Here is a 144,179-nt window from a genome sequence, read left to right as displayed (position 1 = left end):
TGAAAGACGTCCGATAATTGCGTTTTTTCTATTTGGACTGTCTATCACTACACAACACATATATGACTGTGGTGCGTATTGTTTTATACCATTAAAAGTTGTTTTATTGCACTCCCCCAACGTTATCATTTTTAAAAAGATTTGTCCTAGACCACCACAACTTGCCTTTCCCCGTAAGCCACCCAGTACTATAGATATAGGGGGGTATTTATCAAAGGATTTATGTGTTTTTTTTCCCGTAACTTTGGCGCAACACTTTGACGCAGTGTCTTTTTGTGCCAAAGTTTGGCGCATTCTCTCCACTTTCATTTTTTAAACTTTCTCAAAATCACACGGTCCTATGTGTGATTTTTACTTTGGTCAGTAATTCATCATTTGCGCCAATTGATCTTTGGCGCAATTTTGCACCTTTAGGGGTGCTTTTTGGCGCAATTCACCCCCAAGAAATTTTGCACATGGAAAACACACATAGCAATGTAAGAAAATGTAAAGGCGTCAAAATACATGAAAACATTTTTTTGTGAAAGGAGCGACGCGTCCGGTGCTGCGCAATACTATCCTGTGACATAGTTGTCTCTGAGGAACCTTCACCCTCCGTTGAGCCAGCATTGGACATGGCCACACAGGTTGAGGAAAGGTAAGCACTAAAGTAACCAAAAAAAAAAAACACTCAAGTTAAAAATAAAATCCATTTTACATGGTGGCTATAAACCCCACAAAAGAAAATAACTCATGTCGCTTGCTGATATACTGCAGGAGGGACTCCGAAATGGCTGCTCTACAGGGTAAAATACACCGTCCTCTGTGGGGGTAAGTTCTGTATAAAAGACGCTGTGAACAGCTGATTTCAACATTTGCGCCAAAATTACTAACAACTTGCACCAAATGATAAATTTGGTGCATGTCCACGAAAACCAAAGTGAAAAAAAAAGGGTAAAAAGAAACTGTCAACAGGCAAAATTGATAAATACCCCCCATAGACTTTAGTGTTATTTGACTGCAACATTTTCAGACAGTAAAAATGTCATAAAGAACATCACATAATGTGACATTTTTCTGTAAAACACTGAAGCAATCCTAGATGTGCTACATACAGAGCAAGCAGGATATAGGGATGACCTGACTGACTAATATGTTTTCTATGGGATGCTACTGGATCTCCAGATGACTCTGATTTCATGAAATACAAATAATAACATGATCTTTTAGACTCTGTATTATGGGGTTGCCCTCCCGTAAAAATGATGACTTCTTCGTACAGTCTTGGCGAACACAGTGCCTCACAGAGTATCAGTGGATTCAGACCAGTTTCAGACGAATGGTCGCACCCGGACCTGAATTGAAGGCATCATAAATCCCTATGAAGCTTTCAGTTTGGGTCATTAGACACTTGGACTTCCAGGACTTGTTTCTGTAATAAAGATAAAATAATGCATCTGTAATGCATAATGCACTCTGTAATATGCCTGGCTTTATAGTATGGTACCGCAGGGTCTTGTGTGTCTCTACACAGTGTCAGAATATCACGTGTGTATGAGACCCTAAATTATATATATATATATATATATATATATATATATATATATATATATATAAAAAGATTAAGACATTTAACATTTTGGTGTAGGATGAATCATGTAACTTTCCTGAGAATGTTTCCTCTTGTATAATTATCCGTAATGGGAGAGAAGCAGCAGGTTGAAAGGATTGGAATGTTACCTGTTGTAGGTCTGACAAGGAAGCAAGGTGCTCCCCGCTTCATGTCAGTAAAGTAGGGGGTCTGTGTCTGGACTTGATTTCATACCTGTTTTCATTTCTCCGCATACTTTTGGTCACCCATTACGGCATTCTAGGAGTTACACTCTGCATGCAGAGCCCCGATTGGACAAGAAAGGGGAAACAAAGCATTCTCAGAAAGCTATCAGCCCGGGGCCAATAATTACAAGTCCTTGCACTGCTTGAAGTTACTCAGCTGACATGTCTGAACTGTGCAAAGACCTTCAAGTGAACTATTATACAAAGCTGAATGCATCACATGGCTTAAAGCAGCTGCTAAATATCATACTAAATGGGTCTTCTGGATGATAAGTCACCCACCTAGCTTACTAGAGAAAAGTGTTACAAGAAAAATAAAAAAAAGAGATGAAGGTGAGGAGGACGTGTGATCGCCAACCGTAAATATTGTCACTATATTAGTGTAGACATAGCACAGAGATGATAGAAGAGCTGTTCATACCAGCACCATCAGCAGCAGATATGCTGGTAATATGGCTAAGTAATGACGGACGGATTAAGGCTAGTTTCACATGAGTGTAATACGGGAACTTTTATAGGTCTTATTACGGTTGAATGTCTCGGCCTGACTGTGACTCTAATAACCGATTACCAGGTGAACAGGTCTATACCATCCTGTGTAATAAGGGTAGCTGTCGGCCGACGGACGGGCAAACATCACGTAGTAAGAGATATGTGGTCAATTCCTGCAAAGATAAATGTGTTGCATATTAATTACATTACTGTAAAGCAAAAGAAAGGCTGTACAAAAAGACAAATGATGAATTTTATGAAAAAGCAGCAACAAAAACACATTGGGGGGAAATTTGTCAAGCTTCTACTCCTATGGTTTGGTGTAGAATAGTTTCAAATTTTGTGCAAGACGCCCAATTGGCACAGATATTTATGATTTATGATTCATACACATTAGATGGATCTACCAAAATCGCTTTTTTCGGGAAACACTCATTCAATGCGTGCAGCCAACTTAAAGGGGTACTCTGGTGGAAGACTTTTTTTTTTTTAAATCAACTGGTGCCAGCAAGTTAAAAAGATTTGTAAATGACTTCTATTTAAAAATCTTAATCCTTCAAGTACTTATCAGCTGATGTATACTACATAGGATGTTGTATAGTTCTTTTCAGTCTGACCACAGTGCTCTCTGCTGCCACCTCTGTCCATATCAGGAATTGAGTACAAACAAATCCTATAGCAAACCTATCCTGCTTTGAACAGTTCCTGATATGGACAGAGGTGTCAGCAGAGAGCATTATGGTCAAACAGAAAAAAAATCCAGAAAAATACAACTTCCTGTGGAGCATACAGCAGCTGATAAGTACTGGAAGGATTAAGATTTTTAAATAGAAGTAATTTACAAATCTGTTTAAATTTGTGGCATCAGTTGATTTGATTTTTTTCCCAAAGGAGTATCCCTTTAACCTCTTAAGGACACAGGGCGTACCTGGACAAAGGGTCACGCTGCGCCCTCGCATCATACCGGGTTGGTCCCGGCGGCTAATGACAGCTGGGACCCTGGACTAATAGCGTGCGGCACTGATCGTTGTGCCGTGCGCTATCAACCCTTTAGATGCGGCGTTCAAAGTTGATCGCCGCGTCTAAAATGAAAGTAAAAGCTTCCCGACAGCTTAGTCAGGCTGATCGGGACCATCGCGATGTCTCGATCAGCTAGTCCGATCGGCGATTGATTGTTCCAAGCCTAAAATCCAGGCTTGAGCAATCGAACACCAATTACACTGATCTTTGCCGTGTCAATGCACGGCAATGATCTGTATATGAGATCGGTATGTGCAGTGAAATAGCCACTAGGGGGGCTATAACACTACAAAAAAAAAGTGTAAAAAAAAAAAGTTAATAAACATCATAAACATCATAAAGGTAAGAATCACCCCCCTTTTCCCATACAAAAAAAACTGTAAAAACTAAAAATGAACATATGTCGTATCACCGTGTGCGGAAATGTCCAAACTATAAAAATATATTGTTAATTAAACGACAGGTCAATGGCGTACACGTAAAAAAGTTCCAAAGTCCAAAATAGTGTATTTTTGGTAACTTTTTATATCATGAAAAAATGAATAAAAAGCGATCAAAAAGTCTGATCAATATAAAAATGGATACAATAAAAGAAAATGGGTTGCAGCCCTCAAGGTATATACTTACTATATGTGGAATGGATCACTGTTTTTTTTAATAAAAGTATATAGTGGTTAAATTGGGATATATGTGTAATGGAATAGAATGGGCAGACTAGTTGTATAGATGACCAAAATGTTTTTATTGATTAATTAGTTACATAAATGGTCTCAGCAGTGCCCTTGCTAGAGACCAGTATTAAAAAACTAAATAGTATTAAAACAATGATGTAAGATATAATAAAATAATATAATAATATAAAATAATAGTTTATAGCAGCCACCTCTGTATAACTTGGATTATATTTGGTCAAGTGCAGCCGTTTCTGTTATCTGATTTGTATTATCGGCAGTCTTAGATTAACAGTAGCAATTATCGTCAGTCTTAGAATAACAGTAGCAATTAGAATAACAGTAGCAATAGGTGTTGTAGAAATATTGTAACATGTATGGATCCAGAGATACTGTAGCAAGTAATGATTGTTGGTGCTATTGCACCACTCACCGCTCCGTTTGGGTCAGGATGGTAGCCCCTGGTGTGCTGGGCTCCTCGTCGCAGGCTGGCTCAGCTGGGCAGCCGGCACAATAGATGTGTCTGCGCGGTGTGTCCCGATCCTCCTCCGGTGGGGCACAGATGATTGCTCGGTCTTACGGATGGAATCACGGCAAACAGGCAGGTTGGTGAGTGGAGGAGGTTTTGGACACACCGGGCAAACACTCACCAACCTACCTGTTTGCCGTGATTCCATCCGTAAGTCCGAGCACGGTGTAATAAATGAGCCCTCATACCGGCCCGTATGTGGAAAAATAAAAAAGTGATTGTGGTCAGAAGATGACAATTTTAAACGTATACATTTTCCTGCATGTAGTTATGATTGTTTTTTTTTTTTACAAGTATGACAAAATCAAAGCTATACAAGTAGGGTATCATTGTAACCATATGGACCTACAGAATAAAGATAAGGTGTCATTTTTACAAAAAAAAATGCACTGCGTAGAAACACAAGCCCAAAATTGCGTTTTTTTCCTTCAATTTTGTCGCACAATTAATTTTTTTCTGCTCCGCCGTGGATATTTTGGTAAAATGACTAATGTCACTGCAAAGTAGAATTGGTGGCACAAAAATTAAGCCATAATATGGAATTTTAGGTGCAAAATTGAAAGTGTTTTGATTTTTAGAAGGTGATGAGGAAAAAAATGAAAATGTAAAAACAGAAAAACCCTGCCTCCTTAAGGGTTAAGGCCTGACTTACATCCAAATGTTATGACAAAAACACATACATGAGTTTGCAGATGCATAAAAATTGCCATGGTTTGTAGGTATGAGTTACATTTTTGAAAAACATACCACTAACAGCACGTTCACACGGTAAACTTCTGCCTGGACAAATTCCAGGAATAGATTCTGAATGCAGCAGATGCTACCGGCAAGATGACCACATGAACATGAGCTCTACCCACTGACGGCAAAGCAGGCCACATAGAATTCTGCCAAAAAAATTAACTTGTTAAAGGAGTACTCTGGGATATGAAAACTTATCGCAGGGGTCCGACTGCTGGGGCCCATCGCGATCTCCCGTACGGAGCCCCGTCAGTCAGCGACAAGGAGGCATGTCCGACCACCATATGACGTGGCAGCTTTGAGATAGGGGATAAGTTTTCATATCCCGGAGTACTCCTTTAATTATTTTGGTGGAAATTCTGCAGATATCTTGTAATATCTATGAGGTGTTACGAGATAGTAAAATAGATTGATAACAATATGAGTGACACCATATCTGTACAAAAAAACTGCTGGTGCTGTATAACTAAAAAGTTATAATTATAATGTAATAGCTAACCAGGCTGTATTAATGGAGAACATTACGTTATTAATATTATTTGGAAGAATATTTATGAGTTTCTTAGGAGCTGTTTGATAATGATGTAATGCAATGTTATATCAGGATAATGATGATGCAATAGATAACCTCATCTTACACTAGACTGTACATGCTTCCTATATACACTTGCTCATCATCTATGAAATCATTATTAATATGTAGACTTGCTGAGATCATACAGAAAGTGGATACCTACTTTTTGGGTAACCTTAAATAACATTTCTAAGATCAGTCACTATAGCTAATACCATGTTTCTCCGAAAATAAGATCGGGTCTTATATTCATTTTAGTCACAAAAAACACACTAGGGCTTATTTTCAGGGTGGGGCTTATTTATTTATGGGGGGGGCTGCAGGAGTGTGGAGGATGGGGGGCTGTGGGAGTGTGGAGGATGGGGGGCTGTAGCAGTGTGGAGGATGGGGGTCTGTAGCAGTGTGGAGGATGCCGCACCCCCCCCCCATCTGCCACACTGCTACAGCTCCCCATCCTCCCACAGCCCCCCATCCTCCACAATCCTGCAGCCCCCCCATCCTCCACACTCCTGCAGCCCCCATCCTCCACACTCCTGCAGCCCCCTATCCTCCACACTTCTGCAGCCCCCCATCCTCCACATTGCTACATCCCCCCATCCTCCCCACTCCTGCAGCCCCCCATCCTCCACACTGCTACAGCCCCCCCCCATCCTCCCCTTCCCCCGTCGTCCTCCACACTCCTACAGTGCCCCCCACCCCTCTGCCATAATAATAATTTCATCCCCAGCGGAAACCAGCACTACCCCACCTTCATAGCGTCCGCAACTGAAGCTTCAGCTCTTGGCGGCGGGATCTCCTTCTGCTGCTTAGCAGCCGGGGCAGGGACACATCCGTGACGTCGGGCGTGCATAAAGCGTTTTAAAGCGACAGCGTCCCTGCCCCGGCTAATTTAACTTGCCAAGCGACCAGCAAAAGGGGGGGGGAGGGGAGGGGGGGGAGCGTTCTGGTCCACATTACTGGCGGCCATAGTCTGGATCTGGACCGCGGGCCGCAAGTTAAGTACCCCTGGCCTAGGTCTTATTTTCGGGGTAGGGTGTATTTTCGGGGAAACAGGGTAAAGAGAGGACCCTGCAATCTTATTACTAGGGAGGTTAGGCAGAGTTTATTATACTGGAGAGTGTTTTCCAGGAACATTTAGATAACTATTTGGTTGTTTGTTTAATGGGTAAGATTTAGCTCTAGATTTATCTGTCTGATTTACTGTTAGGACAGGCCGGATATTACTGTTAGGAATCACGGCAGGAGGACAGCAGGTGGTGGATCTTCTGGGCCTGTGTGAATAGAGACTTGAGCTGTGCCATGGAGAGGGGTCTAAGGTGCCTCTGGTTTTCATCAGAGCCCGCCGCAAAGCGTGATGGTCTTGCTGCAGCGTGTGGCACCCAGGTCGCTACCTCTAACTCGACTCGTGGCACAGACAAAGACAGGCTGGACGTGGTGGGCAGGACGTGGTTGGCAGGGCAGACAGGCAAGGCAGGAACACAGGTACAGGATAGGCCGGAACTATCTGAGTTCTGCTACACGGCAGGATGACGGAGTTTCGAATTAGGGAGTTTCAGATGATGGAGGAGGGAGTTGCGGCTGACGGAGATTGGTCCGAGGGAGGAGGCAGGATGCTGTTTTGCCTGACGCGGGATGGAGTTAGGGCTGACAATGTCCTAAAATGGACACCATACAAATGAAGTTGATGTGCTGCTGTTCTGTACAGTTATAAGAAAATGAAAGAGAATTCTTTAGAATTACCTGGATTTCTCCATTGATTGATTACCTATAATATTATAAATACAATCTTAATAAGCTAAGAAAAGTTTTACTCTCTGTGTCTTATATTGAGCTCATTTTGAGCAAACATTCACAGCACACGGAGAAAAAGTAAATACATTTCTGTGTTAATGACTTTTCAAAATCTATTTGGCAATCAGTTTTGTATTTAATGGGAGACAACTGTAATTGTGGGTTTTACAGGTGCTGTGCCCATAAAGGTACACAAAGCCTGGTTGCTGAAAAATCTGATGAACATTAGAATAAACGTTCAGAAGACCTTAGAAGTTGTGTTATAGAGACGAATAAACTGGAAAAGCCTGGAAAAGTATTGGTAGAGAGGTAGGTGTACATAAATACAGTTAGACAAAGTCATATGCAGATCTCATGTACATCTTTGAGATCTACAATAAGTGAGTGCTCTTCCAATCTCCAAGATCGCAACTTATAGGGGTACCAACTGGCTCCAGAAAGTTAAACAGATTTGTAAATGACTTCTATTAAAAAAAATCTTAATCTTTACAGTACTTATGAGCTGCTGAAGGTGAGTTGTTCTTTTCTGTCTAAGTGCTCTCTGATGACACCTGTCTTGGGAACTGTCCAGAGTAGAAGCAAATCCACATAGCAAACCTTTTCTACTCTGTGCAGTTCCCGAGATAAGAAGAGATGTCAGCGCAGAGCACTGTTGCCAGACAGAAAAGAGCAACTCAACTTCAGCAGCTGATAGTTATTGGTAGGATAGAGATTTTTTAATAGAAGTAATTTACAAATCTGTTTAACTTTCTGGAGCCACTTGAATACCCCTTTAACACTGACCCTTGTGTATTGATCCCTGCCCGAATTGTATGTACTGGGTAAATCATACACAATAAGGGGGTCATGTCAGGTATCCCTAGATAGAGGATTTGATGGAGAACCCAAATATAAGAAAATGATGTGGGTGCCTGGCCCATGATAGAAAATAGAGTAAATTTCCTATTCTTTGGGCATAAAGGTATCATAAGGAAGTGGGCAACAGCTGTCTCTCCTCCTTGTCATGCCCAGAGGCTGAACATAGAAGGATCACCTGTCCATAGCAGGGTATATAACTACAGACCTGGGGGGGCTAGAGTGCGCTTGATTGGGGGACAAGATCTAATTTTGGATGCCAGAACCATTTCCTACCAGACCCTATGGAATAGAACTCTGTAACTTTTTGTAAGTAAGGATTCTAGTTTTTCCCATTTATTTTTATTTTCTTTGTGGTGAAATTTTGTCTTGTTAACATCTGTTTTTATATGTTCTGTGAATATTTTTCTTTCATAATAAATCATTCATTTATAAAGTCCCGCCTTATGTCTGGTAGAACCGATGCACATTGTCATTGAAGAGAGCTAAGTTAAAGTCTTAAATTTACTCACCTGTTTGGCTACATTATAGATTTGGAATAATATTTTTCTTGTTTTGATATACTACTGGGGATAGTAGATTAAATTTTGGAATTGTAGCATATCTAGATTGGATTGATAGCTTCTTGTCGGCTTGAAATTGACAGGTGGTGGCAGCGATACCTTTAAATTGGGTGGTGTAAGGGGGATTTTTTTCTCATTATTTTCGGTCTAGTGTAGACAAATAGTGATTTTATAGATAACCCTACCACCCGCTCGTGTCGGTTCATGACATCCAGTATCAGAAAATTGCATTTGAAAAAAAGTGAAAAAAAAAAAAGTTAACAGAGGTCATTTAACCCCTTCCCTAATAAAAGTTTAAATAACATATGTGGTATCGCCGCATGCGGAAATGTCTGAACTATAAAAATATATTGTTAATTAAACCGCACACTCAATTGAGTACGTGCAAACAAGTTCCAAAATCCAACATAGCGTATTTTTGGTCACTTTTTATATCATGAAAAAATGAATAAAAAGCGACCAAAAAATACGATCAATACAAAAATGGTACCGATACAAACGTCAGTACACGGTGAAAAAAAATGGGGTTATAGGGGTTAGAAGATGAGAATTTTTAACGTATAAATTTTCCTGCATGTAGTTATGATTTTTTTCCGAAGTACGGCAAAATCCAACCTATATAAGTAGGGTATCATTTTAACCGCATGGACCTACATAATAAAGATATGGTGTAATTTTTACCGAAAAATGCACTGCCTAGAAACGGAAGCCCCCAAAATTTACAAAATGAAATTTTTTCTTCAAATTTGTCTTGAATTTTTTTTTCATTTCGCTGTGGATTTTTTGGTAAAATGACTGTCACTGGAAAGTACAATTGGGGGCGCAAAAAATAAGCCATCATATGGAATTTTATGTGCAAAATTGAAAGCGTTATGATTTTTAGAAGGTGATGAGGAAAAAATGAAAATGCAAAAACGGAAAAACCCTGCGTCCTTAAGGGGTTAACCTATCACTCCAAAATATATAACTTACTATTGTAGTGCTATCACACATTGTACTGGCTCAGCATGTTTTTGCTTGAAATACCGCTGATAAGAAGTTGTGTAGTCCTTTTGTTGTCAGTGTGATGTTCTCTCAGCAGCTCCCTGGCTCCTCCCCCTCTTCTGATATGATACACCCTCCTCTGCTGTCCCAGGAGACTTGGCTAAATCTTGTTTCTTAACTCAAGTCAAGCCCACCACCTCTGACCAGTGCCTATAGCCTACATCACCAAATTGCTATCATATATACATATATATTTTGGTTGAGATATTTAGAAAGATGTGTGTTTACAGTATTTTGTTTTATTCCAAACAATGTCAAGGGCAGAGGAGCAGACATCTGATGAATGCAGCAGGGGCTGCAGATTTATTGAATGCAGAGGGATAGTCTGCTGTGCGCTGAAATGTTCTGCAACAGCTTTGGGCAGAAAAACTGACAGAAGTGTTGTGGAAAGGGAGTAGGTAGGTAAGGAGGGCTGGGGTAAAGTGCTCAGAGAAAACAATATGTTCTGAGAATTGCAGTACGGAGCAACTACTCAACCAGAAAGTGATGAAAGGACATGATAGGGAAGAGGACTACATACCCACAAAATAAATGTATTTTTAGTGATTTCCAATTTAAAGTCAACAACTAAGCAATACTTGCCTCTGGAGCATTTTTTTTTTACCTGACTTTAGAGTTCCCTTTAAATTTATTTACATACTATCCACCTAAAATCTGTCTGTGTAGCTTATTTGCTTCAAAAGTAAACCCATCCTAGAGTTAACACTCACCTAGTGCTCACTTACATAATCCATATTTATGTGGACATTTATCCTCAAAGTAAGTTACATGTATTTTTAATAGAACAGTAAAAGGAAGAAAGATCTGCAGTTAAAAATAGTACAGTGATAACATATTTGTCTTAAGACATTTCTCATCTTTAATCAAATTAGTAGTTCCAGCTTGTGAATTCTGATGTGTTGTGCTTTGATGTGTTCTCGGGAGAGTACACCACTATGTTCTCCTAGCTGAAAGCAATATTTCATTTCCACTTTATTTTCCAATTCTTTCATATTTATTTATTTATTTATTTTAGATATATTGTACAACAAAAAAGATTTTTATAGTTTTATTTGTGTAAATTGGAGTCAGTATAGAGGTCAGTATACAGTCAGGAGAACAGGTATTTGATACACTTCCAATTTTGCAGATTTTCTTGCTTACAAAGCATGTAGAGGTTTGTAATTTTTATCATACATACTCTCCGACTGTGAGAGAGAGACGGAATCTAAAACAAAAATCCAGAAAATCACATTTTTTTATTTAAAAAAAAATGAATTTGCTTCTTATAATTTGCATGACATAAGTGTTTGATCACCTACCAACCAGTGTGAATTCTGGCTCTCTCAGAACTGTTATTTTTTCTTTAAGAAGCCCTCCACTCATTACCTGTATTAACTGCATCTGTTTGAACTCGTTACCTGTATAAAAGACACCTGTCCACACACTCAATCAAACAGACTCCAACCTCTCCACAATGGCCAAGACCAGAGAGCTGTGTAAGGACATCAGGGATAAAATTGTAGACCTACACAAGGTTGGGATGGACTACAAGACAATAGGCAAGCAGCTTGGTGAAAAAGCAACAACTGTTTTTTATTATTAAATAAAATTATTAAAAAATGAAAGAAGTTTAAGATGACGGTCAGTCTTCCTCGATCTGGGGTTTCATGCAAGATCTCACCTTGTGGGGCATCAATAATAATAAGGAAAGTGAATGATCAGACTAGAACTACACGGCAGGACTGGTCAATAACCTGAAAAGAGCTGGCACCACAGTCTCCAAGAAAACCATTAGTAACATGCTACGCCATCATGGATTAAACTCCTGAAGCACATGCAAGGTCCCCCTGCTCAAGAAAGCACATGTCCAGGCCTTTCAGAAGTTTGCCAATGACCATGTGGATGATCCAGAGGAATGGGAGAAGGTCATGTGGTCTGATGAAAAAAAATACCACTCTCCGTGTTTGGAGGAAGAAGACGGATGAGTACAACCCCAAGAACACCACACCAACTGTGAAGTATGGAGGTGTAAACTTCATTCTTTGGGGCTGCTTTTCTGCAAAGGGGACAGGACGACTGCACCGTATTGAGGAGAGGATGGATAAGGCCATGTATCGCGAGATCTTGGCCAACAACCTCCTTCCCTCAGTAAGAGCATTGAAGATGGGTCGTTGCTGGCTCTTCCAGCATGACAACCACCCAAAACACACAGGCAGGGCAACTAAGGAGTGGCTCCATAAGTGGCTCCATCTCAAGTTCCTGGAGTGGCATAGCCAGTGTCCAGACCTGAACCCAATGAAAAATCTTTGGCGGAAGTTGAAAGTCCGTATTGCCCAGCGACAGCCCCGAAACATGAAGGATCTGGAGAAGGTCTGTATGGAGGAGTGAGCCAAAATCCCTGCTGTAGTGTGTGCAAAAACTGGCCAAGAACTACAGGAAATGTTTGATCTCTGTAATTGCAAACAAAGGTTTCTGTACAAAATATTAAAGGGGCTATACACCATAAGGTGATTTTAGTACGTACCTGGCAGGCCGTAATGGACATACTTAGGAAGGATCTGCGCTTGTCTTCTGGCTTAATGGCTGTCATGAGATTACCATAACACTTTGGATAGCTTTTTGTGAACTTGTATTTCCTGTTTGACTTTTCTTTTTTTGACTACAAATCCCACAATTCAATTTTCCTCCTTCCCACACATCAGCCACCCTACCCATTTAAACATAAATGAGCTGCAGACCTGTGGTTTTCAATCAGGGTGCCTACAACTGTTGCATTAGTTGCAGATTGATCTCTCTCCCACCAAGCGATCCCTCCACTCATTGAAGCAGACAGGCTTCCTGTCATCAGCTGACTAGTTAGTCAGGTCTCGGCCACTTTGCAAGGTGGGAAATATCCGAGACAACAGTCACTTTGTATGCTGTTAAAAATAAATTTTGGAGTGAAAAATCACATAAGAATTGTGAGAAAACCGTCATACACAGGTACAGACACTATATTATGAACTACACTAACTTTACAGCCCCTGTAGCATATTCAGTGTTGTTTTTTTGTGTGTAACAATTCACGTACAGCAATAAGTTCCACTTGTAGCATGTGGTATAACAGAAACTTAAACATCCTTCACATCAGGTTCTTTACATAAACAAAAACTTCTGAGCGTCTCACAAAAACTTGTCTGGTTCCGTACCAAAAGTCAGGCTTGTTGGTGCAGTGTAGGAAACTGTTTCCAAACACTTTTCCCTTGTTCACACAGGCAATATTAATACCTTTACAATAACTGGAATAGGAAGGGTTACAATGCCCCAGCGAGGAGGAGACAGACATTCCAAATTGTTAAACCAAGAAGCTTATATGATATTGATGCTTAATATCTCATACCCGAAGGTATGAATCATAGGCTCGATTTGGTTATTAGTTATTGAAAATGTTCTCTCTTTTTTTCTTCTTCTATCATATTCTTTTATATATAATAATAATTTTAAAGTTTATGGTATATAAGTTTTTTCTGATTTTTTTCTGATTTTTTGCACTGTGTATTTTTGTTTAATTGTATACTCACTCCCTATGTCGGGGCAGAGAACAAAAATGGATGCTTTATCTGGAGAACAACACAGAGAAAATCTACCCAAGTTGGAAAGAAAAGCCATGTCAGAACTAAAATCTAATGACGATCTGCTGGTACGCTCAGCCGACAAGGGCGGAGCTGTGGTTCTTCTGAATGAAGGACTTTACATTAAACAAAATGAAAATATGCTTGGTGATACAAGAACCTATCAAATTTTACAAGAAGATCCTACCACAGAATACCAACTCATCCTAAAAAACCTTTTGGATGAAGGGAGAGCATTGTCTGTTTTAACGCAAAAGGAATATGATTTTTTGTACAATACCAATCCTATTACGCCAGTTTACCACTCTTTACCTAAGATTCATAAGAGCCAATTCCCGCCACCTTTACGTCCTATTGTAGCGAGGATTGGCTCTATAAATGAATCTTTGTGTGAATTGGATCAATTCTTACAACCGTTAGTGAAAAGATTGTACGGTTACATTAGGGATACTAAACATTTGCTGGCTACATTTGCCAATGTTAAGTGGCAATCACATTACAATTGGCTAACATGTGATATAGAAACATTATACACATGCATCCCACATAGCTTAGCACTGATAGCCATTGAACTCCACATGGATAAATATTCTAACTATAATTCTGATTTGAAAATGTTTATTCTCTCTGCTATACATTATCTTTTGACACATAATTTTTTTGTGTTCAATTCTAAGTATTATTTGCAGTGTGTTGGAGCTTCAATGGGTGCAAAATATTCTTCATCTTTAGCTATCCTTTTTGTTGCTTGGTGGAAGGAGTTATATTTGTTTGATGCCATTAACCCTTTTGCTTTGGACATAGTCGGATATGGTCGCTACATAGATGATATTATCATCATATGGGCTTCCGATGTGGCGACCGTACCAGACTTTGTCCATTATCTTAACAGTAACCCTTGTGCACTTAAATTTACTTATGATTTTCATCCGACTACCATTTCTTATTTGGATGTTAAACTGGATATTATGGGCCAAAAGATTGTTACGTCTACTTTCAGGAAACCGACTGCTGGCAACTCAGTGTTGCACGCTAAATCTTGTCATCCTAGACATATAATAAAAAATTTGCCATATGGTGAATTTATTCGAAGCAAAAGAAATAGTTCCTTATCGGAACTTTTCAAAGTTGAAAGTATAAAAATTTCGGAAAGATTAAAACAAAGAAATTATTCTGCAGGTTTAATTAATTCAGCGATTCATAAAGCACAAAACCTAGATCGAAAACATTTACTATGTGAAAACAAAACTAGGAAACACAATAGTAATAATAATAAAACCAAAAATACAAATGACCCAATGGTTACTTTTGCAACTACATACAGTAAACAATATAATTGTATTAGAAATATAGTTGCAAAATATCTCCCGATACTAGAACAAGATAATATTCTTAAAAATATTGTTCATAAAGGTTGCAGATTTTCTGCAAAACGTCCTCCTAATCTATAAACCATTTTAGCACCTTCATATATACAGGATAATAAGAATTATAACTTTCAGTATACCTGGCTCCATTTAAAAGGTTGCTTTAAATGTGGTGGCAACCATTGCGTTTGCAGTGCGTTTATGAAATAGACCAAGGAAATAAATGAATATATTGTAGGCTCTGTATATACTATCTCCTCCTTCATTAATTGTAATACCACATGGGCGATTTATTATATACATTGCACCGCTTGTAATTTGGGTTACGTTGGATGTACTACCAGACGTATTAAAGATAGATTACGAGAACATATCTATGGAGCAACTCACACTACGAGAAATCCTTCCGTTTCCAAACACTTTTCCCTTGTTCACACAGGCAATATTTATACCCTTACAATAACTGGAATAGAAAGGGTTACAATGCCACAGCGAGGAGGAGACAGACGTTCCAAATTGTTAAACTGAGAAGGTTATTGGATATTGATGCTTAATACCTCATACCCGAAGGGCGTGAATCATAGTCTCGATTTAGTTATGAGTTCTTGAAAATTTTCTCCTTTTTTCTTCTTCTATCATATTCTTTTATATATAATAATTTTAAAGTTTATTGTATATGTTTTTTTTAGCTTTTTTTTTAGATATTTTGCACTGTGTATTTTTGTTTAATTGTATATTCACTCCCTATGTCGGAGCGGAGCTGCGGCTCCTTTAAATACCAGGCAGTGCTACCCCTTGTATCTATGATTAAGGCCCGGTAGGACAGAAACGCGTCAAAGGGGGAGGTTTCGACCTCTAACATGCTGGTTGCACCTTTTTTGTATCTCCTGAATTTTTTATGGAATTCTAATAAATGGATATTTTACTGGTGCTGTGACTACACTTGAATTTTTAAACTGTTTAAAATGTATTATGTAACAATATTCAATGGAGACCCACAATTTTTAAACAGTTTCCTATTTTTTAGTAATTGATATATATATATATATATATATATATATATATATATATATATATATATATATATATATATATATAATACGAAAAGGAAGGCAGCACATCCAAAGTGAAGGTAGGTGCAAGCTGGTCCAAGTAAGGTTATCCACAAAGAGTTGACCGCAGCACACAAGAGTATTAAAGCAAAAAAATTTGATTTATTCCATGAACAAAGAGTGCGACCTCTTTGTTCATGGAATAAATCAAATTTTTTAGCTTTAATACTCTTGTGTACTGCGGTCAACTCTTTGTATAAATATATATATATATATATATATATATATATATATATATATATATATACACACCACAACAAAGAGTGATGCACCCGTAAGTGTGAAGTGTCCATTAGTTATACCTAATATATCAAGTGACACTACCCTGTATCATTAGCTATTCTTTTTATTTACATATTTTTTTATCATTTTTATTTTTCTTTCTATACAGTTATATTTTATGCAGGTGTATATATTATTATACAGATACATATACTTTTATTTTTGTACCAATAGAGAGTTTCTGCAAGGGCCCCAGAAATCAGTTTGTATTACTTTTTATATAACATATTCAGATTGATTGGATACATGTTACAAATACACACATCATCCTCAATCAGTCATCACTAGGATCTCACTAGAGGAAAGTAATCTATCTTATATAAAAATAATAAAAAAATAATAATACTAATACTAACCTCTCCCTCTTCTTGCAAGTAGCAAACTGAAAGTGTAATAAGTAAGGTCACTTGAAATGAATGATCTATCTGCATGAAATTGTCAACCAGAAAAATAATAAAACTAAGGTAGGGACCCCAGGTTGAGACCACTGTCTAAGTAAAGATGGCCATAAACTTTTAATTGCTGTCGGCTAAATGTTCATTTGGCCGTCAGCAATTTTCCTGATCTCTCCACACAAACGTTCAGCACATTTCCCCTGTAGAGACATGCAGAGAAGTAGTTACCTGGTATAAAAGACTAACTAATATGTTCTTAACCACAGAGGGGGGACTTCTGGTCATATATATATATATATATATATATATATATATATATATATATATATAAACAATCTTAGGGGCATAATAGAAATTAATAGAGTTTTAAAGTTGTAGGTGTGCAAATTTGTTCCGTTCAAAAAGAGAGAAAACTACATACTAGCCAAACCAGAAAAATATTTTGAGGTGCAGAGTTGTCTAAGGTATCTCTATATCCAACCAGTAACCTGTTGATGCTGATATGGAGCATGAACCTTAAACGGGCATTTTCATATTCATAAACTTTTTATACGTTGTCCATCTTGGCAAAACATTAACCTTTATAAAATACTTCATCAGAAAATGTTATTTCCTTTTCATAGAAATCATGGCTTATAAAATCATGGCCTTGTCCAAGCTGAAGCACAGGCATGGACAAAGTCCAGTAAGTGAAGGGGAGCAAGCACTCCTCTGTGCTCTTTCCTGTCTGACAGGACAGGATAGAGCAAAGAGGAGTCCTATCAGACAGGAGAGAGTACAGAGGAGTACTATCAGACAAGGAAGAGTACAGAGGAATGCTATGAGACAGGAGAAAGCACAGAGGAGTACTATGAGACAGGAGAGAGCACAGAGGAGTCCTACCAGACAGGAGAGAGCACAGAGGAGTATTATTAGACAAGGAAGAGTACAGAGGAATGCTATCAGACAGGAGAGAGCACAGAGGAGTACTATCAGACCGGAGAAAGCACAGAGAAGTCATATGAGACAGGAGAGAGCACAGAGGAGTACTATCAGACAGGAGAGAGCGCAGAGGAGTTCTATCAGACAGGAGAGAACACAGAGGATCCTATCAGACAGAAAAGAGCACAGATGAGTACTATTAGACAGGAGAGTGTACAGAGGAGTACTATCAGACAGGAGAGAGCACAGAGGTGTACTATCAGACAGGAAAGAGCACAGAGGTGTACAATCAGACAGGAGAGAGCACAGAGGAGTTCTATCAGACAGGAGAGAGCACAGAGGAGTCATATCAGACAGGAGAGAGCACAGAGGAGTACTATCAGACAGGAGAGAGCACAGAGGAGTACTATCAGACAGGAGAGAGCACAGAGGAGTCCTATCAGACAGGAGAGAGCACAGAGGAGTACTATCAGACAGGAGAGAGCACAGAGGAGTACTATCAGAGATTAGAAAGCGCAGAGGAGTACTATCAGAAAGGAGAGAATGTAGAGGAGTACTATCAGACAGGAGAGAGCACAGAGGAGTGCTATCAGACAGGAGAGAGCACAGATGATTCCTATCAGACAGGAGAAAGCACAGAGGAGTACTATCAGACAGGAGAGAGCACAGAGGAGTCTTATCAGACAGAAGAGAGCACAGAGCAGTCCTATGAGGCAGGAGAGAGCAAAGAGGAGTACTATCAGACAGGAGAGAGCACAGAGGAGTACTATCAGACAGGAGAGAGCACAGAGGAGTACTATCAGACAGGAGAGAGCACAGAGCATTACTATAAGACAGGAGAGACCACAGAGGAGTCCTATCAGACAGGAGAGAGCACAGAGGAGTACTATCAGACAGGAGAAAGCACAGAGGAGTCCTATCACACAGGAGAGAGCACAGAGGAGTACTATCAGACAGGAGAGAGTACAGAGGAATGCTATCAGACAAGAGAGAGCACAGAGGAGTACTATCAGACAGGAGAAAGCACAGAGGAGTCCTATCACACAGGAGAGAGCACAGAGGAGTACTATCAGACAGGAGAGAGTACAGAGGAGTACTATCAGACAGGAGAGACCACAGAGGAGTCCTATCAGACAGGAGAGAGCACAGAGGAGTACTATCAGACAGGAGAAAGCACAGAGGAGTCCTATCACACAGGAGAGAGCACAGAGGAGTACTATCAGACAGGAGAGAGTACAGAGGAATGCTATCAGACAGGAGAGAGCACAGAGGAGTCCTATCACACAGGAGAGAGCACAGAGGAGTACTATCAGACAGGAGAGAGTACAGAGGAATGCTATCAGACAGGAGAGAGCACAGAGGAGTACTATCAGACAGGAGAGAGCACAGAGGAGTACCATCAGACAGGAGAGAGCACAGAGGAGTACTATCAGACAGGAGAGAGCACAGAGGAGTACTATCAGACAGGAGAAAGCGCAGAGGAGTACTATCAGAAAGGAGAGAAGGTAGAGGAGTACTATCAGACAGGAGAGAGCACAGAGGAGTCCTATCAGACAGGAGAGAGCACAGAGGAGTCCTATCAGACAGGAGAGAGCACAGAGGAGTACTATCAGACAGGAGAGAGCACAGAGCATTAATATAAGACAGGAGAGAGCACAGAGGAGTACTATCAGACAGGAGAGAGCACAGAGCATTAATATAAGACAGGAGAGACCACAGAGGAGTCCTATCAGACAGGAGAGAGCACAGAGGAGTACTATCAGACAGGAGAAAGCACAGAGGAGTCCTATCACACAGGAGAGAGCACAGAGGAGTACTATCAGACAGGAGAGAGTACAGAGGAATGCTATCAGACAGGAGAGAGCACAGAAGAGTACTATCAGACAGGAGAGAGCACAGAGGAGTACCATCAGACAGGAGAGAGCACAGAGGAGTACTATCAGACAGGAGAGAGCACAGAGGAGTACTATCAGACAGGAGAAAGCGCAGAGGAGTACTATCAGAAAGGAGAGAAGGTAGAGGAGTACTATCAGACAGGAGAGAGCACAGAGGAGTCCTATCAGACAGGAGAGAGCACAGAGGAGTCCTATCAGACAGGAGAGAGCACAGAGGAGTACTATCAGACAGGAGAGAGCACAGAGCATTAATATAAGACAGGAGAGAGCACAGAGGAGTACTATCAGACAGGAGAGAGCACAGAGCATTAATATAAGACAGGAGAGACCACAGAGGAGTCCTATCAGACAGGAGAGAGCACAGAGGAGTACTATCAGACAGGAGAAAGCACAGAGGAGTCCTATCACACAGGAGAGAGCACAGAGGAGTACTATCAGACAGGAGAGAGTACAGAGGAATGCTATCAGACAAGAGAGAGCACAGAGGAGTACTATCAGACAGGAGAAAGCACAGAGGAGTCCTATCACACAGGAGAGAGCACAGAGGAGTACTATCAGACAGGAGAGAGTACAGAGGAGTACTATCAGACAGGAGAGACCACAGAGGAGTCCTATCAGACAGGAGAGAGCACAGAGGAGTACTATCAGACAGGAGAAAGCACAGAGGAGTCCTATCACACAGGAGAGAGCACAGAGGAGTACTATCAGACAGGAGAGAGTACAGAGGAATGCTATCAGACAGGAGAGAGCACAGAGGAGTCCTATCACACAGGAGAGAGCACAGAGGAGTACTATCAGACAGGAGAGAGTACAGAGGAATGCTATCAGACAGGAGAGAGCACAGAGGAGTACTATCAGACAGGAGAGAGCACAGAGGAGTACCATCAGACAGGAGAGAGCACAGAGGAGTACTATCAGACAGGAGAGAGCACAGAGGAGTACTATCAGACAGGAGAAAGCGCAGAGGAGTACTATCAGAAAGGAGAGAAGGTAGAGGAGTACTATCAGACAGGAGAGAGCACAGAGGAGTCCTATCAGACAGGAGAGAGCACAGAGGAGTCCTATCAGACAGAAGAAAGCACAGAGGAGTACTATCAGACAGGAGAGAGCACAGAGGAGTCCTATCAGACAGGAGAGAGCACAGAGGAGTACTATCAGACAGGAGAGAGCACAGAGCATTAATATAAGACAGGAGAGAGCACAGAGGAGTACTATCAGACAGGAGAGAGCACAGAGCATTAATATAAGACAGGAGAGAGCACAGAGGAGTACTATCAGACAGGAAAGGGCACTGCTGCAGCGATCAGATTAGCCAAGATGGCGGATGGAGGTCCCCTCACCTGCCTTCTTCCATCTCCCGGGGTCTTCTGCACTGATCTGCCTTTCAGCAGATCAGAGCAGAAGATCGCCGATAATACTGATCAGTGATATGCCCTATACATAGCACTGAACAGTATTAGTAATCTAATGATTGCTATAAAAGTGGGACTAAAAAAGTGTAAAATAAATGTTTTTAAAAAAGTGAAAAAATGTGAAAAATCCCCTCCCCCAATAAAGTTTTAAATGACCCCTTTTCCCCATATTAATGCAAAAAAGCATAAAAAATGATAAATAATAAACATATTTGGTATCACCACATGTGTAAATGTCCGAACTATAAATTTATAATGTTAATGATCCCGTACGGCGTTAACGTAAAAAAAAAAAGTCAAACATTTCAGCTTTTTTGTCGCATCCAACTGCTCTTTTTTTTAAAAAGTAATATATACGCAAATATGGTACCAAAACAAACTACAGATCATGGCACAAAAAATGAGCCCCCCCAAATTTGCAAAATTCGATTTTTGTTTAAATTTCCTTACACAAAGGGGTTTACCATACATTTTAGGGTAAAATGAGTAATGTCATTACAAAGTACTCTGGTCACGCAGAATCTGGTCACGCAAAAAACAAGCCCTCATATGGGTCTGGGAATAGAAATATAAAAGTTATGAATTTTAGAAGGCGAGGAGGAAAAAACGAATATGCAAAAATAAAATTGGCTGTGTCCTTAAGGTCAAAATGGGCTTGGTCCTTAAGGGGTTAAAGGGGTACTCCGGCCCTAAGACATCTCATCCCCTATGCTTTGGATAGGGGATAAGATGTCTGATCGTGGGGGTCCCACTATCTCGTATGCAGCACCCACCTCGGGGTGTGACGTCACACGGGGGCGGAGTCGTGACATCTCAATACTCTGGCACCCGCAGTTGTGACATGGCAGACTCCGAGGCTGCAGCGCTGCATGCAGCTCCCAGAGGCGGGTGCTGCATGCGAGATAGCGGGGGTCCCCAGCAGCAGGACCCCTGCGATCAGACACCTTATCCCATATTCTTTGGATAGGGGATAAGATGTCTTAGGGCTGAAGTACCCCTTTAATGAGTTTTTCCCCTGCTTGAGAAAAAGAGGTGAAATACAAATGGCTTACGAAGCAAATACCCAATAGTTGCTACTTTGAAAAAACTAATCTCATGATGCTTTTCCAGTAAACTCTTATCTTTCAGCAAAGCAGCAAACTATTCTAGGAAATAAACCAGAAGTCACTTTGTTTCCTGTGGACAAGTGCTCTAGGAGAGGTCTGGTGGGACATTTGTGTGATCACAAAGCAAAGAAATTCCAATGGGAAGATAAGGTAAAGAAATGGGATTTTTGGTTGTGATATTAGTGGTTAGATGAAGCAGGCTTCAGCACCAAGAGGCATGAAAGGTATCTGCGCTAAAAAAGATGCAACCCTTGCAAATTTACATTAAAAACTACATCTTTACCAATATAAACAAAAGATACCACATACAGTTGTTTATGAACTTTAATACAACACACCGTATATATAATCTTGTGTGTAGGTTGCAACTTCCAATATGTGGGTTGCACCACTTATGTAAGCATCAATAAACACCTCTAAATGACATTGTAAATCCAGGAATGAGAAATAGGGAACGTGTTTTTAAACATATTGTCTATTGTCCTAACAGCCATACATGTACTATAAGGGTAGGGTCACACGGAACGGACCCTATTGTGTTCCTTCAGCTGTGCCTGCTCATAGCAGCAATCCACCGCTATGAGCAGACACACAGTGATCTGCAAGTCGCCGCGAGCATGCGCAGTGTACTCGCACACATAGTGGCCATGATGCAAGCGAGTTCACTGCGTGTGCATGCGGCATATCGCAAATGGCTGTGTGCCTGCACGTGGCGGTGGATTGCGGCTACGAGCAGGCATGCCTGGAGGCACACTGTAGGGTCCATCATCAGCAGATCTGCAGCGTAAAATATGCTGCGGATCTGTTCCGTGTGACCCTCCCCTAAATATAACAATTCAATGAATCAACAAATCTGCACATGGGGAAGACTTGGCTAAATCAGTCTCTGACAGAGAAGCCTACTGGATACTAACTGTGAAAACAAAATATCCATATGGCCTAAATGACAAGTCTGATCTGTAATACATACTGAACAGATATATTTCCATCACACTTTTGAGATGTCTTTTTGAATACTTACATCTTATAATGGGCATATATCACATATAAAGTAAATGTAGACTGAGTGCTATGTAGTCATATGTGTAATATGATATTGTATAATACTTACTATTTTCATCTGGTTATCAAGCTGTTATTATATACATATATATATATATATATATATATATATATATATATATATATAAATATATATATATATATATATATATATATATATATATATATATATATAAATATATATATATATATAGAATAGAGGTGAAGACCGGCACATGCACAACTCAGAGAGTGCGTACAACCTAGGAAGGGATCCACTAAGCGTGCGATCCATATCTATTATGCTTCAGATGGTGCTAAGTCTATACAAAGAGTTATAATGCAAGCAAAAGAAAAGAAAGAAGACTGCACTCACCGTGCGTAGCGTGGCTTTATTCGGCAAATAAAGCAAAGACATCTTAAGCAGGCAGGAGCAAGAGTTACAGGGGCGTGCATGCCCCTGAAACTCTTGCTTCTGCCTGCTGAAGATGCCTTTGCTTTATTTGATGCAATAAAGCCATGCTACGCACGGTGAGTGCAGTCTTCTTTCTTTTCTTTTGTTTGCGAGTTGTTATTATGTATACTAGCATTGGTGTCCTAGCTACAGGCCCCCTTTTAACCTCTGGGTTGCAATCTTGCCGTGAGGTAAAAGAACCCACTACTGTGGTGTGTTACACATTGCAGTTAAAGGGGTACTCCAGTGGAAACCTTTTTTTTTTTTTTTATTTAACTGGTGCCAGAAAGTTAAACAGGTTTGTAAATTACTTCTATTAAAAAAAATCTTAATCCTTTTAGTACTTTTTAGCAGCTGTATGCTACAGAGTAAATTCTTTACTTTTTGAATTTCTGTGTTGTCCACAGTGCTCTCTGCTGACACCTCTGTCCGTGTCAGGAACTGTCCAGAGCAGCATAGGTTTGCTATGGGGATTTTCTCCTGCTCTAGACAGTTCCTGATACGGGTATCAGGTGTCAGAAAAGAAATTAAAAAAATAAAGATTTTCCTCTGTAGCAAACAGCTGCTAAAAAGTACTGAAAGGATTAAGATGTTTTAATAGAAGTAATTTGCAAATCTGTTTAACTTTCTGGCCCCAGTTCATTTAAAAAAAAAAAAAAAGTTTTCCACCGGTGAAACCTCCTTGAGAAGACCCCAAACTGCATCAAAAATTGTATTCTATGGGGGTGGTCTTCTCATTAACAATGGTGTCACATGATAACTGTTCTGGATAAGGTGGTGTTCTCAAAAAAGGTTTCACTGTATTTTATTTTTATTCTGAACTTTTAAACATATATGAATAAACTACAGAGGGGCAGATTTACTATTGCAAATGGTTTACATGTTTTTTTAGTCTCTTTTGTGTGGCTTAGCTGAAAGTCGGCATGGCGTCACATGAAAGGACCCCTGGCTTGCATGTAACCCTGTGCACCATGAATTGCCCTAAAAATGTGGTGTAAAGTAAAAAGAAGTGCCTGATTTATCAAACAACCTGTGCCACATTGATAAGTCTGGTGCATTGTTATACTGTCCAGTCTTAGAATTAAACAGTATTAATAAACCTGGGCCAGTGCTGGATATCTGCTATTCACATGTACAGTATCCTGCGCATATTTGATGCTGCAGATTTGAAGCTGAGTTTAATCATTTTGTTCATGTTTAAATCTGCAGCATAAAATATGCAGCATCTAATATGCCACAGATCCTGTACTCCTAATGTGGATTATCCTCTCCCACTGCCCTTGTGGATATTATTGTATTTTCGCCGCACTTTTTCTTCCCCAAAGTGACACTAACCCGGCTGCACCGGGAGGGACCTTAACTGCCTCCTGGGTGTCTGCTCCATGCCGGGATCCCCTGCATAGCCGGCGCTCTCCTTTGTCGTCATCACGTCGTCGCACACGCCGTCCCATCATCCAATAGGAGCGGCGTGCGTAGCGACGTGATGTCGGCGACAGAGAGCGAGGATACCGGGCAGCAGAGACGTTCTGGAGCGACGGGGACACCCCGGGGACGCGGCGACAGCGATGGAGGGCGACATCCAGGGCAGCGGTGACGGATTCGGAGCGGCAGGGACACGTGAGTATTACTTCCAATACCAGTGGTCTTCAACCTGCGGACCTCCAGATGTTGCAAAACTACAACTCCTGGCATGCCCGGACAGCCAACGGCTGTCCGGGCATGCTGGGAGTTGTAGTTTTGCAACATCTGGAGGTCCGCAGGTTGAAGATCACTGTCCTATAATTGACATTTTATTCTAGATTTTCCTCCTTTAAAATTGGGTGCGTCTTATATGCCGGAGCGTCCTATAAAATACGGTACTTTTCCATGCATGGTACAGATCTCCTGGAACATTCACACATTATGAGCAGCAGTTGTTTCCTATTTCTCTTTATGAAAGCTACAAAACACATAATATACCTACAATACATCTTCATGCTCAGTTCACACACAGTAGTTTGACTAGGAGTGGAACCGATACAGATTTGCACCTTTATCTGTGTTCTGTGTGCCCTGTGGAGAGATAATAAATGCATTTAAAGGGGTACTCCGGTGAAAACCTTCTTTTCTTTTAAATCAACTGGTGCCAGAAAGTTAAACAGATTTGTAAATTATTTCTATAAAAAAAATCTTAATCCTTCCTGTACTTATTAGCTGCTGAATACTACAGAGGAAATTATTTTCTTTTTGGAATTCTCTCTGATGACATCACGACCACAGTGCTCTTTGCTGACGTCATAATAATAGTTATTTATTTCTGGTTGTCCTTAGTGGGATTTGAACCCAAGTCCCCAGCACTGCAAGTGCTAACCACTGAGCCACCATGCTGCCCTTAGCATACATCTGCTATGCACGGTTGCTAAACTGGACAGAGATGTCAGCAGAGAGCACTGTGCTCGTGATGTCATCAGTGTTCCAAAAAGAAAGGAATTTCCTCTGTAGCATTCAGCAGCTAATAAGTACTGGAAGGATTAAGATTTTTTAATAGAAGTAATTTACAAATCTGTTTAACTTTCTGGCACCAGTTGATTTAAAAGAAAAAAGGTTTTCCCTGGAGTACCTCTTTAATGGTAAAAACAACATAAAGTTACATCAGCCAAGTAAATGGCAATATAAAGGATGATTGAGTCTGATCTGCCATCATTTCAGCAATTTCAGCTAATGAATAGGGATGGGAAGGATCGTAGTCTGGAACCATATTCTTTGCTATTGATTGTGGTAAAAAATGATAGGATCCACAGAGTAAAGAGAAGTATAATGGACATATACTTTGTGGGTATTGCCAAAATTACATTACATTAATTACATTTTATCAAAATCAATGATAAGATTTGCGATTCTCATGTACATTACTATATATCCTGCTTGTGGTTGGCCGAAGCTTCTGCAGGCTCAGAAGTTAAGAGGAGACTGGAGCATTTTCTATGACCCTATTCGCCCATAATGTACTCGGCACTGCGTGAAACATTCTCTTGATGACAATAAATCAAACAAGACTGCCAATCCTTTCTGCTGATAATATCGCTTATAAACTATTAGCTATAATTGTGCAACGCATGAGCAGAGATTAAAGGGGTACTCCGGCGCTTAGACATCTTATCCCCTATCCAAATTTTAGGGGATAAGATGCCTGATCGCGGGGGTCCCGCGGGACCCCCGCGATCAGGCATCTTATCCCCTAACCTTTGGATAGGGGATAAGATGTCTAAGCGCCGGAGTACCCCTTTAAGTGCAAATCTAGATTTAGTTCCGACTAAACTTACTGGATCAACACAAGGGGGGGAGATTTATGAAAACCTGTGCAGAGATAAAAATGCTCTGTTGCCCATAGCAACCAGTCAGGTAGTTTCATTATTTTTGCTGAGGCCTTGTTAAAAATGAAAGAAGCGATCTGATTGGTTGCCATGGACAACTGTGCATCTTTTCCTTTGCACAGGTTTTGATGAATCTCCCACAAGGTGCCCATATACAGAAGACTTAAGGGTACGTTCACACTGCGGAATTTTGCGCAGTGAACAGTACCATCAGTGTGAGATCCGTTCACATTGCAGAATTTCAGCGGCGGACAATGAAATTGTTCCGCGCAAAGAAAAAACGTGTTCATTCTTTGGCCGGAATTCCGTGAGTACTGCATAACCGTCAATGGTGACAGCGCAAAGTATTTCCGGTTGCAGCCGCGTGACAGAATCTCCACACGCAAGTGGAGATTCCGCAGTGTGAACGTACCCTTAGTCAGCCAAACCCACTGACTTCGCCAGGTTCGGCTGATTCTCTGGGGGAGATTTAACAAAACCTGTCCAGAGGAAAAATTGCTGAGTTGCCCATAGCAACCAATCAGATCGCTTCTTTCATTTTTGAAAAGGCCTCTAAAAAATGAAAGAAGTGATCTGATTGGTTGCTATGGGCAACTCAGCAGCTTTTCCTTTGGACAGGTTTTGATTAATCTCCCCCTCTCCCATTGTATGGTGGCCTCCTGACTCTCCACAGACAGATGATGTAAGTAGAAGGAAGAGTCGCATTGGATTTTTGCCACCCAACAGTTTGGTTCTGGGAGAGTGGGAGAGATAAAATTGGCTTTGGCTCACCCCTCCCCGCCTTATTGAGAACGGATATTCAGATGTGCTGATAGTTGTTGAAACTGTATGGCGAGCTTAATACAGTCATAGTTCCAGAGGAAAAAAACTGTTTGCAAATTAACTGGTGCCAGAAATGTATACCAATTTTTAAATAACTTTCAGTAAACAGATTTAATCCTTCCAGTACTTATCAGCTGCTGTATGCTTCAGAGGAACTTGTGTAGTTCTTTCTAGTCTAACCACATTGCTCTCTGCTGCCACCTCTTTCCATGTCAGGAACTGAGCAGGTCTCTGCCTGGATGTTGCCAACACTTATTACCTCACCTGGTGGATCTCTACGAGCCCTCATTCTATTCATAGGTGGTCCTACAGATAGGAGGGCCCTTGGCACCAGGTAAGGTAGAGGCAACATCCAGGCAGAGACTGACATATGGTAGTGTATAAGTGCCGCTCTCTCCATTCACATCACTAGGGGAAAAAAACATGAAACTCTGTTCCTACATTTCTTTTATATTATGTGGCTTTTCAAAGCATTAGCTCTAAAAATGTGTATCTAGAGCTGTTTTTTATGAGAAAACACAAACTCAATGGGCCTCATTTACAAAGAGGGGAGTGTAGCATTCTTTGTGGGGTTTTCCCCATATTATTTCATATTATTTGCTAATTTTATGATTTTCCCTAAATTTTGCTAGGTTTTTACACCTTCTCTGTGCTGATCGTTTTTCCAGAACTCAAATCCACCGCATATTATATGGTAACATTAGTAAATGTATTTGTTTTTTGCTTTGTTTTCAGTGGATAGTTAGTATGGTTTTTTTGCATTTTTTTTTGTGGTAATTCTGGCGCACGAAACATGCAATACAGAAATCCTACCAAACCTATTCAGACAATGCCCCCTTGTCATGGTTACCACCCTGGGTATAAAAAGGGATCCTTTTATAGCTAGGCCGGTAACCATGACAAGGGGGCATTGTCTACATCTAGAGGAAAGAGGGTTTCACAATCATCATAGACAGAGGTTCTTTACTGTAAGAGCAGTGAGACTATGGAACACTCTGCCACATGATGTTTTTATGTCTGACTCAATAAACAAGTTCAAGAAAAATATAATAATATCACAGGTTATGGATACTAGATTTATCAAGGGATTTACTTGATCAAGGGATTTATTCTGATCGTGATATTGGAGTCGGGAAGAAATTTTTCCTCCTCATAGGGGTTTTTCCTCAACTGGTGCCAGAAAGTTGAACAGATTTGTAAATTACTTCTATTAAAACAAATCTCAATATTTCCACCACTTATAAGCTGCTGTATAATTTACAGGAATTTCTTTTCTTTTTAATTTTCCTTTCTGCCTGACCACATGTGCTCTCGGCTGACACCTCTGTCCATATCAGGAACTGTCCAGAGCAGGATAGATTTGCTATGGGGATTTGCTTCTACTCTGGACAGTTCCCAAAATGGACAGATGTGTCAGCAGAAAGCACTGTGGTCAGGCAGAAAGGAAATTAAAAAAGAAAAGAACAACTTCTGTAGTATACAGCAGCTGATAAGTACTGGAAGGATTGGATTTTTTTTATAGTAATTTACAAATCTGTTTAACTTTCTGGAGCCAGTTGATTTAAAAGAAAATGTTTTCCAGTGGAGTGCCCTTTTAATGGACTCTTTTCTTTTTTTTTTAACCTTACAAACTATGAAAAGACTTAGTAAATGGGGCCAATGTAGACCAAGCCTTACTTACAAAACCTTACTTTTTTGGCTGACCTTAAGGAAGCACCATTTACATACACTGTACTGTCCTTTGGAGTTATATTTCGATCCAGGCCCGGAAAATCTGCTGCAAATCTGCTACTTCTGAATGTAGCCTAGATATGTAAGCCTTTTAATACATCTAGTACTGAAACAGCATGAGTGTTTACATTCTACATCGTAATACAGATGCAATATGTATATGAGACTTTGACTTTGCATGCATTTATGTCATTGTGGAGAAAATAGATACATGTACCAAGTAATTCTCTATTTTCAGCACCTGCTTGTACCGGTTTGTCTGGTGTTGTATACACATAGGCCAATTTTGGAGATAGCACCTAGACATGTCATTCGATGACAAAATGCAGCCCCCAGACTTGGGGTTAATCTTTTGTTCTTTTATGTCCCCCTGCTGTTTCTGGAACTTAAGAGGCTCATTGATTCTTGTCTCTGTCTTTTCAAAGCCTTTTAGAGACAAATGGCTCGGTCACATCTCAATGCAGCAGGTGCTGTTATAGAACTTTGCACCTTTCACTCCAAACACATCTTCTCCACCGTTCATGCTGATCAATCTGGCAGGCTTTATCTGCTCGCTTCCAGCTTTGAAGTACGCCTGATGTTTGTCATTTCGTGGACAGGGCACTGTTAGGAGTATGTTCTGACATTTCTGAGTATGTGTCAATTAGCGAGAAGAAGGAATGGTACTGATAAGAACGAAGGGATCTAAATGAGTGCTGTGACTTCAAATACATCACACAGAGCTATCTCTGTGTAGTCACCAAGTCACCCAAGCTGTGTCATGGTATGTAGTACGCACAATTGCTGGCTAACGTATGCGACTAGATGACTAGGACATCATTCCCAAACAGTATGCCCCCAGCTGTTGCAAAACGACAACTTCCAGCATGCCCGGACACACACACACGCTGTACCTTATGGCACCGTTTCAGCGTGCTTTACTCGTTCTCCCCCTCATTGACCCACCCTCCCTCCATTTTTTGCTAGTTTACATGTTGTTTCTAGTGATGAGCGGCATTGCCCATATTCAAATTCGCAAAATTTTGGGAATATATAGACAAATATTCCTCTTATGTTCGAGTATTTGAGGAAGAAAAAAGTGAGGGGGTGGGCGACTTTACTATTGGTTGCTAGGGATTTTGTTGATAACCTCTGACAAGTGTATTTGCATCATTCTAATTGGCCCACAAGTGAAAAGAAGGGATATGTGAATATGTGCATATGCAGAAAAAAGTGAATGTTTGTCATTTCGAATATAAAGCGAATATATTTTCGCAATATTCGCGAATTTGCAATATTCATGATAAAAATTCAAAATGCGAATATTCACGCCCAACACTAGTTGTTTCTATAGTTCTGGTGTTTCCTTCTTGAAGTCACAACGGGCGGTCGGAGAAGGCAAAGTGGGGTTAGTTCGGTGGCATCCCTGGCTTGACTGCGCAAACTCTGCCTAGAACAAATGTGCATTATGGTCGATATATGTTATTTTACAATAAAACCTTAAAGAGGTACTTCGGTGGAAAACATTTATTTATTTTTCGAATCAACTGGTGCCAAAAGATTTCCAGAACCAGTTTGACCACCCCTTTGACCACTTAAAAACCAGATTCATGGCCTGCCTTATTATGGGGGAAAGAAGGGCCTGATGGGTAGTTAAAGGGGTTGTGCGCTGCCCTGAAGTTCGGAGCTCCGCTCACAGCATCCGGAAGTTCATTACTCCGATCGCTGTGTGCGGGCTTCCATGTTCGCAGCCGCCAGGCGTGACGTCACACCCGGCCCCTTCGTGATGTCTCGCCCGCCCCCTCGTGACGTCACGCCCGCCCCCTTTACCAAAGTCTATGGGAAGGGGGCGTGACAGCGGTCGCGCCCCCGTCCCATAGACTTTCGTTGAGGGGGCGGGCGAGACGTCACAAAGGTGCCGGGCGGCTGCGAACACGGAAGCCCACACACAGCGTTCGGAGTAATGAACTTCCGGACGCTGTGAGTGGAGCTCCGAACTGCAGGGCAGCGCACAACCCCTTTAACCCTTTAACGACGCAGGACATATATTTACGTCCTGCGCCGGCTCCCGCGATATGAAGCGGGGTCGCGCTGCGACCCCGCATCACATCGCGTCGGTCCGGGCGCTCATCAACGGCCGGGACCCGTGGCTAATACCACACATTGCCGATCGCGGCGATGTGCGGTATTAACCCTTTAGAAGCGGCGGTCAAAGCTGACCGCCGCTTCTAAAGCGAAAGTGAAAGTATCCCGGCTAGTCAGTTGGGCTGTTCGGGACTGCCGCGGTGAAATCACGGCGACCCGAACAGCTTGCAGGACACCGGGAGGGCCCTTACCTGCCTCCTCGGTGTCCGATCGACGAATGACTGAGATCCAGGCAGGAGCAGTCAAGCGCTGATAACGCTGATCACAGGCGTGTTAATACACGCCAGTGATCTGTGCAAGAGATCAGTGTGTGCAGTGTTATAGGTCCCTATGGGACCTATAACACTGCAAAAAAAAAGTAAAAAAAAGTGTTAATAAAGGTCATTTAACCCCTTCCCTAATAAAAGTTTGAAAAATAAAACAGTGTAAATAAAAATAAAAATAAACATATGTCGTATCGCCGCGTGTGTAAATGTCCTAACTATAAAAATATATTGTTAATTAAACCACACAGTCAATGGCGTATGCGCAAAAAAATTCCATAGTCCAAAAAAGCGTATTTTGGTCACTTTTTATACCATTATAAAATGAATAAAAAGTGATCAAAAAGTCCGATCAAAACAAAAATCATACCGATAAAAACTTCAGATCACAGTGCAAAATATGAGTCCTCATACCGCCCTGTACGTGGAAAAATAAAAAAGTTATAGGGGTCAGAAGATGACATTTTTAAACGTATAAATTTTCCTGCATGTAGTTATGATTTTTTCCAGAAGTGCGACAAAATCAAACCTATATAGGTAGGGTATCATTTTAACCGTATGGACCTACAGAATAATGATAAGGTGTCATTTTTACCGAAATATGCACTGCGTAGAAACGGAAGCCCCCAAAAGTTACAAAATGGCGTTTTTTCTTCGATTTTGTCGCACAATGATTTTTTTTTCCATTTCGTCGTGAATTTTTGGGTAAAATGACTGACGACTGCAAAGTAGAATTGGTGACGCAAAAAATAAGCCATAATATGGATTTTTTTAGGTGGAAAATTGAAAGGGTTATGATTTTTAAAAGGTAAGGAGGAAAAAACGAAAGTGCAAAAACGGAAAAACCCTGAGTCCTTAAGGGGTTAAGGAGTTGGCGGGTCTCAGCACTCAGCAGTTTAAAGAATACACAGTAGAAGGGAATAACATAAGTCACAATTCTGTAATATAATATAATCACTCCTTCTAGCTAGAAATGTCAGATTCTGTGGATTCTTCCAATAGACTTCAGACTGCGATTTTGTAAATCCCCCAGTGTCTGCTTATAGTCCCTGCAGCCTTGTGTGTTATTAATATAAAGCTACCACCCATATCTAAAAATAACATATCTTTAGAAAATTCTGTCTATGCAATTCACTAATGTTTTAGAATGCTGAAATGCCTTTAGTCCAGCACACAATAATAGCTTTATATATGTTTTGTTACCTGATTTTTCAGTAATCCAGATTATTTGATAGTCCTCTCTTAGGCTAGGTTCACCCTGCGGAATCTCCAGACGGAAAATTTCCATCTAGAGATTCCGATTGCGGCCAGTGCCAACTGAATGGGTGCTGGGACCATGCGGACATTGCAGTTCCCAATGGATTGCAATGTGTTCCGCGAGTATATCAGCCTGAAGAGTGAGCACCACCATTCTTATGACGGATATTTTAAAGCTGATTTTCCATTCTCAAATTCTGCTTCAAAAATTCCAAAGTGCAAATTGGTGAACGGAAAACCCATTCACTAGCTTGTACATTTTAGCAAGCAGAATGTCTGCCTGCAATTTCAAAGTGGAATTGCAGGCAGAAATTCCATAGTCTCAACCTAGCCTCATTGATGGTGTTTGGGGTATTTTGCTGCATACACTTTTCAATTGGCTTGAAGGTGACATACTCATGCCACAAGTTGGCAGCTCAATATAAAAATGAGAAAAAGTCAGATTAGGCTGGGTTCACATCACGTTTTGTCACATACGGGACCGCATACGGCGGGGGGAGCTGAAAATTGCGCTTCCGTCTGCGGTCTCGTATGTAATTCATTTCAATGAGCTGACCGGAGTGAAACGCTGACTCTGGTCGGCTCATTTTTGCCCCGTATGCGGTTTTCCACCGGACCTAAAGTCGTAGTCGACCACGATTTTAGGTGCGGTGGGAAAACCGCATACGGGGCAAAAATGAGCCGACCAGAGTCAGCGTTTCACTCCGGTCAGCTCATTGAAAGGAATTACATATGGGACCGCATACGAAGGCATACGGGAGCGCAAGTTTTCAGCTGCCCCTGCAGTATGCGGTCCCGTATGGGACAATACGTGATGTGAACCCAGCCTTACTGTAGTTTCTCCATGCTGTGTTTGGATTAAAATGACACTGGGCCTAAAAACACTCGTAAAACACCACAAACCAATACGTTGTGTATGTGGACATATTTTTAATATTTTGGTACAGACTCTCGACAAACATCTGACCATGGAAAAATGCAGCAAAAATTTGTGTGAAAGCGGACAGATGGTTGCCAAGTTGTGATAATCATGTGACAGTCCGACATGTCAACCCGGCATTCCAGAGAGTAACGTCTCTTCTGTTTATTTTACAGCCATTGCTATTACAAGCTGCAATGATATGTTCTGTGATATGTTAATAAGATTGATGCAAGTTACATGCAATATGTGGGCAGCATGGTGGCTCACTTCAGCACTGTTGACTTGTAATACAGGGTTTAAATCCCACATATTTGTATGTTCTCCGAGTGTTTATGTGAGTTTCCTCTGTGTACTCTGTTTCCAATGTAAGGTCATCCAATTTGAGTGATGACAAGCTCTGTACGACGCTGTAGAATATGTTAGCAATATAAAAATTAAGGACTTTTTATAATTATATTATTATTATCATTTTTATTACTTAATAGACTATAATAGATAGAAAAAATGCTACAAGGGTTTACTTCACTCCTATAAATCCTGCCATGATGTCATAACCAATATGTGCTGTATTCATCATATTGATTTGACCTTTAATCTATTCAAAGGGAAACTGACAGTGAGTTCTCCCGCAATAAACCCAATACAGCCGAATTACATGGAGATATCACTTATCTGGATCCACTGTCCAGCTCTGGAGATCCTGTTGTATCAGGAAATGGTTAACTTTGTGCCATGGAGGATGGACTTGACATACACAGCATGCCAGGTCCCACCTCTATTGCGCAAAGCCGGCTACAGTGACCCCCCGACCTACAATGGCCCCGACATATGATCATTTCAACATACGATGGCCTCTCAGAGGCCATCGCATGTTGAAGGCAGCATCAACATACGATGCTTTTGTATGTCGGGGCCATCGCATAAACGGCTATCCGGCAGTGCAGACTGCTTCAGCTGCCGCCGCATAGCCGTTTACGGTGCCCCATTTGGTCAGCTGACGATCAGTTACCTGTCCTCGGGGCTCCAGCGCGTCCTCTTCAGGATCCCCTGCTTCGTCGGCGCTCTCCATCGTCGTTATCACGTCGCTGCGCACGCCGTCCTGTCATCCAATAGGAACGGCGTGCGTAATGGCGGCGATGGAGAGCGTGGATGCCGGGGAAGCAGAGGCCTTGCCGGAGCGTCGGGGACGCGGCGACAGCGATGGAGGGCGACATCCAGGGCAGCGGTGACGGCCCGGAGCGGCGGGGACACGTGAGTATAACCTCCAATACCAGTGGTCAACACCATGCTGGGTGTTGTAGTTTTGCAACATCTGGAGGTCCGCAGGTTGTAGACCACTGTCCTATACTTTACATTGCACGGATCCCTCAACATACGATGGTTTCAACAAACGATGGTCCATTTGGGACGGATTACCATCGTATGTTGAAGGACCACTGCATTTACATATAAGCAATGGAGCAACAGGTATCTTTAGACGCGAACAGTCAATCCAGGTAAGATAACTCTTTGTAATCCTCATTGTAACCCTGTGTATTGGGTTTAGAGCTGGTAAAACCACTGTCAGTTTCCTTACCTATTCTGCTCTCTGGCGCTCCACTTCCACTTTCCGGTAGTCTTAGAAGTATATTGTTAGAAGATGTAAGGGTGGGAGGTTTCGCCTGCATGCAATGATTGGGACAAGCACCCGCCCCTTCCCATCTCAGAACAGTGTACTTCCAAGAGGGCCAGGGATCAGAATTGGAGAGCTGGGGAGCAGAACAGGTAGGACGGCTGATCCTCAGACAACCCCTAAAATAAAATACACAGGGCTATTGGTATTAATGTAAAATATTTCTATCCAATTACTAGGCATGATCTGGGAGGATTTTTTTCCACTTCATTTAAAAATTTGAAAACTGGCATTTAAAGAAAGAAAGCCCTGTAGTGTAGAAAATCGGTGCGGAGGGGCTCATGACAGGGGGAGACTGGGGCTGGACGTGGGGTCAAGGAAGGGACAAGGGGAAGAATCAGGAGGTGATATAAGGAGGAGGGGGTTAGCGGGAAAGGGTCAGTGGCACGTAGCCAGGCAAGTTCACACCCTCCCGCCCTAAATGTTTTGTTGGTGTCATAGCAGCGGTAGCGGGAGAAGGATTTGGAGGCAGGAGTGGCAATTTATGCTGGTTAAAATGTGTTTTAGTGAGTGGCTGGGGACGGTACTCAGCCTGGTGGATAATTATCTGTGGGCATGTGCCCAAGGGCCTCTGAAACAATGTCCCGGGGTTTGGGTGATTACGGCCAGGTGCAAATGTAGGAGGCCTAATACACAGGTTTAGTTGAGGTCTAAAAGGGGATGATGCCTCCAGATTCTTCTTCCGCATTACTGGGTTAAGAACTGTCATAATTTGGGGTTAGGGATTATTGGTTGTATGATGTTCATACTGTTCGTTGTTAAACAATGTTTAAATTGTAAAAGGTTTAATAAATATGGGCCGCTGTGGCCTTTTGTACCACTAATTGGTGTCAGTCGTTATTTGAGGGGTGTTGGTGGTCTAAAGGTAAGCAGCTAGTATATCCCCTAGTCATGTTTTTGCCTTCTTCTGGATCACCTAGGATTTGGAAGAATAAAAAAGCTGAACTTGATGGACTTAGATCTTTTCAACACACTAATATGCACAGTACCTATATTTACTATACACTTCATAGTTTAGACCTGCAAGACAGCCCATTTATAAAAGACAGTGTCCTGAGGGTAGATGATTGCCAATAACCATTCAGCAATTTTCTGGAAACCCATGTGATCAGTTGTTTCAGGGGAAATAGAAGCCATCCACACATTTTACCTACGGTGACCACTAATAGAAAATGTAGTCATTCGTGGCACCCATGAAATAGAGTATAGACCATACGTCAGCCATCCACAGTCTATTAGAGCATCAGCTGCTCTTATTTAGCCATTCTTCTCTCCATGACCTCCATGTACCCTAATAGGACATATGGAAAGTCATCTTGCCTATGCATGGTTTATCATTTCGCCTTCTTCCCTTTTCACCAATAGAAATGTGATTGTGGGGGATCTGACCCAAGCAAGGTTTTGGCACCTTTACAAGACAGAGCGAACAGAGATGGCACTAGGACCTGAGCAAAGTCCACATCAAAAGCGGCTATATAGACACAGCAGAGGTGAAGCAGGAAAATCCAGGGTGCACAACTATTTGAAGTACAGACATGAGTCCAAGGGAAAACATTTACTCACATTCACCTGTTGATACATAAAATCTGTATAACTGTATTGCACATCTATTTTTAAAAACAAGTGCAGGCACTGGGGGAAAGACAGGGGAGCTCGGGAGAGCCCGTTGGGTAACAGCTGTTTCATAGCTTTGCTGTGATCAAGCAGAGGGGCTACTACTGTATATACTCGAGTATAAGCCGACCCGAATATAAGCTGAGGCCCCTAATTTCACCCCAAAAACCCAGGAAAATGTATTGACTCGACTATAAACTTAGGGTGGGAAATACATCATCCCCCCCCTGTCATCATCCATACCCCCGTCATTAACACCCCCATCATCATCACCCTGTCATTTTCACCCTGTCATCATCACCCTGTCATCATCCCCCTAGTCATCATCCCCCTCTTCATCATCACTGCCTGTCAATCCCTCAGTGGTCTTCAACCTGCGGACCTCCAGATGTTTCAAAACTACAACTCCCAGCATGCCCGGACAGCCATGCTGGGAGTTGTAGTTTTGCAACATCTGGAGGTCCGCAGGTTGAAGACCACTGAAAGGGATTGACAGGCAGAGAGTTCACTCGAGTATAAGCCGAGGGGGGCGTTTTCAGCACGAAAAATCGTGCTGAAAAACTCGGCTTATACTCGAGCATCTTGGGCTTCGATTTGTCCTTTTTTTAGTACTGATTTTTTACTAGAAATTTGTGTTGGCAAATCCCTCTTTGTGCTGCTAAGAGATTTAGGTTATAAAGAAGTATCAATATCTCTCCTGTGGCTGGATGTTATGTACAATCATCATGACAGGCCTAAAATGGATTGTATATTTCTGCCTATTATCTTCTTTTCCCTTTTCTAAAATGTATGGTCTAGTTTCTCACTTCCTGGCCATTTATTTACCTGCCAGAAATGATGCGTCTTAGTACTTCTTGATCTGTGGATGAGCTCTGTACTTTAAAAATCTACTTACTGACTGAGGTTAAATTAGCCCCCAAAAAAGGCTTCTTAGCCACAATAGAAGAGATATACCATTAATGTTAGTAAAACAACTATTTTTAAATTATTAACTAGTAGAAATCCTAATCTTAGATTAGAGTTCTGAGACATTGCTTGTTCGTTATAGCTTTAGGATGTGGAATGTATCTTACCTTTCTGCAAGCCCCCCTCCCCATATGTGACATTGGTAGAACCAGGCCATAATGACTGCTCCCCGGCGTATGGTCCGGGCATCCTCATCCAGTCACTCTCCTGCTTACTACTTCACGGCTGCTGCTCCTATTCTGTCCCATAGGGGCCCGAGTGTGCTCTGGCTGCAACTTAAAGGGCTAGTGTGCACATCTTTAAAGTGTTTCTACCTATTCCTGCCTGATATTGCCTATTAAGGCTGCTTGGCCACTAAACCATGCCTAAGTATTAGTTTGGTTTTGCCATAACCAAGGTGTTTTGTTCCTGACCTGCTATCCTGTATCTGTCCTGTGCCTGTTTACCTGATGTTGCTTTTGCCTGACCCTTGCGCACTACACTAACCTGGATAGACGCAACTGAACCTATGCTGCCTGCCACAACCTTCTTGCCAGTACCTGGACTGAGCTTGTGCAACCTGCCATGCCTTTTCTGCCTGGACTGAACTCTCCTACCCAGCTGCCTTCCCACCGAAAACACCGGCATCGGCCTTACCTCTGTCTTTGTCTCCAGTGCATGGCGTTGGTATTGACCATACTGGAACTACGGTAGTGACCAGATACACTCTAGCAGGAGATAAAGAGTGAAAATCTTGACGGTATTTAAGGACTGCTCCTGAGTTATGCCCTAAGTCAAACTGGTTAGGTAGCACAGTGTGACCGCATCCATTTAGACATTCTAGCTACTGTGCAATAGAAATACTAAAGTGACCTTCAACTCTTTGTTCCCTAGATTACGTCTAGAAGTGGTCCCAAGGGGCATACCCTTTCCATTGATAATGTTATAGCATACCCCAGTAATGTTCCATAACATTAAATGACGAGAGTACCCCTTTAAGAAGCAACTGGAAAAAAAAGGACAACACAAGGACTCATGTTCACTATTTAGTTTAACTATATGGAATATGTTGTATAAACACATTGTAAACACAGTTTATCAAAGGCTGGCAAGCTTGTGGTTGACCGAGTGTGATTTCAGCAATCTGTAAGTATGTCCTCAGCTAAATGTATAGCTCTCATAAACAACCCAGCATTCTTACATGCCATGGCATACGTCCAGAAACAGGATTGCCAGTCACAGTGCAGGTTTCATATATAATAACCACAATATCAACCTGACTTTGAATCAAGGGTGGAATTTGGCTGGAGTCACACTTCTCCACAGCAGCTATATTCCAAAACTCTACACACACTTAGTCAGTTTCTTGTCCCTTTGTGCACATTTCTCCAAAGAGAGCAGCAAAACAGCACTGGAAGCAAAGGCGAGAGTGTGAGGTGGTCAATCTCGTCCTTCAGTGTCGAGGGCCTGTGGGTTTGGGCCAGGGACAGGAACTCCCTGTACAGACACTGTGTCTGCTAAAGGAGAACCGTTTTCACAGAAGAGCATTTTGTTCTCTGCCACCAAGGAAAACTTACACAACAGACACATACAAGTATGAAAAATGAATATTTTTTAGAAATTTGTCTTTTTTTTTTTTCTTAGAATGTACAGTTCTCATTTTTCCTTTAGGGTGCAGTAAAATTTGCCTAAAGATGGATGCCAAAATCTTGAAAGAATAAGTATGTTTGACTTAGAATCCTATTGAGACAGGTCATTATCCAAGTGGAACCTGACGGAAAATTGTAATGTGGATGGCGTCACGTATTTCCACTGAAAATAGAATACAATTTATTGTCATATGTAATACAGAGTTTCTTTACAATAGACCTTTAAGTGTGATATTGTTATGTCAAAATGGGGGATATATATAATGTATTCATACAATGTGTAACTTTAAAGGGGTACTCCGGTGAAAACATTTTTTCTTTTACATCAACTGGTGCCAGAAAGTTAAACATATTTGTAAATTACTTCTATTAAAAAATCTTAATCCTTCCAGCACTTATTAGCTGCTGAATGCTACAGAGGAAATTCCTTTCTTTTTGGAACACTGATGACATCACGAGCACAGTGCTCTCTGCTGACATCTCTGTCCATTTTAGCAGCCATGCATAGCAGATTTATGCTAAGGGAAGCATGGTGGCTCAGTGGGTAGCACTGCTGCCTTGCCTTGCTGGGGACTTGGGTTCAAATCCCGCTAAGGAACACAATAAGTAAAGCATTATTATTATTATTATAATAATGTCAGCAGAGAGAACTGTGGTTGTGATGTCATCAGAGAGCATTCCAAAAAGAAAAGAATTTCCTCAGTAGTATTCAGCAGCTAATAAGTATAGGAAGGATTAAACATTTTTTAATAGAAGTAATTTACAAATATGTTTAACTTTCTGCCACCAGTTGATTTAAAAGAAAAAAGGTTTTCACCGGAGTACCCCTTTAAGGGGGTTTATTTGCTCGTGGTCCTATCCTGGGTGAATGGGTAGTGCAATTGAACTCAGGTAGAATGATTGCTTAGTGGAAACCAATGTTGCCTTGCAGTACTTGTATTCTGGTTTAAAGATAAGCACCAGGAATAAGGCTGGGTTCTCACTAATGTAATGTAGGCAAATCCCTATTACGAACGCAAGACACAGCTCAACCATGGGTCTGATGACTCGAAGTCAGTTTGGTTGATCAGAACCATGTCCATTTTAGCCCATTGGGGGGTATTTATCAATTTTGCCTGTTGACAGTTTCTTTTTAGCCTTTTTTTTTTCACTTTGGTTTTCGTGGACATGCACCAAATTTATCATTTGGTGCAAGTTGTTAGTAATTTTGGCTCAAATGTTGAAATCAGCCGTTCACAGCGCCTTTTACACAGAACTTACCCCCACAGAGGACGGTGTATTTTACCCTGTAGAGCAGCCATTTCGGAGTCCCTCCTGCAGTATATCAGCAAGCGCCATGAGTTATTTTCTTTTGTGGGGTTTATAGCCACCATGTGAAATGGATTTTATTTTCAACTTGGGTATTTTTTTTTTTTACTTTAGTGCAGTGGTCTTCAACCTGTGGACCTCCAGATGTTGCAAAACTACAATTCCCAGCATGCCCGGACAGCCGTTGGCTGTCCGGGCATGCTGGGAGTTGTAGTTTTGCAACATCTGGAGGTCCGCAGGTTGGAGACCACTGCTTATCTTTCCTGAACCTGTGTGGCCATGTCCATTGCTGGCTCAACGGAGGGTGAAGGTCCCTCATAGACAACTATGTCGCAGGATAGTATTGAGCAGCCCTCGAGGCGTTGCTGCTTTCACAAAAAAATGTTTTAATGTATTTTGACCCCTTTACATTTTCTGACATTGCTAAGTGTGTTTTATATGTGCAAAATTTCTTGACGGGGATTTGCGCCCAAAAAAACGGGATTTGCGCCAAAATTGCGCCAAAGATCGATTGGCGCAAATGATGAATTACAGACTAAAGTTAAAATCACACACAGGACCGTGTGATTTTGAGAAAGTTGTAAAAATGACAGTGGAGAAGATGCGCCAAACTTTGGCACAAAAAGACACTGCGTCAAAGTATTGCGTTAAAGTTACATGAAAAAAACACATAAATCCTTTGATAAATACCCCCCATTGTGTTGTCCACCATCGGCTTATTTTTTATATCTACCAGGGCTGACCATGCTCTAAGTGGTAACAACTCCCTGTTCAGTCGTATAGATGACATGCACAGATGGTAATGGTGCCGAGGCAGTGTTCTGAAAATGAAGACATTGGCGGGAAATTATTACTGGGAAACCAACATTTTTTTCGTTGGTTTACGCACCTCAATGTTGGTACACAATCCTTGCCCCACATTTTTCCATGTCATGATCCACAATTCTTTTGCAATTCAGTAAACCATTCAATTTGTATTCTGGAACCTACAAGGTGGCCGTGTCAAAGGTTTTGTGCCAAAATCCATGAAATTTAATAACTAAAACCCAACTTTAATTGGAAAATGTAGGAATCAATCTGACCAGAATATAAGTGGTTAAACTGTCCAGTTTTGTAAATATCGGGCCTTCTTTGTTCAATAGATAACAATTGTTTGTCTTTTGATATATGTTTGTATTTTAGTGATTGTTATGTTATTTTAGGTTTAAAGTTTTTGTTTTTAAAAACAGATAGTATAGTATAAAAATACTGTTATTTTACAATAAATAAAACAGTTAATATAGAAAGAAAACACATGCATTTATTGGTATTTAAAAAAAAGTTATCTGCTGGGACAGTGTGGCTAATAATGCAAAATAGTATACAGATGCTAATAATTACTGGAAGGATTAAGATTTTGTAATAAAAGTAATTTACAAATCTGTTTAACTTTCTGGCATCAGTTGATTAAAAAAAAAAAAAAAGTTTTCCAATGGATTACTCCTTTAACCCCTTAAGGGCGCAGGACGTAAATGTACGTCCTGGTGCGGTGGTACTTAACGCACCAGGACGTACATTTACGTCATGTGCATAACCGCGGGCATCGGAGCGATGCCCGTGTCATGCGCGGCTGATCCCGGCTGCTGATAGCAACCAGGGACCCGCCGGCAATGGCCGACGGCCGCGATATCGCGGGCGTCCGCCATTAACCCCTCAGATGTCGGGATCAATACAGATCCCGGCATCTGCGGCAGTACGCGATTTCAATGAATGATCGGATCGCCCGCAGCGCTGCTGCGGGGATTCGATCATTCAGAACACCGCACGGAGGTCCCCTCAACTGCCTCTGTCCGGCTCCTGGCGTCTTCTGCTCTGGTCTGAGATCGAGCAGACCAGAGCAGAAGATGACCGATAACACTGATCTGTTCTATGTCCTATATATAGAACAGATCAGTATTAGCAATCATGGTATTGCTATGAATAGTCCCCTATGGGGACTATTCAAGTGTAAAAAAAAATTTAAAAAAATGTAAAAGTTAAAGTAAAAAAAAAGTGAAAAATCCCCTCCCCCAATAAAAAAGTAAAACGTCTGTTTTTTCCTATTTTACCCCCAAAAAGCGTAAAAAATAAATTTAATAGACATATTTGGTGTCGCCGCGTGTGTAAATGTCCGAACTATTAAAATAAAATGTTAATGATCCCGTACGGTGAACGGCGTGAACGTAAAAAAAAAAAAAGTCCAAAATTTAATATTATAAAAAATGTATTAAAAGTTTTTTATATGCAAATGTGGTATAAAAAAAATACAGATCATGGCGCAAAAAATGAGCCCTCATATCGCCACTTATACGGAAAAATAAAAAAGTTATAGGTAATCAAAATAAAGGGATTATAAACATACTAATTTGGTTAAAAAGTTTGTGATTTTTTTTAAGCACAACAATAATATAAAAGTATGTAATAATAGGTATCATTTTAATCGTATTGACCCTCAGAATAAAGAACACATGTCATTTTTACCGTAAATTGTACGGCGTGAAAATGAAACCTTCCAAAATTAGCAAAATTGCGTTTTTCTTTTTAATTTCCCCACAAAAATAGTGTTTTTTGGTTGCGCCATACATTTTATGATATATTTAGTGATGTCATTACAAAGGACAACTGGTCGCGCAAAAAACAAGCCCTCATACTAGTCTGTGGATGAAAATATTAAAGAGTTATGATTTTTAGAAGGCGAGGAGGAAAAACGAAAACGTAAAAATTAAATTGTCTGAGTCCTTAAGGCAAAAATGGGTTAAGGGGTACTCCGGTGGACAAAGTTATACAGATTTGTAAATTGCTTTTATTTACAAATAATCCTTCCAGTACTTATAAGCTGCTGTATGCTCCACAGGAAGTTGTGTAGTTCTTTTCAGTCTGACCACAGTTCTCTCTGCTGCCAAATCTGTCAGTGTCAGGGAACTGCCCCGAGCAGGAGCAAATCCCAATAGAAAACCTTTCCTGTTCCTGACATGAACAGAGGTGACAGCAGAGAGCACTGTGGTTAGACTGGATAGAACTACACAACTTCCACTGGAGCATACAGCAGCTGATAAGTACTGGAAGAATTAAGATTTTTGAATAGTAGTAATTTACAAATCTGTATAACTCTGGCACCAGTTATTTTGAAAACATTTTTTGTCCACCGGAGTACCCCTTTAAGGGATTGCCCTGTAAGTCCTGTAAGGTTCACTGTGGAATTTCTGCAGCAGAAAATCTGCAGCAGAAACACCTGTAAATCTACGGCTGCAAATCTAAACTAAATGATGTGGACTTCTGTGCAGTTTTTGTGGATTTACTATGGGTAAATAAATGGATAATGATTTGTAAATGAATAAATGAATGTGGATTTGAAACATAGCATTTCCTGTCTGACCAGATTCAGCTGTTTGCTGGGAATGCTCTTGTGGCTGCATTTAGTTTCTCTCGGGACTGGATTTTGACAGTCTTTGATGGGACAACCCCTAATACAATACCAGACTAGTGACAAGGTGCTACATTACAGTGATCAAGCCAGTAATCCAGGAGAACTCCAGTACACAGCCATGGATTATATACGGTAAGAATCTCTTATACTGCTATGTGACAACATTCTTTCACAGGAATCTATAAGACTTGATGTTTAGCTGATGGAAATGGAAAACATTGTCTTAGGCACTGCTCCAGAATCTTTTTCATCCATGGTTGCCTTAGATAATGATGTCTTTTCCTCAGACTTCCATATGAATGTCATTTTAAACACTGAAACAATCATGAAACAATTATTTCCCGACTTTACTAACATTGAAGCTGGTAAAGAAGTCCCATCAAACTGGACCAAAAGGCCGGCGTGTTCTCATCATTACTGTAATGCATTGGTGTGACACAGACATGTCCTGCTGCAATTTACTTAGATGACAGGAAGATATTGGAAATGTATAATGTTCATTCATGGTTTTTTTGTGGATTACAGTCACTTATTATATTTTTGCATTCGTTTGCTGATAAAACCCCCTTTGGTTCTTCCTCTGAATTTGTTATTTTGTAAAATTCTAGCAGTTACTCCCACCATCGCTAACATAGCCCGCAGTATAACTGAGTTTGCCTCACCTTCTCTCTGCGTCTGTCTGTGGTGGGCCTGGGCTGATATTTTCTTCTGCAGCCTCTAGTGACCATTTAGTACTGCACAGTTTTCCTCTGCAACATGCCGTCGCTTTCTTAAAGGGGTTATCCAGGGAAATACTTTTTTTTTAATATATCAACTGGCTCCAGAAAGTTAAACAGATTTTTAAATTACTTCTATTAAAAAATCTTAATCCTTTCAGTACTTATGAACTTCTGAAGTTAAGGTTGTTCTTTTCTGTCTAAGTGCTCTCTGATGACACGTGTCTCGGGAACCGCCCAGTTTAGAAGAGGTTTGCTATGGGGATTTGCTTCTAAACTGGGCGGTTCCTGAGACACATGTCATCAGAGAGCACTTAGACAGAAAAGAACAACCGTAAAGGGGTAGTCCAGTGGTGAAAAATGTATCCCCTATCCTAAGGATAGGGGATAAGTTTGAGATCGCGGGGGGTTCGACCACTGGGGCCCCCTGCGATCTCTCTGTACGGGGGGCCAGGCTCTCCGGCCAGATAGCGGGTGTCGACCTCCGCACGAAGCGTCGGCCGACACGCCCCCTCAATACATCTCTATGGCAGAGCCGGAGATTGCCGAAGGCAGCGCTTCGGCTCTGCCATAGAGTTGTATTGAGGGGGCGTGTCGGCCGATGCTTCGTGCGTAGGTCGACATGCCCCCTTCCCGTGGGCTGTCAGGGCTCCGTACAGGAGATCGCAGGGGGCCCCAGTGGTCGGACCCCCGCAATCTCAAACTTATCCCCTATCCTTAGGATAGGGGATAAGTTGTTCACCACTGGGTCACCACTGGACTACTCCTTTAACTTCAGAAGCTCATAAGTACTGAAAGGATTAAGATTTTTTAATAGGAGTAATTTACAAATCTGTTTAACTTTCTGGAGCCAGTTGATATATATAAAAAAGTTTTTTTCTGGATAACCCCTTTAATGTTCACTAGAGGCTACAGAGGAACATGTTGGCCCAGGCCTGCCACAGACCGTAGCAGGAAGAAGGTAAGCATTCAAATTGCACCCCATAGAAGAGCAGTGTCACTTTGACAGAAGCTGCCACTCCTCTATGAGATAAGCAGAAATGTGCTCTGCTTTATTGTGCACTGTTTTTACCAAAAAGGGACGATGGTATGTTTCTCTCATCCTGGATAAGTCCTTTAACTCTGTACCCTCGCTGGGCCAAGAGTTCTGCACCTACCCCAGCGATTGTCATCGGTTAACTCCTCCCACTCTATGGGCCAGCATTCTGCACCGGGCCCAGAGAGTGTAGAGCTGGATCTAAACTGGCATTATATCTGAAACAAGTTCAACAACCCAATTCAAGTGAAAACTCCAAAGATTTGCTCATCTTTAGATTAGATCTAGCCTGCTTCTAAAAAGATAGTAATTCACCTCCTCCTGACACATTCCTAGACATTAAAAAAGTATATATAAATATAAAATGACAATTGTACTTCAAATCATCTTCCGTGAGGATGCGATGGGGCCAAGCCTTGCAAAAGTTGCAGTTTATAATAACAATTACATGCCAATATATTTTTATGGGGGGCTATGGGAAGAATAGTGGCAGCACTTGGCAAACCTAAAAATGTGGTCCCTGCTTCATTGGTTGGGAAATTATATTGGGGAATGGTTAGTTATGCAGTTCTATAAGATAATCCTTTAAGTGACTTTGAATCAGAGCTTTACGACATAATGCTCAATTTAGTTAGGTTTACAGATTAAAGGGGTATCCTTTGGATAGGGGATACGATGTCTGATCGCGGGGGCCCGCTGCTGAGACCCCCCCCGCGATCTCCCTGCAGCACCCACTTTCTATGCGGGTGCTGAATCTCCAGTTTCGGAAACCTCCGGTTTCCGAAACTGGAGATTCAGCACCCGCATAGAAAGCGGGTGCTGCAGGGAGATGGTGTCGAGTCTCGGCAGCGGGCCCCCCGCGATCAGACATCTTATCCCCTATCCTTTGGATAGGGGATAAAATGTTTTTGCCCGGAATACCCCTTTAAATAATGCGTCTCCTCGAGTGGTATATTATAAGTAAATATAAAGCCAGGGATCCGGAGGGAAGAGCCTAACCGGCTGCTTATGCTCATTTCGCTTGTATGTTACTAAGAAATCGAATACAGAAAACAAATAAACCAGCAGAATGTAATATATAAAATTCCTCGATGCGGTATACATTCCTGAACTGTTTATAACCCATGTCACATTGACTTTTGAGACGTTGCTTTTGTGTTGTGTTTTTTTCATTTGCATGACACAGGGAGGGCAGAGATTCTTTACCTTAACTCCACTTCTCTGGAGCAATGTGCTGCTGGTGAAAGGGTCAGTTATGACATTATCTGAGCTGATTCCCATTAGAGAAAATGTCAGACATTCCTTTCCAACAAGCAAGATTTGGTTTTGTGTAATATGATTTGTGTACTGTTGCCAAAACTATACAGATCACTGGAGCAAAGGGGAATGAAGCCATGTGGCAGAATATTTATCTGTCACGAAGTGAAGATCCAGTTATGCCCCTTTTGCATAATAGTTTTGTTTTTTTCCAGAGATCATCCAGCTGGCTCTGCATTCCTTATTTACTGTAGTTTATCTTATAAGTGCCTACGTTTTCAATACGTATGAGTTTTTCCAGCACTGTCACACAGAGACAGAGAATTATAGCTGTCAGGACGTGCTGAGAGTTGTAGTTCAACAGTAAATAAGAATGCTGAGATAGGCAATTTTTAATAGATACATTTTGACAAACTTCCTAATAGTTAGTTTCTAATAGTTAGTAGGCCTGTCCACTAGATTTTCTAAAAAAAATGTACAGATTTATTGTTGAAACCTACACAAAAATTCTGTTTTCCCCCCACTATTCTTTAAGTAATCAGAAAAATCGAACAGAATTGTGTAAGTAGGTAAAATTACTGTGGGGTTTTTAGTATTTGGATTTTTCTGTTTATGGTTTGTTTAAACCTAATTTGAGGGCTAACACAATGGCCCTGGTTTACTATTGTAAACCAAACTGTTCTGTCAGGTTGTGCGCAAGATTCTCAAAATTGGCAAAAAAAAAATAAAAAAAACCCGGCCAACGCTCCATTTAACTGTGAGGAGGAAACTTGTTTAATTTAGTCTTCTGCTAGTGAATTGTAACATTGTTGCTACTTTGTTGCTTCAGAGATTTAACATGAAGCCATTGGACCCAATTGGTTATCAAAAGGCCCTGGTGACATATAATCCCCCTCAATATCGACTGAATTCAGGAAAATTATGTTTCCAAATGTTATAATCTTGCATCACTAGCTGCCTCTAAGGGTCTTTGGAGAGTAAAGACAGTCTTCAAGCTACTGGACCACTTAGCAACTTCAGTTTATTAGTCTTTGGTAGCATGAGGCATTACTTAAAGGGGTATCTGCCCCCCACAATCTCCCTGCTGCATTTAGAGTGTCGGTTGCAACGTCGGAGGCTCGTGACATCATGGCCATGCCACTTCAATGCAAGTCAATGGGAGGGGGCGTGACGGCCGTCACACCCCTCAAAATAGACTTGCATTTAGGGAGTGTGACTGTGACATCATGAGCAGGGTGTGGCCGTGACATCACAAGCCTCCACCCCGCATCGGCTGTTATCCAGCACAGAGTGAAGTTAGCTCCATGGACCGGATGTCTGGGGTGCCGCAGCCAAGATCGCAGGAGTCCCCAGTGTTGGGACCCCCACGATCAGACATCTTATCCCCTATCCTTTGGATAGAGGATAAGATGTCTAGGGGCAGAGTACCCCTTTAACTGTTGTTCTATAGCCACATTGCATGACAGGCTATTCAAAAATCTAAATACAAAATCAATAGCCAGTATTCAGATACAATGGTCCAGATTTACTATTCCCATCCCAACAACTTAGTTTCAGCTTTTGCTCAATTTTGGCCCAGAGAATTGGCAACACTTTACAAGAAGAAACCGGAATGACCCTAGAAAAAACATTTTTAAAAGGGTTGTCCAAGAATAGAAAAACAGAGCTAATTTCTTCCAACACAACTTGAGGACAGGAATGGTGATGTTTTTGGAGCACTGATTTTCTATTCCTAACAATCCTTGAACTAGATAAAGTAGGCCTGTCCACTAGATTTTCTAAAAAAAAACGTGCAGATTTATTGTTGAAACCTACACAAAAATTCTGTTTTCCCCCCACTATTCTTTAAGTAATCAGAAAAATCGAACAGAATTGTGTAAGTAGGTAAAATTACTGTGGGGTTTTTAGTATTTAGATTTTTCTGTTTATGGTTTGTTTAAACCTAGTTTGAGGGCTAACACGATGGCCCTGATTTACTATTGTAAACCAAACTGTTCTTTCGGGTTGTGCCCAAGATTCTCAAAATTGAGAAAAAAAAAAAAAAAAACGGCCAACACTCCATTTAACTGTGAAAAACCAAAAGGGGGTGTGTTCGTCAGGGAAAAGGGGTGTGGTTGCCTAAAAGGGGCATGTCCCTGACATTTGTGAAAAATCCCAACATATTTATTAAGGTTTCCAAAGAAAATGTGGTGGATCTGGAAAACCCCACAGCTCAGAGAAAGGTAAACATTAGTAAATACTGTGGAAAAAAATTTGTAGTGAATAAAAACCCACAAAGAAAACTACACTCCACTCTTAGTAAATCAGTGCCAATATTCCAGAGATGTGCGCCAAAACAGTAAATTGGGTGAAAAAAAGTCACCATGTTATAGTCTGCAAATGAATCTCTGTTTCTGTCTACTAAATATTAGGGATATATTACGGATTTAAGAACATTCTCTGTTGGGTTAATATTCCCCCCATCATTTTTAGTTGCTGCAATAGAGGTTGGTGTGAAGCCAGTAATCCTGCCCTTTACATTGCTTCCAATTTCAGTAACTAAAAAAGAGAAGACAAAGGAACAGACATGTTGCAAATAGTTAACTGGCAAAGAACTCTATTCTATTTATTACTTTTATTTTACTCAATTGGACAGCTATTGTGCAATGTATAGTTCTATACCAACTAATGTCCAGTAGCGATCATTTCATGTACTGTGTATGGCATAACTTCAACTAGTAGCCGAGGAGTCACATCTGCTTCAACAGTTGACATGATAGGTTAAATGGGCATGGTCATTTGCAAAAACTTTTTATACAATGTAACTAATAACATTATATGTATATTTGTAATATACATTGGTTAACAAAAAGTGTATATTTTTGGGTAAAAAAATGCTGTCTTGTCCCTGCGGCTATTGTCTGTGTGTCTCAGAGACAAAATACAGGAAGTGTGGGTGGACAGGCAGGGCTCTGGGCACTGAGGACAAGCAGGGCTCTGTGCACTGAGGACAAGCAGGGCTCTGTACACTGAGGACAAACAGGGCTCTGTACACTGAGGACAAGCAGGGCTCTGTACACTGAGGACAAGCAGGGCTCTGTACACTGAGGACAAGCAGGGCTCTGTACACTGAGGACAAACAGGGCTCTGTACACTGAGGACAAGCAGGGCTCTGTACTCTGAGGACAAGCAGGGTTCTGTGCACTGAGGACAAGCAGGGCTCTGTGCACTGAAGACAAGCAGGGTTCTGTGCATTGAGGACAAGCAGCGCTCTGTACACTGAGGACAAGCAGGGGTCTGTGCACTGAGGACAAGCAGGGGTCTGTGCACTGAGGACAAGCAGGGGTCTGTGCACTGAGGACAAGCAGGGTTCTTTACACTGAGGACAAGCAGTGCTCTGTGCAGTGAGGCTCTGTGACACACCCTGGCTCACACAGCAGGCTGATAGACAAGCTCTGCTGATTGACAGCCCTGACAAGTCCCACCCACCCACACTTCCTGTATTTATTCAGCATTTTTCACCCAAAATATACATATTTTTTGACTAGTATATATGCTGATATCCAACTCCCAATCTTTTACTAGAGGGGTAGACTCATACAAGTGAGCAAGGAGGTGGTGAATAACCGGAGATGGGCTGGCTTACTCTGGGCTCTTGCCAGGGAAACATCCACTGGGCACTTGACCCTTATTTACATATTAACAAAAAGGAACATAGCTCAGCACTGGAAAGGACTATGGAGATTAAAAAGCCTATGTCAAGAATCAAGATGACTGGCCCTATATAGCCATGTGCTCATGTACATGTGTGTTTTCATGCTGAGAATTCCATTTTAAAAATAAACCCATTCATTATAAAGTAGAACAGAGCACTCACCCGGTGAACCGGATTTCCAAACCCATGCAGACGTCCACGTCAGACTAAAGCGGGGAGGCGGCAGATGAAACCGGGGGAGTTCAGACGCTGGCCACGGACCGTATCACGCCACTTGGTGCTTCGTCAGGCTTCCCCGCTTTAGTCTGATGTGAACGCCTCCCCGCTTTAGTCCGATGTGTGCGTCTGCATGGGTTTGGAAGTCTGGTTCACCGTGTGAGTGCTCCGTTCTACTTTCTGTATTTTTGGTATCTTCATTGACTTAGCATTTCCACGTGAGCACCACCTGTTTATATCCATACCCAAAGCGATACTTTTCCTACGTCCTTAGGGGATCAGATCCATAGCATATGCTAGCTTACAGTGCCGGTGTCCTTTCCTTTTTTCTTGCCGTTGTTGAAGAATAATTATAAAGGCTTTGTTCTCCTATGTTTGCTGTAACACATTGTTGCAGTTTATGGTTTACGTCTGCACGATACATATTTTCCCATTTTTGCAAAGATGTCAGCCATATGTAAATTACAAATCCCTATATATGTCACTTGGCAGGGGCACAGGTGAGAGCGCTAAGGCCCTCCCAGGGTATAAAAGGGTTTAATTAAAAAAGTACTATTGGAATAGTATCATCATGTGACCTGACCAGTCAAAAACCAGTCATCACTGGTACCCTATAGAGCAGGGGTCCTCAAACTACGCATTTACCCGGCCCGCCGGGTGTTTTTGCCTTAGGACATCCCTGTGTTCCGAAAGATGCTTTCGGAACACAAGGATGCCTCTGAAGTCCCTGCGGCACGCGTTTACTTTAAAAACGCGGGACCGCCAGGAGCAGGTGCACGCAGCAACGTCACTGACGTCCCATGCGTGCGCCCATGGCAACCGAGTGCGGAGCAGAAGAGAAGAAGTAGGCTGGTAGTAGGTAAGTGTTTACCAGCGGCGCGTCCCTTCAGTGTTCTGACCACCGATCCTCCGGTCCTGCTATGGCCGGAGCGGTGGTCGGAACACTGAAATGGGGCAGTACACAGGCATACAGCCTCCAGCCATACTTTATGGTTGGAGGCTGTATGCCTGTGGGGGAACATACTGCCAATGTAATTTGGGGGACTATACTGCCAGCCTAATGTGGGGGAACATACTGCACATAATGTGGGGGAACTATACTGCACCTAATGTGGGGGACTATATTGCACCTAATGTGGGGGGACTATACTGCACCTAATGTGGGGGAACTATACTGCACCTAATGTGGTGGAACTATACTGCACCTAATGTGGTGGAACTATACTGCACCTAATGTGGTGGAGCTATACTGCACCTAATGTGGTGGAGCTATACTGCACCTTATGTGGGGGAACTATACTGAGCCTAATGAGGGTGACTATATTGCACCTAATGTGGGGGAACATACTGCCAGCCTAATGTGGGGGACTATATTGCTCCTAATGTGGGGGAAAATACCGCCAGCCTAATGTGGGGGACTATATTGCACCTAATGTGGGGGAACATACTGCAAGCCTAATGTGGGGGACTATATTGCACCTAATGTGGGGGAACTATACTGCCAGCCTAATGTTTGGGACTATATTGCACCTAATGTGGGGGAACTATACTGCACCTAATGTGGGGGAACTACAACCTAATGTGGGGGAACTATACTGCACCTAATGTGGGGGGGGGAAACTACAACCTAATGTGGGTGAACTATACTGCACCTAATGTGGGGGGGGGGACTACAACCTAATGTAGGGGAACTACTACCTAATGTGGGGGAACTATACTGCCAACCTAATATGGGGGAATTGTACTGCACCTAATGTGGGGGAATTGTACTGCACCTAATGTGGGGGAATTGTACTGCACCTAATGTGGGGGAACTGTACTGCAAACCCTAATGTGGCAGAACTACAACCTAATGTGGGGGATCTATACTGCCAACCTAATGTGGAAGGAACTGTGCTGTGTACTTAAAGTGGTAGTCCACTAATAAGATATATAAGTGTTCATAGGAATTTATTCATGTTTTGTTATCTATAGTCCAGCCCTCCAACGGTCTGAGGGACCGTGAACTGGACCGTTTAAAAAGTTTGAGGACCCCTGCTATAGAGGATCATCATTGTATAGAATAACGGGGGGCTATCTTTACCACATAACGCAAGCAGTTAGTCTATACAACTAAAGTTCCTATGAATTCCTTATTGGTGAAACCTATAGTATTTATTATGTGGTTATACATCAAATTGAGTACAACCTTTCCCATAATAAAGACCAGAAGAAATGCACTTCATTTCAAGGGAGGATTTCTTAACTCCCCATGTGTTAGTGAAAGGAAATAAATCTGTTCACTTGGTCTCAGGGTACTTTGTTTCATTTCACAAACAGGATATATATATTTATATATATATATATATATATATATATATATATATATATATATATATTAAATGATTATTTTACAAAGGTTTTACTCTTCGTGCTTTAGAAAATGTACTTGAATATATCACCAGTGACATCCAAACCCCCCTGTCTAATGATAAAAGGGGTATTTGTCTCCTGTAAGTCTAGAAGTAGAATTATACCAGGGAAAGTCTTGCTCATAAACGGGGAAGATGGTGATGCTTGGCCATATACTGAATCTCTATATATTTCCCACAGTGCTGGAAATGGAAAATGATCATCAACTAGGTAGCTTATTCCTTCCAATATCTCGCTGTACATCTCCCCAGTTGACTGAAATAAGAATCAAATTTATATCTTCTGCCAAGAAAGAATAAAAAATCCCCTCTATGACCAAAGGGGGGGGGGGGGGGGGGGATGCATGTAGCCGTAGATCTTGGATGCTCGAATTACAGTATGTAAATATCAGTAGAAAACATACCCATGCGTGCCTGCAGAGAACACACATTCCTTTTTGCCAGGAAAAGGTGATATGCTCATTTATCTTCTAGGCAAGCGTTTTAATGAGATCTTACATATGTGAAGAGAAAATCCTATATTTTTAGAAGATAGATGTGGTACATATGTAGTAATATAATACCCAGATGGTTCAGGCTGAGTCAAGCAGCATCAGCAGATTATATTGAAATGTTATCATGAAGTCTGAACAACCAGACTTATTCTGCATCAGAATACCTGACCAGATCTTATGAAATGTATCTCCCAGAACAGTAACGAGAGGCGATGCTGATCAAAAGTTTTTTTTCCTAATATTTGGCTCAAACTGTGCTGTTGTCTGTGATCACTCGATGATTTCTTTGCTAAATATCTATGATGTTGTCGAGAAAAAAGTAGACTTGCCCTGCGGAGATACAATATTGGAACTAGGGAAAAAATATACCTTTCGGCCTACGGCTGTATGTGCACATCTGCATCAGTGGTTATGGGCCTATGTGGCCTATCCAATAAAAAATGCTGGCCAAAACAGTGCAGCATGCAGTTCTATTTTGTCCATTAAAATGTTGAACTCCATGACAGAAACCCAGCAGACCCCATTAACCCCTTAAGGACTGAGCCCTTTTTCACCTTAAGGACTCGGCCATTTTTTGCAAATCTGACCACTGTCACTTTAAACATTAATAACTCTGGAATGCTTTTAGTTATCATTCTGATTCCGAGACTGTTTTTTCGAGACATATTCTACTTTAACGTAGTGGTAAAAATTTTTGGTAACTTGCATCCTTTCTTGGTGAAAAATCCCAAAATTTGATGAACAATTAGAAAATTTTGCATTTTTCTAACTTTGAAGCTCTCTGCTTGTAAGGAAAATGGATATTCCAAATAATTTTTTTTATTCACATATACAATATGTGTACTTTATATTTGCATCATAAAATTGATGAGTTTTTACTTTTGGAAGACACCAGAGGGCTTCAAAGTTCTGCAGCAATTTTCCAATTTTTCACAAAATTTTGAAACTCGCTTTTTTTCAGGGACCAGTTCAGGTTTGAAGTGGATTTGAAGGGTCTTCATATTAGAAATACCCCATAAATGACCCCATTATAAAAACTGCACCCCCGAAAGTATTCAAAATGACATTCAGCAGCAAAGTGAAGGAGAAAATTCACAATCTTCATTTTTTACACTCGCATGTTCTTGTAGACCCAATTTTTGAATTTTTGCAAGGGGTAAAAATGAGAAAATTTTTACTTGTATTTGAAATCCAATTTCTCTCGAGTAAGGACATACCTCATATGTCTATGTAAAGTGTTCGGCGGGTGCAGTAGAGGGCTCAGAAGGGAAGGAGCGTCAAATGGTTTTTGGGGGGCATGTCACCTTTAGGAAGCCCCTATGGTGCCAGAACAGCAAAAAAACCCACATGGCATACCATTTTGGAAACTAGACCCTGGGAACGTAACAAGGGGTAATGTGAACCTTAATACCCCACAGGTGATTCACGACTTTTGCATATGTAAAAAAAAAAAAAATTTTTACCTAAAATGCTTGGTTTCCCTAAAGTTTTACATTTTTAAAAAGGGTAATAGCAGAAAATACCCCCCAAAATTTGAAGCCCAATTTCTCCCGATTCAGAAAACACCCCATATGGGGGTGAAAAGTGCTCTGCTGGCGCACTACAGGTCTCAGAAGAGAAGGAGTCACATTTGGCTTTTTTGAAGGAAATTTTGCTCTGGGGGCATGCCGCATTTAGGAAGCCCCTATGGTGCCAGGACAGCAAAAAAAAACACATGGCATACCATGTAGGAAACTAGACCCCTCGGGGAACGTAACAAGGGGTAAAGTGAACCTTAATACCCTACAGGTGTTTCACGACTTTTGCATATGTAAAAAAAAATTAACATTTTTTACCTAAAATGCTTGGTTTCCCAAAAAATTTACATTTATACAAAGGGTTAAAGCAGAAAATACCCCCCAAAATTTGAAGCCCAATTTCTCCCGATTCATAAAACACCCCATATGGGGGTGAAAAGTGCTCTGTTGGCGCACTACAGGTCTCAGAAGAGAAGGAGTCACATTTGGCTTTTTGAAAGCAAATTTTGCTCTGGGGGCATGCCGCATTTAGGAAGCCCCTATGGTGCCAGGACCACAAAAAAAATAAAACCTTAATACCCCACAGGCGTTTCACGACTATTGCATATGTAAAAAAAATTAAAAAAATTTACCTAAAATGCTTCTTTTCCCAAAAACTTTACATTTTTAAAAAGGGTAAAAGCAGAAAATACCCCCCAAAATTTGAAGCCCAATTTCTCCCGAGTACGGCAATACCCCATATGTGACCCTTAACTGTTGCCTTGAAATACGACAGGGCTCCAAAGTGAGAGCGCCATGCGCATTTGAGGCCTAAATTAGGGATTGCATAGGGGTGGACATAGGGGTATTCTACGCCAGTGAGTCCCAAACAGGGTGCCTCCAGCTGTTGCAAAACTCCCAGCATGCCTGGACAGTCAACGGCTGTCCGACAATACTGGGAGTTGTTGTTTTGTAACAGCTGGAGGCTCCGTTTTGGAAACCGTGGCGTACCAGACGTTTTTCATTTTTATTGGGGAGGGGAGGGGGGCTGTGTAGGGTTATGTGTACATGTAGTGTTTTTTTACTTTTTATTTTATTTTTTGTGTTAGTGTAGTGTAGTGTTTTTAGGGTACAGTCGCACGGGCGGGGGTTCACAGTAGTTTCTCGCTGGCAGTTTGAGCTGTTGCAGAAAATTTGCTGCAGCTCAAACTTGCAGCCCGATACTTACTGTAAGCCTCCGCCCATGTGAGTGTACCCTGTACGTTCACATTGGGGGGGGGGGAACATCCAGCTGTTGCAAAACTACAACTCCCAGCATGCGCTGACAGACTGTACATGCTGAGAGTTTTAGTTTTGCAACAGCTGTAGGCACACTGGTTATGTATCACTGAGTTTGTGACCTTACTCAGTGTTTCAAAACCAGTGTGCCTCCAGCTGTTACAAAACTACAACTCCCAGCATGTACGGTGCATGGTGTAAGGTGACTGCTCGGAGTTGTAGTTTGCAACAGCTGGAGGCACACCGGTCGTGAAACACTGAGTTAGGTAAAAAAAAAAAAAACTCTAAGTTTCACAACCAGTGTGCCTTCAGCTGTTGCAAAACTACAACTCTCAGCAGTCACCGACAGCCAACGGGCATGCTGGGAGTTGTAGTTATGCAACCAGCAGATGCACCACTACAACTCCCAGCATGCACTTTAGCTGTTTGTGCAAGCTGGGAGTTGTAGTTATACAACAGCTGAAGGTACACTTTTCCATAGAAAAAATGTGCCTCCAGCTGTTGCAAAACCATAAGTCCCAGCATGCCCATAAGGGAATGCTGGGAGTTGTGGTGGTCTGCCTCCTGCTGTTGCATAACTACAGCTCCCAGCATGCCCTTTGCCCTTTGCCCAGCATGCTGGGAGCTGTTGCTAAGCAACAGCAGGAGGCTGTAACTCACCTCCTGCTGCTGCTCCATCGCAGACTGTCCCTCGCCGCCGTCGTCGCTCCTGGGGCCCCGATCCCAACATGGACGCCGGGGATCGGGGTCCCCAGCACCCGAGGTCGTCTTCCCGCACCCGTTCACGTCCTCCGGAAGAGGGGCGGAGCGGGTGCGGGAGTGACACCCGCAGCAGGCGCCCTGATTGGTCGGCCGGTAATCCGGCCGACGAATCAGGGCGATCGTGAGGTGGCACCAGTGCCACCTCACCCCTGCTGGCTCTGGCTGTTCGAGGCCGTCTCTGACGGCCCCGAACAGCCAGTAATTCCGGGTCACTGGAGACCCGATTGACCCGGAATCGCCGCAGATCGCTGGACTGAATTGTCCAGCGATCTGCGGCGATCGTCCACATGGGGGGGCATAATGACCCCCCTGGGCGATATGCCGGGATGCCTGCTGAACGATTTCAGCAGGCATCCGGCTCCGGTCCCCAACCGGCTAGCGGTGGGGACCGGAATTCCCACGGGCGTATGGATACGCCCTGCGTCCTTAAGGACTCGGAATGCAGGGCGTATCCATACGCCCTGCGTCCTTAAGAGGTTAAAGTATCAAAACCTATAGTCCAGCACTGCCGATCCACATTACACCAAACCTACAAAAAAAATTGCCTACACATATAACAATACAAACAGCCTTTATTAAATATCCAAGAACAATACCAAAGGATTGACCTCCCATTAAAAATACCCACCCTTAAAAACACATAAACCCTCCCAAAAAACAGGCTGGGAGCCTCCATAGGATATACCACAAAATCAACAAAAACATGCAATCCAATCCAGCTCTATGCAACATCGGTCATAGTAAAATAGAAAAAAGCAACATAATATAGAGCCAATATATTACCTGACTGGGACATGTTGGGATAAGGAGGTGGGGGGGGGGTACGTGCCTTTGCTGGCCTTACATATGGTACTCCATCCAACGGCGCAAAATGCTGATCCCTCATGCCGGCTGACTTCCAGGTGGGTCAGGGGTTGGCACACATCACATCCGGTGATGCATATCCGCCTATTTGACAGCTGATTGGAACTCAGCACAGTGCTCGCCACCTTCACAGGCGCACCAGGAGCAGTATACTTGTATGTGCTACGACTAGAGGGACTAAAAGGTGATAAAACAACACTCATATCAAAGGGAGCAAGGAAATAGTTCTCTAAATACTAGAGTAAACATAAATGGTATGTAATCATGATGCTGCCGTGTACATTGCATGAAGCTGGATGATAGAATGCATGGAACATGGAACCATAATAGTCATATATATAATGCAAATACATAAATAATGTACAGGGTGGGCCATTTATATGGATACACCTTAATAAAATGGGAATGGCTGGTGATATTAACTTCCTGTTTGTGACACATTAGTATATGTGAGGGGGGAAACTTTTCAAGATGGGTGGTGACCATGGTGGCCATTTTGAAGTCGGCCATTTTGAATACAACTTTAGTTTTTATCAATAGGAAGAGGCTCACATGATACATGAAACTTTTTGGGAATTTCACAAGAAAAACAATGATGTGCTTGGTTTTAATGTAACTTTATTCTTTCATGAGTTATTTACAAGTTTCTGACGACTTATAAAATGTGTTCAATGTGCTGCCCATTGTGTTGGATTGTCAATGCAACCCTCTTCATCCACTCTTCACACACTGATAGCAACACCGCAGGAGAAATGGTAGCACAGGCTTCCAGTATCCATAGTTTCAAGTGCTGCAGAATGGGCAAAACAAAAATTGGAACAGGACCCTGAGTTTACGCAGAAGATTTTGTTCAGTGATGAGGCAAACTTTTATGTGAATGGTGAAATTAACAAACAAAACCACTGCTATTGGTCTGACACTAACCCACATTGGATAGATCCATATGACCATATAACCCTATATATGTAACACCCTAGCTATAAAGTGATACCCCCCAAAACACCCATCCCACCCCTAAACTAAAATGAAAACACATATCCTTCCCCCCTCAACCCACCACACTCACCCACACACACCACATCCCCAAATTATGTGTAAATGCTCATTAGGGAGAGAAATAATGTAAAGATGAATATATAACCATTGTCTCCAATACCTAAAGATAGATATAATACCATATATAATTGGATATATTACCATTGTCCCAGGGGCGGATTGACCGGCCAGTCCGATTGGACGTCGTCTGAGGGCCCGGCCCAGTTAAGGGCCTGCCGCCGCCACTACTGAGGATCCGGGACACTTGATCCCAAGCATACAGCGCTGCCTTCTCCAGAATGTGCTATACACGCACAAACAGGAAAAGGCTTCCCCTCAATCTGAGCCGCATCTGCAGCTTACACAGAAGAGACGTGAACTCTGCCCCCATGCAGCATGCAGCACAGGTGCCTGTACATCCGCGCCTGTACTGTGGAGGGGAGAAGACGCGAGCCCCTGCTGCTGAGGAAATCGCTGCATGGGACATCAGGTGAGCATAATTTTTTTTTAACTCTGCCTATACCTATGGGGAAGAGGAGGTTAACTCTGCCTATACCTATGGGGAAGAGCGGGGAGGTAACTATGCCTATACTTATGGCAAAGGGGGGGGGTAACTTTGCCTATACCAATGGAGAAGAGGGGGGTGGGGTAACTCTGCCTATACCTATGGGGAACGGGGGGTAACTCTGCCTATCCCTATTGGGAAGAGGGGGGTAACTCTGCCTATACTTATGGGGAAGAGGGGGGGGTAACTCTGCCTATACCTATGAGGAAAAGGGAAAAGGGGAAGGGGTAACTCTGCCTATACCAATGGGGAAGAGGGGGGAGGGGTAACTCTGCCTATACCTATGGGGAACGGGGGGAGGTAACTCTGCCTATACCTATGGGGAACGGGGGGGGAGTTACTCTGACTATATTTATGGAGAATGGGGGGGGGGGCTCTGCTGCCTATACCTAAGGAGAAAGGGGGGTTAACTCTGTTCCTATACCTATTGGGAAGGGGGTTAACTCTGCTGCCTATACCTTTGGGGAAGGGGAGTTAATTCTGCTGCCTATACCTATGGGGAAGGGTGGGGGGCTAACTCTGTTGCCTATACCTTTGGGGAAGGGGGGTTAACTCTGCTGCCTATACCTACAGGGAAGAGGAGGGGTTAACTCTGCTCTCTATACCTACTGGAAAGGGGGGTTAACTCTGCTGCCTATACCTACAGGGAAGAGGGAGTTAACTCTGTTGCATATACCTGCAGGGAAGGGGGGGTCAACTCTGCTGCCAATACCTAAGGGGAAGGGGGGGTAACTCTGCTGCCTATACCTACGGGGAAGGGGGGCTACGTAACTTTATACCTGGATGCCTAACTACTTACCTACATACCAGGCTATCTACCTACATACCCAGCTACCTAACTATGTACATACATGGCCTTCATACATAGCTGCCTAACTACTTAGCTAGCCCTCTTCCTACCTGGCTTGTCACCCACCTACATATCTGGCTTCCTGATCTACCTACCTAGTTACCTATTTACCTGGCTACCTACCTACCTGCCCTTTTACTGTGCAGCACACCAAGGAGGGCATTATTACAGTTTGTGGGCCTATAGATGGAAAGATTGCGTAGAGGAGGGGAGGGCATGTTTGATATGTTTGTCTTGCAGATGTTAAGAGATTCACATAGCGGTCTTATCCGGGTGGAAAAGAAAAGGAAAGAGGACGCCGCTGATCAGAAAAGATATAATTGTGAGTCCCAAAATGTAACTGTAATCACTTATATGGTATACACATCGGGGGAGATTTATCAAAACCTGTCCAGAAGAAAAGATGCCCATAGCAACCAATCAGATAGCTTCTTTCATTTTAACAAGACAACTGCAAAATGAAAGAAGGAATCTGATTGGTTGCTATGGGCAACTCAGCTACCTTTCCTTTGCACAGGTTTTGATAAATCTCCCCCATCCTGTGTACAGCTGCTATCTACCGCCATATGGTCCTGTATATAATCACTTATATAGTATACAGATCCTTTACAGTATAAAGGTCTGTGTATAGTGGTTTTATTCAGTACAGTATGGCGGTATTATCCAGTTATTGTGTGGTGGTATATATTTACTTCTTGTATTCCAGTATTATTGGTCATGGAAATTTACCTACGTTAAAGTGCTTCTTACATATAAAAATTTTAGTTTATCGTGTGGAATTTGGGTGGAATAGGGGCGTGGTAGAAGATTGATGAGCTGCAGAGCCCAGCAGGGGCCCTTGCCTTTTTTTGGTCCGGGGGCCCCGAGTGTTGTCAGTCCGCCCCTGCATTGTTCCCAATATCTAGATATACAATGTGCACAGTGAAACCCAATAGAAGTTACATTTTTTTTTTTTTATCAAACAGTACACATTCACGTTTCTTAATAAATTGACAAAAGTCCCAAAAACACAGGGTCTCATTAGTTGATATAGTAATTGGAAAATGTCATCCATTCAAAAAGATGTTTCCCTGATGTCCCCCCGATGATGTCAAGCATTTCTTGTCATAACGAAAGAAGGATATTTTTTCTCTTGGTGGTCCCATGTTCTCGAAAATAGGAAAATCCTGACACCATATTTCCCTTCATGTATTGGCACAGGAAAAAATACAAGGCTCAGCAACTTATCTATAAAATAAACATTTAATTAAAACCTATTCCATAATTATAAAAATTAAGAAAAACTCAAATGTTCATTTAACCCTTTAGGAGCCCTTGTGTCCAACGTAACAATCCACTTTGTTTCCATACAAAGTAAAGCCCTGGTCAAGTCACCTCCCCTGTTCCCATGCAGACTCAGTCAATACCCTTAACCCTTAGCCATCCCCAATTAGACTGATGCATTCCTCTAAAATGTCTTGCTATGAGTTTGCCTCTCAATCCACCCTGGTCTGTCCATTCCTCATGGGCTGAGTTCTTAATGTCACGAATGTGCTCCATCACGCGCACCCTCAACTCCCTGGTGGGCATGCCAATATAAACCTTACCACAAGGGCAGTGCGAGTGACAGATCACACCCGAGGTGCCATAGTTGATCGTATGCCCAATCCTATATTTCCTCTTACTTACCTGATTTGCAAATTACTCTGTCCTCTCCATAACAGCACAGGCACCACATCTACCACATTGATAGTTTCCCCATGGGGGTCCTTTTGATTCAAACAAATACTGTTTGGGAGTGGGGGGGACATAGTGGTTCAGTTCGTAACTAACTAATTCAGTAGATTAGGGTCCCGTCTTGGAGTGATAAGGGGTCTGGATGGTAAAAATTGTTTAAGTTTGGAGTCACTCATAAGTATTTGCCAATGTCGGGACATGATATTGCGCATTCCCAACTACTGTTTATGAAAGTGAGATATGAATCTAGTCGGTCCCCCTGCATCACCTCCCGTCTCTCTGTTTGGTGGCCATTAAATTTTGTCTCTCCATTTGTCTGGCCCCTATCCAATCCTGGATAAGTTCTGTCCGGCGATATCCTCTTTTGCTAAATCAATTTACCATATCCCTTGCCTGAGAATCAAATCATCATCCAGGCAAATTCTTCTTGCTTGGATGAATTGTCTCCGAGGTATAGCTTTTACTATATGGGGAGGATGAAAAGAATTTGCCATGAGGTAGGAGTTGACTGAGGTGTCCTTTTTATGAATGGCAGTAGAGATCACTCCATTGTTATTAACTAAAATTTTGACATTCAAAAATGTTATGGACCTACGACTCCATTTTCTGGTTAATCAATCATTCAAAGTATAGTCCTGTAAATAATCCCAAAAAAACTAGTCTGACGCTGCCACGCAAAAATTATTTTGTCGATAAATTGACGTAAGATGATGGACTGTACGCTGTTCTGTTAGGGCCTATGTGGCCTATTCAATAAAAAATGCTGTCCAATAGTGCAGCATGTAGTGCTATTTTGTCTGGTAAAATGTTGAACTCCATGACAGGAACCCAACAGACCCCATTAAAGCCAGTGGGTTCTTTCAGGTGCTGTACTGACCATGCATCTTTTTGTTGTTGTTCTGCTCTTATGATGCAGGAAGAACAACAGAAATTATGGCGAAGATGTCAAGGCATTAAAAAAAAAGTAATGTCCTTGAACAGAAGGAATCCACAGTGTACAGTACCCCATAAGGTCACCAAGTCCCTGGATCACTGCAGCACCGATCCAGCGCAACAAGTGTACATGGCACGCAGGCAAACCTGTTGAAACTACACAATGCATGACATATTTATATTTTATATTATTGATGCGTTGATTGGCGTTGTATTCCTTCCCCTTTTCTTTCTTTTCCAGATCTGTTAAACCAAACAAAAGAAGAAAAATATCAGAATGTATATATATATATATATATATATATATATATATATAGGATGTATATATATATATATATATATATATATATATATATATATATATATACCAGTGTATATATATATATATCTATATATATATATATATTCATACATATATATATATATATATATATATATATATATTTGGCCACCAAATTGTGAGCTAAGTACCTCACTTTTTCACTTTTTGCTTTTTTGCATTATACCTATATAGCATTTCATGTTTCATCTGTATCTTTGTGCTAACAGTGTGCTGCTGTATTCTCCTCTTTATGTATATTCAGCCTAGCAGCGTGCACCCCTATGCGAGGTCCATGCAGCAGTTTCGGTATCAGTATGTGCTGGCCAACTTATCCTTGTTTGTGTTACACATATGGGGGAGTGGCTACCTCCATGTTGGCTCCTGCACCCCACCCACCTCTATTAGGTGCTGTATAAGGTGCGGATGTCTTTGACCTTGCAATGCCTGTTTAACTGATTGCACAGAGGTATATTCACAGTGTAGGGTCTGTCACAATGAGGTCACCTTACCGTGGTGGGATGGTCCAAACTATTTGGCCGCAAAAATTGTGAGCTAAGTACCTCACTTTTTCACTTTTTTATTTTTTGCATTATACCTATATAGCATTTCATGTTTTATCTGTATATTTGTGCTAACAGTGTGCTGCTGTATTCTCCAGTTTATATATATATATATATATATATATATATATATATATATATATATATAAACCACATCAACAACTGAAAACATTTTTTATTAATAAAATAGCTGTTTGTTCACAAAGTCCTAGCTGTAGCAAAAATTCACCTCGTATACATTTTATTATTAGTCTTGAATTCAACATTGAGTCCCCCAGGTTTTAGAGAACCCAACTTTAAAATCCAATAGAGCTCACGTTTTATTTAAAATTGCAACCCTATCACCCCCTTGTTTCAATGGGGGAACATGGTCAATCATCATCAGTTTTAAATCTCACTCTTGATGGTTCAATTCCAAGAATACTGTATCTATGTTGAGTGAGTCACGTTTTTAAATCATTCGTAGTCTCCCCCACATAAATGAAATCACATGGACACCACAAGATATAGACAAGAAATTACGAATTGCAAGTCAAATAGTAGTTAATCTGAAATACCATATGAAATACCACTCTGTGGATGAGTAAAGTCCCTTCTGTATGTATCTACAATTTACGCACACACAGCATGGGAAGCAATCCTTTTTCTGTGTCATTAAGAATCTCTGTTACCCGATTTGGTAGAGACATCCATCTTTACTAATCTATCTTTAAGATTCGGGGCTCTGCGATAGGATATTAATGGACGACATTGGAATTCATTGAAGTGGGTATCCCTTACTTATCAAGTGCCAGTGTTTATTTAATGTTTGTGCAATTTTTTTTCTGACATCATTATATGTTGAAACAAATGGAATCCTGGTTTTTACATCTTGTTTGTCTTCTCTAACACTGTTCTTAGCTTTTATTTTGCCTCTCTGGTGTGTAATAAGTTTTTTGGGGTACCCTCTGTCTTTAAGTTAATTAGACATATTTGTCAAGGCCCTCTCCAGTTTTTCTTCTGTATCAGGAATGCATTGGGCGCGTAACATTTGACTGAATGGTAAGGACTCGATCATTGGACGTGGATGGCAGCTCTCATATCTGAGTAAGTAGTTGCAATCAGTTCTCTTGATATAAAGTTCTGTGGTCAAACCGCCATCCTTGATCGAGACCGAGACATCCAGGAAATGAACAGCTTCTTGTGAATATACAAGTGTGTATTTAACATCATTGTCTACAGAATTTAAGAAAGTATGAAACGACTTCAATTCCTCCTCTGTGCCCAACCACAAGAGGAAAATGTTGTCTATGTATCTCCACCACCCCAGGACATGCCTGAAGTGGTGGGACACATAGACGACAGTCTCCTCTATAAAGGCCATGAATATGTTTGCATAAGTCGGGGCCACTCCTCTGCATTGCAAAAAATAGTCATCATGAAATAGAAAGTAATTGTTCTCCAAAATTAACTGTAGAAGTGAAGGTATTAATTCAGCCTCCCTAGACTCTATCATCACCTCTCAATGCTTGATAACTGCTTCAATCTCTCGTGTGTGTGATATACTTGTATATAAACTTACAACATCAAATGATGCAATGAAGGCCCCTTCTGGCAACTGTATTGGTTTAATTTTAGTAAGAAAATCCATAGTGTCCCTGACGAATGATCTAGCTCCCATGGAATATTTTCTCAAAATTTTGTCGAAAAAGATGGAAATATTAGAAGTAATAGATTCTCGGACGGACACAATAGGCCTTCCCGGTGGCTGTTTAAGATCTTTATGTGTCTTTGGCAACAGATAAAGCATGTGAATCACAGGGTTATCAATAATCAAGAATTTTTTACCATCTTCATCTATGAGGCCTTCATTGCATGCAGATTCTACAAGCATACCAATTTTTTTGGCAATGTCCTCTGAAGTGAGTTTGTCCCCTAGGTAGGACCCCCTGTAGGTAGCTTGCCTCTGTAGGTAGGATGTCCCTTTTATGTAGGGAAAGCTGTAGGTAGGATGTCCCCCTGTATATAGGACCACTCTGAAGATTAAAAAAAAAAAATAACACATACTCACTTTGGCTTTGCCAAAGTCACCACCATCTTCTTCTAGACTGCTGCCGCCGCCGCAGCTTCTTCCGGCAGCGACTAGAAGCTGGACGTGCAAAAGGCAGACACTCTGTAAAAGTGTGGAGTCTAATATGTTGGCTGTCTGGCATGACTCCAAGAAGACACCCCTAGAGAGTCACTAGATTTAACTGCACTTATATGGTCTGCAAAGCATGTGTAGAGCTGGGGTCACCACTATATGGGTTTTGTAAGGGAAAATATTGGTCTATGTTCAGTGATTTTATCCAGTTACTATGTGGTGGTAATGATAGTGATCATGGTGTGGCGGTATTATTCTCACTTGTATACTGGTCTGGTATTACATATGGTGACAATATTACTCCTTGTATACAAGTATTATTGGTAATATTGGTCTCAGGATTTGGTCAGTAACAGTATGATGGTAATATGTATTAATTGAACTGAAGGGCTCTTGTTTTTGTCCTGTATTTTAAAATACGTTTTTCATAGATGATGGGGAAGGTAGAGGGCGGAACCTAGGCATGAACTCAGGGGTGGGTCATGGGAGGGGAGTGTGCCAGGGCTTGAGAGGTAAGGGGCCCCAACATTTCTGATGGCAGCCTTGATTAGATCTTGTGCACATAGAAAAGCCATGTGTACAGAACCTGAATGGCAATACTGTTGCAATGTCCCGGTACTCCTTTCCCAGCTACAATAGATGTAAAGTTGTGGTGTGGCTGAGAAAAACTTCTTAAAGGGGTACTCTGGCCCCAATACATCTTATCCCCTATCCAAAGGATAGGGGAAAAAAATGTATGATCGCGGGGGTCCTGCCTCTGGGAACCCCCACAATCTGTCATTTTGCACCCACCTTTGTGAGCTCTCCATAGCACACAGCCTTCATGCCCGCACTCATAGACTTGCATTGAGGGGTGGGGCGTGACGTCACATGGGAGCGGAGTCCTGATGTCCCGATACTCCGGCCCCGTGGTCATCACGCTTCACACTCAGAGCCTCCAACACTGGTGGTTGAGGAATGACAGATTGCGGGGGTCCCCATCGGCGGGACCCCCGCGATCATACATCTTATCCCCTATCCTTTGGATAGAGGATAAGATGTATTAGGGCCGGAGTACCCCTTTAAATATGCATGTGTATGGGGTATTGTCATTGACCTTCATAACTGTTATGTGTGTTACATTGTCATAATAGCATACACTGAGCATTCACAAATATGTAAGGGGTAAATGTCTGCATAATGTATCAGATGAGGAATTCATTGGTAACAATATACATTCCCCAGCTTGTTTCTAAGCAGAAACTTCCAGAAAGGCAGAGAACTTCTTTACCTTTGGAACGTACAAAAGGCAGACACTCTGTATCCTTCCAAGAGGAAGAGACACATGATGCTGCCTGTGTCCTAGAGGCCTAGAAGCCTAGCAGGCGCTAGGACACCTCTTGCATAGCTATGCCACAGGTGTACAAGCATGACTAGAATGCCACAGCACCCCTAGAATGTTCTTGCAGAAATCTGGCTGGTAACAACTGGTGGGCTGCAGGCTATGCAAATAAAAAAGGCATGGCTAGTTAGTGCTTCTCATCAGGATTCCAGGCATACTTTTTTTCTCCACAGTCATTTCCAGGGCCAAGATATAAGCTTTTTTGTCAATATGTAAAAGAGCTTCAAGTGCCCAGGGAGAGTTTTTTTTAGCAGGCCATAAGCTCAGGGTTATCCAGCCCATCGCCTCTTCTCTCCCTGGCCAGCCAGAAGACCCAACTCTGTCACTCCCTAGGCATATGCAGTAAAAAGTGGGATTTGATTGACAGCTGGGGAGTGAAGTATACGCTGGACCACACTTCACCCTACTGTTACTCACTATCACAGGAGGTCTTGGAAGTGAGACCAGGTGTGATCTTATCTTTTGACATGCCTGGATAATACGTCCAAAGTTTTTACAAATAACACTAATGCATTATGTGCATCTTTATCCGCTAGGTGAGGAAAAAGGAAGTCATCTTTTCAGTACAAGCTTGATGCCACTGAATAGTAAGGCTTTTTCCTAATATCATCACAATATCATATTTTCCATTGAGATAAGGCAGCTAAAACCCATACTTGCTTACAAAGGAGTCGATTACATCATGTTTAATCCTCCTTTATGAACTTCAGAAAGAAACTACCTACATCAAATGTTTACAGAGAGCTGTTGCACTTATCATAACAGTGTGGACCCCGCCAGTACAGGCATGCAGAGCTCCCGATGGCCATAAAATACAAGCTCTGAATCTTGGGGTGGGGGTGCATTCTGCTAATGGAGATGATAATGCTGGAATACTGGAAGTTGTCACATGCAAAGACTTGTTACCTCGCTGCCTCCTCTCCTCAGAATAAAATCCTTACCTTATAAAAACAGCTGAAATTCATCTTTTCTTCTTCCTCAGATTCCAGCAATCTGACTCTGGGAAGTGTTCAGTGACTTCTAGATTACATGGCAACATATCTGCACATAAACAAGAGGTAGCTGCAATACTTTGTCCCAAAAGGTTTTACATTTTATTTTGACTCATTTAATCTGGCAGTCTTTTTGTTCTCCAAAGACCAACCTGAAGTCAGTTCCAATAAACATGGGATTTTTTTTGCTGGAACCATAGTGCTTTGGCTTAAAAAGATTATTGTTCCCAGAATTAAAACCGAGGCAATAAAATAAAATAAAAAACGTGTCTAGAGGCCTTATAGTCTTACCATGAAGTATTATATCGTAAAATAACAACACAGTGTGAACAAATATTACACCCGGGACTAGGATGATTGTTTTGTGTTGTTTGCCTGGCTTTTTATTAATGTGTGTCTCATTATGCACAGTTTATAGATTACACTCTATAGATCACTACAAAGGACCGAATCCATAAGAATAACAAAAACATTAAAAGAGCAAAAAATACACTTGTATGGTACAATCAAAGTCCATAAGTTTTATTAGGTCCAGGGCCGGAGTCAGGGGGTATAGCCAGTACTCAAGTAAGGGGCCCCCTGCAGCAGCCCCAGTACAGAAGCAGAAGAGTGTTGTTTATATGTAAGTTACATACAGTAGCATAGACTGAGGCATTACCTAGTGGGTGCATTACCTATCTTGGGATACTACCTGGAGCCGCTACCTACTGGGGGTACTACCTACTAGGGGCATTACCTATCTGAGGTCACTACCTACTGTAGCTGAGGGCACTACTTACCTGGGGGCATTACCTACATGAGGGCATTACCTACTACCTACTGGGGGCATTGCCTACTACCCACCTACTGGGGGCATTATCTACTACCTACCGAGGGCATTACATACCCACCACCACCCAATTCTCCAGGGTTTATATGGGGGAGACTCTGGAGGGGTCCCATGGGTCACCCTATAAGTCACATGATCACTGGTACCTTCCTTGGTTACAGCACTTAGTAACAGTATTTAATGGCATATAACAGTATAATTACATTATAATAGACAACACAATGTATAATTAACCATTTGTATGACATACATTAAAGAGGGACTCAGGGGACACCTGACAGGACAGCAAGGGTACAGGGGTGCAACTCCTGTACTGGGCTACCACAATGGGGAATATAGAGGGTGGACCCTAGGCATGGACTCAGGGGTGGGCCATGTGTGTGTGTGTGGGGGGGGGGGGAGTGTGCCAGGGCCTTGAGTGGTAAGGGGCTCTAACATTTCTGATGCCAGCCTTGACTAGGTCTCATGCATATAAAAAAGCCATGTGTACAGAACCTGAATGGCAATACTGTTGCCATGCCCCAGTACTCGTTTCCCAGCTGCAATATATGTGAAGTTGTGGCGTATTAAATCTTTGTATGGGGTATTGTCATTGACCTTCACAAATGTTCTGTTTATTACATTGTCATAATAGCATACACTGAGCATTCACAACTATGTAAGGGGTAAATATCTGCATAATGTATCAGATGAGGAATTCATTGGTAACATTATACATTCCCCAGCTAGTTTATATGCCGAAACTTCCAGAAAAGCTGTTGTTAGAATCATTAGTCCAGCTCTGCTCCTGCCAGGAAGACCTAGTCTAGAGTGGTTTTCCTTGGCCCAGTTAACTTAAGGCCTATCCTGTCCTGTTTACTTTCCTACTGGGACCCATTGGGATCCTGAGTAACAGCCACCTGAAGTGCCATTGGCACACTCCACTGTTGATCTCTTGTATGCAAGAATCGTATATGGGCTCTATGCTCTCCAAAAGCTCAGAATCCTCAGGAACAGAAGAACAGAGCCCCCAAGCTGTTTTTGAAAGAAATCAGCTCTGTTTTTGTATTCCTGAATAACCCCTTTTAAAGGCCTTTTACACGGGCCAATTATTCCCATAATTGGCTCATGACAAAGGGCCAACAATCAGCCCATGAAAGAGAAAATGCACATTCCTCAGCAAATCAGATGATTTATATAGGCCCAAAAAAATTATCATGAGGCTAGGTTTCCACAAATTTTTTTTTGTGTATGTGACATGCCTATTCTTTCTGAGCAGAATGTTGCTCCTGTGAAAATTCAACAGCAAAAGCCCATTAAAATCAAATCGGACTTTGCTGCAGTGGAATTTCTAAGCTGAATTTTTCGTCAGAATTACACACGATAATTTCATTGTGTGAGCACAGCCTAAGGCCATGCTCACGTGGCGTAAAATGTGCAGAATGTCCACGCGGATAACAGGTTGGACATTCTGCACATTTGTATAAACCGGTGGAGCGCAGGGAAAAGCGCTGTCTTGTAGACAAGTCTATTCTTTATGCGGCAGATGTTTCTGTCGTGGCAATTCCACCATGTGAACAGTGCAGTAGAATGGTACTTTGCTGCAGCGGAATGTCCTTGCGAAATTTTCCGCACCGACATTCCAGAGAACAATAGTATAAGGTATTTTGGAGAAGAATAGAACAAAAGGTAAATAAATAAGGAGAACATTCTTAGAACCATTTGTTCTAACATTAGAGGTTTTTAAAAAAAAAAAAATCAACTGATGCCACAAAGTTAAACAGAATTGTAAATTTCTTCTATTTAAAAATCTTAATCCTTACAGTACTTATCAGCTGCTGTATGCTTCAGAGGAAATTCTTTTCTTTTTTAATTTCTTTTCAGTTTGACCACAGTGCTCTCTGCTAGCACTTCTGTTTGTATGGGGAACTTTCCAAGTACAAGCAAATCCCCATAGCAAACCTCTCCTGCTCTGGACAGTTCCTGACATGAACAGAGGTGTCAGCAGAGAGCACTGTGGTCAGACAGAAAGGAAATTCAAAAAGAAAAGAACTTCCTCTGGACCATACAGTAGTTTATAAGTACTGTAAGGATTAAGATTTTTATATAGAAGTAGTTTACAAATCTGTTTAAAGGGGTACTCTGGCCCTGAGACATCTTATCCCCTATCCAAAGGACACCCGCAATCTTGTATTTGCCACCCACCTGTTTGAGCTGCACGCTGTGGTGCCAGCTCACAAACAGCTGGTTGGCGACCACGGGGCTGGAGTTGTGATGCCACGACTCCGCCCCATGTGACGTCACCCCCCGCCCCCGCTATGCAAGTCTATGGGAGGGGGCATGACGGTTGATTTAAAAATAAAAAAAAGTGTTTTCCAGAATTAATTCTTTATTCTAAAGAACATATCCAGGATCCAGGAATTCTTTCATAGCGTTGTTTTTAATGGATCCAGTATGTCACCAGGTCAGAGGCTATATGCCCAGCAGAGGTGAGTGTTATGAGTGTTAGGCTCAGAATGTGTGTTAGGGTCCCATCCGAAATGAGGCCACCTCCGTGTGGTGGATGGGGGGACACGTTTTGATCAAAAAGTGTGCTAAGAGCCTCCATATTTTGACCAAGTGTGCTGCTGCAACCTTCTTTTTCTGTATACTCTGTATTTGCCACAGCAGTGTGCACCCGTGTATTAGGCAGTTGTGCTGGCTATTTTTCTTTTTGTTTTTTTGAGCATTGTTTTTAACATGCTTTTGTTATGACGGCCGCCTATATGTCTAGTTTATAGCCATACCATAATTCAGTGTTTCCCAACTAGGGTTCCTCCAGCTGTTGCAACAGCTGGAGGCACTTTGGTTGGGAAACACAAATATAGATGCTATATGAGATAGACCTGACTAAAGGCTTTCTTATGGAAAATCTGATCAACAGAAGGTGAGCAGCGGGGAAATCGCACACTCCAGTTTGTTCTATGCAGCCAGTGCGCTCACAATGACTATTATCAGATTATTATGTGAAGTGAGTCACAGCCCCCTCCCTGTCTCAGGTACTCATCTTCAAGCAGGCTTCCACGCGCCTAATGCACCTGATTGTCTCATCGGCACATTCCAAGCAACAAAGAAACGGGCTGAGGCAAATCCTGGGACACTGATACACTTGTTCTATCCCCACAGGTGTAAGAACCTTCTGTTTTGTAAGCTTCTGGGTGTAGGCGTCAAGTGAAGGTACATTCCTTACTCAGTGTTCCACTGTCTTCTTTTTAATCACAGGCTGAATTTCAGTCTAGGTAGGAAGGAACACATAAAAATAGAAATGATGACATGGAAATCACCAGATGGAACCGTTACGGTTTTATTGGACCTTGGAAAATGATGAATTGCCTTATTATGATATTCATATAATTCATCGGTTCAGGCGGACGTTCAGAACAGATGAAGCTGCTGTCTTTGTTAAAGAGCAAGTAACTGTCTTCAATGCAAGAAGTAAATCTATCGGCCAATGACAGCAAGCAGATTGCTTTATCTTTCCGGTTGTCATATAGGAGGATAAGTGATGGAAATGCATTTATACAGGTACAGTAGGGAAAAAGTATTTAGTCAGCCACCAATTGTGCAAGTTCTCCCACTTAAAAAGATGAGAGAGGCCTGTAATTTTCATCATAGGTATATCTCAACTATGAGAGACAGAATGGGGGGAAATCACATTGTAGGATTTCTAATGAATTAATTTGTAAATTCCTCAGAAAAATAAGTATTTGGTCACCTACAAACAAGCAAGATTTCTGGCTCTCACAGACTTGTAACTTATTCTTTAAGAGTCTCCTCTGTCCTCCACTCATAAACAGTAATAATGGCACCTGTTTGAACTTGTTATCAGTATAAAAGACACCTGTCCACAACCTCAAACAGTCACACTCAAAACTGTACTATGACTATGACAAGACCAAAGAGCTGTCGACTGACACCAGAAACAAAATTGTAGATCTGCACCAGGCTGGGAAGACTGAATCTGCAATAGGCAAGCAGCTTGGTGTGAAGAAATCACCTGTGGAAGCAATTATTAGAAAATGGAAGACATAAAAGACCACTGATAATCTCCCTCGATCTGGGGCTCCATGCAAAATCTCACCCCATGGTGTCAAAATGATCACAAGAACGGTGAATAAAAGTCCCAGAACCACACGAGGGAACCTAGTGAATGACCTGCAGAGAGCTGGGACCAAATTAACAAAGGCAGGGATGTGGAAATCCTTTTGCCCGACGCCGGGACAGTTCTGGGTAGTTCTGGGTGCCGGGCAGGTGAATTTTTCATAGCTTTAGCTCTGTATCGGGCAATCAGGGCCAGACCAACTTCTCCATTTTTTTTTTTTTATAATGCCAGTGTGAGGTGCATGAGCGGATGCAGACATGTATGGGATGCAAGTCTGCACCTCACATCGGAGCTCAGGGTGTATAGATTGGGCTCCTGATTCGAGCCTGCTCCATCCTCGGCAGCCCCTAGCTGATTTCAGTAGCCGGGGGCTGCGGCTAATAGCCCGGCATGCAGCGATCGCCATGGCCGGCTATTAACCCCTTAGATCACCACTGTCAAAGTTCACAGCGGTGTCTAAAGGGATCTTTTAACCATCCCTGTTTGTCTAGCGGGGTGGATCCCCCCCCCCCCTCCACAACACAATCGCGGGGGGGGGGGGGGCAATCCACAGTGGAGGTAGCCGGCTTACCTCTACATTCATGGCTGCCCCCATAGATCTGCATTTGATTGAGCCTGCCTTGAGCAGGCTCAACCAAATGAACATAGAACAATGGAGTTCAATAGAGCTGCATTGATCTGTATAAGGAATCTAAATGATTCCTCCTAAAAAAAAGTTTGTTTAAAAAAGAGAGTTTAATAAAAGTTTAAAAACACCCATTAACTCCTTCCATATTAAAAGTTCATATCACCCCCCTTTTCCATATAAAAATAAGTAAACATAATAAAAATAAACATATTTGGTATTGGCGCATGTGTAACTGTCTGAACTATTAAAGACAATTTTATATCCCGTATGGTAAATGCCATTAACGTAAAAAAAATCACAGAATTGCATTTTTTATGTTTATAACATTACATCCCAAAAAAGTATTTCAAAAGTCCGATCAATACCAAAATGGTACCGATACAAACAGAATATTACCGCCCGAAAAAATGGGCCCTCATACAGCCCACTATACGGAAAAATAAAAATGTTATAGGGGTCAGGAACTTTTTTTTTTAATTAAAACTTTTTTTTTTTTTATGTATTATTAAAACATGACGTAAACTAAACAAATTTGGTATTGGTGTAATCAGGCTGACCTAAAGTATCAAAATAATATGTAAGTTTGACCACAAAGTGAATGGTGGAAAAAAGAAAAACCCCAAATTTGCATTTTTTTCTATTTCACCTCACAAATATTTTTTTTGTTTCAGAGCATAAGTTATGGAAAAATAAAAGGTGTCATTACAAAGTATACTTGGCCCCGCAAAAAACAAGCCTCATATTGGTCTGTAGATGGAAAAATAAGAGTTATGGACTTATTTACATACTATTTTGGTTGAAATTATTTTATCTACCAGGACAAGTGGATTTTCTTGAGGGAAAAGTAGATTGTGTCCCGCCTTAGTCCTTTGGACAAGTAGTTTTTTTTTTTTTTTTTCATTTCCACACCCCTGAAAGCCTACCATTAGTAACACACTATGCTGCCATGGACTCAAATCTTGCAGTGCCAGACGTGTCCCCCTGCTTAAGCCAGTACATGTCAGGGACCATCTGAAGTTTGCTAGAGAGCATTTGGATGATCAAGAACCAAAGTAAAACTTTTTGGTAAAAATACAACTTGTCGTGTGTGGAAGAGAAAGAATGTTGAGTGGCATCCAAAGAACACCATACCTACTGTAAATCCCGGGCGTGGAAACATCTTGCTTTGGGGCTCTTATTCAGCAAACAGACCAGGACGACTGATCCGTGTAAAGGAAAGAATGAATGGGGCCATGTATTCTGAGATTTTGAGTGAAAACCTCCTTCATTCAGCAAGGGCATTGAAGATGAAATGTGGCTGGGTCTTTCAGCATGACAATGATCCCAAACACACCGCCGGCAATGAAGGAGTGGCTTCATAAGAAGCATTTCAAGATCCTGAAGTGGCCTAGCCAGTCTCCAGATCTCAACCCCATAGAAAACCTTTGGAGGGAGGTGAAAGTCCGTGTTGCCCAGCAACAGCCCCAAAACATCACTGTTCTAGAGGAGATCTGCATGGAGGAATGGTCCAAAATACCAGCAACAGTGTGTAAAAACCTTGTGAAGACTTACAGAAAATGTTTGACCTCTGTCATTGCCAACAAAGAGTATATAACAAAGTATTGAGATGAACTTTAGTTATTGACCAAATACTTATTTTCCCCCATAATTTGCAAAAAAATTCTTTAAAAATCAGACAGATGTGATTTTATGGATTTTTTTTTCTCATTATATCTCCCATAGTTAACCCCTTCATGACCCAGCCCATTTTCACCTTCATGACCTGGGCATTTTTTGAAAATCTGACCACTGTCACTTTAAACATTAATATCTCTGGAATGCTTTTACTTATCATTCTGGTTCCGAGATTGTTTTTTCGTGACATATTCTACTTTATGTTATTGGTAAAATTTCACTGATATTTGCATCCTTTCTTGGTAAAAAATCTAAAAATTTCATGAAAATTTTGAAAATTTAGCATTTTTCTAACTTTGAAAGTCTCTGCTTGAAAGGAAAATGGATATTCCAAATAAATTACATATTGATTCACAAATACAATATGTCTACTTTGTGTTTGCATTAAAAAATTGACAAGTTTTTACTTTTGGAAGACACCAGAGGGCTTCAAAGTTCCGCAGCAATTTTCCAATTCTTCTCAAGATTTTCAAAATCGTAATTTTTCAGGGCCCAGTTCAGGTTGGAAGTGGATTTTAAGGATCTTCATATTAGAAATACCCCATAAATGACCCCATTATAAAAACTGCACCCCCCAAAGTATTCAAAATGACATTCAGTAAGTGTTTTAACCCTTTAGGTGTTTCACAGGAATAGCAGCAAAGTGAAGGAGAAAATTCTAAATCTTCATTTTTTACACTCGCATTTTCTTGTAGACCCAATTTTTGAATTTTTACAAGGGGTAAAAGGAGAGAAATCACCCTAAAATTGGTAACCCAATTTCTCTTGAGTAAGGAAATACCTCATATGCGTATGTAAAGTGTTCGGCGGGCGCAGTAGAGGGCTCAGAAGGGAAGGAGCGACAATGGGATTTTGGAGAGTGAGTTTTTCTGAAAGGGTTTTTGGGGGGCATGTCCCATTTAGGAAGCCCCTATGGTGCCAGAACAGTGGACCCCCCCCCACATGTGACCCCATTTTGGAAACTATACCCCTCATGGAATTTAATAAGGGGTGCAGTGAGCATTTACACCCCACTGGCGTTTGACAGATATTTGAAACAGTGGACTGTGCAAATCAAAAATTTTATTTTTCATTTTCACAGACCACTGTTCCAAAAATCTGTCATACACCAGTGGGGTGTAAATGCTCACTGCACCCCTTATTACATTCCGTGAGGGGTGTAGTTTCCAAAATGGGGTCACATGTGGATATTTATTGTTTTGCGTTTGTCAGAACTGCTGTAACAATCAGCCACCCCTGTGCAAATCACCTCAAATGTACATGGTGCACTCTCCCTTCTGGGCCTTGTTGTGCGTCCCCAGAGCACTTTGCGCTCACATATGGGGTATCTCCGCACTCAGGAGAAATTGCGTTACAAATTTAGAGGGTCTTTTTTCCCTTTTACCTCTTGTGAAAATGAAAAGTATAGGGCAACACCAGCATGTCAGTGTAAAAAAATTTTTTTTTTTACACTAACATGCTGGTGTAGACCCCAACTTCACCTTTTCATAAGGGGTTAAAGAAGAAAAAGCCCCCCAAAATTTGTAAGGCAATTTCTCCCGAGTACGGAGATACCCCATATGTGGCCCTAAACTGTTGCCTTGAAATACGACAGGGCTCCAAAGTGAGAAAGCGCCATGCGCATTTGAGGCCTGAATTAGGGATTTGCATAGGGGTGGACATAGGGGTATTCTATGCCAATGATTCCCAAACAGGGTGCCTCCAGCTGTTGCAAAACTCCCAGCATGCCTGGACAGTCAATGGCTGTCCGGCAATACTGGGAGTTATTATTTTGCAACGGCTGGAGGCTCCGTTTTGGAAACAGTAGCGTACCAGACGTTTTTCATTTTTTGGGGGAGGGGGTCTGTGTAGGGATATGTGTATATGTAGTGTTTTTTACTTTTTATTTTAGGTTAGTGTTAGTGTAGTGTAGTGTTTTTAGGGTACAGTCACATGGGCAGAGGTTCACAGCAAGTTTGCCGCTGGAAGTTTGAGCTGCAGCGCAAAATTTGCGCCATCTCAAACTTGCAGCACTCACTGTAAACCTCCGCCCATGTGAGTGTACCCTGTACATTCACATTGGGGGGAGGGGGCAAACATCCAGCTGTTGCAAACTCCGAGCATGCCCTTTGGCTGTCCGTGCATACTGGGAGTTGTAGTTTTGCAACAGCTGGAGGAACACTGGTTTGGAAACACTAAGTTAAGTAATAAACTTTCAAGTGTTTTTCAACCAAACTTAGTGTTTCCAAACCAGTGTGCCTCCAGCTGTTGCAAAACTACAACTCCCTGCATGGTCTGTCAGTGCATGCTGGGAGTTATAGTTTTGCAACAATTGCAACAGCTGGAGGCACTGAGGTAGGAAACGGACAATGTTTCCCAACTAGTGTGCCTCCAGTTGTTGCAAAACTACAACTCCCAGCATGCCCAGACTGCCCAGGCATGCTGGAAGTTGTAGTTCGGCAATATCTGAAGGATCAGATGTTGCCGAACTACAACTTCCAGCATGCCTGGACAGACTGAGCATGCTGAGATTTGTAGTTTTGCAACATCTGGAAGAGCACAGATTGGAGACCATTATACAGTGGTCTCCAAACTGTGGACCTCCAGATGTTGCAAAACTACAACTCCCAGCATGCCCAGAAAGCCAAAGGCTGTCTGGGCATGCTGGGAGTTGCAGTTTTGAAACTCTCAGAGGCAGCAGTGAGATCGCTTTACGGCGATCTCACTGCTGCCAATGAAGATGCCGCCCCGCTGCCGGAAACTCACCTCCGGGACGCAGCGCAGCCGGGACCGCACGGAGGACGCCGGGACTGCACGGAGGATGCCGGGACCGCTCGGGACACCGCTCCGATGGGTAAGTGACGCCGGGGGACGGGTCAGGGACACTTAGCAGAGCGGTGGTGTCCCGATCCCCGTGATTGGGACTCACACACCGCGCTGCTAAGTATTCTGATAGCGAAACGCTGCTATCAGCTAGTCAGATTTGACCAGCTGATAGCAGCGATCGCTGGGGGGGGGGTGGGGGACGAAACCCCCCCGTGGTCGCATGGTAAGATGGCTGGCTATCAGTGATAGCCACCATCTTTCCGGGCGCTGCGGGATGTCGCGAGTAGCGGCAGTAATGTCCATGATGTACCTGTATGTCATGGGTCGGGAACACCTTGCCACCCATGACGTACAGGTATGTCATAGGTCGGGAAGGGGTTAAAGGGGTATTCCAGGCAAAACTTTTTTTTATATATATATTAACTGGCTACAGAAAGTTAAACAGATTTGTAAATTACTTCTATTAAAAAATCGTAATCCTTCCAATAGTTATTAGCTTCTGAAGTTTTCTGTCTAACTGCTCAATGATAATGTCATGTCCCGGGAGCTGTGCATGATGGGAGAATATCCCCATAGGAACTGCACAGCTCCCGGGACGTGAGTGATCAGAGAGCAGTTAGAAAGAAAACAACAACTCAACTTCAGAAGCTAATAACTATTGGAAGGATTAAGATTTTTTTAATAGAAGTAATTTACAAATCTGTTTAACTTTCCGGAGCCAGTTGAAATATAAAAAAAAGTTTTGGCCTGGAATACCCCTTTAAGGTATACCTATGATGAAAATTACAGGCCTCTCATCTTTTTAAGTAGGAGAACTTGCACAATTGGTGGCTGACTAAATAATTTTTTCACCACCGTATTTCAGCATCTAATACTCATAATTACAAATTAGGAATAGACAGATGTTAAAATGATATAAATGCATTTATACAGGTATTTCAACATCTAATACTCGAAATCCCTATTCTGGCGTCCACTGGAACATTGAACCAGATCAATGTTTCTTTAGAATTCTGCTCGGAAATGCTTTGCCATTTTAGTAGACAGCGCATTTCTGAAAGGTCCTAGTGCTTCAGGAGCAACCAAATGTGTGGACATTCTGCAAATTTTCGGCCATGTGAACATAGGCTAAAGGTGTTTTCACACACGTACACACACCAAATCTGCTGTGGATCTGAAGTTGCAAATCTGCATGCAATTGCAATAAAAAATACATAAGGGTACGAACACACTAAATCCCTGCCAACATTAAAGGGGTACTCCGGTGAAAACCTTTTTTCTTTTAAATCAACTGGTGCCAGAAAGTTAAACATATTTGTAAATTACTTCTATTAAAAAATCTTAATCCTTCCAGAACTTATTAGCTGCTGAATGCTACAGAAGAAATTCCTTTCTTTTTGGAACACTGATGACATCACGAGCACAGTGCTCTCTGCTGACATCTCTGTCCATTTTAGCAATCGTGCATAGCAGATTTATGCTAAAGGCAGCATGGTGGCTCAGTGGTTAGCACTGCTGCCTTGCAGTGCTGGGGCCTTGGGTTCAAATCCCCCTAAGGACAACAATAAACAAAGAGTTATTATCATTATTATTATAATGACGTCAGCAAAGAGCACTGTGCTCGTGATGTCATCAGAGAGAATTCAAAAAAGAAAATAATTTCCTCTGTAGTATTCAGCAGCTAATAAGTACAGGAAGGATTAAGATTTTTTAATAGAAATAATTTACAAATCTGTTTAACTTTCTGGCACCAGTTGATTTAAAAGAAAAAAGGTTTTCACCGGAGTACCCCTTTAATTGTATCCATGGGCACCCCACTGAAAGGGGGATGCCAATGTATACTGTTAATGGGAGCAGCAGACCCTGTTCACTTCTATGGCCAAAAGGAGTCACCTAGTGACTCCTCTCAGGACGTATGCGCTATTTCAAAAGCACAACAGTCCCTGTCATGAGCCTGCTTAAAATTGCATACTTCTCGAATGGAGTCACAAGGGGAAAAACTGATTGGCCATAGAAGTGAATGGGGTCTGCAGCTTCTATTAACAGTATACCTCGGCATCCGGTTTTTCGACGGATGCAATTAAAGGGGGCGGGAACGTAGTGTGATCGCATACTGTAAGAATTGCAACTGTGAATTTTACACACATGTTGCAACTGCGGATTTAAAAGCTTGAGATCCGCAGCAGATCCTGTATGTTTGAATGCACCCCTAGATTTGCTGCCACTCCGTTGTCTATTTCTTTTTCACCCCAGTCCCAGCCTCTTAAGAAATGTTATAAAACAGAAAAACCTTTTCAATTACATGTGCGTTATCCATTGTGTACTTCATGTTAGGGATTTGATGCTGCGGATTTGAAGGTGTGTTTAACTACTTATTTATTTATTTATTCATTTAGTTTTACTCTGAAATTTACATCAACAAATCCACAGCAACAAATCCACACCAGAAAATCCTAACAGAGCAGCGGTGCTGGAGCCGCAGGGGTTTAACAGGTGAGTAATGTTATATTTTTAATTCATAACATTTCCTGCTCTGAGCCAAATTTTTAATATCCCAGATTTAACATCTGATAATCTGCAATGGTTGAGAACTTTCCAGTCAGTTATGTGCACCCACATTCTTGTCACTGGAGCTGTACAATTCTTAGGTTTTCCCAAGCTTTACTTCATCACTGTTCTTATTATTTACATCATCTTCAATGTCATCTATAAGGTCATCATTGTCCAATGTGAGACTGATTAGGGGAAAATACATAATACAATGCCACATAAAAAATATATTAATGTATCCCAGTCTGAGAGGCATGTCAAATGTGTTGAGCCTCAGTATTGTGACCACCACAATTGTTAGATACAGGCGGGAGAAGCACGTGGAGGGGGTTTGTTACATGAGGAGAGGGTTTGTTACAGTGTGTCACCCCAGTAGTAAGGTGATTACATGAGGAGGAGGTTTGTTACAGTGTGTCACCATAGTAGTAAGGTAATTACATGAGAAGGTTTGTTACATTGTTTTACGACAGTAGTAAGAAGATTACAAGAGGAGGTTTGTTACAGTGCGTTATCATGATAATAGGGACATAAGGAGGTTTTTGTTACAGTGTATAATCAGAATTATAACCCCTTAAGAACATTGGGGGAGATATATAAAGACCTGTGCAGAGGAAAAGTGGAGCAGTTGCCCATAGCAACCAATCAGATAGCTTTTTTCAATCTGATCGGTTGCTATGGGGAATTGGTCAACTCATCCTCTGCACAGGTTTTAATAAATCTCCCCCATTGGAGGTTAATATCAGTCTTGATGCCCTGGTTACAGTCAATGACAGAGAACGGCGTTCTTGCTGTTCTCCTTCATTAACCCCTTAAGTGCTGCAATCACTGTCCCCCTAAACCGATTGGCTACATTCGCAACATGTATGCTGGGGTCCAATCAGTTTGCTACCCTGTCAGAGTTACTCTCTCTCACCTGCTCCGTGTGGGTCCTGGCTCCAATCTGCTGATAGAGCCTGCTGAGCCAGGCTGTACTGTCAGATCACCAATAACACTGAGTAATGCTATGCAACAGCGCAACATTACTCAGTGTAAGCATTCTAAAGATTGCATGTAAAGTTTCCCTATAGGGGACCTAAAAAAGTGAAAGTAAACCAATAAAAATGTTAGTTTTTTTTTTTTTTTTTTTAAACACACATGAGCCCTTCCCTAATAAAGATTTAAATAATTCCCTTTTTTAATTTTTTTAATAAAAAGAAAAAAAAAATGCATATCTTCTATTACTGCATGTGAAAATATCTGAACTATTAAAATATAATGTTTATGATCCCATATGGTGAATGGCATAAATGTAAAATAATTCCAATGTCCACATCACAACCCAGAATAAATTGAATATAAAAGTGGTCAAAAAGTATTTTATGTGCAAAAGTGGTACTGATGAACACTACAGATCATGGCACAAAAAATGAGCCCTCATACAGCCCCGTATAGGGAAAATTAAAAAAGTTATAGGGGTCAGAATACTATTTATTTATTTTTTTTAAATGCTTGATTTTTTTTTTTTAAAGCAGTACAATAATAGAAAAGCATGTAGGCATGGATATCATCTTAATAATATTGACCCACAGAATAAAGATGGCATATAACTTTTACCATAAAGTGCACTCCAAATAAATGACCCCCCCCCCCCCCCAAAGTGGCACAATTGCGTTTTTCTTTTCAATTTCCCTCACAAATTATATTTTTTTGGTTGCACCATACACTTTATAGTAAAATGCGTGATGTCATTACAAAGTACAATTGGTCATGTAAAAACAAGACTTGTGTCTGTGGATGGTGAAATGAGTTATAGTTCTTAGAAAGCGAGGAGGAAAAAATCAAAACGCAAAACAAATAAACTTTCTGGCCCAGATTTATCAAACTGTGTGAGAGTAAAAGTGTAGTGATTTTCTCACAGCAACCAATCACAGCTCAGCTTTCACTTTACCAGAGCTCATTAGCTTAGCTGTGATTGGTTGCTGCAGAAAAATCACTTCACTTTAACCCTCACAGAGTTTGATAAATCTGGGTCTCTGTGTCTTCAAGGCCAAAATGGGCTGTCTCCTTAATTCTATGAAGGGTTTGTTACAGTTTGTTATCTGAAAGGTAATTTGTTACAGTGTGTATTCTTGATTGACAGCCACCCAGGGCCATCACCGCCACATTAGGAATGCTGCCGCCCTCTACCACTTTAACAGGGCAATGGCTGCTGGGAATAGACATGCTGAGACAGTCACCTCTGCTAAAATACATCGGGCCCTCTGCTGCCCGCCAATGAGGAGCAGAACAGCCACTACTGTGGAGTTGGACTGTGATGATATCTAACTTCGGTCAGGGCCTACTGTCATATAGGGGCTATACAGGAGAGCTGGTAATCTCTACAGGGTGGCATTATTACTGTTTGGGGCACTATAGGTGCTGGAAAAATGCAGGTTCTGTGGAGACGAGTTGTGGCTGGAATTAATTGGCATGACATTCTGGGCCAGAGGGAGAAGAAAAAGGAAAGTAAGCGACTCTGATCAGAGAAGACATCATGTGCGAGTCACTTGATGTAACTGTATGTAATTGCTTATATGGTCTGCAGAGCCTGTGTGCAGCTTATATCTACCATTATATAGTCACTGTACGGGAATATTTGTGAGGGTAGGGGGCAGTAGTTACCTCTGTTCTCTCCTTCTCTGGCTACTATATATGGTCCCATATTTTTACATCATGATTTAACCTTACATGTAGGGTATATATTCTGTCAAACAGAAATGTCAACATATACTGCAGTGTAGTGGAAATGCCCCCATTTACTTTAGTGGCCTAAACCTAGTCAAGGGCTAATGTCTATGTTTAGTCCATTTTCTGCATGTATATGTTTACTTAGTGTGACTAAAAAGTGTGGTCTGCTGTGCTTTACCGTGCTGCACAGTAAACATATACATGAAGGGAATGGACTCAAACTTAGTCACTAGTTGAGTACGTTTAGGCCATTAAAGTGAACTAGACCACTGCCAGTACACCACAGTATGCGTTGGCAACCCTTTTTGTATTTTCAAAGCGTACGTTTAAATGGTGATGTGAACAGCCCCCTAGTAGAATAACACAGAGGGTTAACCTGTTATAAGCAATGTTGAGCAATGAGTCTTGCCCTGTTACTAAACTCTTATAAACCGTAGGCAGCTGTATGCCTGCGGCCTGTAAGAGACCTTGAACCGTGCAGGTCAAGTTATAGCTCGGACGTTTTATTTTTTTTTTGTGCAAACTGGGGGGGGGGGGGGGGGGGTGTATTAGAAATCTTGAGTTCCCACACTTTTTTTTCCAGGACTTGACCCCTGGATAGAACTAATCTATATGCATTTAAAAATAAGCATGTCGTTTCCCCAGAATAGATGATCACATAACACCTTTCAGTAGATCACGACAATTCCAGCTTCTGTCATCACTGGCAAATAGCTACAATAGCAGGTGAAAGTCTCAGGAAGCCAAACTGCTCACCTCCAGCAGGGGAAGTACAACGTTACATGGCGGTCAATCGGATCACAGAGCATCTCCCTGTTCTATCTTATAAAAGGTATCCTGAGTTTTTGGCTGCAGCAACTACCCAATCTGCAACCAGCAACACATATAATATAAACCTAATATATGCATACAACCAGCAAATGCACTGTACAATGGGCATTTTAGAATCCTAAATATTAAGTAAACATATAACACTAATAATAATATCATAGGCTAAAGTAGAAAATTGCCTAAGAATACCATACTATTAAGTAATGACTACTCTGTAAATTTATTTGGATTTGCCACCAACCCTCCGCTCTGCCTGCACACGCTAACAAGCATATCCCGTTCCATTAACTATACAAGTCAAGACAGCAAGGTGAAATTGACATCCTGAATAGTGAAAGAAGATTAAAATAACATGGATGCCAAGATTAAAAAAAAGAAAAAAAAACTAGGAGTGTAAAGGAGGTAGGGCTATTAGTTCTGAGGCTAGGTGAAGACATTTCCTACTACCTTTCTGCAGGTTACAACAGATGCTTCCATTCTTACAACAAATAAAGCTTAGCACTTTCTTTATGTATAATTTTTAACACACATGATCCACTATATTATTATAGGAAATTCCATTTTATTAATAGATCAGCAGTTAAAAATGTTATCAGACATATCCAGTGTTCATTATACATTATTGACAGTAAAGCAATGGCATATGGTATAAGGTCAGCGGCAGGAAAATCAATATATTGGCATCCCCCTATGTGAGCCGAAAATGGACACTATTTGTGAAATCAGGAGCGTACACAGGATTTTCTCATTAATGGGGTGTAAAAAGTTAAATATAATATCACCACATCGGGACCACAAGTTATCACTGCATAATGGCTGGATAATACTACCATATTGTTGCTAAACTGAATACATTTGGGGCAAATTTATAAGAACAGTAAAAAACTGTCTTTATTGCTTATAACAACCAAACAGCTGGCCTGTGATTGGTTGGTATTAGCAATGAAGACAGTTTTTCTTTTATACTGTATTATAAATAACCTACTACATACAGACTGATATCCTGGCCCCCACATACAGTCCCATATAGTGGTAGAGACCAGCTCCACACAGGCTTTGCAGACTAGTAACTCACAGATTACATAATCTTGGAGTTGTTTTCTTTGGAATCTATTTTACATCCAGCCAATACCACCATGATAAATCATTTCTGCAGACACACATTTTAGGATCTCACTTTTCCAACACCCTTCTCACCTTTTCCCCACCTATAATATTCAAAACAGTAATAACGACACCCTTAAGGCCCCACCCAGTAACAGTGGGTAAGCAAGTGGGTTGGGGGAGGAGTGGGATTGGGAAAAATCTCCCCTTACCTAGGTGGGTTCAGACAGTAGGTAGGTCTTCCCCCCATTAGTTCCCCAGGAAGGTAGTTTTCCCCATTAGTTAGTTTTGTCCCAGTTAAGTAATTTTCCCCATTAGGTATGTCCTCCCAAGAGTGCCCCCAATAAGTAGTTTTCCCCACTAGGATGGTCCCTCCAGTAGATATTTATTCCCATTAGGTAGGTTCCTCCTGTAGTGCCCCCAGTATTTAGCTTTCTCCATCAGAAAGATGCCCCGAACCAAACACTGTAAATAGCTTATCCTAGTTCCCACACAGAACAGCAGGCACTAAGGAAGCCCATAAAGGGCAAGGGGGGGGGGGGGGGGGGTCAAATCATGAGTATCTCATAAGATTTAGATATGGTGGTGCTGGAAGCAGGGTACAAGCCCACAGGCTCTGGCATGGAGGAGAGGCTGAGACCTAGACAGGGCCTCAGGCCTAATGGTAACAAGCAGAGGGAGCACACACTGATTCAGTTGAAGATCTTTACTTGGCAACTGGAACAATAGTCAAAATCGTCCCCTGTGGGAGGCATTGCTCATAAACATTTGCAATAAAATTTTCTATACTGCTGTCTAGGCATTCACTGTCTCTCAGCTGCAGGCCAGGGGCTTAAGGCTGGAGTATTTATTTATTTTTTTCACAATCTCCCAATCTCCTAATATGTTAGTAAACAAAAGTACTAACTTTCCCCACAGGCACCATACATAGGTAGCTCTAGGTTCTCTGGTTCCCTTATCAGCTTGTATATTAACTAAGGTGCTTCTCCCTAAGGCCCCTTTCACACTATAGAATTATGAGGAGACCATAAAGTGTCTGAATGACACAGCATGGAGGTGGCGGCAGCAAGAGGAGACCATATAGTGACTGAATGACACAGCCTGGAGTTGGTCGGCAGCATGAGGAGAACATATGAAGGTGGGTGAAAAAAGGAGAACTTGGCATCAGATGTGTGGCATCAGGCAGGTGGCAGGATCAGAATAGTAGCTGAGGCAGGTTGGCAGAAGAAAACTGTTTGTTTTGTAAAAGTGTTAGGCTAGGTTCAGACTACAGAATTTCCTACTGTCTGCCTGCAAAATTTTATGCGACTATTTTCCGCCTCCAAAGGCGTTTTTCAGTTTCATGCGTAATTTTGTAATTTCCGTGAGTAATCCGTCGCTATTCCGCACGGAAATGACGCCACAAAATCCACCTTAAATTTCTGCTTCAATTACAAGCAGAAAACAGTGGGAGTGCTAAGAGCCAAGTTCAGCCCCTTTTGGACAATGTGATCACTTGACCCAAACCAGGTCAGTCAATTTTTTCAATGTGGGCTAGTCCAAGAACCAGTGGGCTGATCATATTTAAATTTTGGACTCAAATCCATACGGATTTTCCGCATGTAATCCGCTTTCAATCTGCCTACATTCCGCGTTTGAACAAAAATCTGCCGGGAAATGAGAGTCCCATTGAAGTCAATGGGATTCTGCTGCGGAAATCCGTCTGAAGAAAGAGCACCTCTTTTCTTCATGCAGAAATTTTCTAGCGGAAATTAGACACGCAAATTCCGAGTGAAAAAATCCAAAGTATGAACAGGTGCACGGTAATCCCATTGACTCGCATGTACTTTTTAGCAAGCGGAATTTCGGACGGAAATTTTAGAACGGAATTTCTGTCGGAAATTCCGTAGTCTGAACCTAGCCTTAGTGTTAAGGATATTAATTATAGAAAACTTAACTTTTAATAATATGCTTAGGATAAAATATATGGACCCAACATTTTTTTTAAATCAAACAAAAGGAAAGGTGTGCAAAAAACACCATGTGCCACCTACACAACCAATTATTGATGTGATGCAAAGACCTCTAAAAGGTGGAAGGGAACAACATATGGTCCATTGTAACCGGTGGAGGTAAAAACGTATCCTGTAAGGCCCTACTCTCGCATTATTAATTCCCTTCTTGGGAAGTGTTAATCACCCTAAAAAGGGCGGCCCCACACAGAAACCTCTCCCTATTTCCATCTACAAACACTGCCATTTCACAGGGTTTTTAGGTGGAAATGGGAATTGGTTTCTGTGTGGGGCTGCCCTTTTTAAGACTAGTAACACTTTCCTCGTAAAGGTGGAAGGGAACAATGTATTGTAGCAGGTGGGGATAAAAACTTCTCCTGTAAGGCCCTACTCTCGCCCTATTTATTCCCTTCTTGGCAAGTGTTACTCACCCTAAAAAGGGTGGCCCCACACAGGAAACTCTCTTTATTTCCTCCTAAAAGCCATGGGAAATGGCAGTGTTTGTAAAGGGAAATAGGGAGAGGTTCCTGTGTGGGGCTACCCTTTTTTAGGGCGAGTAACAATTGACAAGAAGGGAATTAATGCAAGAGTAGGGCCTTACAGGGGAAGTTTTTACCCCCACCGATTACACTGGACCATACGTTGTTCCCTTTCACCTTTTAGAGGTCTTTGCATTACATGAATACTTGGTGGTGTAGGTGGCACATGATATTCTTTGCACACCTTTCCTTTTGTTTTATTTAAAAAAAAATTGGGGTACATATATTTTAACCTAAGAAAAGTTACATTTTAGCTAATGCATATCCTCAATACTTACTTGTTGTCTGAGGTGGAGGAATGTCTGTAACTGGGGAGCAGCACCTTAAATATGTTTATCACTTTCCATATTTGTGAAGTGTTGGTGTGGCACCATGGTCAATCTACTCTGATGCATCAGGCATTGGCAGGTGGAAATCCTAGCTGATCCATGCCTGATTCATCTTCACAATGGTCTCTCCACATTTTTCGTAGACAGACGTGTTCTCCTTGGGGTTACTATGGCCCCCGCCGCACTAAACACCCGCTCTGATGGCACACTACTGGCCGGGCAGGACAGGTTTTCCAGGGCAAACTGCTAGTTGCGGCCACACATCAAGTTTGGCTGCCCAGAAGTCCAGCAGATCTGCAAAGTGTGTTGGTCATGTCAAGGTATGCTACCACCGGCTGGTTCAGGTCCTGCTCCAGGTGTACCTGCTGCCGATGAGTTGCTTCACTATGCGGGTGAAGAAAGCTACTCATCAGCAACTGCTGCTGATGGAGCTGGTACTGCTCCTGCAACCCCACCCCTCCCCAGCAGCCATGGCAGTGGAAGGTGAGCGCAGAGGGCCCCGCCAGAGTCAGACCTGCGAGAGGATGGATGATGGCGCAGATAGGCATTGGCCAACTGACTATGTAGGATGTCTCTGTAATAGGTCAGTTTGCCTCCCTCTCTGTAGGTGTAAAAAAAAGGCCCCCATTTTGTGTTGGTAGCGAGGGTCCAATAAGGTGGAGAGCCAGAAGTCATCCCGCTGCCGAATGGTGACAATTCCGCGGTCACTACGAAAGCAAGTGAGCATGCATCGTGCCATTTGTGCAAGTGACTCGGAGGGACTCCCTTCCTCCATCTCCACTGCATATTGACACGGTGTGTCTAGGTCCTCTGTCTTACCTTCCTCATAACCCTCTAGCTCCTCTGGCTGCTCCTGCTCCTCCTCACCTGTTAGATGACTAGAAAAACCACCCATCTCGCGAAACCTAAACTGTGCTCCACTGTGCCCCTCCCCCTCCTCCTCCAGTTCAGCCCCCAGAGGGCTTATGTGGTCTTGGGATGTAGGCGCCACATCTCCAGTGCCCTGACCAGCCATTGTTTTCAACACGTGTTGTAGTAGATGAAACAGGGGAATGACGTTGTTCATCCCTGAATCCTGGCGACTGACTTATAATGTGGCTTCCTCAAAGGGCCTGAGCAAATGGCAGGTGTCTCGTATGACCTGCCAATGGTTGACATTGAAGTTACACAGGGGAGTCCCCCTATCCGCTTGGGTCATCAAGAAATCGGTGATAGCTTTTCTCTCTTTGTATTGTCGGTCCAACATATGGAGGGTGGAATTCCAAAGTGTGGAAACGTTACAAATCACACTAGGTTGGGGGATGCCGTTCTGACGCTGCAGCTCAAGGAGGGTGTGCTTTGCGGTGTACAAGTGGCTGAAGTGCATGCAAAGTTTCCTTCCCATTGTGAGGATGTCTTGCAGATGACAACCAGATTGAACACATGTGCCATACAGGGCGCATGGCTCAGCCTTTCTTGTCGCAGCGCAGACAAGATGTTCTTCCCATTGTCGATCACCATGGTTCCCATTTCCAGTTTTCGTGGAGTAAGCCATGATTCGATTTCTTGAAGAATGACTTTTAGCAGTTCCTCCCCTGTGTGACTCAGTTTGCCAAAGCAAACCATGTGAAGAACAGTGTGACACTGCCATGCCCTGCACACATGGTATGATGGAGGGGCACTGAGACATGTCTGTGCAGTGGAGGCTGAGGACACGGTGGAGGATGAGTCGCACACTGTCAAAGGACCAACAGCCGGAGAGCGTGGAGACGGAAGCGGCGTGACCTGTCCAAGTTGCTGTTGTGGCTGTGCTGGAAACACATTCACCCAGTGGGCCATAAAGGACATGTATTGTCCCTGACCATAGTTACAGCTCCACACGTCGGTGCTGCCGTGCACTTTGGTACACACCGACAGGCTCAAGGACTGACCCACGTTCTCTTCCACAAAATTGTGCAGGGCCTGGTACTGCCTTCTTCGCAAAGAAATGACGGCTTTGTACTCTCAATTTCGGCTCTGCACAAGCCATCAATTCTCCGAAAGGTGCAGAGTCCACCACTTGAAAGGGAGGGACTGCAGCACCAGCATCTTGGACAGGAGCACATTCAGCTTCTGCGCCATTGGATAAGTGGGCGCATACTGTTGTCTCTTGGACATGGCTTCGCCGATGGATTGCTGGTGGAATGACGGACTCGAAGTAGGAGGAGCAGGAGAATTTTGAGTGACAGAAGATGGGTGTGACACACAGCTCCCTTTGGCTGAGGTGGTGGAGCTTTGGCTGGCTGAAACAGGGAGCAGCGTGCCACTGGGTGATGAAGCATTCTGGACCACCATATCGGAGCCACCGTTCTCACAGGCCGCTTTATGGTGACGCTGCATATGTTGATGCAGGGCCGTGGTGCCTCCTCAGGTTCCTCAACAGTGCCTGCTTCAGGAGCCTGAACGCTTGCAACACCACCTCTCACGCCACTCTCCTCATCACTACTTGCCCGCCTAGCGGAGGAAGCGGCAGATTTCTCCTCCACTTCTTGGCTGGGCAGTAGATACTAACTGACCTCTATTAGATCGTCCTTTCAGTCACACCTTGTGCTTAACATCTATAAAGTTTCAACCCTATCTCCTGTATAAGAGGACAGCACTACTAAAAATTTTATATTATTTTAGGGAGGTACAGGTAGTACAAATTTTGTATCAGATCCAAGTATCTTCAGCTACACCTCTTGTAATTGACAGTGGAGTAGATTCTGCTGAGATCCTTAACCCCTTAAGGACCTAGACCATTTTCACCTTAAAGGGGTTATCCAGGAAAAAACTATTTTTTTTATACATCAATTGGCTCCAGAAATTTAAACAGATTTGTTAATTACTTCTATTAAAAAATCTTAATCCTTTCAGTACTTATGAGCTTCTAAATTTAAGGTTGTTCTTTTCTTTCTAAGTGCTCTCTGATGACACGTGTCTCGCGAACCACCCAGTTTAGAAGCAAATCCCCATAGCAAACCTCTTCTAAACTGGGCAGTTCCCAAGACAGGTGTCACCAGAGAGCACTTAGACAGAAAAGAACAACCTTAAAGGGGTACTCCGGAGGAAAAACATTTTTTTTCTTTTTTAAATCAACTGGTGCCAGAAAGTTAAACATATTTGTAAATTACTTCTATTAAAAAATCTTAATCCTTCCAGTACTTATTACCTGCTGAATGCTACAGAGGAAATTTGTTTCTTTTTGGAACACTGATGACATCACGAGCACAGTTCTCTCTGCTGACATCTCTGCATTTTTTAATAGAAGTAATTTACAAATCTGTTTAACTTTCTGGAGCCAGTTGATATATAAAAAAAAAAATTTTCTTGGATAACCCCTTTAAGGACCCGAGCATTTTTTGCACATCTGACCATTGTCACTTTAAGAATTAATAACTCTGGGATGCTTTCAATTTTCATTCTGATTCCAAGATAGTTTTTTCGTGACATATTCTACTTTATGTTAGTGGTAAACTTTCATCGATGCTTGCATCATTTCTTGGTGAAAAATTCCAAAATTAGTTTTTTAACTTTGAAATTCTCTGCTTATAAGGAAAATGGACATCCCAAATAAAGTATATCTTGATTCACATATACAATGGGGGACATTTCCTAATCTAGTCTATTCTGGGTATGCTTATAGACCAGCGTATGTGGTAATCTCCTGTCTATTGTGCTCCTAATTTATCAAAGGTCTCACAGCCCTTGATAAATTCTGTTCTCAGACTTCAGGGTCTACAGCTTAAACTGCATTTAGACCTGCTCCAACATGGTCTGACATTTCAGCGTATTTTGGGCAGATGCGACTTGTCGCACAAAAGTCGCACTTGATAAATTCAGCACCAATGCATTTTCCAATGCATTTCCATCTAAAATAGACTTGCATGCATCATGTTCTAAAAATCCTCTACAGCAAAAGTCGCAGAAAAGTTGCACATATTTAGACTGCAACTTTCTGTGCGACAAATATAGACAGGAAAAACCAGTCTAAATCCTTTGATAAATCTCCCCCAATATGTCTACTTTATGTTTGCATCATAAAGTTGGCATGTTATTACTTTTGGAGGACATCAGAGGGCTTCAAAGTTCAGCAGCAATTTTCCAATTTTTCACATTTTTTCAAAAACCAATTTTTCAGGGACCAATTCAGATTTGAAATGGATTTGAAGGGCCTTCATGTCAGAAGGGCCCATAAATGACCCTATTATAAAAACTGCACTCCTCAAAGTATTCAAAATGACATTCCCTTTAGGTGTTTCACAGGAATAGCAGCAAAGTGAAGGAGAAAATTCAAAATCTTTCTTTTTTATAATAGCATGTTCTTGTAGACCCAGTTTTTGATTTTTATCAAGGGGTGAATTTTTACAAATCTCCCTAAAATTTGTAACCCAATTTCTCTCGAGTAAGGAAATTGGGATTTTGGAGACTGAGTTTTTCTGAAATGGTTTTTTCGGGGGCATTTCACATTTAGGAAGTCCCTATGGTGCCAGAGCAGCAAAAAAAAAAAAAAAAAAAACATGGCATACTATTTTGGAAACTACACCCCTTACGGAATGTAACAAGGGGTACAGTGAGCTTTAACACCCCACAGATGTTTGACAACATTTCATTAAAATTGGATGTGTAAATGAATGTTTATTTTATTTTCACTAAAATGCAGTTTTTTCCCCAAATTTTACATGTTTACAAGGGGTAATAGGAGAAAATACCCCCCAAAATGTGTAACTCCATTTCTTCTGAGTATGGAAATACCCTATGTGTGGACGTCAAGTGCACTGTGGGCGCACTACAATGCTTAGAAGAGAAGGAGTCACATTTGGCTTTAGGAAATTAAATTTTGCTGAAATGGTTTTTGGGGGGCATGTCGCATTTAGGAAGCCCCTATGGTGCCAGAACAGCAAGAAAAAAAAAACACATCGCATACTATTTTGGAAACTACACCCCTCAAGGACATAACAAGAGGTACAGTGAGCCTTAACACCCCACAGGTGTTTGACGACTTTTTGTTAAAGTCGGATGTGTAAATGATTTTTTTTCGTTTTTTTTTTAACTAAAATCCTGGTGTAACACCAATTTTTTTCATTTTCAAAAGGGGTAATAGGAGAAAAATCCTCCCAAAATTTTTAACCCCATTTCTTTTGAGTATGGAAATACCCCAGATCTCAATGTAAAGTGCTCTGCGGGTGAACTACAATGCTCAGAAGAGAAAGAGTGCCATTGGGCTTTTGGAGAGAGAATTTGTTTGGAATGGAAGTTTGGGGCCATGCGCGTTTACAAAGCCCCCATGGTGCCAGTACAATGGAGCCCCCCACATGTGACCCTATTTAGGAAACTATAGCCCTCATAGAATGTAATAAGGGGTGCAGTAAGCATTTTCCCCACTGGCGTTTGACAGATCTTTGGAACAGTGGGCTGTGCAAATGAAAAATAAAAGTTTTCATTTTCATGGACCACTGTTCAAAAAATCTGTCAGACACCTGTGGGGTGTAAATGCTCACTGCACCCCTCATTACATTACGTGAGGGGTGTAGATTCCAAAATGTGGTCAAATGTGGAGGGGTCCACTGTTCTGGCACCATGGGGCACTGTAAACGCACATGGCCTTCAATTCAGACACATTCTCTCTCCAAAAGCCCAATGGAGCTCCTTCTGTTCTGAGCCCTGTAGTGCGCTGCAGAGCACTTTACGTCCACACATGTGATATTTATATACTCAGAAGAAATGTTGTTACAAATTTTGAGGGGCTTTTTACCAATTACCCCTTGTGAAAAAGAAAAATTTGGGATAACACTAGCTAGTGAAAAAATACAAATTTTTACGTCCAACTTTAACGAAAATTCTTCAAACACCTGTGGGGTGTTAAGGCTCACTTGTTACGTTCCATGAGGGGTGTAGTTTCCAAAATGGGGTCACATGTGTTTTTTTTTTTTGTGTTTATGTCAGAACCGCTATAACAATCAGCTACCCCTGTGCAAATCACCTCAAATGTACATGGCGCTCTCACTCCTGAGCCTTGTTGTGGGGTATGTCCGTACTCAGGAGAAATTGCATTACAAATTTTGAGGGTCTTTTTTCCCTTTTACCTCTTGTGAAAAAGTATGGGGCAACACCAGCATGTTAGTGTAAAAAATGTAAATGTTTTACAATAACTTGCTGGAGTAGACCCAAACTTTACCTTTTCATAAGGGGTGAAAGGAGAAATTTGTAAGGAAATTTTTCCCGAGTATGGAAATATTCCATATGTGGCTCTAAACTGTTGCCTTTAAATATGACAAGGCTCCAAAGTGAGAGAGCGTCATGCGCATTTGAGGCCTAAATTAGGGATTTGCATAGGTACGGACTCGGATGCAAGAATTACACTTGCCTCCAATACCAAAAATTACCCTATGGCAGTGTTTCCCAAACAGGGTGCCTCCAGCTGTTGCAAAACTCCCAGCATGCCTGGACAGTCAATAGCTGTCCGGTAATACTGGGAGTTGTTGTTTTGCAACAGCTGGAGACTCAGTTTTTGAAACAGTGCCGTACTTTAAGTTTTTCATTTTTATTGGGGGGGGGGGGGGTGTAACTGTGTAGGGGTATATGTATATGTAGTGTTTTACTTTTTATTTTGTGTTAGTGTAGTGTTTTTAGGGTACATTCACATGGGCGGGGGTTTACAGCGAGTTTCCCGCTGGGAGTTTGAGCTGCAGCGGAAAATTTGCTGCATCTCAAACTTGCAGCGAGAAGCTCACTGTAAACCCACGCCTGTGTGAATGTACCCTGTACATTCACATGGGGGGGGGGGCAAACCTCCAGCTGTTGCAAAACTAGAACTCCCAGCATGCCCTTTGGCTGTCCCTGCATGCTGGGGGTTGTAGTTATGCAACTTCTGAAGGAACACTGAGAGTTTGTTACTTAACTCAGTGTATTGCAACCAGTGTGCCTCCAGCTGTTTGAAAACTACAACTCCCAGCATGTACGGTTTGTCAGTGCATGCTGGGAGTTGTAGTTTGCAACAGCTGGAGGCACACTGGTTGTGAAACATTGTCTGTTACCTAACAGACAATGTTTCCCAACCAGTGTGCCTCCAGTTGTTGCAAAACTACAACTCTCAGCATGCCCAGACAGCCGAAGGGCATGTTCGGAGTTGTAGTTATGCAACAACTGGAGGAGAACAGTTTGGAGACCCCTTTATAGTGGTGTTCAAACTGTAGCCCTCCAGATGTTGCAAAACTTCAACTCCAAGCATGCCCAGACTGCCCTGTGATTTCAGCAGGCATCCCATTCCAGTCCCTGCCCAGTGCACGGCGGGGACCGAAATTCCCATGGGCGTGAATATTACTCCATATTAATTATGCACAATTATGCAGGTGGGACACATATTCGGCCAAGGAAAAATGGCAGAAGGACAGGCAACAACATATATGTGGGAGGAGCTGGTGACCTATGATATACTTGAATTATTGATATGCCAAGGATGCCCTCTAGGGTAATATTATGCATACTTGTTGTAGAACGGGTGTAATGTGACCCTTGTCAGCTCCAGAATGGTACTGACTATTGTCAAAAGATGACATACAGTATCATAATGCTATTCACCTCTAGATCAGTCGTGTCAGTGTGTACATATATATATATATATATATATATATATATATATATATATATACTAAAACTCTGGATCTGAAAATCCTAGATGTGCTGATCATATACACCGTACATACTTGGAATTAACTGTTTGCAGAATAGTTTTTAGGGTAGAAGTATATAATGTATAATGTATGCAGAAAATGTATTTTTTTCATTGAAACCAGTAAAGTATTGGGAAATGCTGTGCACCCTTTAAGAAGTAGACTCTTGTATATATGACTGGATTACATCACATGTTCTCATCATTCTTAACATACAGTGGGCTTTTGTTGTAAATAGGTTATATGTCCAAAGCCTTGTCTCTCTCATTACCAGAAAACACTGTCCCCTTCACACATGCCTTTAATGCTCAGCATGAGGCTAATATATTACTAGACTGTTAATTGGATATACAGAAGTCTATTAGGCTCATCCGTGTTCTGAAGTATATGGAGCCCTGTATATATCTTGGCATTCTATTCAGTCTTCATTTTGCCATGGGCACCCCATGGGGGGGTAAACTGGCTGAATAGAGCACTTCAATGTAGACTTTGTTGAATCCTTTTTAAGACAAGGTCCATTGTCAATGTGCCTAGAGGTACAACTTGTGAAACAAAGCAATAGTTTAGCAGTCATACAAAAAGATACAGTCACAAGCACATTTTCCTTTTTAATCATTGTTACAGATGTGTGTATTTCTTCTATGGTTCTCGGTTTGACAGATATGTCTTATTAATCTTAAAATCTGTGGCAATCTGTGAACAATAAATTAGTATTTCATTTTGTTACTTCCTATTCAATCCCAAATATTAGTTAAATAAATACAGTATAGATGTGTATTGCACTATGCCAAATGTCTTCTAGCATATTATAAGGCCCAAAACAGTACTATACAGCAGTGGTTCTCAAGCTTTTTTGCCTGAGTACACCTTGACAACCCATTCCCAAAAAACTGTACCCCCATATTAGAGACATTTTGTAATGATTATAGTATAATTCATATGCTTTACTTTCCTCTATAAAAGGACCCCTGTTCCTCTCCCTATCTCCTTAGTCCCCCAATTTATAGGTGACTTCTCTAACCGGAGTTGTTTACTTTTCTTTTGTTCACTATCTGGCCTAGACCGCCATTAAGATTTCTCCCATAAAAGACTTCTCCACAGAATCAACCAAACAAACATTTTAGGCTCCTTTCTGCAGTACAATACCCACCTATTTACCAACTCCATGTTTATTGTCACATACAGTTATTGTACCCACTTTGTATCCCCATAAAGTTGTCGGGTCCCCTTTGTGCCCCCAAATATAGCTGTAGGCCCCCAAACTGCCCCCATATAAAGTTTATAGGCCACCATACTGTTCCACTTTGGTGCTCCACCGAAATGCAAATTTTTACCGCAAATATCGGCACTTCGCAATTTCACGAATATTTAGAATATAGTGATATATATTCCTAATGATGAATATTCATTGTTTTTATTTTATGTGACTTTATGAGAATATTTATGCGAATATTTATGCGAATATAGGTACTTCCTGACTGGACACTGATTCCTCCCTTCTTTTAGGTGAAAGATATAATTGCGCATGCACACTATGCAAATTTCATTAAGAGTTTTCGCATTGAAAAAAAAAAGAGAATGAACATAGTGAATATGTGAATTTCGCAAACAAAGAACGAATATTCATCCATATATTTGCGAAATATTGTGAATTTGAATATGGCCCCTGCCGCTCATCACTACTCCACTGCTCCTCTGGTCTGGGGCCCTATTGCTATGGCTCATAGCAGTAGGTCCCTGGTCTGTAGGGACAGTGGAGCAACAAAGCTGATGGTAGTTACTGCCCACAGCAGCCCAGTGCCTGCGCTTCCCCTTTGCTGTCCTCCTGCTCCGCTCCTCGGTGCAGTGACGTCAGCCTACCATTTATTTCAAAGTGGTCCAGACCAGTAACCAGTGACTGTGGCTGCCATTACAATTTTTTTTCAAGTACCCCCTGGGGGTATTTGTACCCCCAGGTTGAGAACCACTGCCATACTGTGTACTATATACCATACAGTATTATTTTACAATTATACAGTGCATTATGCAATCAATATTATAATAATAGCCAAGGCATGGTAAAGTCAAGGTGGTGAAGGACTTTGTGATGGTGAAGGTCCTTAGGGGATTGCCCCTTTTGCTCTTTATAGTTAGTGGTAGAGAATTTGCTTTAAATGTATTGGCTGGATACTTTACTAGAATTTTGTAGTTAAACAAGAAATAATATCATGGAGTAAACTAATGTCAACAGATTGCCTTACATTATTTATAAAACACATCCAGTGCATCAAACTGTGGGATTATAAAAATTATATAAATCATTTTATAAATAATTATATGATAAAAAAAAGGGGATATGGGATATGGTAGTCAATGACCTTTTGAATGGCTACTTTGTATTTACAGAAGGTGGTCTTCCGAATGATATGTTTGAGCATACAGTAACAGTTAACAGCTTCAGTATTTTTGGAGGCTAATGTTTTAGGTTAATGCGTCCATAAAGATTTTATGTCAAATGGAAATGATCCCACTATACATTAAGTGTAACTGCCTTTTCCAAACAACTTTAAATTACTAGAACAAATGGATATAATAATATATCATTATATCATATCAGAGAAATATGCTTCCTTATGCATTTACAAGGCAAAACGTATCCAAATGTAAAATTATGTACTTGGGGAGAAAGAATCCTTTAATTTTCATATAAACATTTAAAGAATGCAATTTTTTTCATATCCACTTGCACCAGAAAGTTAATCAGATTTGTAAATTACTTCTGTTAAAAAATCTTAATCCTTCCTGTACTTATCAGCTGCTGTATGCTCCAGAGGACGTTTTATAGTTCTTTTTGCCTGACCACTGTGCTCTCTGCTGACACCTCTGTCCATGTCAGGAACTGTCCAGAGTAGAAGCAAATCTCCATAGCAAACCTCTCCTTCTCCAGACAGTTCCTGACATGGACAGAGGTGTCAGCAGAGAGCACTGTGGTCAGACTGAAAAGAACAACGCAACTTCCTCTGCAGTATACAGCAGCTGATAAGTACTGGAAGGATTAAGATTTTCTCATAGAAGTCATTTACAAATCTGTTTAACTTTCTGGAGCGAGTTTGTATGAAAAAAATAAATATTGCATTGGTAGTTATATGTTAGGGAAGACTTCAGAAGAGAAGGATTTAGGGATAGTGATGTGTAAACAATGGTACCAGGCAGTAAGGAAAGCAAGTTGAAGGCTTGGCTACATAGCTAGAGGTATAACCAGTAGGGAGAGTGAGACCATATCAGGAATAATTTTTTTTAGCTTACCATGTGGTTTATGCTTTTTGTTTTACAATGGGGGCCTATTGGCAACATATACCACTATATAATTCTAAAATTGGCTATAAGTTGTGCATTGTCTGATAAAAATTACACTGCAAGACCCACTGGGGACAGAAGCGTATGTGAGTTATGACAGAACTGCACAGTATGTCAGCATTGTACAACAATGGTATATAAATACATTTTCAGCAATTAAGATATTATGCATGTATTATAAATACTGTGAAATACTCATGTTTTACATACAACATTATGTGGGGTTATTTAATATTTCCCTTTTTTTCCATTTTCATTGTGATTTATTTCCATTTATCCCTTATATGTATCAATGTGTTTTCATATGTCTGAAAAACTGGTGCATTGGAAATGCAAAAAAGTGCACCAAAGTGTGTAAAAATGCACCACAGTTTTAACCTCTGTTTTGAACAAGTTCATAAATCATCTGGTTTGTGAAAAGTTTAAAAAACACGCCCACTTTTCAGGAAAAAAAGAAGAGTAACAGAATGTTTGGGGCATGTTTAGCGTGCGCTGTTAATAAATATAGTGAAATGCATTTCCTCAGAATTTCTACTAAATTTACACGGAAATCAAGTAGTAAATGACAGCCCATCTGTCACATTTTTGCGCAAAGTGGAGTGTTTAGTTAGTAAAGTTATGTAAAAGGCAATAACATTAAAGGGGTACTCCGCCCCTGGGGATAAAATGTCTAGGGGCAGAGTACCCCTTTAAGCTAAATCTCAACATCTGTTGCTTAAAAAAATATGTAAATTATAGGCTTTCTAGCCATAGGGTCAATTCACATGGCAGAATTTCCTCTTGTGGAATTCTGCCTCAAATTAAAGCCCATAGACTTCTATGGGATTCCACACTTCCAATTACACTTCTGAATTTTCGCTTGCGGAAGTGTGAATGGGAGTGCAGAATCCCATAGAAGTCTATGGGCTTTCATTTGAGGTGGAATTCCGCAAGCGGAAATTCTGCGACGTGAATAGACCCTTAGGCTAGGTTGACACTACGGAATCTCCAGACGGAAAAAATTACCATCCCCAATAGACTGCAATGGGTTCGGCGAGTAGATCCGCCTGCAGATTCTTCATTCTTCAGATGGAAATTTAAAAGCAAATTTTCCATTCACAAATTCTGCTTCAGAAATGAAAAGCGTGAATTGGTGGACGGAAAACCCATTGACTAGCTTGTACATTTTAGTAAGCAGAATTTCTGTCTGCAATTTCAAAGTGGAATTGCAAGCAGACATTCCATAGTGTGAACCTAGCCTTATTCTGTAACCTTCTTATGGTATGTACCAAGAGCTGGTGTGATGTACACCGCAGACATGTCACTTTCTGGGCATTCTTGGCATCACTGGCACAATCCTTTCCTTTTAAAAAGAGCCATTAATTCAGTCATGTAACGGGAAATGAAAAGTGTCCTATCATTATATGTTTACTAGCTGTGCTATGTGTTTTCCTTCCTATAACTCTCTTCACCATCCGTGTGTCACCACTCATGACATACCAGTACAGCAGGACTTTCCTTTCATCTCTTAACAGCTCTGTCTTCAGCAATTGGTGGTTTTCTGTTTACCCAGTATACACATCCAACTAGGCTCTTCCTCAAAAAATCCCTTCCCTGAAGACACACATAGTTGTGTTTATTTTTACCTCCCTCATGGTGGTTCAGCTCATACATTGCCCCTATTGTGTTATCTGACTATAACTTGCATAACTTTCAAGGGGTTGTCATTGTCAATGGATTCTTTTTTTGTTTTGTTTAAATGACTAAATTGGAACTTGCCTCCTGGTGTTTTGAATGCAGTGTTAATAGTGGCACATATTGTTCCTCTCCTTTGTATTTTGTTATTATGGTATCCTCTTAGAATAAGGTTTTTAGACATGTTATTTTCAGCTGATTTTAGTCCATAATGATATGTATATATATATATATATATATATATATATATATATATATAGTTATTTATGTTAGGTATTCAGGATGAGAGGGCAGAGTTGCAGTAGTTGATAAGAATGGCGCTGTTTCTGGAGACTTTCTTGTAATCTCTTATACCTCTTTTTAAAATCCATTAAATCATGCAGTTAAAATGGATTTCTCTTTGCTAGAATTTGCCATAAATTGTGTTAAAGTATAGGAGTTACAGCACTAAACTGAGGAGCATCCCATTAATGGGGTTTTCCAGGATTTTTTTTTCTTATTTAACTATGCTACAGGGTCTGTAAAGTTAGTGTAGTTCATAATATAGTGTCTGTGCCTGTGTTTCATGGTGGTCTCTCAATTCTCATGGGATCTTCGCCCAGATGTTTATTTGTAACAGCATAAAAAATTAGTGTCATCTCTTTTCCCAGGTTGCAGTGGGGTCCAAGACACTACATTACTAGACAGGTGTTCAAAGGAGCCTGTCTGCTTCAATGGGTGGAGCAACCACTCGGTGGGCGGTAGACCATTCTGCAAGAATTGTAGTTTTGCAACAGCTGGAGGCACCCTGCTTGGTCTATTTATTATATCAAAGCATGAAAGTCGGCACACCTGTGGTTTAATGGGTGGGTGACTAACGTGTGGAAGGGAGAAAAGTGACCTTACAATTACAAACAAGGAATTCTGGTACTTGTAGTTGGAGAGAGAGAACTTCAACAGGAAATAGCCATTTCACAAAAAGAAAGCAGCAGCATAATTATTTAGCCTCAATACAAGCACTGATCCTTCCTAAGCATGCCCATTACTGTCTGGCAGGTATGTACTAAAATCCCCTTATGGTGAAAAAACATATAGTCAGCCCAACCATCCATGTGTATTCCAAGAAAAGACAAGGATGGATTTGCCCCTTTGCTTTCTCTATTAATGTGGAACCAATGTAATCCTATGATTACAGATTTTTGCCATATTCTAGCAAAATGCCATGAAGATACATGGTAGATGAAGCAGCTGCTCTAATACACTTGCATTTGTTTGCATGCTAGTTTATTAGAGCAGCTATAGGATGTGGGCTGGAGGACATGGTGCAGTGCTTCTGAGTGTTCGAGAACTTTATGTAGTGTCTAGGCACATTGTTTACATCCACGCTATGTGGCTCTGTCAATCATCTATTGTAGGCTATTCTTTGGATAGGCATCAATGAATTTTCACTGGAAACCCCTTTTAAAAGGGAAACTGACTGCAGGGTCACCCCCAGTAACCTGAATGTACAGGTAGATAGTGGGGGTGACCCTGTGTCTAATGCTTCTTACCAGGTGAAAATTGATGCAGCAGCTCAAGATCTATTCATCTTGTTGTTATGTAATTATGTAATCTCTTCTTATGTACAATGCAGGTGGTTGCTGCTGTATGTGCAATGCTTTCTTATGTCTTCTCCTGCGTTAACCCCACCCCTTCTGCTAACTCAGCCCCTTATATAAATATTAATATCATCTTCCTCAGCATGTATGTGAAGGGGCAGAGTTATCAGCTGAAGGGGCAAGGTTATCTTCTGGAGTAAACAGGAGAAAGTGCTGCACATACAGCAGCAGCTTGGCTGTATTGCTCTTAGGCTAGGTTTCCACTTGGTTTTTTTTCTGGCAGTTTTTGGAAAACTGCCACTGCAATTTTTGATCCAAAGTCAGAAGTGGATCCATAAGGAAGGAGAAGTGTAAGTCCTTCCTTTATATGTCTTATTCCTTTTTAATACACTTCTGGCTTTGGTTAAAAAACTGCAGTGGCAGTTTTCCAAAAACTGCCAGAAAAAAACCAAGTGGAAGCTTAGCCTTAGGCTTGAATTCCAGTGAGGATTTTTTTGCAAAAGCACCGTAAAAATTTTCCCACACTGCGTTTTTTCAGATATTAGCTGCAAGTCAATAGTAAACTGCAACATGCCAGATCCACCTGGCGTTTTTCAGTTTGGTGTTTTTTTTTTTATCCTTTTGCCGTCTTTCAACAATTTTGGTCTCAGAGGCTGGTTTTCCAAAATGCCCGACAAAACCTAGTTTGGCATTTTTTGCACAGAAATTGTGGCGTTTTCCTCCCATAGAAGTCAATGGGAGAGCAAAAACGGCAAGAAAAATGCCATGTGGGTTTTAAGTTTGGCGTTTTTGCAGGCGGTTTTTATTCTTTTTTGGACTTTAGCGAACCAAAAAAGTGATGTAGATACATTTTTAATAAAATTTTGTGGGGTATCATTAAAAATAAATAAATAAAAAAGATACAGTAGTGATGGAAAAAATTGTATCTAACAAAATGTATCTTTTTTAGAACAAAATTGTATTAATTTTTAAAAAGGGATCAATTTATGTGGGGGGGGGGGACCTAAAAATGTAGCCGACAATAATATAAATGTAGTGTGTGTGTGTGTTTTTAACTATTTTTTTACATTTTTTAGGTAGTACTACTACTCACAGCATGGAACACACTGTTCCATGATGGGAGTAGTAGTACCTGTATTAATTGACAGATCGCCCCTTTGTGATCCTCCTGTATAATGTATAGATGCGGTCAGCCGCTCTTCTATGGTCCCCTGCACTGACGTATATATACACCTATTCATATTTCCCGCAGAGCTGTGATTGGCCAGATGGTTCCAGCCAATCACAGCTCTCTGCAGGAAATATGAATAGGTGTATATATATATACGTCAGTGCAGGGGACCATAGATGAGCGGCTGATCGCATCAATACATTATACAGGAGGATCACAGTGGGTGTCAGAAGTTACACTGTCTATTAATGCAGGTACTACTGCTCCCAGCATGGGACAGAGTGTGCTCCATGTTGGGAGTAGTAGTACCTGCAGTAAGGGACATATCACAGCAGATGTCACTTATCCTGACACCCGCATCCTCCTGAAGTGAATGTCGGGATCAGCTGTTCTCAAGGCTACAGAGCCGGGAGAACAGCTGATGCTGAGCAGTAGATATACATCTATACAGCAAGAACTTACAGTGAGCCTACAATGTGTATACAGTATACACATGGCTGGTGCACTTAACCCCTTGCTGAGCTGTGCGCTATGCGCAAGCCCAGCAAGGAAAGAGTTAACTTACACTGCTGGACAGTGTAGGTTAACCCTCTGGGTGGTATACAGTATATACAGATATCTATAGATAGCTGTATATAGTGTATACAGAAGATGAAGAAATCCCCTTCCTCCCTCCAGTCCCAGGAGGGTCTGTGTAGCTCCGCCCCTAGTGATGATGTCATTAGGGGTGGAGCTTTAGACAGGAGCCAGGCTGGTTAGTCTAAGGCTCTGTTTACATTGTCCGTTTTGTATAATGTGAACAGACCCTTCTGGCAGTGTCTACCCAGACAGGGAGACTCCAGCTGTTGCTAAACTACAACTTCCAGCAAGCCCAGACAGCCAAAGGCTGTCTGGGCATGCTGGGAGTTGTAGTTTTGCATCAGTTGGAGGCTACCTGTTTAGGAAGACATTACATTATGGGCACTCTCCCCAGCAAAGAGTGCCAAATATGTACTAACCAATTTTTTTGTGTTTTTTTTTTTTTTCTTCTCGTTTCAGATCCGTGTATGCAGAGGATTATGGCGGATGAACTGGATTTTTTTCTTTTAATAAAATGGTTAACGAGGGCTGTGGGAAAGTATTTTTTAAAAGAAAATAATATAATAATTTTTCCAATGTGTTGTTTTTTTTTTTTCAAATTGAATTTTCAGGCTTTGTAGTGGAAGTTTTTTTAAATAAATAAATAAATAAATAAATACATTTAAAAAAATGCATAGGGTTCCCTATATTTTCATTCTCAGCACAATACCAACCAAATAGCAACAACCTGATGTTACCAGGGTGGGTGAGGACCATTGTTACTGGCCCTCCCCAGCCTAAATAATGCCAGCCTGTTACCGCCTAGGCCCAGGAGCGCCATTTTTGATGCTTCGGGCCTTTTGGTACCGGCTCTTCCCGGCACCCCTGTGGCGGTGGGTACCGGGGTAATAATTGGGGGTTAGCGCCAGCTGTTTTTGGGGCTAACGCTAAGCACTGGCTTAGTAATGGATTCCATCAATAAGACAGCTTCCACTACTAAGCCTGAAAAATCAATAAAAATTAAAAAAACAACACATTGGAAAAAATATTTTATTTAAAAAAATACTCCCCCACAGCCCTCGTTAACCATTTTATTGAAAGAAAAAATCCAGTTCATCCGCCGTAATCCATCGAATCCACCGTAATCCTCTACATACACGGATCTGAAACGAGAAGAAAAAAGAACGCAAAAAATTGGTTAGTACATTGTTGGCACTCTCCGCTGGGGAGAGCACCCATAATGCAATGTCTTCCTAAACAGGCTGGGAGTTGTAGTTTAGCAACAGCTGGAGTCTCCCTTTCTGGGTAGACACTGCCAGAAGGGTCTGTTCACATTATACAAAACAGACAATGTCAACAGAGCTTCAGACTTACTAGCCTGGCTCACGTCTGTAGCTCCGCCCCCTAATGACATAATCACTAGGGGATGGAGCTACACGGACCCGACGGGGACAGGGAGTGAGGAAGGTAAGTGGACCTCCTGTTCTGTATACACTATATACAGCTATCTATAGATAGCTGTATATAGTGTATACCGCCCAAAGTGCTATAGGAGCAGGGAGTCCTGTCAGTCTGGTGACAGGATTCCTGGCTCCTGTATGGTATACACGGGTACACTATGCAACCCTGGTGAGTAGTGATGCTGTACATCACCCCTCATCTCCTTACACTCTGTGGACCGGGCGCTCTGCATCCGACCCACAGAGTGGTACCTGAAGACAGTGAAAAAACTGCCACAGGGGACAAAACTGGCTATTTCCACACACCTGGAAAAACGCCAGAAAAAACGCCAGAAAAACTGCCAAAACGCAAGAAAAATCGGTGGCAGTTTTCCTGGCAGTTTTTCCTGGCGTTTTTGCTGGTGGGAAAAAACCTTTGTGGAATTCTAGCCTTAGAGGGGTTACCCAGGAATAGAAAAACAAAGCTAATTTCTTTCAATTAACACTACTCGTCAGTCTCAAGGTTGGGTGTGGTTCTGCAGCTCAGGTCCATTGAAGTGAATGGAGCCAAGTTATAATACGACACACAACCTGCAGACAGAAATGGAGCTGTTTTGAAAAAAAATAGATATGTTTTTCTATTCCCGGTTTAACCCTTTAAAAGGCAATTATCCCATTTGCAACAAAATGAATATCTGCCTGTGTATTCAGGTTAAAGCAGATGACCCTGCTGTAAGTTTCCCTTTTAAAATGCATTTTCCAGGGGAAATTCACGTATACCTATTCAAAGGATAGCCTATCAATAGATGACTGACAGAGCCATGGAGTCTGGATGTAGACAATGCGCTCAGACACTACATAAAGTTCTCCAACACTTAGAAGCACTGCACCATATCCTCTAGCCCACCATCTTGTAGGGATGTGTTCCCCAATGTAATACCTCTGTTAGGATTCAGCAGGCTGGATGTGGATCCTCTGTGTCAGCGAGGGATTGGCGTGGACCATGTCGGTGGACCGGTTCTAGGTTGCTACTGGTATTCACCAGAGCCCGCCGCAAAGCGGGATGGTCTTGCTGCGGCGGTAGCAACCAGGTCATACCCATCGGCAACGGCTCAACCTCGCTGACTGCTGAGAAGGCGTGGGACAGAAGGACTAGACAGAGGCAAGGTCAGACGTAGCAGAAGGTCGGGGCAGGCGGCAAGATTCGTAGTTAATGGCGATAGCAAGAGGTCAGGAACACTGGTAAGGCAAACACTGTAAACGCTTTCTCTGGCACAAGGCAACAAGATCCGGAAGGGAAGGGGAAGTGAGGTTATATAGACAGTGCACAGGTGGAAGCTAATCAGACTGATTGGGCCAGGCACCAATCATTGGTGCACTGGCCCTTTAAACATTAGAGAGCTGGCGCGCACGCGCCCTAAGGAGCAGAGCCGCGCGCACCAGGACGTGACAGCCGGGGACCGGGACAGGTGAGTGACTTGGGATGCGATTCGCGAGCGGGCGCGTCCCGCTATGTGAATCGCATCCCGCCGGCAGTGTCAGTGCAGCGCTCCCGGTCAGCGGGTCTGACCGGGGCGCTGCAGAGAGAGGAACGCCGCGAGCGCTCCGGGGCGGAGCAGGGACCCGGAGCGCTCGGCGTAAAAACCTCACCCTTTCCTAGGGGTGACAACTTTTATGCTTCATACCTGGCAGTGATTTTAAGTGAGTTCATACACTGCTCAAAAAAATAAAGGGAACTCAAACACCACAATGTAACTCCAAGTCAATCACACTTCTGTGAAATCACACTGTCCACTCAGGAAGCAACACTGATTGACAATCAATGTCACATGCTGTTTTGCAAATGGAACAGACAACAGGTGGAAATTATAGGCAAGACACCCCCAATAAATGAGTGGTTCTGCAGGTGTTGACAACAGACCACTTCTCAGTTCCTATGCTTCCTGGCTGATGTTTTGATCACTTTTGAATGCTGGCGGTGCTTTCACTCTAGTGGTAGCATGAGACGGAGTCTACAACCCACACAAGTGGCTCAGGTAGGGCAGCTCATCCAAGATGGCACATCAATGCGAGCTGTGGCAAGAAGGTTTGCTGTGTCTGTCAGCGTAGTGTCCAATGCATGGAGGCGCTACCAGGAGGCAGGCCAGTACATCAAATGACGTGGAGGAGGCCGTAGGAGGGCAACAACCCAGCAGCAGGACCGCTACCTCTGCCTTTGTGCAAGAAGGAGCAGGAGGAGCACTGCCAGAGCCCTGCAAAATGACCTCCAGCAGGCCACAAATGTACATGTGTCCACTCAAATGGTCAGAAACAGACTCCATGAGGGTGGTATGAGGGCATGACATCCACAGGTGGGGGTTATGCTTATAGCCCAACACAGTGCAGGACGTTTGGCATTTGCCAGAGAACACCAAGATTTGCAAATTCGCCACTGGCGCCCTGTGCTCTTCACAGATGAAAGTAGGTTCACACTGAGCACATGTGATAGATGTCTGGAGACGCCTTGGAGAACATTCTGCTGCCTGCAACATCCTCCAGCATGACCGATTTGGCGGTGGGTCAGTAATGGTGTGGGGCTGGATTTCTTTGGGGGGCCGCACATCCCTCCATGTACTTGCCAGGGGTAGACTGACTGCCATTAGGTACTGAGATGAGATCCTCAGACTCCTTGTGAGACCATATGCTGGTGCAGTTGGCCCTGGGTTCCTCCTAATGCAAGACAATGCTAGATCTCATGTTGCTGGAGTTTGTTTGCAGTTCCTGCAAGAGGAAGGCATCGATGCTATGGACTGGCCTGCCCGTTTCCCAGACCTGAATCTGATTGAGCACATCTGGGACATCATGTCTCGCTCCATCCACCAACGCCACGTTGTACCACAGACTGTCCAGGAGTTGGCGGATGCTTTAGTCCAGGTCTGGGAGGACATCCATCAGGAGACCGCCACCTCATCAGGAGCATGCCCAGGCATTGTAGGGAGGTCATACGGGCACGTGGAGGTCACACACAATTCTGAGCCTCATTTTGACTTGTTTTAAGGACATTACATCATAGTTGGATCCGCCTGTAGTGTGGCTTTCCACTTAGATTTTGAGTGTGACTCCATATCCAGACCTCCATGGGTTGATAAATTTGATTTCCATTGATAATTTTTGTGTGATTTTGTTATAAGCACATTTAACTATGTAAAGACCAAAGTATTTTATTCGATTAGTTCATTAATTCAGATCTAGGATGTGTTATCTTAGTGTTCCCTTTATTTATTTTTTGAGCAGTGTAGTTTTTGAGCAGTGAAGTACATGGAAGTGAATTAGAAGGTAATAAGATGAAAGAGGCCTTTCATTGGAGATATAAGCTTATTTATTTAACAACAAATATTACAAATTGTTAATTTTATCATTTTGCATATATTATTGACATATAAACTTGGTAAATAGGTTTGCATTATGTTTCCTACTTACAAATACACTCTGATGAGTGTCCAATTCAATTTCAATATATTGGCACTGACCTTCTTTCTAAAATGTTCTTTACCTAGTTCCCACAGAACAATGCTTTTGTTTTGCATTGGATACATTTTGGTATGAAAATGTGTAATCTATTTAGGGGACACAATTGTGATTGGTTAGAGTCAACTTGAAATATTGTTCTGAAATCCTCTACCAAGAGGTTTTACTTCTTGTCAACCTATAGCCAATGATTGTTTATAAATATTGCGTTTCTATGTATAATGCTAATGAGGATGATTATTATTATTATAATAATAGTAATACTTTTGACAAAATAGAAAGTACAGCATGATCTATTGGTTTATTTTTGATTGTATACTATATGGTGTGTTTTTTTTTTTTTTACAGCATATTTGATTTAATGTCAACAAAAATTTTTTCGGACCTTATTTACCAAGAAGTCAAAAAACCCAGTGTAATTTAATTATTGAAATAAAAAAAAAGTTGCTGAGAAATTGGAAGAATTCTCACTTTGTGAGCTGCACATAAAATGTATGTAACTTAATATTTCTTGCAGGTAAGACATCATTTTTAATTTCAGTTAAAGAAAACAAACAAGTGCACACATTTTTAGGAAAGAACTGAAAGAGAAGCATTCATAATTGAATAAAACTGTTGATATCCTGAAAGAACATGGAACTTGGCAAGTGTATTCACATCAAGCACCATTAGTCTGCTACAACAAGCTACAGAATCCCTATACTACTCTAACTAGTAGTATCTGAAATTATGGTACCAACAGATAAATGCTTGATGTAATAGTTACCAAGAATAAGGAATCCATTTAAGTTACTGAGAGTATAATCACGGGTGGACAGCAACAAGGGAAAATAATTTTTATTGGTAATATTAATAAGGCTTTTCCAGTAAGATAGAATATGGGCTGTTACACACTAAAGTCTGGAGATAGTGCTACTCCTATACTGAAAAACATTGACAGTACATACACACAACAGCCTATTATGAGAAGTACCCAAAAAATACATGTACTCTTTAAAGTCTGTGGACACCTATAAAAGCATTTTATAATTCTTGCTGTGTATTTATTATGGTGCAAAAACACTTTCTTCATAGGTTTTTATTAAAAGTTACTTAGTTTCTCTTCTGCAGCCTTTGCAGATTGCTGTGTGAACTCAGAGTCCTCTCCACACTTCTACACAGCCTATGTGATTCTCTCCCCTGCAGACTGCCTTGTGTCTTCTCTCCTCCATGGGCTTCATTTACTAAGCTGAAACCGACCAGTTTCTGTCTGGTTATTTTGCCGCAGAGTGTCTGAGACTTGTCTGCACCAGTCTGCGCCAGTGTGCGCCTGTAAAATCCAACAAACCCGACATTGCACTGTGAAAAGCCGGTAAAGGGGCGTGGTATACCGCAAAGGGGCGTGCTCGGCCCTAAAATGGGCGTGGTTTCGCAACCCGACCGATTCACTATTGAATTCACAGAAAATCCTGTAGATAAACGGCTGGAAATATCCACCTAGAAAAAGCTGGTCAGAAAATGTTCCTGACTTTTCCCAATAGTAAATAGAGAGGAATCCTGCAAGTCTGAAACAACTTTTCCCACTAGTAAAAACCTGAAACTCTTAGTAAATGAGGCCCTATATGTCTATCCCATGTTACCTTCCTCCGAATCACCACAGTAGGGTTTTAGGTTGAACTTGATGGACTCTGGTCTTTTTTCAACCTTACAAACTATATGTAACTATGTAACTTGTCCCCCAAGGTCTCTCCCTTTCCCATCCACAATCTGAGCTGGTGTGTAACCCCCTCATGCTTCCTGCTGCATCTCTAAGACTGAGTAGGTGCATGTTAAAAATTGTACTTAAAGGGGTACTCCACTGGAAAACATTTGTTTCTAAATCAACTCGTGCCAGTAAGTTAAACAGATTTGTAAATTAATATGTAGTATATAATCACTGGCGCAGAGACGGTTCCCTTTTAGCAGCCAAGATACAACAATAAGGGTCCTGGCTGGGGCCCAAATAAAAGGAATAAGCTCAAGAATAAATTGTATTTGTGTATCGGCGCACATAAAAGGAACACACATATGGGAACAAACTTACTAGTGCAGTTGGTTTATTAGTATCTGGATGAAATAAGAAGATATTGAGGAGTGAGCTGGTGTTGGTTTCGTTCACTAGGCAGAAAAAAGAAAAATAAATAAAGGAACGGTTTTTAAGTAAATACTCCAAATACTATATCTATGTCATAGAATTGTGTCGATTTGGTAAATACTGTAGCAGGTAGACTTACTTCTGTCTTTAGAGTTGAGCTATGATGCAGATAGATGCCGACCCCCCGCCTCGATGACCGTAATTGGCGGAAAACTTCTGTCTCACTCACTGCATATATTTATAAGATAATCGTGATTGAGTGATTCGAGTGTAATACAATCTGCTTGCATATGCACTGTAATAGTAAAGTAAAAATCTACATATGGTACCATGTAATAGGCACTATGAGTGGTTGAAGGTACCTGTGATCTGAAAGCTGGTTTGCATGGATAGATCCACGGGTCGTTGTTTGTCCTGAGTTGCGGTGAAAAATACCAGTGTGCACGATACAATCCACGGGGCGTTATTCGTCCAAAGGTATAGTGTGGGTACTGAAGCACAGTCCTTCCAGGAGCCCCCAGAGGGACAGTATGACAGGCAGTCCAGATAGACAGCGGGTGAAGGCGCCGTGAGCGTCTCACCGGTGCAACCACGCTGTGATAGTTTGCAAGGAGATCTGATTACTGAACGTGACGTCACGATTGCAGCTACAGCAAGGCGCAGGAGCCAAAAGATGATTCTTTTGGCTCCTGCGCCTTGCTGTAGCTGCAATCGTGACGTCACGTTCAGTAATCAGATCTCCTTGCAAACTATCACAGCGTGGTTGCACCGGTGAGACGCTCACGGCCGGAGCAGATCTCCCGGCGCCTTCACCCGCTGTCTATCTGGACTGCCTGTCATACTGTCCCTCTGGGGGCTCCTGGAAGGACTGTGCTTCAGTACCCACACTATACCTTTGGACGAATAACGCCCCGTGGATTGTATCGTGCACACTGGTATTTTTCACCGCAACTCAGGACAAACAACGACCCGTGGATCTATCCATGCAAACCAGCTTTCAGATCACAGGTACCTTCAACCACTCATAGTGCCTATTACATGGTACCATATGTAGATTTTTACTTTACTATTACAGTGCATATGCAAGCAGATTGTATTACACTCGAATCACTCAATCACGATTATCTTATAAATATATGCAGTGAGTGAGACAGAAGTTTTCCGCCAATTACGGTCATCGAGGCGGGGGGTCGGCATCTATCTGCATCATAGCTCAACTCTAAAGACAGAAGTAAGTCTACCTGCTACAGTATTTACCAAATCGACACAATTCTATGACATAGATATAGTATCTGGAGTATTTACTTAAAAACCGTTCCTTTATTTATTTTTATTTTTTCTGCCTAGTGAACGAAACCAACACCAGCTCACTCCTCAATATCTTCTTATTTCATCCAGATACTAATAAACCAACTGCATTAGTAAGTTTGTTCCCATATGTGTGTTCCTTTTATGTGCGCCGATATACAAATACAATTTATTCTTGAGATTTGTAAATTACTTCTATTTAAAAATCTTAATCCTTCCAGTACTTATCAGCTGCTATATGCTCTACAGGAAGTTCTTTCCTTTTTGAATTTCCTTTCTGTCTGACCACAGTGCTCTCTGCTGGCACCTCTAATCATTTTAGTAACTGTCCAGAGTAGAAGCAAATCCCCATAGCAAACCTCTCCTGCTCTGGACAGTTCCTAATATAGACAGAGGTGTCAGCAGAGAGCACTGTGGTCAGACAGAAAGGAAATTCAAAAAGAAAAGAACTTCCTGTGGAAAATACAGCAGCTGATAAGTACGGGAAGGATTAAGATTTTTTTAATAGAAGTAATTTACAAATCTGTTCAACTTTCTGGCCAGTGGAGTACCCCTTTAATTTCTCTTTTACAACCTTTGCAGATTGCTGCATGAGCTCTCGTCACACATGTACACAGTTTATGTGATTTTCCTCTTTTTTTTTTTATAAATAACAGCAAAATGAAAGGAGATTTTAATAAAGCTTATTTCAAAAGTAGCGTTTTTAAAAGTTCAGGAAACAAGTAAAAAAAATAATTTAAAATAGCTTTTTATAAGGTTGCCTGGTGAATTATTATATTTTTTTAGTTCTGTGCCCAGCCAGCCTAATAAAATATTAAAACCTTTACCTGACTTTCCCCTGCTCCCTTGCTGCTTCTGTTGTCAGTATGCTCCATCTCCTGTTGGCCTCTGCTGACAGCCGCTGCAGATGGGATGTCACAGTCACAGCGCCACTCAGCCAGCAGCGGTGTCCCGCATTAGCCAGTAATTGGTCAGTGGAACTGCCAGCTGTACATACAGTACATATTAGTATCTAATATCAAACTAAAAAAGACACAGTGATGCAGGTCACTAAGATCAGCCCACTGCACAATGCTTTGTATTATAGTGTGAAAGCTTCCTTGGATCAGTAGTTCCACAATGAGTTCTTCTGTTCCCTGCTTACTGCTCAGCTTTCTTTCCAAGATGGCAGCCGCAACACAGTGCATAAGGTTTTACCACTTTTAGACCCATCTTTATGCTGTCTCCTGATTGGCCTTGGCAGCTGTATACAAGCAAGGAATGGCTACTCATGGGATCTTTGCTGCTAGCTGCAACATTTACTGGGTTACCCTCACGTCATCTCAGTGTTCCTTCTTCCTGATCCTATGCTGAAATGGCCCCAAAACGCTATGTGTTCCTCATCTTTTCTCCTATAATAGTATGTTGCCAGGCATGAAGGAGCCAAGTGTGGCAAAGTTCTAAAGTTTGCCAAAAAGCATTTTAAGTAAAGTTCTGAATGAGATTGGGTTCTACAGGCTCGGTTCGCTTATGTCTCTGACAGTAATCTCTGCAAGCAATTTGGCGCTAAGAACACATGGAGAAGATTGGTTCTCACTTAAAATGTAACTTAAATTGTTAATTTGGTTTAACCTTTATGCTGAAAGGAAAGCAATTTTTGCTTTCAAGTATTAGGTGGAAATGTCCTTTAAGGGTACGTTCACACGTACAGGATCCTGCGCAAATTTGATGCGCAGGATTTGTAACTGCAGATTAGAAGCTGCGCTCAGTCATTTAATTTACATTGAAATCTGCAGCAGAAAATCCTGTGCTTTAAATCGTACCCTAAGGACATATACATTCTTTTTAAACATTTGACTATAGTCAGTACGAGCAATCCAGTTTTTGACTGGTTCAACCACAAAACTTAATAAGGCCTTCTATCTAACTGATAATATTTGCATAGAGCACAAACTATTTAAAGTTTTTTTTAATACTATTTGTGTACTAAATTTTCTTATATAGTAATAAAAACAACCATTCAGTTGACAGGTATCCCTCCTACTCTCCCCATACATATGACATCATGGATGGGGGACACGTTATGATCAAAAACTGCACTAAGAGCCTCCACTTTTTGACCAATTGTGCTGCTGCAACCTTCTTTTTGTATACTCCCCATACATATGAACATTTGGCAAGGCTAAATGTTAATGCATTCTTGGCGGAGATAGGAGGGGTAAGCAGCAGCCGGTTTCCTCTGATTGCAGCTTATTTCTCTGGGAACAAAAGATTTGGTTAGTTGAAATTCAACCTGCCCGATGTTTCCCTTCCCGAACTGCATGTGTCAGGAGGCCTCAATGTACTTTAGACAGTTAACTGGTTACTACTTTTGACAAAAGTACATGGGACCTTTTAAGGAACTGCTGCTAATGTTTTGGAGCCATACATCTTAAGACACCTTCAGAGGCCATGCTTGATTGAATGTATGCCTTGAAAGCCATATACCAGTGATCCCTTTCAGTACAATGGTATTTTGTACCACACTGCAAAAATGGTTCAGAAATGGTTTCAGGAACATGATGAAGAGCTCAAGATATGAAGTGTCCCATGTCCCATACCTTGAGCTCTTCATCATGTTCCTGAAATCATTTCTGACCAATTTTTGCAGTGTGGTAAGAAATAACATCCTGCTGAAAGAGATTGTTGCATTTAGAGAATACCATGAAGGAATGTACTTAGTCTACAAGGTGGTGTGAGTCAGATAATGTCCATATGAACACCGGGACACAGTGTTTCCTATTAGATCACTGCCAGAGGATGACATTGATCCCACTGGCTAATCTTCTTCCCATAAAACATCCTGTTATTCATCAGACCAGGCCATCTTTATCCATTGCTCCTCGTTCCAATTTTGCCCTTTTTAGGTACTTTGCATGCGGCTTCTGCAATGCACTTCTGTCCTAGTAAGTATTTTTATCAGCATTTTGTGCTGTAGTATCTTTTCTGTGAGATAGGACCAGATGGGCTAGCCTTAGAACAACACACAGATCATTGGGCCTTTGGGGCACAGGACCTTGAACCCCTCACAATTTGATCCATGTTAAAGGTAAAAACTAAAATAGCAACATCGTACCGGGGTATAAATGTATCAATGAGACATGAACTATGTCTAAAAAAATTATATTTTTATCCCCAGTACAAGGGGCTTCATATATGACCTCCACAAATTAGTAAACAAAACACCAAGGAAAACGGAGTCATTTAGATTAAAACATGATCACTTTTATTAGTTGCATTAAAAACATAAGAACAAGGGAAAGGCAGACAAACTGGAGGAGACTAGACAAAAAGGGGCGACACTACCTGCCTGCTCATGTGCATAGGAAAAACAATTCAATAAAGGTGCATGGTGCATTTAATAAAGTGCATACATCTGAGGGTCAAGGAAGGACCTCTATAAAGTGCACATAACTTAGAAATACAAACATTTGTGGTGTCCCAGTACCGCATTCTATACGGTACTTGTTTATTTATGGGTCCCCATAGCCAGAGTCCCTAGAACGTAGGGATTCCTATTAATCCAGTCTACCCCTGGTCGCCTCTATTCTAGTATATAATTAGTAATTTATGCATAGGTTAATGTAAATAGCATAATATATGTAAATAAATGATTAATTACTTGTTTCTGTGGCGTCGCGGGGCCTTCGGGTCATGTGGTGCATTCCAAGTCTCACTCTGGATGCGTTCCAGGCCTCACTTTGGTATTTCTAGCCTCGCTTTGGTTTTATTATGTGTATAGGAAGTCAGATGATCACCCAGAAGCCTGTGTGATGGTGAGTGACAGCTGACTTTGGACCTATCAAATTAGGCTCCACCCCCTGTCCATATAAGGGAAGCGGCAGCCATTTTAGTTCTCTTGCACCTGTGCTCTTGATGAGAGAAGATCTGTACAGCAGTAATCGCAGTGAGTTAGGCCTGAGCCTTGCGGCAACGGCTGAACAATTATAGTTATAGAGTGTATCAATCCCCAAACACTCTGCGGGACTACCGGACCTAATCTACCCCTAAATCCGGACGGATCCACGCACCAATTACCTTGATTCTATTAACCTGCAAAAGACGCAAGGTCCACAGCAACTGTCAGTCATTGACGTCTATACAAGTGTATTATAGAGACTGTTACTGTATTCTGAATGTACCGCAAGTTCAAGAGTAAAGTTTACTTCAGTTCAAGTTTAACTCCAGTGTGGACCTTCAGTCATTATCTGCATACGCCTGTCGTTTCTGGGAAGGGCGGCGATTAGGCCGAAGCTATACCTCAATAATACCAGCCCTCACCCTGGCATCACGAGTGACAGGGTTAATATTGACCCCTCATTTACTGTTACCATACCACCACTACCATACACCCCCCCAAAGGGCTACCACACATGCATACCACTCGTAGAGAGCACAATGAATGATGCCAGCAACAGAGCAGGAGCGACGCCACCCCTACGATCGTTTCGGCGAACCTTCGTCCTCAGGACGAAGGTTCGCCAAAACGATCGCAGGGGTGGCGTCGCTTCTGCTCTGCTGCTGGCATCATTCATGGTGCTCTCTAAAAGTGGTATGCATGTTTGTTTTTTTAAGTTATGTGCACTTTATAGAGGTCCTTCCTTGACCCTCAGATGTATGCACTTTATTAAATGCACCATGCACCTTTATTGAATTGTATTTCCTAAGCACATGAGCAGGTAGTGTCGCCCCTTTTTGTCTAGTCTCCCCCAGTTGGTCTGCCTTTCCCTTGTTCTTATGTTTTTAATGCAACTAATAAAAGTGATCATGTTTTAATCCTATCTAAATGACTCCGTTTTCCTTGGTGTTTTGTCCTTGTTAAAGGTGCCTAAATTCTTACAATCAACCATTTTTCTGCTTCCAGCACATCAACCTGTGTAAAAAAAATTGTTCACATTTTATCTTGAGGCTTTGTGCTAAATCTATTGTGTGAAAACAGAATTTTAGAAATGTTTTCAAATGTATTCAAAGGGACAAACTATCGTGTCATTACCAACTGGCGAGACAGGGAGAGTGAGCCCAGTGAACACAACTAAGCGTAGAATAATGCAGTCGGCACTCACCATGTTCTTCAGTCTTCGTGTCTTTATTCACATATACTCACGTATACATTAACAGGACGGGGGGGGGGGGGGGGGGGTGGGGGGCACCACCGGGCTACAGCACTGTTTCGCTCCTTACAGAGCTTAAATGGGCCTGTGGTTCAGCATGGACACCAGTGAAAATTTATACAGGTGCATTACTTATCGTCTACCAATCACCTTAAATTTTCACCTCACGTGGAAACATGATGTTTCTGGTCTCGGTATCACGTAAAGAAACTCATGTCTAGGTGATCATTTAACCCTAAGGGTCCCATTGCCTCTGTTCTCATTATCCATATTGCTTCTCTTTGAAGCAATTTTTTCTCTAATAATTCACCTGGGTTAGACTTTACTTTTTCTATACCTGCGAACCTGAGGACAGTGGGATCTCCTTGGTGGGCACTATTGACGTGGGCAATAAGGCGTGGAGCCCCTTTTCCTGTGTGGAATGAATAAAAGTGTTAACGTATTCGGATCCTAAGTTGCCTTTTCATTTAGCCTACGTAATAGTACCCACATGGGCACATGATAACATATACAATATTTTTTGTTCTACAGGTTATGAGTACTATTACATGGGCAAAACGAGAAGGCAACTTAGGATCCGAATACGTGAACACTTTTATTCATTCCGCACAGGAAAAGGGGCTCCACGCCTTATTGCCCACGTCAATAGTGCCCACCAAGGAGATCCCACTGTCCTCAGGTTCGCAGGTATAGAAAAAGTAAAGTCTAACCCAGGTGAATTATTAGAGAATAGTGTTGCTCGTGAATATTCGCAATTCGAATTTTAATCGCGAATATCGCATATTCGCGAATTCGCAAATATGACGAATATAGCACTATATATTCGTAATTTTGAATATTCGTTTTTTCGCATATGCAAAATTTTATACGCATATGTGAAAATATATGCGCATATGCGCATATGCGCATATTCGCGAATATTGAGTCCTCCCTTATTTAATGGTAGAGGGAACTATGACTGGTGCATTAACTCTGTGATTTTTTGACTATTGATGCCAATAGGCCATTGTGGTCTATGGGGATCTCATGGCATGTAAAAAAGTAAGCTAAGCAGGACTGTCTTGGCAGCACAGTGGATGGGAGACCACCACGGGTTTGAGTCCTGGGGTGGGCCAAAGTTTTACAGTGTTGTGGTTTAACTTTACTTTCCTGGAAAAGCTGCTGAGTTGCCCATTGCAACCAATCAGATCGCTTCTTTCATTTTTCACAAGGCCTCTGCAAAATGAAAGAAGCGATCTGATTGGTTGCTATGGGCAAGTGCACAACTCTTCCTCTACACTGGTTTTGATGAATCTCCCCCATAGAGGGAGATTAATCAAAACCTGTCCAGAGGAAAAGTTTCTGAGTTGCCCATAGCAACCAATCAGATCGCTTCTTTCATTTTGCAGAGGCCTTGTGAAAAATGAAAGAAGCAATCTTATTTGTTGTTATGAGCAACTTAGCTGCTTATCCAGGAAAGCTAAACCACAGCACTGTAACACTCTATCCCACCCAAGGACTCAAACCCACAGTGGTCTCCCATCCACTGTACTGCCAAGACAGTCCTGCTTTGCTTACTGTTTTACATGGTGTAAGACCCCCATAGACCACAATGGGCCTATTGGTTTCAATAGTCAAAAAATCATGGAGTTAATGCACCAGTCAAAGTTCCCTATGCCATTAAAGAAGGGAGGATTCAATATTCGCGAATATGCGCATATGCGGAAAGCCTGTGTAGAGGAAGAGTTGTGCAGTTGCCCATAGTAACCAATCAGATTGCTTCCTTCATTTTTGAAAAGGCCTCTGAAAAATGAAGGAAGTAGTCTGGTTGCTATGGGCAACTGAGAAACCTTTTCAGGAAAAGTTTCTGAGTTGCCCATAGCAACCAATCAGATCGCTTCTTTCCTTTTGCAGAGGCCTTGTGAAAAATGAAAGAAGCAACCAGATTGGTTGCTATGGGCAAATCAGCAGCATTTCCAGGAAAGTGAAGTTAAGCCACAACACTGTAACCGTGGTGGTCTCCCATCCACTTAGCTGCTGAGACAGTCCTGCTTAGCTTACTGTTCTACATGCCATGAGATCCCCATAGACCACAATGGGCCTATTGGTTTCCATGTGCAAAAAATCACAGAGTTAATGCACCAGTCACAGTTCCCTATACCATCAAATAAGGGAGGGCTCAATATTCGCAAATATGCGCATATATTTTCGCATATGCGCAAAAAACGAATAACGAATATGCGAATTTCGCGAATATATGACGAATATTCGTCCATATATTCGTGAAATATCGCGAATTCGAATATGGCCTATGCCACTCATCACTATTCGCAGGTATAGAAAAAGTAAAGTGTAACCCAGGTGAATTATTAGAGAAAAAATAGCTTCAAAGAGAAGCAATATGGATAATGAGAACAGAGGCAATGGGATCCTTAGGGTTAAATGATCGCCTAGACATGAGTTGCTTTACCTGATACCGAGACCAGAATCATCATGTTACCAAATGAGGTGAAAATTTAAGGTGATTGGTGGACGATAAGTAATGCACCTATATAAATTTTCACTGGTGTCCATACTGAACCACAGGCCCGTTGAAGCTCTGTAAGGAGCGAAACAGTGCTGTAGCCTGACGTCGTGGCCACATCCCTGGTAATGCCACGATCCCTCCCATAGACTTGCATGGAGGGGCGTGACGTCACTAGAGCGTGGCCGTGACATCATGACTCCCGTAACCTGCACACACCGTTGGGAACACAATGTTCCGAATGCTGGGGAGTTGGAGTACCCCTTTAATAAAATCGTGATTCTAGACCTAAGACTGTGTCAAAGGTTCACCTTCTAGCAACACAGTGATCCTAAACACACAGCCAAGACAACGCAGGAGGGATTTAGGAACAACTCTGTGAATTAACTTGATCCATCCAGAGCCCTGACCCCTAATTAAGACCTGAAAATGGCTTCTACCGATGGTCCCCATCCAACTTGAAAGAACTTAAGGGGATCTGCAAAGAAGAATGGCAGAAATCACCAAATCCAAGTGTGCAAACCTTGTGGCATCATCCCAAGAAGACTGGAGGCTATAATCACTGCCAAAGGGGCTTCAGCTAACGGTCTGAATACTTCTGTCCATTAAGTGAAGATTGATGAGAAAAACCCGATCTTTTTCCAATTTTAGCACAAGCCTTTCCATAAAAAAATGTGAAAAAAGTGATAGGGTCTGAAGTCTTACCGAATTATATATATATATATATATATATATATATATATATATATACTCAGACTGACAGTAAAGCAGGAAGTGAATTGTTACAAATTACTCTGTGGTAAGGCTGTCACAAAGTACGCAGCAAGATCGCAGTGTCACGCAGCAGTAACAAGCTTAAAAGAGAGAGAAAGATATTGCTGGCTATTTGTATACTTTTATTTATAGTTTTTTTTTTGTGTCATATGGTTTCATTGCCTGCCATATAACTGAGGTACAGTCTTTATCCCTAGAGGCACCAAGCAGCAGCACACTGAGTACCTAGTTTCGTAATATACAATCCTAGGGAAACCCTGTGCCATCTTACAGGGACATTTATGAGAGACATCTGCTTCATGTACGAGACCTAACTCTTTCCAAATGAAAACATATGCATTCAATGCCCTTGATTTTCAGCCTAAATACTGTCTTGAATAAAAAATGTACATAAATATAATATACAGTATACACATTTTATTTTTCTGTCTTATAGCTCAGATCTTGTAAATATTTTTCTAATAAACTGAAGAGTTTATTGCATTCCCTGTGCACTAAATGACTCAAGAAGACATCAAGTGGCCACTCCCGGTATGACACACCAATGTGTACAGGTGAGCACAGGTGATGCAGGTGTAATCCAGACAGTGACTATGTATAATATCATATCTGGCCAAAGAGCCTGACCATTATAGCAGAAATAAATGTTATTTATATTGTAGAATAGTCTGTACCATGTTACAATAATCTATCTTATATTTTAACCCCTTATATTTACGTCCTCCGCCGGCTCCCGCGATATGCCGCGGGGTCACGCGGTGTCCCCGCGTCATATCGGGTCGGTCCCGGCGGCTATCAACGGCCGGGACCTGTGGCTAATACAGGACATCACCGATCGCGGTGATGCCCTGCATTAACCCTTCAGACGAGGCGATCAAAGTTGACCGCCGCGTCTGAAGTGATAGTGAAAGTTTCCCGACTCAGCTCAGTCGGGCTGTTCAGGACAGCCGTGGTGAAATCGCTGCATCCCGAACAGCTTACAGGACACCGGGAGGGCCCTTACCTGCCTCCTCGGTGTCCGATCGGCGAATGACTGCTCCGTGCCTGAGATCCAGGCAGGAGCAGTCAAGCGCCGATAACGCTGATCACAGGCGTGTTAATACACGCCTGTGATCAAGATGAGAGATCAGTGTGTGCAGTGTTATAGGTCCCTATGGGAGCTATAACACTGCAAAAAAAAAGTTAAAAAAAAAGTGTTAATAAAGGTCATTTAACCCCTTCCCTAATAAAAGTTTGAATCACCCCTTTTTCCATAAAAAAATAAATAAAACAGTGTAAATAAAAATAAACATATGTGGTATCGCCGCGTGTGGAAATGTCCGAACTATAAAAATATATCATTAATTAAACCGCACGGTCAATGGCGTACACCTAAAAAAAATTCTAAAGTCCAAAAAAGCGTGTTTTTGGTCACTTTTTATACCATTAAAAAATGAATAAAAAGGGATAAAAAAAAGTCTGATCAAAACAAAAATGGTACCGATAAAAACTTCAGATCACGGCGCAAAAGATGAGTCCTCACACCGGCCTGTATGTGGAAAAATAAAAAGTTATAGGGGTCAGAAGAGGACATTTTTAAACGTATAAATTTTCCTGCATGTAGTTATGATTTTTTCCAGAAGTACGACAAAATTAAACCTAAATAAGTAGGGTATCATTTTAACCGTATGGACCTACAGAATAATGATAAGGTGTCATTTTTACCAAAATAGGCACTGCGTAGAAACGGAAGCCCCCAAAAGTTACAAAATGGTGTTTTTTTCTTCAATTTTGTCGCACAATGATTTTTTTTCCGTTTCGCCGTAAAATGACTGATGTCACTGCAAAGTAGAATTGGCGACACAAAACATAAGCCATAATATGGATTTTTAGGTGGAAAATTTAATGGGTTCTGATTTTTAAAGGTAAGGAGGAAAAAACAAAAGTGCAAAAACTGAAAAACCCTGCGTCCTTAACCCCTTAAGGACCGGGGTTTTTTCCGTTTTTGCATTTTCGTTTTTTGCTCCTTGCCTTTAAAAAATCATAACTCTTTCAATTTTGCACCTAAAAATCCATATGATGGCTTATTTTTTGCGCCACCAATTCTACTTTGTAATGACGTCAGTCATTTTGCCCAAAAATCTACGGTGAAACAGAAAAAAAATCATTGTGCGACAAAATTGAAAAAAAAAACGCAGTTTTGTAACTTTTGGGGGCTTCAGTTTCTACGTAGTACATTTTTCGGTAAAAATGACACCTTATCTTTATTCTGTAGGTCAATATGATTAAAATGATACCCTACTTATATAGGTTTGATTTTGTCGGACTTCTGGAAAAAATCATAACTACATGCAGGAAAATTAATACATTTAAAATTGTCATCTTCTGACCCCTATAACTTTTTTATTTTTCCGTGTATGGGGCGGTATGAGGGCTCATTTTTTGCGCCGTGATCTGAAGTTTTTAATGGTACCATTTTTGCATTCATAGGACTTATTGATTTTTAAATGATATAAAAAGTGACCAAAAATGCACTATTTTGGACTTTGAAATTTTTTTGCGCGTACGCCATTGACCGAGCGGTTTAATTAATGTTATATTTTTATAATTCGGACATTTCCGCAGGCGGTGATACCATATATGTTTATTTTTATTTTTATTTACACTGTGTATTTTTTTTTATGGGAAAAGGGGGGTGATTCAAACTTTTAATAGGGGAGGAGTTAAATGATCTTTATTCACTTTTGTTTTCACTTTTTTTTTGCAGTGTTATAGGTCCCATAGGGACCTATAACACTGCACACACTGATCTTCATCATTGATCACTGGTTTCTCATAGGAAACCAGTGATCGACGATTCTGCCGCATGACTGCTCATGCCTGGATCGCAGGCACTGAGCAGTCATTCGGCGATCGGACAGCGAGGAGGCAGGTAGGGGCCCTCCCGCTGTCCTGTAAGCTGTTCGGGATGCCGCGATTTCGCCGCGGCTATCCCGAACAGCCCACTGAGTTAACCGGCAACTTTCGCTTTCACTTTTAGCCGCGCGGCTCAGCTCTGAGCGCGCGGCTAAAGGGTTAATAGCGCGCGGCGCCGCGATCGGTGCTGAGCGCTATTAGAGGCGAGTCCCGACTTCACTATGATGCCGGGCCCGCCGTGATATGACGCGGGGTTACCGTGTAACCCCGCGTTATATCAGGAAAGCAGGACCAAGGACGTACCGGTACGTCCTTGGTCCTTAAGGGGTTAAGGGGTTAATTTTGCTCAACATGTTGTTTATAAATTTCTGCAGCAAACAAGCAGAACATGAGCTTAAAGGAAATTATCAAGTAAATGTTACTGGAGGATTATCAATGTATCTACTTAAACACCTTCCTGTCAATCATTGTGAAGCAAAAATACTGTATTTCTAGTATGGAATAAAGAACATGATCACTTTTCTTCTAACCTGTAGGACGTTATTGATATCAGCAAATTACCTGTAGCTGCAGGCACTGCAGGTTCAGTGACTTTCGTAGAATATAAGGAAAAGGGTAAGATTTTTCCTTGAGATCACCATTACTGGTGTGTGGAGCTTCAGACACATTAGTCCTCCACTGGGCAAGAAGCCAGAACACCCTTCTCTCTACTGACAAGGGGCAGCAAACCCCAAAAAAGTGGTGTATGCAGATGGGTTATTTTTCCTTCTGTTCCATTATAATATTATTTAATATTAAGAAAAAGATAAATGATTTCTTCAAAAACAGTGCCACACCAGTTTTCAGGTTAGGTATGGTATTGCAGCTCAGTTCCATTGAAGTGAATTGAGCCATCTAGAGAACAGGTTTGGTGCTGTTTTTGGAAGAATGAATCTTGTTTTTCTATTCCTGGTTAACCCCTTTAAGATACATGGTATTCAACGTACCCTGTGATGTTTTCCAAATCTACCAGAAAACCATTAAAGGGGTACTCTGGTGGAAAAAAGTATATATTTTTTTTTAACTCAACTGGTGCCAGAAAGTTAACCAGATTTGTAAATTATGTCTATTTAAAAATCTTAATCCTTCCAGTACTTATCAGCTGCTGTATGCTCCAGAGGAAGTTATTTTCTTTTTGAATGTATTTTATGTCTGAACACAGTGCTCTCTGCTGACACCTCTCTCCATGTCAGGAACTGTCCAGAGCAGAATTTGCTCCTACTCTGCACAGTTCCTGACATGGACAGAGGTGTCAGCAAGGATCACTGTGGTCAGACAGAAAAGAAATTCAAAAAGAAAAGAACTTCCTCTGTAGTACACAGCAGCTGACAAGTACTGGAAGGATTAAGATTTTTAAATAGAACTAATTTACAAATCTGTTTAACTGTCTGGCACTTGTTGAATAAAATAATAATAATAATAATAATAATAATAATAAAGTCCCCCGGAGTACCCCATTTTCAGCTTTTTCACCTGTAGATTAGCTGTGTAACCAGGAAAATTGGTGTCTGTCTATGCTGTAGGAAAATTGAGACGTTACATGTTGATCTTTTAAATGCATTCAAGGGATGTATGAGGCCAATGGTTCCACCATAATGAGAGTTGATCCTACTTTCCTGTCTCATAGAGGGGGGTCTGAGTGAGTGGTCCCAGCTCTGCGACATGGGACAAACCCATTGAACGGGTACTCGGGCGAAAAACAAATGTCTTTAAGTAATCTGGTGTCAGAAAATTATCAAAAAAATCTTAATCCTTCTAGTAATTATCAGCTGCTGAATGCTCCAGAGGAAGTTGTGTAGTACTTTCCAGTCTCACCACTGTGCTCTCTGCTGACACTCTTTTTATTGTAAATATATAAAACTTAACAAAACAGAAAAACAAGCTTAACTAGCAATAACAAAACACAACACAACAAAACCTGCCTAACCAGCCAGCCCAACTTAACTAACAAAACACATAACATTATACCTACATATAAATGACCTACATATAAATTATCAAAAATACTATCACACACACACACATACCCATGCATTCTTTACATAAACATAAAAATAGCTTTACTTAGCTTTAACTAAAAACAACCAGACTTGGTAAAAACTCAACCGCACATTACATTCACAACTAACAACCCCCCCCCCCTTTTTTTTTCTTTTTCTTTTTTTATAATTACATTTTTTTCCACACACACACACACACACATATATTAACTTTTTTTTCTCTACACTACCATAATATAACCAATATTAAATAAAAATAATATAAAAAAAAAAGCTAACTAAATCTGATCCGACTGTCTATCCAATACAGGAATATGGGTGCACAACTGTGGTAGATGTATACAATGACATTGGCTATCCCTCAACACTTATGTTAAAATTGAAACATTCACCAGCATATCCTTATATAAAGGACATACCAGAGCCCGCACACCAACGCCAAGGTTTCTCAAAATGGCGTTAGGACCTAACGCTAATCCTACCTGTGCGTAATAAGCAAAACAGGGGCCAGTGGGCAATTACGGCAGCATGCGGTCGACTCACAGTGCTCGTCAAAGTTCTTCCGGGGGATTTCCGTCACCTCCCCATACCTGCGTAGCCAGGTCATAATGTCATAACAAGAAAGTGACTCGTTACGGGTCAAAACGGTCACTTTCTTTACCATACTCTGGCGAGATGCCGCTTTTACAGCGAAATCTCGCCATTCGGGCTTGTTTTTCACCAACTCATAATAAGACCAGAAGAGATCTAGTCCCTCCGGCCTATCAAAGCTGACATCAAACTCAGAGGAGCCAAAAGGGTGGATCAGGGCAAAGATGTCCCTAGCCCTGAAACCCATATGGAAGAGAAGCTCCACCACCTTGCCCCTTTGGGGCACGCATCTTCACCTTTCCAGACCAGACAGGCCAAATTCCTGCGACCTACCTCCTGCCAGGGTGTCAGGAGGGACCATACGGTCTCCCCATTTCTCTCTCGGAATGCTCCCAGACCATGTCTCTCCACCCAGAAAGATAGGTCCATCTCCTTTCTCCTCTCTTTAGTGCCTCCAGGAGGCGCCTTTACAACTGACCGTCACCAGATCCAGGAGGTAAAGATCCCACTGAACCCCCAGCCGCCACGCTGGAATAACTCCTGGCGACCGAGGGGGCAGCTGTACCAGACCCTGTCCCTAGGGCCCCACCTAAACCACCTGTACTGCCACAAAGTCACTATTATCCACACCACTACTTTTCCTCTCATTCACTCCACTATCACTCCTCTCATCTGCACCACTCCCACTCATTCCACTACCACTCCGCCCCTTCATTCCGTTACCACTCCTCCCATTCAATCCACCAACACCACTCCCACTCATTCCACTGCCACTCCTCCCATCTGCACCACTGCCACCCCGACCATTCACTCCACTACCACTCCTCCCATCTGCACCACTACCACTCCTCCCATTCACTCCATTACCACTCCTCCCATTCACTCCACCATCACTCCCACATACACCCCTCTCATCCACAGCACTACCACACCCATCATTCACACACCCTGTAATTACATTGCTTTTGGTTTTATTAGCAGTGTTATTGGGATCAGCAGCTGCTTCACCCACTACCTCTGGGCTGGCCAGGACATGCTTTAGCTGGAACCTCTCTGTCGGCGATGCTGATTCCTCCTCCATACGGGACGTCACCGCAGACGTCACATCCCGAGGCCGAGGCTGCCCCTCCAGGCGCAACTCTGCCCCTCCTCCTGCCATTGACTTGCAGGGACCCCCCTCCCTCACAGGGAAAATCCCTACAGCGTCCATGCCACACACTGTGCCTGACCACACAGGCTCAGCAGCAGGTCCCCTCTCTCAGGGGAGTGCCCCGCAGAGCTGATAACAAAGCCAGAGACACCCACCATTAACCCATCCTGCTCTTCCCTACCAGCAGGATGGGTGACTGTAGCACCCGCGGCAATGTTGGATGCAGCACTGTACCCCCCGTGCTGGTCCTGTTCCACAGCAGAAACGGGATCTGGCAGGGTGGGAGGCCCAGCAGTCTGAACCAACTTTTCAGGTGGCCCAGACTGCTGGATAGGGGAGAAAACAAACATGACTTGCTCCTCAGCCTTTTTCTTCTTCCTGTTCTTTTTCTTCTTCTTGCTCTCCTCAGGGCCCAGATCCTGGCCAAAGCTGAAATTCTCCAGACGGGTGGGTGACTCCTGCATCACTATGGCCCGCAGGAGCCCCCCACCGACTGGGCCGCTGTCATCGCCATCGCTACTGTCACTTCCTCTGAGGTGGTTGGTAAGGTGACTTGGGCAGGGTTAATATATTCCGCACTCAGGGTGACAGAGGTCTTATGGGTACACGGGGTATCACACACATCCCCTTCACTCTCATCACCCTCACTGCTGCCATCTCCCTCACCACCTTCCACCATCATCTCCTCTGTATCACACAGGTATTCTTCCTCCCCCTGGCTATCCTCTTCCTCCTTCACAGGGGTCCGCATGGTTTTAAAGCGGTCCTGGTTTTTTAATTTCTCCTTAAACATGCCCGCTCCCTCTATGATCTGCATTCGGGCTCTCACCACCTCCTGCTCCTCTGCCTTCAGTTCACACACTCTAACAGCAAACTTAGCCCTCATAGCCTTGGCAGAGTGATCTGTCTGGTTGCGGGCAAACTTCAGATCCTCCCTTAAAACTTTCAGCTTATTTCCCAGCTGTTCATATTCAATCAGCTTTGCCTGCATGCGGGATCCAAACGTTGCAAGCGACTCCCTGGGTCCCTTCACCCCCCATTGCAGGGCTTCCATAACATCAGACACAGTCCCCGAAGACACAACTGTAATCTTCCTACCGCATGCCTTGCGGTTTCCAGCGACGGACGGGGGAGTGGGCTCCACATTACTGCGGAGCCTGCTGGATCTTCTCACCCCGTCCTGGGAATCGGCCGTAGCTCTCTCACTCCCACCCCCCGCCGGCCTAGTATGGGAGGTGGAAGGCGGGGGCTCCATAGCAGGAGTCTGCCATCCTCCTGGGGAAAAGGCTGTTGGAAACTCTGCTTCTCTCTCTGGACAACTCATGAAGCCAGACACATCTAACTGCTCCTGGCTGCTGTGTTGCACAGGAAGTGCTCTCTGCTGACACCTCTGTCCATGTCAGAAACTGTCCAGAGCATAAGAGGTTTGCTATGGGGATTTGCTCCTACTCTGGACAGTTCCTGACACAGACAGAGGTGTTAGCAGAGAGCACTGTAGTCAGACAGGAAAAAACTAAACAACATACAGCAGCTGATAGGTACTAGAAGATTTAAGATTTTTTGATGTTTTTAGAAGTAATTTACTAATCTATATTACTTTCTTCTCAATTTTTTCTCTTATCTCTTAAAGACTTCATACTCACAGCAAAGACTACTCTCTTAATCATGACCATGATTAAGAGCTATCTTTAGCTCGAAACGCGTTGATGTTTCATCTTTTCTTTTAAGTAACATGTAATTTTTTAAGGATTTTAATTTGAAATAACCAAAATTTTGTCTTTTAACTGTTCATATACTGGAAGATGGAGATCATTCAATTTTTGTTTAAAGCGTACCCGTCAGATCCAACTAATTTTATTGTGTCTAGCACCTTTATATTTTATTACACTTTTAATTTAGCCCACTAGTCTGAAGTCCTCTCAAAGGGAGGGGGCGTGGCCTCACTGTGCAGGTCTCCGCTTCCTCCCTCAGTATGCTGTCTGTTCACATCTCCCCTAGTATTAGCAAAACTACAACTCCCAGCTTGTCCTCACTGACAGTAGCGGGACACAAGCTGAAAGTGGGAGGATTTTTCCTCCAGCTGTGAGCCCTGCGCCCACAGCTGTCAATCAAGGAAGTCTGTCCATGATGCATGGACACAGCAGGGCTAGTATGTGTCCAAGCAGGCGGGGGGGGGGGGGGGGGGGCAGTTGTTTGACTGGCTTTTTTTTTTTGTATGAAAATGAAAGCAATTGCAAAAATCTATTGGTTTTGTTTGCATGCTTTACAACAAATCAACAGTTTTTGTATCTGACAGTGACCATTGAAAGGATACTGCTTCATGGCATGCAGCCTATTGTCATCCATGCTTTCAGACACGTACTTGGTGCCCTGTTTCATATTGGAATTACCTGCATCTTTTTTTGTTTTTTTTTGCATTTGTTTTATTTTTTCATGGTTAGTTATGCTCCTGGTCAACCCAGTACTTTTTGCTTTTGCGAATCCTCCACATATGCCGTCACTTTGGACTGCTAGACACTGCACTGTAGCTGATAGCCTTTTCTTGTTGAGGTCTATTGAGAAGTCTGTAAGGTAAAGTAGATAAAAATCATTCAGGTAAGACAGGATGTGAAACAGGCTCAGGCCTGTCATAGCATAAAGGTATTTCACTGACAGAGACAGCCTGTGGCAGGTGCAAGACCAGCCTGAATGAAGCAGAAATAAATATGCCCAACCTGCAAAAATGTTTGAACATGTTTCCAGGCTAAAAAAAGCCACCAATTCCCTTAATTACTTGGCGTTCTACCTGCGTACTACGTGTTAAAGACTATAGCTGAGCTCCATCTGCAAAATTCACAGGTACTTCAATTGCTTCTCCCTACATTGTCCTAACTCATGTTCAGAAAATCAAGTTCCCGCTTAAGTGGAAACACCGAAATGAGAAGATGATGATGTGTTTCCTCACTACAGATAACTTCTGCTACAATGTTTCCGATTGTATTAGCAGAATCTACGGCGATAGAATAGCACTAATGCAGGATCTGAATGCATCGATAGATACTTGAGGAAATCATGGCTAATGTCAGTAATAGAGCACTTTAGCATTATTTTATTCTCTCATATCAGAGGCCAAATTACCCAGAATACCATTATTCATCTGTTGGAAGAGGTTTCGGCAGGGTTACATGAATGGAGCTGAAGTAACTGAGTGCTAGAAGTGTCCTCATTTTCTTTTACAGAGCCCATTTACCAGATTGTATTACAAGCTCTAAGTCATAATAATGCTATAATCCTGTCCTGTGGAAGTTTTCTTAACTCTATTTTTATAGGTTGTGTATAGTAGGCATTCCTTAACCATTACAAAATTGTAACATGCACCAGTGAATGCGATTTAGATGACAGTTTTCTTCATATTATAAATCTATGTACAGTATCTCACATAAGTAAGTGCACCCCACAACATACAGAGATCTACAAAGGACAAAGTTCCAAAAGCATGAACAAAAAACCGCTAAGTATGCCAACCGGAGCACAGCACCACCTACCCCAACATACGTTTCGCAAAATGGCTTCCTCAGAAGGCGTGAAGTAAACAATAAAGCAATTATTTCATTCTTAATAGTGATTGGTGTATCTATATATTTGGTGTTATATTGCCTCAAAACAACTCAACATAAGCCATTAATGTCTGTACCTTGGCAACTAAAGTGAGTACACCTGTGAGTGGAAATGTTCAAATTTTGCCCAATTAGCCATTTTCCCTCCCCAGTGTCATTTGACTCATTAGTGTAACAAGATCTCAGGTGGTAATGGGGAGCAGGTGTCGTACAATTGGTGCTATGGCTCACACACACAATCTCTCTCTCACATACCGGCCATTGGAAGTTTAACATGGCACCGCGTGGCAAAGAACTCTCTGAGGATCTGAAAAAAAGGAATTGCTTCGCTATGTAAAGATGGCATAGGCTATAAGAAGACTGCCAAGACCCTGAAACTGAGCTGCACAATGATGGGCAAGACCTTAAAGTGGTTTCACAGGACAGGTTTTACTCAGAACAGGCCTCACAATGCTCGAAGTTGACAACCTCATATCCAGAGGTTGTCTTTGGGAAATAGACATTTGGGTGCTGCCAGAATTTCTGGAGAGGTTGAAGGGGTGGGGGATCAGTCAATGTTCAGACCGTATGCCGCACACTGCATCAAATTGGTCTAATTGTCGTTCCAGAAGGAAGCCTCTTGCCAAGGTTTTGGCATTGATGGTTGTGTGTTGAGTTTTGTGAAGGAAAAGCAACATTAAACACTTTACATTGTAGCAGAGTGTCATTTCTTCAGTGTTGTTACATGAAAATATATATTAAAATACTTACAAAAATGTGAAGGAAGACTGTTTATGGAGCTGGGTAAAAACTTCTGAAGTGGCACCAAATGGGCATCCTAAACTTGTAGCAAAGGTGCATGAATTTGAATAAAAAAATATTCTTGAAGTCAGAACATACCATATAGAACTTATCTAGAAGATTAGGGTATTGATAAGGTACTTGTGTAGAAACCCGTTGAGGAAACATATAATCATTATATTAAAGTATCATACAGGTTTCCCTCTTCAGTTTGCACATCCCAGGCTGTATGATGCCTTCTTCCTTGGCTTTAAAAAAATGAAAGCTTATGAGAAATACAATCATTGTGAAATCCTTAAAATGTACTGTATACCTGATAATTACATTTAATCTCATTGTATTATGTGATTTACAAAGTGTAGTTAAAGGGGTACTCCCCTGGAAAACATATTTTTTAAATAAATTGGTGCCAGAAAGTTAAACAGATTTGAAAATGACTTCTATTTAAAAATCTTAATCCTTCCTGTACTTATCAGCTGCTGTATGCTCCACAGGAAGTTCTTTTCTTTTTGAATTTCCTTTCTGTCTGACCACAGTGCGCTCTACTGACATGTCTGTCTATTTTAGGAACTGTCCAGGGTAGGAGCAAATCCCCATAGCAAAACTATCCTGCTCCAGACAGTTCCTAAAATGGACAGGGGTGTCAGCAGAGAGCACTGTGGTTAGACAGAAAAGAAATTAAAAAAAAGAAAGAACTTCCTGTGGGGCATACAACAGCTGATAAGAACAGGAAGGATTAAGATTTTGTTTAATAGAATTAATTTACAAATCTGTTTAACTTTCTGGCACCAGTTGATTTAAAAAAATATATATTCCAGGGGAGTACCCCTTTAATGTCATACAAGAGACCCAGACTACCCAAGACTTGTGCTGCTCTAGGCCCCAAGTCTGAATACTCCCTATTACAGAGGTAGATGAGTTGTCGACAGGGAAGCTGGTTGTCGGGGCAAAAACTAATTGCTGAAAAGGCTGAATATATATTATACAGATGTGTCCTTTCTCACATTTTTACTTGGCATAAGATATGAGTGGCGCAGTATAATCAGCTATGAAAAAGAAAATAAATATATAAAACTACTACTTTACATTGTAGCAGAGTATCATTTCTTCAGTGTTATAACATAAAAAGATATATTTACGAAAATATCAGGGATGTACTCACTTATGTGAGATACTGTATACACTAGGGTTACAGACATTGCAATTGCCATAGAGGTCCAGCGGCTAAAGATTCCTGCTCACATTCCTACATTGTTAATGGAAAACTCATTCTGATATATGTGAACCAAAAGCATAACTAACAGTAGCCAGAATCTTACAGCTTTTCCTCGGCACTAAACCCAGGATACTTGGTTATTGTACGGGTAAAGAGCTTTAAAATGAAATCTCCTTCAGTGTTTTTGGTGGTGCGGGTGCAGAGTTCTGTGCTTTCATGATGTTATTCTTATTGCGCTTCAGCATGCATTGGAGGCGGGAAGCCCCCTCCTGGGCCTGCCCCCCTTCTGTGACATCAGAGCCTTGGGGGAGGGTATGAGCACTCTGCTTCTCACTACACCTGACCCCTCCCCCACCCCAGCTTTGATGTCATGAAGGGGGCAGGCCAGAAAGTAAATATTGATGAGGCAGGGGAGCTGGGTGAGCCAGCTCCCTGCCTCCAATGTGTGCTGGAGCACAATAGGAATAACATCATAAAAACACAGAACTGTGCTCCTGCACCACCAAAAACAGTTAGTGACACTTGATTTTAAAGCTTTTCACCCACACTATAAGCCAGTATACTGGGTTTAGTGTGAGTGAACAGCTGTCAAATTCTCTTTGAGCCAGGTATCTGAGAAGGATGACCTCCTTTGTTTGTTGTTGGGTGCAGCATTGCAGACTAGCCATTGAAAGAGATGTCTGCTCAGGTAATGACTAGTGTTGAGCGCGAATATTCAAAATGCTAATTTTTTCCTCGAATATCGGCACTTTGTGTTTTGTGAATATTTAGAATATAGTGAAATATATACGTAATGATGAATATTCTTTTTTTTTTTTTTTGAATTTTTGCAAATATATGCACTTCCAGTCAGAGGACACTGATCCCTCCCTTTTTTTAGGTGAAAGATATATGGACACTATGCAAATATAATGCAAATTTTCACATGAAAAAAAAAAGAGTGATTACATAGTGATTATGCGAATTTCGTGAACATAGGACGAATATTCATCCATATATTTGCGAAATATCGCAAATTCGAATATGGCTCCTGCTGCTCATCACTAATAATGACTTGCAACACCAAGTCCACCAGAGTGCAAGTCACTGATATAGAGATACATTTTGTTCTAACTTATTGACCCCACATATGTTCTCACATGTACATGGACGGGGATTTCTTTGATAATCTTTTGAGAGGGCTATGGGTTCAACAGTAAGCAGAGAATATTAAAGGTTATATGTCAGCTGAATTTTCTGCTAAAAGCTTCAAGTACCATTGGATAGCCGATAAGGGTTGTCAAAGTTATCAAAATGTCTGTAACGCCGAGCGCTCCGGGTCCCGCGGCATCACCGGAGCGCTCGCGCCGTTTGGCCTGTAGCAGCGCGGCGGGGATGCGATCCGCGTGGCGGGATGTCCCCGCCCGCGGGTCGCATCCCGAGTCACTTACCAGTCGGGTCCTGCTGTGTCTTCCTCCCGGTGCACGCGGCCCCGCTCCCTAGGGCACGCGCGCGCCGGGACACTGAAATTTAAAGGGCCAGTGCACCACTAATTGGTGCCTGGCCCAATCAAGTTAAAATGTATAAATACTCACTTCCTCTAACCTTCCCTTTCCGGATCTTGTTGCCTTGTGCCCTGAGAAAGCGTTTTGTGCATTGCCTAGCCTGGGTATCTGACCTTCTACCGACTACGAACCATTGCCGCCTGTCCCGACCTTCTGCTACGTCTGACCTTGCCTTTGCCTTGTCCTTTGTACCACGCCTGTTCCAAGGCCAGAGGGGTCTAGTTGCTACTGGGGGACACGACCTGGTAGTTACTGCCGCAGCAAATCCATCCCGCTTTGCGGCAGGCTCTGGTGAAGACCAGTAACTACTTAGAACCGATCCCTCAGTACGACCCGTGCCATCGCCTCTCTGGCACAGAGGATCCACCTCCAGTGTCCTCACCAGCCACTAGTCCGTATCCTGACAATGTCCTTTTTATTTCTTAGTCAAATGTCATGAGTCAGAGCTGAACTGCTCAAGTGCTACAGGCTGGTATGACTCCTTGTTTGCCTCCACCTCCTCTAGGGCTAGCAAAGAGGTAAAATAAGCTATGGCACTTGAGCAACTTGGCATCATGTGAGAACCGATAGGCTGCATACTCCCAACAGCTATCCAATGTTATCTGCAGCTAATAGCCACCAATACAGCTAAGAGATTTCCTCTAAAATCTTGCCAGGTCTGAACAGTATGTTGAGTCTCAGCTGATGCAGGTGTCAGATTTTATAAGATTTAATCTGGATGTGAAGGTCAGTTTAAAGTATTCTTCAGTATAGGATGGCTGTGTAATAGAGCTGTGTGCAACCACTTATGCAGTTCATCAAAAACTGACAATGGTTCTGTATGATATTAAGGCTTTGTCAGATGTGCTGGAATCTTATCAGAACATCAAGGCTTGAGATGTTACGAGAACAAGTGTCACCTGAATAATTCAGGTACAATTCTTGGTTTATCACTGAAGGTTTTCATAATTATAGTAGGTTGACATTTACTTTTATCCGCCACCAGATCTGCATGTGCAACTGCCAGTTTATTAACATAAATCATTTGCATTAATTTATATTCATTATCCCCTTAATGACAATGCCTGTTTTTAGCTTAAAGGACAACTGTAGTGCAAGACTTTTATATATTGCTGTGCCCGGGCTGCAAATATAAACTTTAACATACCTTCCTCTGTGCCCCCGTCGGTCCGGTATCGGCCTCACGGTCCAGCGGTGCGAACCTCATTCAATTTCCTGGGGACAGAGACGTCACAGAGCCGTCATCATATCACCGGCCACAGCAATGTCCTGCCCCAGCCGGTGATAGGCTGAGCGCAACCCGGCCAGAGCTCCTTACATGACAGTGCACTCAACCTATCACCAGCCGGGGAGGGACATCGCCGTGGCCGGTGATACGCCGATGGCATTGTGACGTCTCTGTCCCCAGGAAGTTGAATGAGGTTCGCACCGCTGGACCGTGAGACCGGTACCGGACCGACGGGGCACGTAGGGAGGTATGTTAAAGTTTATTTTGTTTATTTTTGCAGCCCGGGCACAGCAATATATAAAAGTCTTGCACTACAGTTGTCCTGTTATGACCGGGTCGCATTTCATTTTTAAAATCTGAATTGTGTCTCTTTAATCGGTAATAACTTTGAAATGCTTTTACTGAGCAAAGCGGTTCACAGATTTTTTTAATTTTTTTTTCATGACATATTGTACTTTATATTCGTGGTAAATTTTAGTTGAAACATGCAGTTTTTCTTTGTGGGAAAACTCCAAAACATTTTTGAAAAATTGGAAAATGTCTCCAAATGTATCCACTGCGTGGTAAAATAATGTAACATCTGATACTAAGGTAAAATACAATGGTAAATAATTTAGTAAAATACACTGGTAAATAATTTAGTAAAATACACAGGAACTGCGAGGATACTCAATACAGCAATGCAATGCCCTGTACTACAAGTGACAGGGATTGCTTCAAGAAGGGACCCAGCTCAAACGACGCTGACCGACCATGACAAGGTATGGCGGATAAAAGAGGATTTTATTGACCAAGATCCAACGCATTTCACTGTGCTTGCGCAGCTTCCTCAGGAAGCTGCGCAAGCGCAGTGAAACTCGTTGCATCTTGGTCAATAAAATCCTCTTTTATCCTCCATACCTTGTCATGGTCAGTTGGCGCCGTTTGAGCCCTGTCCCTCCTCGAAGCCATCCCTGTCCATTGCACATACCAGTGACCAGAGGGCAGCAGACGACCTACTATTTGTATGCTATCATCATTGTTGTGCATGAAACTACACAACCACCCAGGGTGAGCAGTCATTAATTTTTTACCTCATACTGGGGCTTAACAACATTACCTTATAGAGTGCTTGTTTTTCTACTTCTGTGCTAGAAATGTTAGACTTCAGATTGATGTATACTCTTGCATCCTTTAGGTCATCTCCTTTATTAAGAAGTCTACTTATCAAATATACCTACAAGGGGACATGTTTCAAAGATTTTACCCCTGTTTTGTGTGTATTTTTTTGCGCAAAATTTTGCGCAACCCCTTTTTTTGGCGAATTTTTTTGCACACGTTTTGGTAGAGCATGTCCTCCAGATGTGACTGAATCAGGGTACCTTGGAGCTGCATATATAGTACACATGGATTTATTACCTGCGTACTTTTCCTTTGCACCAAAAATTTTGACGCAAGTGCGTCTTTTTCCCCATAAATATAAGCCATCTTTAACTGCACGTAGCGAAATCCTTTCTATTTCTGAAGGAAAGTTCTACTAAGGAACCACCAGAATGTTTTAACTTTCCGATCTCAATTCCTCATTTGGTTTGCTTTAACTTGGCTATAACTTGGTTATTCCAAAGCACTTTTAAAATAATTTGCATATAGAATATTTGTTTACAGTTCAGTTATTCATTAGATCACTTGTATATTGGTTTTGTTGTTTTATGATCCAACAATTTAATACATTTACATAGGAAATGTTTGATAACTTATCATTTACAAGCTCCGTCACATTAAAATAGCTTTGTAATCCACTTAACACTGTAGCTCATTCTCCTTTTATTTTTCAAATTTACTGCTTTCCATTATACTTTTCCCCAGCACCCGGTAAGATGGTGGCTATCACTGATAACCAGCCATCTTATCATGTGACCACAGGGGGGTTTCATCCCCCACCCACCCCAGCGATCGCTGCTATCAGCTAGTCAAATCTGACTAGCTGATAGCAGCGCGGTGTGTGAGTCCGGATCACGGGGATCGAGACAGACACCACTCTGCTAAGTGTCCCTTACCCGTCCCCCGGCATCACTTACCCGGCCATGCAGTGTCCTGAGCGGTCCCGGTGCGAGCGGCATCCTCCAGGCGGTCCCGGGGGTGGTGCGTCCCGGCGGCGAGTTTCCGGCAGCAGGGCGGCATCTTCATTGGCAGCAGTGAGATCGCCGTAAAGCGATCTCACTGCTGCCTCTGGGAGTTTCAAAACTGCAACTCCCAGCATGCCCAGACAGCCTTTGGCTTTCTGGGCATGCTGGGAGTTGTAGTTTTGCAACATCTGGAGGGCCACAGTTTGGAGACCACTGTATAATGGTCTCCAATCTGTGCTCTTCCAGATGTTCCAAAATTACAAATCTCAGCATGCCCACTCTGTCGAGGCATGCTGGGAGTTGTAGTTCTGTAACATCTGGAAGACCACAGATTGGAGACCATTATACAGTGGTCTACAAACTGTGGACCTCCAGCTGTTGCAAAACTACAACTCCCAGCATGCCCAGACTGCCCAAGCATGCTGGGAGTTGTAGTTCGTCAACATCTGACCCTTCAGATATTGCCAAAATACAACTTCCAGCATGTCTGGCCATGCTGGGAATTATAGTTTTGCAACAGCTGGAGGCACACTAGTTGGGAAACATTGTTCGTTTCCTAACTCTTTTTCCCAACCCATGTGCCTCCAGATGTGCCTCCAAACTATAATGCCCAGCATGCACTGACAGACCAGGCATGCTGGGAATTGAAGTTGTGCAACAGCTGGAGGCACACTGGTTTGGAAACACTAAGTTAAGTAAAAAACTTTCAAGTGTTTTGCAACCAGTGTGCCTTCAGCTGTTGAATAACTACAACCCTCAATATGCACGGACTGCCAAAGGGCATGCTGGGAGTTGTAGCAGTATGCCTCCAGCTGTTGCATAACTACAAGTTCCAGCATGTCCTTCTGCTGTCACTGCATGCTGAGATTTGAAGTTTTTGCAACAGCTGAAGGCACACTGGTTGCGAAACACCGAGTCTGTTTCCGTGTTTCGCAACCAGTGTGCCTCCAGCTGTTGCAAAACTACAACTCCCAGCATGCATGGACAGCCAAAGGGCATGCTTGGAGTTGTAGTTTTGCAACAGCTGGATGTTCCCCCCCCCCCCCTCCCTACAATGTGAATGGACAGGGTACACTCACATGGGCGGAGGTTTACAGGGAGTGCTGCAAGATTGAGATGCAGCAAACTCGCTGTCAACCCCCACCCGTGTGACTGTACCTCAAAAAACACTACACTACACTACACTTAAATAAAATAAGTAAAAAACACTATATATACACACATACCGCTACACAGCCCCCCACCCCTCCCCAATAAATATGAACAACGTCTGGTACGGCACTGTTTACAAAATGGAGCCTCCAGCTGTTGCAAAACAACAACTCCCAGTATTGCCGGACAGCCATTGACTGTCCAGGCATGTTGGGAGTTTTGCAACAGCTGGAGGCACCCTGTTTGGGAAACACTGGCATAGAATACCCCTATGTCCACCCCTATGCAAAACCCTAATTTAGGCCTCAAATGCGCATGGTGCTCTCACCTTGGAGCCCTGTCGTATTTCAAGGCAACATTTTAGGTTCACATATGGGGTATCGCCGATCATCGGGAGCAATTGCCTTACAGATTTTGGGGGGCTTTTTCTCCTTTTACCCATTATGAAAAGGAACAGTTGGAGTCTACACCAGTATGTTAGTGTATAAAAATAAAATTATTTACACTGACATGCAGGTGTTGCCGCATACTTTACATTTTCACAAGAGGTAAATGGGAAAAAAAATCTAAATTTTTTGGGATACAATTTAGCCGGAGTACGGAGATACCACATATGTGGGCGCAAAGTGCTCTGCGGGCGCACAACAAGGCCCAGAAGGGAGAGTGCACCATGTACATTTGAGGTGATTTGCACAGGGGTGTCACAGATGTTAAATGAAGAATAAGGACATTGGTATAATTGATGTGTTATAATTGGGTGCAAAAAGTGGTATTATTGTGAGATTAAAACTCTACATAATGAAGAAAAAAAATTCTAAACCTAATAACGAGGACACCCTTACTGTTTAGGTGCAGATACGCTGCAGACAAAGCTCCTACTAAATAGAGCTGCGGTGTAAATTTATGCTCTGAGGAGAATTCTAAATTTAAACGCAATTCAAGAAAGTAGCTGCGCAAGAATGATAAATTTAACGCAGCTGCGCCAAATTTAGACAACAGGCAGAGGGGTAAAAAACTTCTATTATACACTGGAAATGATACATGGCCCCCACGGAGTCTATATATGTACAGAGTTTAGAAATGGGTTCGAACACTGGATCTGATGATGATATTTTCAACATTGTTTGTAATATTGTATCAGTACCATGGATAGGGCTGTGGGCATATATTATCAGTTGTGCTGGTGCCAGGAGTGAAGCAGCCTCTAGGCGGAACTCACCCCAGCTGTTCCTTTTGTAGGTCATCATTGCTAGTGTGTAGATCAATAGCATAATTTCTAACTTGCTAAAAAACCAAAGTAGTAATAAAGATGTAATGCACAAGCGTTCTGTCTACATAACTTCCAGGGTCATTGAACAATTATGCACTTGTTTAGTTTCCTCGCAGCTTCCCCTCCCTTGCTGGAGTCACTGGAATGTCTTCCACTTACCTTGACAGTTTTATATTCTCCACATAATTCCTACGTTCCCTCGGAGTTTCATGTGTGTGCTTGCCTTCATTCCTGGCCACTGCTTACACTGTGCTTCAACCCCTTATTATTGTTCTACCACAGAAATGTAAATACAGTAGCAAAACGTAAGAGGCAAAATGACCTCCTGTGCAGCACTTTAGCTAAAGTCGTGTAGTATCATAGTTTATAAAGCCTTTCTCAATTTCAGATATTTCTCTATCATATCTAAATTGTTTAAATGGTTTATATGGCCGCTATTAGAATAATGCCTGAAGAAGGCCTTGGTATGATATACAGTATAATAATTTTTAAAAAGTTCCTTTATCCACTTGGTCCATTTATCTTGGATTTTCCATTAAACTGTAGGTTTGTCTGCGCCCTGCAATGTGGAAATAATCTGTTTGTTGGCCTGGTTTTTAAAATATTGCCAACAGCTTTCTAGGTCGCCTTACAGATTTTCCTAAACTCTGCCTGTATTTTGGCCACCCTGCTGGTATTTTTATATTAAAAATACCGGCAATGCAATTGTCGGTATTTATACAACCAATCCTCCAACTCCCGGAATGTTGCACCATATGCTATACCAGTGTTTCCCTACCAGAGAGCCTCCAGCGGTTGCAAAACTACAACTCCCAGCATGCCCGGACAGCCAACGGCTGTCCGGGCATGCTGGGAGTTGTAGTTTTGCAACAGTTGGAGGCACCCCTGGTTGGGAAACATTGACCTATACTACATATTACTATATAGTCCAACATGCTGGGAGTTGTAGTTTTCGTTTGGGGTAGCTGCTGATCCACAGGCTTTATCAGGGAATGCTGGGAGTTGTAGTTGGTACCTAACTGCAACTTCCGAATTTAATTAAAAAAAACGATCAAAAAGTTGCATCAAAACAAAAATGGTACCGTATAAACCTACAGATGGGGGCACAAAAAATGAGCCCTCATACAGGCCCATGTAAGGAGAAATAAAAAGGTTACCGGGTTACAAGGGTCAGAATAGGTTAAAATGCATATATATGCATCTATAATTAATTATTTACTGTAAATTAGCATGGCCGGTATTTTGTTGCAAGAAAGGGGGCAGCCGTAGAAAGAAGCGATCTGATTGGTTGCTATGGGCAGCTGGTCAACTTTTCCTCAGCACAGGTCTTGATGAATCTCCCTCATTATGCCTAGTAGAGGTGAGTAAAATGAGTGCGTTAGGGTCCCATCTGAAGTGAGGCCACCTCCGCAAGATGAATGGAGGACACGTTTTTGACTGATTATCAGTAGTGATGAGCGGCAGGGGCCATATTCGAATTCTCGATATTTCGCAATATTCATGTACGCAAAATTTGCATATTCGCTATGTTCATTCACTTTTTTTTCCATGCGAAAATCGTAAGGAAATTCGTATAGTGCGCATGCGCGATTATATAGTGAAGCGGTGGGCAACTTTCCTATTGGTTACTAGGGATGTTGCTAACCTCTGACAACTGTATTTGCATCCTTCTCGTTGGCCCATAAGCTAAAACAAGGGAGAGATCAGTGTCCTCTAGAAGTGCCGATATTCGTGAATATTTGCGCTCCACACCGACTCCCATAGTAAATAATACTGGAGCCTTCTTTGTACCACAAGCTGGAAGCAGGGAGGGATGATCACTTTTTATTTTACACAGTACACATCATTGTTGTGATGTGTACTGTATAGAAAAAAAAGCGAATATTCATCATTACAAATATATAGGGTTGAAGAAAGCAAACTCCAGCTCAGCACAGGTGAATTCGGCTTTATTCACATCAACGAGGCAACAGGTACAGAGAGGAAGTGACGCGTTTCGGCCAGGTGCTGGCCTTAGTCGTACGACTAAGGCCAGCACCTGACCGAAATGCGTCGCTTCCTCTCTGTACCTGTTGCCTCGTTGATGTGAATAAAGCCGAATTCACCTGTGCTGAGCTGGAGTTTGCTTTCTTCATTTCCATTGTTCTGGGTGAGGTCCACACCCTCTCCTTGCTTGGGATCCAGACCAGGGATAGAGCCGGAAACTTTCTCTACTTTTTCAAATATATAGGGTTATATTCAAAATTTGGGCAAAATTGTTAAGTGACGAT

The 144,179-nt window shown here is 41.9% G+C and overlaps 1 long non-coding RNA gene across 1 annotated transcript; it reads left to right on the top strand.

Annotated features, from left to right (window-relative positions):
- The first annotated feature begins 27,596 nt into the window (after positions 1 to 27,596).
- On the top strand, positions 27,597 to 111,196 carry LOC130274059 (uncharacterized). The gene is made up of 4 exons (XR_008844226.1): positions 27,597 to 27,708; positions 44,731 to 44,910; positions 81,931 to 82,027; positions 110,865 to 111,196. It is a non-coding gene; the product is annotated as an uncharacterized LOC130274059 (long non-coding RNA).
- The last annotated feature ends 32,983 nt before the right edge of the window (positions 111,197 to 144,179 follow it).

This window comes from Hyla sarda, chromosome 5, assembly GCF_029499605.1.
Source record: "Hyla sarda isolate aHylSar1 chromosome 5, aHylSar1.hap1, whole genome shotgun sequence".
Lineage (NCBI taxonomy): Eukaryota > Metazoa > Chordata > Amphibia > Anura > Hylidae > Hyla > Hyla sarda.
The sequence above is the reverse complement of the archived record's forward strand: the minus strand, read 5'-3'. Positions and strand labels throughout refer to the sequence as shown.